This window comes from Setaria viridis, chromosome 4 (assembly GCF_005286985.2).
Source record: "Setaria viridis chromosome 4, Setaria_viridis_v4.0, whole genome shotgun sequence".
Taxonomy (NCBI): domain Eukaryota; kingdom Viridiplantae; phylum Streptophyta; class Magnoliopsida; order Poales; family Poaceae; genus Setaria; species Setaria viridis.
Window position 1 is genome coordinate 37,202,329 of NC_048266.2, and position 128,533 is coordinate 37,330,861.

Here is a 128,533-nt window from a genome sequence, read left to right on the forward strand (position 1 = left end):
CTTGATTATTATAATAATAAGATATCCATATCAGGTGTAACAAGTATATACGATAGACCATGTGGAATAGAGCTTTTCAAGGAAAAGAAGCTAGAAGAAACAAGAGTTAGAGGATTGTACATTACTCCGTATTATTGAGCTGGAAACCTTAAAATTTGAAAAACATCACAAATAATGAAAACGTACTCTGCCTTTGCGCAAACAATGATCCAGTCTACGTTCATGCCGCTGGTGGTTGCTCGTGGCCCCCATAGAAGAATCGCCCATTGATGATGGGGTCACGGCGTAGGCGTTCCGATTCATCTCCAACTTGGGCAGGTTCCGTGTCACCAATGGCGGAGCTAGAATTTTAGATTAGGATGGTCCAACTAAATATAAAATTTTTAACACCATAAATCTACCATTGCAATGCCAATCTAAAATTCCGAAATTGAACCTGTTCTCCTATTCCAGTGTTTGCCATGGACGGATGGTGCAAGCCTGCAGCCGCACAGGGGGCCAGGGGCACGGATGTGCGGTACTTGTGCCCCTTCTCCGGTTTCCATCTGTGGCAGTGCGCTGCACGTAGCCATCAGCAACGGCAAGGCAGTGCCTACTGCCTACTACCTAGGGCTTAGTGGAGAGAGTCAGGGGCTATTTGAGAGCAAGGAGTACGTAGAGGGGGAGACAAATAGAAACAAGGGCAAGACGTACCGCCTACCGGCCGGTGTAAGCTGCTGCTCGCCGCCGGCCGCCCGCCGGCCGCAACCATCCGCGGCTCGCACCATGCGCAACGGCAGGGCCACGGGAGGGGCTAGCGAGGGCGACAGACGACTCTTTCCGCGTGTGGGCAATGCAACGAATCGAGGAACAACTCAGACAGAAGAGATGCAGGCCGAAATACGTGAGGCGTTGTGGGCTTTGAGCCAAAATTCTAGCCGTTTTGGTCGACGAGCTGAATGTTGCCGATGGACGCAGCGCTTTTGACATCCGTTGGCAGGTACCCACTTCCCATTGGCGTTGGCTTCGTTATGGGTGCTGACACGACGCCGCCAAACGTTAGGCCGACTGCTTTGTCTGCAAAGCCTCCGGTGAAGAGCGATCTAGGGAAACGGCCGATCAGTTGGGGTTCCCGATCGAGCCCGCAGTGCACGAGCCAGTCACCTGATGTGCCATTCTGTACATGTAATAAGGATCATGTCTCTGTCAGTATATACTTATATATATACATGTATGTAAAGTATGATGAGCAAGCGAAACCGCACTCTGGCAAGAACGTACGAGAAGTAACGCACCTTGATGATTTTAAGGTTGAGATTTTTTTTTTCGCTTGACTCCGTTGGGAGATGATACGTGGTCGATGACATCTCCAGGAGTGATGGCTGCACCTTTTTCAGGCTGAAAACCATTGCACTTCATGTTGAGGCAGCCTGTGCTTTGGAACCCATCATTCTGCGGTGACATTAGACTAGCTATTAGAGGAGAAACACTCCCATGTTGAAACTTAAAACAAATACATTTTTAAAAAAAAAACTTAAAACAAACATGCTAGGTAGCTACTGCTATCGGTTCGCCTTGTGGATTCAGAAAAAAAAAACAAAAAAGAAACTCACGGTCCACTTGGCATAGAAATGGGTCTTGGAATCACCGTACAGGTCGGGTAAAACCTACGAGAGCAACGGGAGTGTCAGCCAATTTCCTGAAATTGCAGATATATAGGTTATATATTTATACTTAAATCCCAACCAATCATAATGTTTTTCAGGCTAGATGGTGCGCCATCTCCTTCGTCTGAAATCCAAACCGCTGCCGCACTCCCTTGTCCTTGCGCCAGCGGGAAGCCATAGACGTCCATTGTTCCGATAAACCCGTAACAACCATTTGGTGCCGTTGCGGCACCATGATATGCAAACTAATTAAGTTATGAGCAACAATTAATTAATAACATCTATTCAGAAGCAAAAGATTAAACAATGTTCTGTGCTCTATCACAAATTCACAATGCGCCGTAGCTATCCTACATTACTGTCTCCACCAAAAACAAGAATAGCCTCCATGAGGAAGTGAAAAAGGGGTCGATGATGCACCAAGCACATAGCGGATCGGAATAACTCACGCAGACGATATTGGCGTCAGAAGAAGAATCCTGGTGAGGTGAGACGTGGTCGATCAAGCCAGGAATCGAACTTGTTCCATTGATGGGCGCGTGGGACTTTTGTTTGACCTCCTCACCTGTTGGATGGCTCCGAGATCCATCGGCACCATGGGCTAGAAGCAGCACGAACAGAGCCACAGCAACCAGAAGGATACCCATCTCACTTTGTATCAGATTTGCACAGCATGAAAAGTATACTACGCGTTACGGCATGCATCTAGCAACGCGCATAGCTAGGTCACCATATATACACTCCAACTTGAGACATTTTAACGATATACAGGGAAGATCTTGATATCCTCATGATTTTCTTCATTAACTAGTACAAAGATTATGTGGATTCCCTACTGCTTATCTTTCTTTAATCTGGCATGGATATGTGTGCATTTGTCCGGTATAAAGCGGTTGGGCCTCTTAAGTCTGTGAATTGTAATTAAGCACATGATACTATTCGGATACGAGTCCAATTATGTGATATACGATGATATGATGCACCATTTCCGTAAGACACATGTCAGGCAACATACTCTGCCGGGCGCCGTCCCAAAACCAAAAGGTAAGTTGTTTAGTTTTGTCGTCTTAGAAAGGGGCGGCCATTTAAGAGCAACTTAGCCTAGCACCCGAGTCGGCCCATGTAAAAGGAGCCCATAATAGAAGACACATGTCAGGCACAGCCCACGACCGAACCTAACGGTCAGACAGACAAACCTACCAGCTCGTCGCCGTGCTCCCTCCGCACCTGCTCCTTGCATGCTCCACACCCTGCCTGACACTGACAGAAGAACCACAGCGCCGCCCGTTCGCCGCCATTCTTCCAGCCGCGTCCATCGATGGCGAGCAACGCCATCATCCAGGCCAAGCTGGTGTGTGCACACAACACGCGCATGCATGCGCCTCCCGTCCTGCGTGCTCGCGCGGCTCCGCCATGGCCGGCCGTGCAGTTGCAGGCTTGCAGCGCAGCTTCGTTCGTCTGACCGTTCATGGCTTCGCAGGTGCTCCTCGGGGACCTGGGCGCCGGGAAGACGAGCATCGTCGTCCGGTTCGCCAAGGGACTGTACTACGAGTGCCAGGAGTCGACGATCGGAGCCGCCTTCTTCTCGCAGGTGATGTCGCTGGACGAGGCCACCGTGAAGCTCGACATCTGGGACACCGCCGGCCAGGAGCGCTACCACAGCCTCGCGCCCATGTACTACCGCGGCGCCGCCGCCGCGGTCGTCGTCTTCGACATCACCAGCACGGTTAGTTTACTGACTGACCTCTCATATTCAGATCGCCATGATCGATTTGCAAACCGTCCTGCTTCGTACCCTGCAGGACTCGTACATGCGGGCGAAGAGATGGGTCGACGAGCTTCAGAGACAAGGCACATGCTATTTTATTACATTTCATCTCATCATTTCGTTTCCAGTGTTGCTTCTTTCAAGTTTTCTTCTATGCAATGCTACATTTCACATGCTGATCAAAATTAAAGCAGGGAATCCACATCTGGTGATGGCGTTAGTAGGCAACAAGGTTGATTTGGAAGAAAGGAGGCAGGTTGGGACACAGGTAAGCACAACTGTTTCATGTATCAAGCCTGCTGCAACGGCAGGCAGGAATCCTCATGTTGCTGCATCTGTTCTGCGATCCTGATGCCTGCAGGAAGCCATGGACTACGCGGAAGCAAACGGCCTCCTCTTCACCGAGACGTCGGCCAAGACGGCGCAGAACGTCAGCGAGCTGTTCCACGAGCTCGGCAAGTGCTCTGTCCGTCTCAGCTTCAGTTTTCTGAATTGTTATCTGTTGATCGATCGCATGATTGCTTAGGGTGTAAACGTTTTTGTGCATTGCCAGCTGAAAGACTGGTAGAGTTGCGGCCTAGTCGTCCAGCCGGAATGATCCTCCACGACGGCAGGCACCGCCACGGCAACGGCGGCGGCAGGTGGCGCTTCTGCTGCTCCGGCTGACACCGTATTTGTTGCGTGAATCGTCAAATCCATCACAAAAACATTAGGATCGAAGTATTATTCTGTAGATGCTGTATTATTCTGCCTAGCGATGTTACGAACCTTCACATCTGTGGAAGAATGTAACTAGGAAAATCATGCTCTCCACATTAGTGGTATACAAATACAATTATGCCGATGACATGATTTTTGGTGGTCACTAACAAAATCCTTGTGTTTGATCGGAAAAAAAAAACGTCTATAGTTTACGTGGAAAGAAAGCACAGGATTCTGCATCAGTTAGGGTTTAATATCCAGTACAAGTGGTAGAAAGAAGTTATACAAAATTTGCTGTATCAGCCTATGAACAAAGAATAACTATCAACAATCATCTGTGGTCTATAATTTAAGCTCTACACATGCAAGGTGTGAGGGGATTCTCCCAAAGGTCATAGTGTGGGAAGGTGGGCTCAGGAAGGCCGGTTCGCGTCTGATGGGTGATCATCACGTCCTCCACGAAAGTCGCCCATGGCATGTAAGGGTCGCCAAAGAACTTGGACATGAGGCCCTTGTCTGGCTTGATAGACTTGAGACGGTGGCGCCCCATGTAGCGGCGGTAGCCGATGATAAGCTTGGCGAAATTGCCACCGTGGGTCATGACAAACACGTCTGACTTCAGGCATACCAGGAAGTCCAGCGCAGCAAGGCTGGTTACATGCTTCTTGAAAGGCTCCATCTCCTCCTTGCTTGCAAGATCTTCTTTGCTAACCTGCATTTATCAAAGGATTGCTCAGTTGCTTCTTAAGCAGCATGATCAGTTATTTCTTGGGCAGCTTCTATAAACTCCATAAATCTACAATGCTAATGTTTAAGATTAGTTATCTCAATTATATGTATTGCTTTGGATACTTCTTTGCATTCTGTGTTCCTGTCTATATTTTAAAATATCAAAGACAAGATACAAGGGGCCTGCGTAAACTTCAAAGGCACCTACCAGATTGGGGAACATATTCCTCAGGGGTGCCATCCTTGTGTTTCCACCGTACACCTGCCCTGATGCAACGTAAATCTGAGTTTCCTTTGTATACCCCATCGCACGCAAAATAATTCCAATTTCCCCAGGTTCGAGTGGGCAGCGGCCTTCTTTTCTCTTCTCTAGTGCTAACGGCCATAGGTGTGATCCATTCTGCACACAAGTACAAGTGAACAGAATATATTCAAATAGTGCACACCACCGTTAATATTTTTAAGAATTATGTCAGCGCCTGGCATTAAAAAAACTGAAAATTCACATCACCTTGTACCGCCTTGGCCACTGTTTCTGTCTATAAGTAGCCATCATAGCTTTCTCCTCTCTAGTTCCAGCAAAATCACAAAAAGAAAGACCCACCATGCCCTTCTCAAATCGCAGATGAAGAGCCCTTTGAAAGCAAGTGTGATTGAATATGTGATATCAATTTGTCAATTGCAAGCAAGACAAATAGAAGACAGCGGACCAAGCTTACATGTACGGGTTTAAATTGCCTGTTCGGTTCCTCATCCTTGTTGCTAGTTTGTCAGCCATTTCTTCAATGTCAGGTAGAAACTTCAAAGCATGATAATTAACTCGACACCTGAGCCGGTTAATATCCATTGGAACATTATCATACCTGAAATGGCATGCTTAAACATAATTAGCACATCTATAGATGCAACCATAGGGTAAAAAATGTCTCAACTATATTGTCATCTTGATGCCATGCTACACTTACCCTAACCTATCAACAAATGGCTTGATGGACATTATCTTTTTCTCTTTGATCCTTGGAAGCACATTGTCAACATAAAATTGTGCTGAAGCGTACTTTGGGATATTTTTTACAGTGCGCCTGTTACAACAAACATACGGAACTTTAGAGGCGAGAGTTGAAAACACAATCTCTAGCTGTGTCAGTGCTGTATAAGGATAATAACTCTTGCAAAACCAAAAGTGAACGATGCAATTGTGTATATGACTAGGCAACTAGGTTGCAAGTGTGGCTATACAAAGCAAGCAGGAGCAGTTGTCCAGTCAGGTTGCCCTTCAGGTTCATCAGTTCATGTGATCATCAAAAAAGAAAAGGAGCCTATTTTCAGGTTTGTGTAATCAAGGTATAATAATACCCTCACTAACAATAGTGCTTATTTTGAGATGAGAAAGGGTAATATCGACAATAACAGTATCAATCCTATGTGTAACTTTTAGCACAAGGGATAGCTGAAACTGAAGCAACTAACTTTATACTGGTGAAAAGCTCCTCCTTTTCTGTGAACCAGTCAGGAATATCTCGAACAATGCGCACATCATCCTTCAAATAATTTATAAAATGATCTACATCAAAGATATCTTCAAATTTCCTGCACAAAAAGATAAAAGTTCTCAACTACTGAAGGAATCATGAAAACGGTAATGTAAGAAAAAAGGGTGACCATAAGTTGTTTAGAGGAAATCATAGTTCATCACTTACGTTTGATCTTTCCATATTTGATCCTGCTTTAGCACCGGCAGTATAAGCGTGGCATTCATTATCTTAGCAATTGCAACAGCATTACATATCTGTAAATGAATCCAATTTTCCAAACAAATTAGTAATGATGCAATTCTACTAAGACAATGTGCAGATTTCACTAGAAAAGGTAATGCTATATAAGAAGCTAACAAAATTAGCTGGCAACAAAATGACGATTTTCCAAAATTATACTATTAAGCACAAATACCATAGAAAGAATTACAAAATCAAATAGATTAGGTACATCAAGATTTTCCTTTGTAAGCCTAAGAATGTGGTGTGGAATAACTCATGTGTTCACAAGACTACTACTTAAAGGGCATAAATTCTGAGAAGGGCACATACGTACAGCTATACGTTGCTGGTTTAATCCACCCTCAGCATGAATAAATATAAACCCAGAGGTTTCATTCTCTGACACAAGATCTGCAAAATAGAGGAGATCAAACTGGTAGTTGTCAGGACCATGACTTCAAGCGAATTTTGCCATGTCAGGCCTTGCAAAGTGAAAACACTTTCCCAATAGGGCATGTACAGTGAAGGTACTTAGACATGGTGCTTATAGGTAACTAAACCGGCTATTTTTTGCCACACCGTACGCACCGAGTGCTTATAAGGTGGATAAGGTGTTTAAGTTTGCCCTCGGTGCTTAAAGTGTGCTAACAAGGTGGTTAAGCCTATTTAACCTTGAATTTGCATTGGGGGATTAATGTCTGTACATGCACGCGTGAGAGTGGTGCATCGACTAATGAAAAACTATCATAGTATCATGACCTGCAGTCCACGTTACTAACAACGAATCAAAGTGATCACTACAGCAAAGAGCAAACTAGGGATGCAACTAAAGCAGTCAACCAATTACCATATACTTTTTCAATTGGGACACTCAGTTTATGTACTTGCCTGAGATCTCGTCGCTACGACGCTCAGCACACGGCTTCCAGGAAGTGGCTGCTGCACGAGGATTCTCCCACAGAGAGTCCCGATCGCTCACCTGCAGCGTAATACCAAGCCAAACAAAACAACAATTCAGGTCCCAATCACATTGACAGGCCCCCTAATGCATCGCTCAAATGAACACCTCATTACCCGGGGGCAGTGGAGCCGAATCCCCTCCTTGTGGCACAGGTACGGCGCGTTCTAGGGTCCAGCACCGACACGAGCGTAAGTAGCAAGCAGGAGATCTCCATGAACGTAATTGAGATGCAGTGATCAAGGAATCGAGAACTCACGAGGCGTGACCAGACGGAAGGGGCGGAGAAGAGCGCGGCGAGGGCGAAGCAGGCGATTGCGGCGACCAGGATCCGGTAGGAGGTGGAGGCGACGGGCGACCTGGGGTCCTCGAGCGCGAGGAGGGAGCGGACGGGGGACGGGAGGGACCACCTCTGGTGGGGGCGGAGCCCGTCCTTGCCGCCGCCGACGCGGGGGGAGGCGACCAGGGGGGACGAGGCCGACGCGGCCTCGGCGTCGCGCTTGGACGGGGAGCTGGAGGCGCGGGTCGCCGCCGCCGCAGCCGTGGCGTGCCGCAGCTCGGCCATGGTGCGGCCGCCCCCGCCCCCGCCGCCCGGCGTCCGTGCGGGGTTTTCTCCCCGCTTCTTCCGCGGCGGCGCGCGGGGGTTTCACGGTTGCGGAGGCGACGGCAGCGAACTGTTCGGATCTCCCGAGTGAAGTGAGGCGAGGTCGGGGGGACTGTACCCGGAACCGGTTTTCCAGCTGCGTTCACTACTGTTCAGTGTTCACAGTTCAGGGGCTTCAAGTTACTTTCATCAAAAGTGAAATTTTCAACAACAAAAAAAAGAACTGATTCATGAAAAATTATGATTTCAAATAGATACTTTACAAACATTTAATCTCTTCATCGTAAGTTAAAGGTTTTAGAAGTCATTTAACCAACTTCAACGGATTTGGTAGTTGTCGATTAGAGCTCAAATAGAGATTCAACAACACATACAAGTATAATTTAGTTGTTGGCTCGGTAAACGTTACTCCCTCCGATTCCAAATTATAGGTCGGTTTTTCTACATGCATAGATATTATTATGCATCTGTATATCTAAGTGTATAATAAAGTCTATGAATTAAAAAAGCAAAACAACCTATAATTTGGAACGGAGGGAGTACTAGCAATGCAACCTCTCCTGTAGCACGATATGATTTTAATCTAAACAAGCACAAAGACAGTTCACGTCGGGTCAATGCAAATCGGAGAGTGGTTGTTGAGCCCCTGACTATTCGCAAGCATTTCACGAAACAAACAGTTCACGAGAGGAGTGGAGCACTCCGAATTGCTCCACTAATTCCTATGGTAATATGTGGTATAACTGCTACTCTACTCTTTAAGTCTTAACATTCCATCACAACCGGTAAAACAAAAAGTCGAGAACTATATTACACTTGAAGATTAGGATAATCACCGTACTCAGTTAGCTACAGTTAGGATCAACGAGAGCTACGACTGCTACAAATCTTGCAATGTCTGATTCCACAGTTTTTTCTTCACGATCAATACTCTTTCATCACCCGACGAGAGTGCATCTTTCTTAGCTTTCACCTCAAATGTCCAGTCATCCCACCTTAGCGCTGGTAAAAGCTTCTTGATGTAGTTTGTGACAGCGGCTTTGTCTCTGATGATCGCATAACCTTGAGGCCTAAGGATGCGGTCCATCTCAATCAGCAGATCCTCCAGGCTACACCCCTGCTTCTCTATCTCAGAGAATAGAAGCCAGGCGTGAAGGAGGTCGTAGGTGCGCGGGTATGTCGAGAATGATTCACACCTTCAGTTAAAAAGAACCACAAATAATGAATTTAGAAGCAGATGTTGAAGCATTTGAGTATGGATATACACAGAATAATGCACAAAACACTTGTCAGCCATAAGTTAACCATGGAAGTCATTACAAATGGAGAGAAACAATGGAATGGAGCACCTGGATCAGATCTGGAGATAGGCTCAGGTTTTTCAGTTTTGTGTAATCATAATAGCAATTTAGGGAAATTTTCTTATGGAGAGAACTACTGCACGGCTTCCCCAATCATGAATTCATGATGAGCCATGACTTATTACCATCTACACCATCTTCCAAAATATGACAACTGGACTACCTGAATTTCTGAAACCGTGTCTATAACTGCCAGTTATCCTGTCCCATGCAAGTGGAGTGGAGCCAATCTGCCACCATCTACTAGTTGCATGGCTGAGTGAGTTCCACAGAATTACACGCAATTGCATCTTAGAAACCAAACAATTTATCACAACTTCTGCGCATAACAATGAGCTTATACGGACAATCGCTAAAAAGCAACTTGAACATCTGTACTTTCTAGTTAATTAAAGTTAGACGACAAACCAAAAAAATTATTCTAACAATTGTAGGCATACCTTGAAACAATTATATAAATGAATGGGAGTAGAAAAAAGTTCTTACCAGTTATGGATAGTCCCCATTAAACCGCGATCATATATAACCTTTAGTTTTCCAGATTCCGTGAAAGGAACTACATTCATTACCCAGACATCCTTTTTCCTCAGAGATGCTGCAAATCCACCAAGGTTGGCGCTCATATCCATAACATTTCTAAAGGGATCCTTGTGTATCTCAGATTTCATGTGCTTCCAGTACTGAGTTACTCTAGAATGCCAAATCTCCTGCAAGCGATATTTCAATGTCAAAAAGATCACCATCAGAAAGATGTGTGTGCTTATATTGCAAAATCATGCCATTACTCACATTGTCTTCAGAAAAATTGTTTGAACTGATCCCAAGCTCTTCAAGGCGAGGTGGTGGTGCTGTGAGCCTTTGTGGCCAGGGAAGCAATTCACTGCCTTTAACCTTGTTAACTCCTAGTTAGGCAAAAGATCATGCCAAATCAGAATGTCAGTGTGCTAAACCAAAAGGGAGGCAACACATGATTGATACCTGAGCTATTTAGTACAGAAGTATAGAACAATACTGAATTTACAATTTCCCAAGGAAAACATGCAAGGCGAATTCGTTGATCAATAGTTCCAGAACCGTAAGAACATGCATACCGGAACTCAATCCAAATACGCAATATAGTGCTATAACTCATAGACTACATATGTCGGTTCAGCAAGGAAGACGTACAATTATTCTAGCAAATCACACAACATGTCATTTAGTTAACAGTAAAATATTGGAACAATTTAAAGTAAAGCATTAAACACGTGATTTACTTTTCCCAATAACAAATTAGTGTGGAAATAGTAAAAGAGTTGAGGCACCGCTGTCAACTTAAAAGAGGGAGTAATCTTTGAGGTCTACAATGACACAACTAAGGGGGACTGTTTGAGCCTATTGGTGCATGAATGGGAAGCCCAGGGGTTATGGCACCATGCATTTTCTTCGCATATAATCCATATAGAATTCAAACTCCACCAGACTATAAGAGGCAGCATAAAAGATTAAGGCATTCGGTCACTTGTCCCAGATTCTTAGTCTGATCTGGGAGAAGGAATGGTTGTGGTCACCTAATTCCTAGCAGTGGCACTAATGTAATCTCTTATCTTTGGTCTCTCTTTGGACATAAAACTCTCTTCTTAATGAAATGACACGGGGGGAAATCAAGGCATTTGATGATCTCAAGGAAAATCAAGGAACTGTGCTTACTCTTAGAGTATGGAGTTAGGCATGCTTTCATGGGTACATTCCAAGCAGCATCTGGATCATCGTCACGTTCGCACATGGGAGGACGTGTTCCAGGCTCTCTCCTCATATAGCATCCATTGGCCAATGGCTTGGCCCATATCACCGTCTGGTTCTTCTTAGATGCAACCCGCCAACACATTCTTCGAGCAAGATCGCTCATCCGTCTCCATATCTTCCTGTTGAAGGGATCCTGAGCATAGGCCTCCGGTGACGAATACACAAAATATCCCCCAGGCCTTAACACCCTATCAACTTCCAGCAACAATATCCCGTTCCTCTGAAGCCAGTCGATCCGACAACGAGAGCAATGTGCCATCTCGAACGAGCGGCTTGGGTATGGCAGCCTCCTTGTGCCCAGCACGCCAAGGGTTGCTGGGATCCCTCTCTCAAGGGCAAACTGAATTTGGTTTTCATGCACATCATTGGGAGCAAGAGACATTGCAAGTACATCGTGCGAAAGAAGGTAAGCCCCGAAGCTGGCAACACCACAGCCGACATCAAGCACATTCCTAACATTCCCTCCATTGTTAAGCTTGCCATTTGGAAAATTCAGCATCTACCACCATATGAAAAAAAGAAAAGAAAAACCATTGATCCCATTAGCCTAAGATAGCCACCATGTGCAGTCGACTAACTGCAGGAAGTTGAATATCTCAAACCTGCGCAAGGTGCACAATATATTTGTCAGCGCCAGTGTGGAAGTGGGTGCCCCCACCAGGGAAGTTGATCTTATCACCGTTGACGACCATCCACCGCTGGTCTGACTTCTCAGCGGCAAGGTGCGGGTGAGGTATGTTGGCCTTCCACACCTCGTCCCTGCTCCTTGGCCACCTGATGGGCACCTAAGTAATCATCACGCACATCACATCAGCATGAGCACAACAGTCAACGCTCAACAGACAAGTGCACGCATTGGTGCAATACACGGTGGTGTCTCTTACCTGATAGCCGTCGGGCGGTGGGATGAGGCAGTTGAGGCGGCGCGGCGCGGGCGGGCAGTGGCGCTCGTAGTGCTCCATGAGGGAGAGGTTGAGCCGGAGCCGGAGCTGGTAGTGGAGAGCGCGGTCCAAGCACGGGATCAGCTCCGAGTGCGTTGCGTCGCACACCTGAACGAAGCCCTCAGCAGTCAGTACACGCACGGCGTGGGTCAGCAAAGCAGGGGCCGGCCATCACGACTCCACTAACGATCGAAGCAGAAAGCACGGGGGTAAGACGACAGGCGCACCGGGATGGAGGGGAGGACGAGGTCGGCCGGGAGCGCCTCCGTCGCCCGGGCCCGGAACCCGAGCCGGCGGAGGGGGAGGCGAGGGTGGGCGCTGCCGCTGCGGATGGAGGGAGCGAAGGCGGCGCCGTAGAAGAGGCAGAGGAGGGCCACCGCGACGACGGCCGCCGCGAGGAGGGACGCAAACGCGCGCCGGCCCAGCGCGCCACCCCCGCGTCCGCCTCCCCGGCCCTGCGGCTGCGATGGCGGCTTCATCGCCCTCCCACTCCCCGCGCGGCGTGTGTCCTCCCTCTTTACCGGCCGCGCGGCGTCGGCATGAGTGATGTCGGCGGCGGAGCGGGGCTGTGTGTGTGTGTTGGGGGGTGGGGGAGTTGGCGGGCTCACACCACCCGCGGGTGGGGCTCACCGCACGGACCACGGAGGGAGGCGGAGACGCAGGTGCGGAAGGGGAAGAGCCGTAGCCGCGTGGGAAACCAAATGCGAGCGGCGGATTGGTGGGGTGGCGGCAGGGTAGCAGGCGGTGCGGTAGCCGCCGGGAAGGAAGGGCATGGCCGCGTGGGGGCCTGGGCCGCGGTCCTCTCTCCGCTCGTGAGGCTGACTCGTGGGCCGTGCGCTGACATGAGGGGAGTGTGGATCAGCCAATTGGGTCCCGTTGCGCGGGGGATTACCGCGGATGCGGGGGAATTTTGGGAGTTTTTCACGCGTCCGGTGCCGGGCGACGCGTGGGTTCGGGGACTTTTGTCGGGCGCGTACGGTGAAAATGGGGAACGCACGGTGCCAGGCTCGTGCCCTCGCCGTGGTGGGCTGGTGGTGACGGCGTTGCAGTGCCGGGCTGCCAGCTTGGTTTCCTGTAACGCTGGCTGAACCTTTTTTTTTTCCGGAAAAAGGATGTAACTTATATTAGAAGATAGCAGTACATCCCTTTCTTGCAGAAAGGAGCCTGAGTAAAACGAGAATTACAACAAGATCCCTGCTACACCTACTGTTCGCCAAGGCTGACACCCGAGCATCAATCCCCCAAACTCGCCGAGCCAAATCGAAGAACGGACTCCAAGCTTTGGATAGCTGCAAGAGGTTCTCGGTAATAGAACGTCAGCCGTCAGTCTCCTCGATCTGGCACCACCGCGCACTTCCTCCACAAACCGCAGCCCAGATGCTCTAGTAACCAGCTCTGGCAACATCAGGAAGGGATCCAGCAATCCAAGAACCGAATCCAAAGAAGAAAGAAGACATCCATGCACAACTCGAATGCCACAAAAATTCCACTCCACCCTGCCACCCCAAACAGCAGCTAGCAGAGGGAAAGCAAGCCGCAAAGGATCCGCCGTTGCCTCCTTCAAGCGACCAAAATCGAAAGAGACGAACGACGAACCTCCGGCAGGACGAACATCGCCGGAGAAGACGAAAGGATCGACTTCAAAGCCGACGAAGAAACTTATTCGGTGACGGAATAGCTCCTCCGCAGCCGCTACTCCCCACAACCCTAGCTCCGCCATCGCCGACGATGGCGAGCAAAGCCCTAGGCGTAGATACTACCCTACCTACCCTATATACATCCGCACAATGATTCCCTGGCCCTCCTCCCTCTCCGGTGCCAACCCGGCCGCCGGAGAGGAAAGGGCCCGGCGGAATCGCCGCCGGAAGGAAGTCCGCCTCTCGTTCACCCCTTTTCACCCACTCAGCACTGTAGCAAGGGATGAGGACGATTTTGAATAAGCTGGAGCAGAACTAATGCTGGTTGAAGCTTGGGGGCGTTTGGTTCAGTATCAGATTTTACAGCTTGGGGCATTTGGATACAATGTGCTAAACTTTAACAGCATCACATCGGATGTTCGGATGCTAATTAGAAGGACTAAATATGAGTTAATTACAAAATTAATTGCACGGATGGAGTCTAATTCGCAAGACGAATCTATTAAGGCTAATTAATCCATCATTAGCAAATGGTTACTGTAGTACCACATTATCAAACCATGGACTAATTAGGCTTAATAGATTCGTCTCGCGAATCAGACTCCATCAGTGCAATTAGTTTTGTAATGAGACTATGTTTAATACTCCTAATTAGTATCAAACATCCGATGTGACAGGTGCTAAAGTTCAACGAGGGTATCCAAACACCCCATTAGTTTCATGTGCTGTTGTACTGACCGATTTGCAACAATTGTTTGGTTCGTGAACCATGTCATGCAGATCTTACTGAGAAGAATGGATTTTTTTTGCTTTGAATGTTAGAATCATGTTAAGAGTTCAGACATAAGAGCCCCGTCTTTAATATGCACAATATTTCATTTTGAGTGATAACTAAATTTATTTAGATGAGTCACGGGAAGCACAAATTGTGTGGTTCAGATCCTATTCATACCAACGTCCCTGCATGCCAATACCAACATAGCAACCATTCTCCCTTAAAAAAATAGTTTGCTGGTTTGGAAAGAACTAAAAAAATAGATCAAATCTTAATTTATTGATGCGGTAGACACAACTTGTAAGCGACAAGGAGATGATCTCGCAACAAGAGGTGATCGAAGACCGCGGACAAATAATCCCCTTTGTTCACGATCCTCGATCGATCATCACCAAGTCGCTTGCAATTCATCTCTGTTGCGCCACTAATTAAGGTGTGATCTATTTTTTTAGTCTTTTTCAAACTAGCGAGCTGTTTTTTTATGGTGGATTGGTTACCATGTTGGTATTGGCATGCAACCACGTTGGTATCGGTAGGACCTGAAGTTCTGAACCATGATTAGTACCTCTTGTGACCCAAACAAGTTTATATACGTAGATATGTATTTTTCTAATTGAGGTACCTGTTTAATCACACGAGACAAATTTAGCTACCCGTGATGTATTTTACTCTTTCACTTTCTATGGCAGTATTTTTATCTTCAAATATAAAATACATCAGACTTTAGTACTATTTTACAGGAAAGATAGTCCTTTGTCCTTGATTGCATACCATGGCTCTTTGCGCTAGCCTGTCTTGCACTCTTGCTAGTGTTGTTATTGCTCACAATCAATAACCGATAAAATTGTACTCATCCCACGTCAACAGTAAGAAATTATTATGATACCTTTTTAATTATGTGTAAATCTATTTAGTTTTTCTTTCAAAATAAAATAAAAAAGGAAAGTATCTACAATTGAACCATTGTAACAAAGCTCTTATGAGAGATTTAGAGTGATTTTAATTTATAAGGCTTATCTATTGTTATTATTACGTAGAAAAGTCTTGTGGTAAGCTGTCTAGGAGGTGGTGCCATGGTGGAGGGTGTTCGATGCTTGTTGCCACATTTTAGAACTGCGAAAATTGCATAGTGCGATATGTCAGCGGCTGGCAATTAGATTCGTACGACAAAAAATTATTAGAGGTTACCTCTATATCACAAACTTTGTCTCACGTCCCCACCCTTCCTGTGGGTTTCATGGCTTACTTCGCCTCCTTGTCAATCAATCGTACTCATTTCGCGTGTTACTCTAGAGGCTGCAGCGTGTTACTTAAAAGACAGCAAACATAGTCACATAGACTCGTTTTTGCCCATACCGATTGCCAACATCTACCGCATACCCCTCATTAATATGTCTGCACATATTCTCCTGCCGATTCCACATCTGTTGCTTGGTGCAAGGCTGCGTGGCTTCAGTATCACCAGTCCACCATGTGCCATGTGACATAGGTTGTAATTTTGTAAATTATGTAGTACTTATCAAATTTTTTTAAAAATAAATCTTATTATGCAAATCCATCATTTGCTATCTAACTTATATGTGATGTGTTGATGGAATTATCTTTAATTCAACTACCGTCTAATACCTTCGTCTTGTATAATACCGCCACATCTAGAAATCATGTACACATATTTTTCTTTGCAATTCTAATGTCTACTTCGATAGCAGTTAAAGATACAAAACACATACCATGGAATATGTATCCACGGACCACGATAGTTTCGGTACTGGAAGAGGAATTTAGGATTCAATCAGAAGATTGAGTACAAATTTGTAAGATTCAGTTAAATATTGAAAATTTTCATGTCAAAGTTATTAAGAGGGTATTTAGATCTTTAGTCCGAACTAAAATTCATGTGACATCGAATATTCGGAGGCTAATTAGGAATACTAAACATGAGCTAATTATAAAATTAATTACACGGATGGAGGCTAATTCATGAGACAAATCTATTAAGCCTAATTAATCTATCATTAGTCCATATTTACTGTAGCATCACATTGCTAATTCATGAACTAATTAGGCTTAATAGATTCGTCTCATAAATTAGTCTCCATATATGCAATTAGTTTTATAATTAATCTATATTTAATACTCAAGAGTATCTAAAAAATTCTTCCCCAAAACTATGTATTGGGGGTTCTCCCAAAAAAAATTTCCCCCAAAAGCATATCAGTCCACAACAGATCGCTAATAAATAGCCCCCAATATTTCAAACACAGGCCACGTCATCGTATTGGGCCCATCGGAAGGGACGCGCGGGTGTGCGGGAATCAGGATTGGGGAGGAACGCCAACGCTAAAATATACGCGGTGGCAGGCTGTTTTTTAGCGTCGCTAAAAAATTAAGGAAAGTTTAGGTGGATTGTTGGAGTTCATTTTTTCTTTCTTTTTCCTAAAAAAAGTATTGAGAGTAAGATTAGCAGCCTCTTGAAGTTGCTCTAGTTACCTAAACATTAGGTACCGAAGAAACAAGCACCCCCGGATTCCGGGAGTCCAAAACCATCCCCCGTCACCTGAAACTGAAAAGCACCCCAGTTCCGTCAGCCGAACCCGCACCGCCGCGCCGGAACTCACCAGATCGCGTCCGCTCGACCACCCCACCGGCCACCGCCACTCTCAACCCACTCCGGCGCCGCCGCAGCCTGTAGCCGCCGCCTGCCCGACCCCCCGCTCTCCGCGGGCGCGCGTCGCATGGCCGCCTCGTACTTCAACCACTCCTCCTCCTACCCGCCGCCGCCTCCCCCGCCGGGCACCTCCCCGTACGGCGCGTACCGCCACGCCTACCCCCCGGCGCCGGTTCCCCCAACCGCTTACGGCTCCTACTACGACCGCGCGGAGCAGGTCCTCCCGCAGCGGGACGAGCTCCGCACCCTCTTCATCGCTGGCCTCCCCGCCGACGCCAAGCCGCGCGAGGTCTACAACCTCTTCCGCGACTTCCCCGGATACGTCTCCTCCCATCTCCGCACGGGCAAATCCTCCCAGGTTTTCCCCTCTCCATACTATAGCCCCCTAGGTTTGCCCCACCGCTAGGGATTTCACTTGTGGCCTGGAGGTCTCCCTTTTCCTGTTCCTTTCTTGAAGGTTATATCTAACCTAATCGACTGTTTCTGTGTTGTAGGCGTATGCGTTTGCTGTATTTGCAGATCAACCATCTGCGTTAGCTGCCTTGAATGCCACAAATGTAAGAGTTCCACACGACATTGTTGAACTATATGTCAAAGTCTCACTCAGTTCAGCTAAATTACCCACATGATTTTCATCCAATTCACCATACTTCCAAAGTGATTGTTTCCGTGTCAGAAGTCTTGCCCGCAAGCAATTTGTTTATATCAAGTTACTAGCAATATTATTGACTCTTTTTGTTTTTTGTTGCAGGGAATGGTATTTGACCTTGAGAAGAACTGTTCTCTTCATGTGGATCTTGCAAAATCCAATTCCAGATCAAAGCGCTTGAGATCAGGTAGCCTTCAGTTCCAGAACATCTTTCCCACTCTACTGTGTGGTTCTTCATTGATGCTGACATACTTTTGGTCTCATCAGATGATGCTTCACCTTATTCTCCTGAGAAAAGAACTAGGAAACCTATGGGATTTCCTGATTCAGGTATCATTCAAGTAGCTTTTGAGACTGATATCATTAAAGAAAACCATCTGTATTTTCACACCTTGTTGATCTATGCATGATGATGGTAGTGCTTAGAGCTTACGGTAGCTCCACTACGATCACATGAACAATGCATAGGCTGTTCCAAATCCACAGTTCTACTCCCTCCCAGCAACACAGTTGATTTCTAACTGTCAAGGAAATTAGTTTATCATGAGTTCCTACAGTATATATTCCACTATTTTCTTTGCATTCATAAATGTGTATATCTGTGACTTCCTATCCTCAGTGAAGTGCCCCTTTTACTCACATGGCTGAACATTCTTACAAAGCACTCACCTTGCACATCTTTGGCACACTTTGCGCCCTATCAGGTGCTGGAAGCAATATTTACATATCTGGAATGGGTAATTCTTCACACAGCTTGAGTGGTTATCCTTCTGCACAAAGGTTATGGCACGATACTTGAGCACAGTTTTATCATGTGATTTTGTTGGGGGTCTGCTTTAAGCTACCCACCAGCTGATAATAGGACGTAGACAATCAATATTACATTGGAGCTATAATTTAGGAAATATTACAATTCTAATTAACACTGTTCCATTCTGCAGCTACACAAACCTTGAATCTAGTACTTCTGTCAGGAAGGTAAGTTATAGTCTCACACATTGTCTCTTGATATGTATATGTATGATGCTTTGTTGTTTTAAAATTAAACTTTGAAGCACGAAACAAGATATTTGGATTTAGGGGGGTCACTCTCTAGCAGTAGTCCCAGTTTAGTTACTTCAAGTTTTTTGGGGAATTTTTGCTATCTTGACGGTTTTATGTGGAAACCTATGTGCCGTTTTAACAGATAATCCTGGTATTTAATATGGTAGCTGTAAAGAATTGCTACAAAGTTTGATACATTTTGTCAAGTTCTATCATTATATATGCTTTTGTGATTTGTTTCATTCACAAGAAGTTTGACATATTTTTTAGAAGAAAAAGCCATTTCCTGCATTTACAATATTATCCGTGCACTGGCTGCTTATATCTGCAGTCGGAATGTAAACGGCCTATATTATGTTGTCAACTTAATGACTTCAATTGTATTTTAATTGGTTGTCCACACATACAGTACAACATATGTTCGCATATGCCCAGATGATGAGGAACAAACCTTTGATGTTGGCCTGCCAAGTGAGCCATATTAAAAACTGAAGTGTTCAATGGAATACTGAATAAAGTCCCATGTCTATGAACTAGGACTGTGAAGCTTAAGATTTAAGAAAGTGAAATGTTTCAATATTTTCAGCTTTTAGTCTGTTTCTTCCTGTTTCTGGATGAGATGCTTTACTGAAAGAGGTGCGAGGTTTACATATTTACATTGTGCACTTGCCTGCAGGATCCATCCACATTTGCCCCTCAAAATAATCCTCCATGTCCTACTCTCTTTGTTGCGAACCTTGGTCCAGCTTGTTCAGAGCAAGAGCTCATAGATGTTTTCTCGAGGTATTTCCAATGTTACGCTTCATGAGATGTGATAAAACCTTTATTTTTATTTTTGACAACCTTATTTTCGTGATTAGTTGTGCGGGATTTGTGAAGCTGAAGATGCAAAACAAGCTTGGAAATCCTGTTGCATTTGTTGATTTCATGGTATAAGTGCTATTCTTCCTGTGTCCCTGATTACCATTTTATTTTATTGTCTATGAATCAGTGATGTGAACTATCATACCACCTTTTCTTAATTTCCAGCCACACACCCACTGCATTGGACTTATAGTGGTTTTATTTTTGTTACGTGGCTTATGGTGTACATACAGGGTTCGTGTTATATAATGGTTGACCTTTCAGTTCATGCCAAATCTAGAAGCTTTAATTAGAACTGGCACAAAAATATCACACTTGATTTCATCACTAGGCAGATATTGTGAAACATCAATGACTATAAATTGAGCCAAGGAGATGTCTCATATGTTCAGAGTATCTAATTATATTCCTTCCTGGTGATTCAATCCTGTAGAGATAAATTGAACCAAGGAGATGTCTTAAATGTTCAGAGTATCTAATTAGATTCCTCCCTGCTGGTTCAATCCTGCAGAGATTCTCTCTGTTTAATGTGTTTTGGATTGGAATTGAGGAAATGCAGTTATGCCTTGGTAAATGAGTTAAGTGGGTTATGAAAGGAAAATATGTATCTACTCATCATATAGTACTGAATTTCAATTATATCAGTTTGGCATGTTAACAAGATGAACTCAATCAATTAAGGTTGTGCTAATTGTACTTTAAACAATTTATATGCTTTCAGGTTTACTTTGATGTGGTTATTGTATATATGTGATTTTTTAATCTGTTGCTGCGCACACAGCTGCCAATACAATATCTCATCAAGTTCTAATATCCTAGTGCATACACAGTTGTCAATACAAAGCTTTCTGGATGTGATGCCATGAAATAGTGTGTAGCAACTGTTAAACAGCTGAAAACTAGCATTTTGTTCATTGTAATGCAATGCTGCTTTTTCTCAAGTCACATTTTTGAATTGCACAATATTTTTTTACAACTGCTATGTGCCTGAATTTCTTTCCAAAGTAAAACCCTAAACCTAATCTCATGTCTGCAGGATGCAAACAGCTCGACTGAAGCCCTAAATCGTCTCCAAGGAGTTATCTTGTATTCATCACCTGGCGAGGGAATACGTTTAGAGTATCCTACAATAAGGAATCTAGCCTTTTACTTGTATATTTGGCTGCAAATTCTTTTCTCAGGGTTTATTTGGATGCAAATATATCGGTAGGATCAATTTGATTGCTTTAATCATTACCATTTGATGAGAGTTGGTCACATTACATATTTGTTATGCCTGGACTTTGCAAGCACAATCACCAGATCATTTAGGCTAACTTCTAAAATTCATTTTTTGATTTCAGTTCATGTTTGTTCAATACTTCAGTCCCACCTCAAGTCATGAGAGCTTGGCATTGAAAGTTTAACAAATAGCAATCATTGCGGTAGCAATTATTATCTCATTTAAACCAGTTGTCTGTTGCCACAATGCATGCTAGAGCTTTTAATAGTAACCATGCTAATCACAGTACTTTCCATTCATCTTTCTTTTACTTTTGATCAAGTTCCTTAACATGTTTTTAGATATGCCAAATCCAGGATGGGCCTTCGTAAGCATGATAATAAGCGCCCCTAAGTGCAGCTGAAGAAAGATGAGGCAGCCCTTAGACAATGATCAACAGTTGTTCATTCATGGCTGGTTCTGATACCGAGCCTGCCGACATATTCATGCAGGGAATGCCCATGTTTTGGTCGCACGACATGATGTAACTGGGTTTGGTTGTATCACTTAGTATTGTCAGTGCGCATCTTTCTTTTCCTCCCTCCCTTCCCCAATCCTGTCACTACCTCTGCAGATTTTAAGCTAGGAGTGTTATCTACTTACAACTGAATTGAGAACGCTTTTACTTATGGTTATGAAAAATCAATTGTGCAGTACGTTATTTATTGTACTTGTTGATGGATGACAGAATAAGATCCAAGTGGGGTATATGGTGTAGAAACGTCAATGAAACAATGACTGTACTGTGACCTGTGTGCATTTGTTGTTCACAATCGCTAGTGTACTGCGAATGGTTGATCCAAGTGGGGTATGGCGCAACAATGTAGGAACATCAATGAATACTGTACTTTGAATGGTTATGTGGGAAAGAGAGAACATGATGGGTTTGGCGCACTGCATGATGTGTGTTTTATTCTCATGCTAAAATGCTGGTGTAAGTGTTGGTTCAGCGCTGAAGCTACTCACAAGAGCTCAAAGATTCCATTATATTCCCTTTTCTTGACTACAGCCTTCACTCTGATAATGTGTGGAAAAATTTATGTTCCCATTTATCATCAATCATGTTAGCATGAACCTAAACTAGATTAGCCGTGCTCTTTTATGTGTACTTAAGTTGCTGCTACCGGTTCGATCAACTCTATGCTTTCATGGAAAAATTTGGAGTAAACAATAAAGTTCAGCTTACACGGACGGAATCTGAAACGCTTGCCACCTGTGTTATCCTCTACACCAAAAATACTCAAAATTGCACAAGAAAAGACAAGGAAAAACCATCATCTTTGTATGTTTAGGCTATTTGCAGGTTGTCCTACTTTCTGCATACAAGTACTGTATCTAATAGTGATGGTTCTGCTGAACTGTACCAGCGCTTTTGTTTCCCTATCTGAACAATAATTGTTCACGCCTTCCATTAACAGGACAGGTTGTGGTCACTGAAAAGGTGAACACTGTAAACACAGAAAAGTAGTGAGTGATTGCTTCGGTAATCCATCGATAATTGCATAACATTTCGATGGAAGCATATTTTATTCATTCTCCTTAGTATCTTCTGCATCTGCATGCCTGCCCTACCAATGTCTGAGAGAGCCTGTTATTGGATATGATAGGACAAAGGCGATGATCTCTCAACTCTGTCGAATTTTAGGCTGTTAGCTTAGCTGCAAGTCACCAACCGACCCCTTCGCTGTTGCAACAGAACCCCTAAAGCTACCTGAACTTCCTGTACCTCTAGCGAGTGGTTGAGTTTGACATTTTGTTTAGAACAACACATTGGTTATCAATGTGATTGGCCTGTCCCACTTAACTGCACAGCTATCACGCCCTTCAGAAAAAGAGAGATCAAAATACCAGTACCGTCTGTTTAAGGGGGTGTTTGGTTCTTTAGTCCGGATTAAAGTTCCTGTTACATCGAATGTTTAGATACTAATTAGGAGTATTAAACATACTCTAATTACAAAACCAATTGCACAGATGAAGGCTAATTTGCGAGACGAATTTATTAAGCCTAATTAGTCCATGATTTGACAATGTGATGCTACAGCAAACATGTGCTAATCATGAATTAATTAGGCTTAATAAATTTGTGTCGCGAATTAGCCTCCATCTGTGTAATTAGTTTTATAATTAACTCATATTTAATCCTCCTAATTAGCCTCTGAAGATTTGATGTGACATGAGCTAAACTAGTTTAAGGATCCAAACACCCTCTAAGTGGAAGAAACAATAAGTGGAAGAAACAAGGACAAACACCTTTTGGTTTTCTTCAGGAATCATACACTAATTCAGGTGCTGTTCATAAGAGCCACGTCATGTGTTAATGCTTAGATTTCCGGTTCAAGTACGATGTTTCTGAAGCACTAGCGCAGTCAGATCCCAACAGCTCCGTTGGTTGCAGCGAGAGGCCAACAGCAATGTGCTAGTTCTCTGTCAGAAAAATGAAACTGGTTTTATGGGTACAATGAAATGTTGTCTGCTGGCATTTAACACACTGTTTGCTAGTTCTTGTCAAAACTGACAGCTGACGTTGTTTATTTTTGCTGTCCAGGTTTTCTGCAATGAGTTCAGAGAGGTAGCTGGGATATTTTATGTTTGGAATACAAGGCCAAAAATACATTGTCCCCCAATTTGGCCGTCACATTAACACACTGGAGCATAACTTGTTCGAATCTATTTGTATGTTTAGCTGAGAACCAGTAATGTACTTCGTTCCTTTTTTAAGCGTGAGTCCTTAAGCATTGGTCAAGTGTAAGGCTCTCAGAGGTTTGCCTCCTGCATCCCAGCTGGATGGAATAAACTTTCCAGTTTCTCCTATCCATGCTCTGAGCCCTAAACAGCATTAAAACAAGTAAAAAAAAAAGAGGAGTGAGCTGCATACTATCAGGATTAAACAAAACCATCCCAAACCTTTCAGCAAGATTCTGATCCAGGGAGCATGAGCAATCACAGCATCCATGAGCGCTGCAGATCTGAAAAGAAGGCGAGACTTTGCTTGCGATGATTCCATTAACGCTTTGACGCCATTATCAACCTAATAGTTTATTGTCTGGTGGAGGAGCAGCATCAGATTGCGCGGCTCTCCTTTTCACCTTGCAAGGGGAGCTGCGGCATGGCGTGGAGATTTGGCGTATGCCAAACATTCTTGGGAAGCCACCTAAAGTTTATGGGCGTCAATGTTAAGAGACCAAGACAGCATGCTTGCTCTCACCTTTCTTCAGATGCACTGATCATTTCTTTGCTTTTGATGCTTGATATTTGATACTCCCTTGGGTCACAGTAAAGTGACCAAATTTGCAGAGCAAACGGCCCATCACTCCTCATGGTTTCCATGGATTTGTCCCAAAGAAATGCCTCTGCAGTATCATTATTCTATTTAGTTTCCAGAATATATTTCAATAGGAAAATTTTGGCGACGACAGTACAAAGATTCTGTTGGATAATATACACTGGGTGTTGTACTTTGCTTGTGCAAAATGTTGCCGCGTTCTATGCCAGTAAGACAAATCTCTCTGGTGCAGTGGTGCTAACTGTCGGAGCACCCTCTGCTAATCTAAGATTAGCTTACAATTGTTTCATTCTCGGTTGCACAATAAACTAATGCCAGTGGTTCAGAAATCCCCAGGAGAAGTGGGGGCAAATGCTTCAGGTTCAGGACAGCAGCGCTGCATGGGTTCGTCAGGGTGTTGGCAGCTTGTGCTCTCCGAGCCGGAGGCGTCAGTGTTAAACGGCGACGCAGTTGCAGCCAGACAGGGATGGCCGGACGGCGATGGATGGGCAGCAGATTGGCCAATACGTGTCAGGCCCGTGACTTAAATTCCAAGCGTATTCTGATAACATCTCCCCATCTAACTCATTTATGGGCGGAGATGTGCAATAGATTTTTTTTTTAACCAGGCAAGGAGCCGGCTTGAACAATTGCATTGATAAGTAAGGTTGGTGCTTACAGAGTTTTTGAAAAGAGGAATGAAGAGAGCAAAGAGAGGTAAGTTATATTACAACAGATTGAGGCCACGTCTTGAGAAAGGAGGAATCTACTGAAGCCTTGCTCCTGTGAGCCCAAAGGCAGACATCGGCGGCAGTATCGTGGGTCGTTGTTGATGCACCAGTGTAGAGGCCGTTGAACACCATTGCATTCCTAGACTTCCAAATGTTCCAGAGGATCACGAGCGCACCGCCAGAGCAATGTCGTCAGGGAGGTCAGCAAGTGATCCAGAGATCGCGGTAGGAGAGCAAGTGCGGGACAGCGAACCATCCAATGGCCCGCCAGACAGCCAAGGGCGGAGCCAGGTCCGTCAGGATTTGAGGTAGGGGGGTAATGGATAAAGCAACGTAGAACCGATAGCCACGTGAACTGATTGCATTCACATATAATGATACAACTAGTGGATGCTCGGCAACCTCGACTTCAATTGGTTTAGCGGTAGTAGGAACATTACTCTGATTATTAGAATTTTGTACATAATCATTATGAGTCCCCTTCCAGATTAGGAGCACTTGAACCAATCGGTTTAAAAAAATTATTGATGGTCTTTCTCTTCTCCATATTGATTATCTGTACATGCATCATGAAACACATAAAAAAATCCCCAAGATCTATAACTAAAAAAATGAAGAGGGAAGAAAACAAGCTGTGCAAATGAACTACAGTTGACAGTCGACAGAACCAAGGAGTGACGGAGGTGTGCGCACCTTGATTCCTCGTCCTTTTTACTGGCGGCGGCCAGCGGCGGCAGGAAAACACGACTCACGAACGGAGGGGGGCAGGGGCTGTCACCTGTCGCGAGATGCGTCCTTTTTACTAGCGGCGGCCGGCGGCGGCAGGAAAACACGACTCACGAATGGAGGGGGGCAGGGGTTGTCGCCCGTCGCGATGCATCTCGCCTGGCGCATGGGGGTGTCACTTGTGTCTCGTTGTCAGACCTATTTTTTAATGGCCTAATGGGCTAGCACAGGCACACAGCCAGGCCCAAGCCTGAGGCCAGCAAGCAAGGGGTGCCAGGGAAGCCTAATGACCTACGCGCGAACTTGCCGTTCTGCGCTTCCCAAGGGGTGCTAGGGGACTGGGGCCACTGGATGCCCGACAGGGTCAGGGGGTGCCAGGCCCCCTCTCCCTCCGCCACTGCAGACAGCCACCGCCTAGGGACAGCGTAGCAGGAGATGGTGTTAGTCTTCGTAGGCGCCGCAGAACGCACAAGCGGCCGATTCGACAATGTTCCGGTGATGTAGCAGCGCGATCGAGGGAAGACGGTGATGATGCACCAGCCAGAGGAAGTGCTTGCAGCGTGGAATAGCGGTGTTGTGCTAGATGGAGTTCGCGAAGTCGTCAATTGGCTATTGTTCCATGTGCCAAGCATAGAACCCGGCTGAGGAGAACGGCTGAAGGGCAGCTCCCATGCCTCGCTGATCGGTGAGGCCTTGGATAAGCGCAGCACTCGGCAGAGCTTGCTGAAGAAGTTGGAGCTCTGTTGTTGCGCCCGTCGATAGCCATGGGTGGAAGAAGAACAACCATTGCCATTGCTCCATGAAGAGGCAACAGACACATTGGGCCTCTAGCAATGTGACAGGAGCGTCGGGAAGAGGTCCACCAGTGGCCACGGCCCCAACCAATGGTCGAAACAGAAACTGCAGTAGGATCCATCACCAAGATGAACATTGGTGCAGCTTCTGAACTCTGGCAGCAGCTTGAGCAAAGCTGACCACACCGGCGTGTCCAAGTGATGAGAATTGCTGAGGTCGCGGCCACCGCCGGGACCGTAGAATTGCCATAACCACCTTTGCCAGTTGGTGGTAGGGGGAGGTGCAGCTTGGCGAGGAACTTGGCTAAGAGGCCCTGGTTATGGATAGAGAGGTCCTTGATGCCGAGCTCGCTGCATTGCTTGTCCCAGCAGACAGTCTCCCAAGAGACCTTGCACTGGCTCCCATGGCACTTGCTTTCACCAGTCCAAATGAAAGCCCTACGAAGGGCATCAACTGCGTCAATGGTACCTTGAAGCAAAAGGATGGAGCACGTTGTGTAGACAGGCTGGGCACCCAGGACAACATTTGCTAGGGTAATGCGCCCACTCAGTATGAGGAGAGGGCCGCACCAACCAGGGATGTATCCGGCCACTGTGCGTACCAGAGGTTGCAGCTCACATAGCCAAAGCTTGGCGGTGGAGAGAGGCAGCCCCAAGTAGGTTTGGGGGAATGAGACCAATGGGCAACCGAAGACAGTGGCCAGGGAGTGAGCTCTTGTTCATCAACGGCAATGGAGACGAAGGTGCTTTTGTCAAAGTTGATGTGAAGCCCGGTCATCGAGGAGAAGTCTTGCAGCAAGCTCTTGAGGTTGGCCAATTGCTCGTTGTCTACCTTCATGATGATCAACGTGTCATCTGCATATTGGAGAACGGGGCACGGCGTGCCCAACAGTAGCAAGTGTTGAATGTCCCCGCGGCTTGAGGCGTGAAGCAACATCTGTTAGAGTAGGTCGGCAACAAGTATGAACAAGTAAGAGCACAGTAGATCGCCTTGCCACAGGCCTTTTTTGCACTGAATCCACTTGCCGGGAACGCCATTAAGCACCACTGCAGTTTGGCTGGAGGCGTTGAGGGAAGAAATCCATTGGCACCAGTGTTGAGGGAAGCCTTTGGTGGCAAGAATGGCTTCCAAGGCGCCCCAATCCACCGAGTCAAAGGCTTTCCTGAAGTCTAGCTTGAGGACAACAGCAGGAGCCTTCCTTTTGTGACAGCATTGCACAAGTTCAGCAGCGTAGATGAAATTCTCAGCAATGCATAGCGTAAAACAGTGGCCGGTGCTCCTCAATCAAGTCCATCATGGCAATCACTAAGTTATAGTTGCGCAGGAGGTCGTGCAGTGAATGGAGGCTGCACTGCCACTTCTTCAGATCAGCCCGAGTGCGCTTGAGGCATAGGGAGAGACGCATCGTGCCTTCCCGGTCATGAACATTGTTCCAGGCACTATGCACAACCTGGTTGAAGCCATCAACCCGAGTCCAGTGGTTGTTGAAGTGGAAAACCGTAGAACACAGAATGGAAATGGCTGCAGACAAAGTAATTTGGCAATGATCAGATATAGGAGCTGAGGCTGAGGTTACTGCAGAATTTGGAAGTAGTGAGCTTCATTCGTTGTTGACAAGGAACCGGTCTAGCTTGGCGAGGATCGGCAACTCTTGATGATTAGACCAAGTAAACTGACGATCAAGCAACGGGATCTCTTGCAAGGCCATGACATCGATCGCACCATTGAAAGCTTCGGCTTCAAGATGATCAAAGTTGGCACTGGAGCATTCTTCCGGAGCCCTGATAAGGTTAAAGTCCCCAAAGAGAACCCACGTACCTGTAACTGAAGAGTGGACAAACATTACTTCATCGAGGAAGGTTTGTTTATCTTGGTGGATGCAAGGGTCGTAACAATTGGTGACAGTGAAGCAGCAGTCGGTGGCAAGCGTGTGGAAGGTGGTGGTAAGGGTGAAGCACCTAGAGGTGGAGCTGGCTAGAGCAAGGAAACTGGGGTCCTAGACAGTAAGAATGCCACCAGAGGCACCAGAGGAGGGGAGGAAGGAGAACGATGAGGCGAGAGGGCGAGGCAGGAAGGAGGCAGCTTTGAACTAGTCGATTAGTGGGAGTTTGGTTTCTTGTAAGCAAGCAATGGAGGGGGGAGGAGGAAAGCAAGCTGGACATTGTCACATTTGCCTTTGTCTCCCAAGTCACGGACGTTCCAGGACATGATGGTCACCAGCCTTGTGGTTTTAGCCATAAGAAAACCAGAGAGCCATCGTGGCGAGCAACTAGGCAACCCAAGAAAGGCAGGCAAGCAAACAATAAAACATGATAGGGCGTCTTCGACGCCCCAACCATGCTTCGGCAGCAAGGGAGGCCAAGGCCACTCCTAGAGGTTCACATAGCATATTATAAGCAGCCCAACATAGCAGCACGTGCAAAGTTCAGCTTGGCTGCACCCTATTTCATGACAGGTAGGTGCGCAGTACAAGCAGGCACCAAAGTTGCAGTGATAGCAAAAGAGACAACAGCGGAGTGAATGGTCGACGTTGTGCAGCATCAGTCCAGCGGGGCAACCGACGGGCAGGGGCGAAGGCAAGGGTGTGCAGGTGATCGGCATTGATATTGTAGGAACAGCCTAGCAGCTGAAGGTCCTCCATACACCAGGCCGGGACAGGTTCAGGCTCCGCCACAGTGGTAGCAGCCCTAGGACCGTTGTCATCAGTGTCATCAACGAAGAGGTCCGCAGCATGGAAGGTGACGTCGTTTCCAAGCGGGGGCTGATGATGAAGCAGTGTCGAAGCAGAGGCTGAGCTTGCGCTTCTTGAGGTGGATGGCTACGTCCATGAAAGTCTTGCGGATGCCCTGGTCCTACTCCCTAGCCTTGAGGCGGTCGCTCCGGCGGCGGGCGTCGCCAGGCGGGAGGGCGTCTTCAATGATCTCTTGGTAGGTGAGGTCGATGTCGATATCCTCCGAGGCCGTGCTAGAGCTCGTAGCAGGGAGGACCGGGTCCTTCGGTGGTAACAAAGGTAGTAGGATGGGGACGTCATTGATGATGTGCACCGTGCCAGGGAGCTGGAGAGGACGTCGAGGGAGTTGCACGACAGGATGTCGAGGTCCAGAAAGGCGAAGCTTGGGGAGCTTGTCGGGTCATCCAAGGCAGGTTCGTTGTCTTCCATAGTAGCAACAGGGTCGGCGATGGTAGCCTCGCCGTCATCAAAAGCAACAACAACAGTGTCATTGTTGTTCACACCGCCCTAGACTTCCCTAGCCAGAGGCAAGGCAGGTGGAGTGGCAGCCGATGACACGAGGATGTCCAAGGCGGTGACTGCGGTCACCACGGGGGAATAGACGTTCCGCCGTAGGGAGTGGCCAACCCATCATAGTGGTGTACAACGTCCTTGAGCAGGATGGATTGCGGCAAGCGGGGCCCAGGCCCAGTGCACAGCAGGTCGGTGGAGGAGCCCACGCGTCGGCCGGCGCTGATAGAGAAGAAGACCCGGTGGAGAAAGCCCACGGACGCGGACCAGAGGTTGACGACGAGCATGCCCTAGTCGTCGTGGACGTCCGAGCGGGCTGGTTGCAGAGGAACCTTGTAGACGCTGACATAGCCATCGGGGTCGGAAATGCAGATCTCATAGAAGGAGCCGTAGTGCAAGGTGATGTCAACCTTGTCTGGTTTGACGAGGAGGGGGCACGCACACACTTCAGGGAGGATAGTGGTGCCCTGGAGACGCCCAACGGGTATCGGCATGATGTCATGGATGGTCATGGGTCCCCCGTCCGGGCGGACCGGAGTAGATCCAAGCACGTGGTGAAGCGTCGTTCTAGACAGGCTTGCCCCTGCCGGAGGTGCAGGGCCAGGTTGTGGTCCTCCAGGGGCCGCCGGGGTAGGAGCTGGAGCACTAGCCTAGAAGCTGGGAAGGCATTCTGGACGTAACTGCCTCCAAGCTGGGCAAGATTCCCTGGGCTGGGCGACGATGGCCCAGAGCTGTCCAAGTCTGAATCATCCAAATCCTACACATTGGTGATGGAGATCCGAGCGAAGGTGCTAAGCCCGCTATGGTTTTTCAAGTATTCCTCAAGCGGGATGTCCATGGCACCCTCTGCCTTAACCTGGAGAAGAACGGTGGAGAAGTCCACACCTTGAAGGTGGATGGGGGTCGACGTGGTGTGGGTTGGCGAAGGGGCCGACGACATAGAGGATGTGCTCCCTGTTCTAGTGCTCCATCGGGTAGTCGCGGATGGTGATGTAGATGATCACTTCATGCTCGAACTGGAACCAGTTCGTGGACTCATCATGGCACTCCAAGAGGACAGTGTGCTCTTGGTCCAGGAAGGGAGCCGCGTCAATGGTGGTCTCCCACACCGCGTTGCTCTCAAACATGAGAAGCAATGCGCCGTAGGAGGAGGGGGCCATAGTGATCCAGGGATGGCCACCCTTGGCGATCAAGGCGTCGCGAATGTTGGTGGCCGAGGCAGCATGCGGCGGGTCGACAATGGCATAGGCGAGGTGGTTGAAGCGGGCCATGTTGACAGGCGGCATGAAGACATCGATGGAGGCGGGGCGCTCCAGCTCTTCCAGATCCTCAGCATCGGGGAGCGCTTCCTCCTAGTCGGAGTCGACGACGTGGATCTCGCCATCCTCCTGGTCCACCACCAGGACCGTAGGTGCTGGAGGAGGGGGCACCCCCGGCTGCAAGCTCGGGAGGCCCAAGGAGCCAGAGGAGGTGGCCGCAGAGCGCGGACTAGGGAGCGGTAGCGAGGACGGTGAGGACGGCATCCCGTCGAAGGGGAGGCCCGGCATGGCGAGGGGGTGGCAGGGCGCATGGCAGTGGCGCTCTGTGTGACCGAGCACCCAGCACCTGTGATAGCGAATCGGTTCCCTACATATCGCACACCGGTGGTCCAAGGTAAGGCAGCGGAAGCAGCGAGCGTGGGGAGAGGCGAGCGGCGGGCGAAGCAGAGGGGAGGCTCGCGGAGGCGGAGCACGACCTAGGGAGGCGGCGATAGTAGCGAAGGAGGCGTGAGTGGAGCGGAACGGGGTTTCTTGGTGGGAGCTTGCGGTGGAAGCTTATGCGCCAGGGTACGGGGGGAAGAACCCACCCTCAGAGGGAAGAGGAAGGATGCCGCTGCACATGGCACAAGGACCGGAGCCGTAAGATGGAGGCATCAAGGGGTGGGAGAAGGCACCAGCAGCAGGTGGTGTGCATCACGCGTAGGAGACCACCCGCGCGCAGGAACCATGCTTGGACGTGCCGATGGGATGTTCCCTGCCACACCAAGGAGGCCCGCCCTCGGGAGTAGGGATTGCACCCTCAGGCGCGACGTTGGATGGGCCGTCATGCGGGCCTAGGCCGGAGGAAGCACAGCGACCCATGCTAGATCCCATCGAAAGCACAGGTGGCGAATTCGAATGGGGAATCGAGGCAATGGCTACCTGCAAGGAGGGGAAGAAGCGAATGCCGCAGCTCCCATGGTGGAAATCGCCAAGGGATATGATGAATTGTGCCACGGAGAGGCGGGAGATGAAGCAGGAGAAGACGAAGGGGGAGGCTTCTCGCAAGGGGATTTCTAGCATTGACCCATCGAGCCAGAAAATTGAGGGTGTTCTTCAACCAGGCAGCATTGCAGGATGGGAGGCGGGGGTAGGGGAAACCCAAATCAAGGAGGGCTGAAGGAGGGGAGAGGAGTGGCAAAGGTGGTCGAAAGCGGAGACATGGAAATTGCGAAGGGAGTAGTCATAGAACGCCTCACCAGGGGAGAGGCTGGGGCTGTTGAGGTTGTCACCGGAAGGGCCTCACACCGGAGCGCGAGGGGAGGAGAAGCCTGCAGCTGCTCGAGCCAGCTGACTGGTGGCACGGAAGCGAAGACGCGTTGGGCGCCGTTGGGCCCACACAAGGGGTCGCGGTGGAACCGAGGAGGGGGACGCATGGATAGGGGAGGAGGGTTGGGTGGAGGCGGGCGCCGGAGCGGCCGACCCACCTACTGGGGGAGGAGGGTGGGTGGTGGGGCTGGCAAGAATGGTCGCGGGAGCGTCGGCGGAGGAGCCGGTGCTAGGGGTGTCGCACCTCGGACATCAACCAATAGTTCTCTCTCTCATGTCAAAATAACATTTCTTGGCACCAAACTCTGGTAGTATATCTCAAGATCTTTCTTGCTTGACTTTATATAAGGAATTAGGTGATGAATGTTTATGCATCAGTTCATGACTTCTCATGCTGACTTTCAGGTTATTGTTTTTTTTCATTTCGACATTGATCGCACAGCCCCTCGTATGCTCAACTAATTTCTGCTAATACCTTTCCAACTAACCGATTGTGCTCCTAGACCTGAAGAGTGACCATTCTTGAACTGACATTTTGCAGGGGGAAAAAGGTGAGAGGGCCGGCAGGTTTCATCATGTTTTTTCCCCTTTGATCTCGTGCAGCTGGGGATGACGGCAGAAAGCGATGGGTTTCGTGGCTGCACATTTCGTCCGTTCAAAGGAGCCTCGACGGCCTAACAACGCGAATTTCCCAAATGACAAAAACTCGTACCTTACGTTGACGCAACCAGATTGATTTGTACTCCACAGTGGTGCTACTGCTGCTGCTGAATCATTAGTAGCAGCTAATTATTTTACTGAAGATAAACTGTAATTCAGATTCTAACTCTACAGCAAAAAACAACCATTATTCATAGCACCACAAGTAAATTCAAACCAAAACTGTTTGGAGGACGCGCTGTTTCTTTTTTGGCTACTGCTATAGTAGTATCACCAGCAACACTAATAATTCAGATTAAAAAATTCGTTTGCTATCTTCATGGGAACAGCTTGTGCCAAGCAGCAGCAGTGCAGCACTACTATTTGGGTTCAACATTTTTGGACGCAATTAATTTGCAAGAACCTTGCCTGATCCTCCTCCATCTCCATGCCGATGGCCAGAGCCGGTCACGAAAACGAAGAGCACCACCCACCGCAAATCCCGGCGGGATTAAACTCCTTTCCCCCCATTCAATTCAACCAAACCCTCCGGACTCCGCCGGACCGAACCCATCTTCTTCATCTAGCTCCTCCTCCTCCACTTGAGCTGACACTTCATCCATTCCCCTACTCGTCCCCATCCCACGCAGCCACCACCACCCCACCTCCTCCTCCACATCTATCTCTGCTCCCTCTCTCTCTCTGGGGGCAAGGAGGAGCAGATCGGTCCTATTAAATTCGTCACGCCCACCCGCACGCACGTCGGCTCCACCTCGCCATTGCCTCGCTCCAAGCTCGTGCCTTGGGGTTCGGCAGCCGGGGGGAGGGGAGGAGATGAAGGGGCTGAGCGGGCCTAAGCTGCTGGTCGTGCACCCGTCGTCGAACAAGTCGCCCGGCGGCGCGGGGTCGCCCGGGGCGGTTCTTGGCGCGCGGCGCCGGGTGTGCGCCGCCGTCTTCCTGGCCTGCTTCGCGTGCGTCTCCCTGGCGACCACGCTGCTGTCGGCGGCGCGGGACCCGGGGGCGGCCGGCGCGTCCGGGAGGGCGTCGGCGGCGTTCGCGGTGCCGGCGGGTGGGGGCGGTGGGGGTCCCGGCGGCGCGGCGGCGGGGGCGGGTGAGGGGCTGCCGGGGTACGTGTTCGACGCGCTGGTTCAGTACTCGTCGGCTGGCGGGAACTCGACGGCGAGCATGCCTGGCGCCGACGTGCGCGCCATCGCGGCGGTGCTGAAGCGGCGCGCGCCGTGCAACCTGCTGGTGTTCGGGCTCGGCGGGGAGACGCCGCTGTGGCGGGCGCTCAACCACGGCGGGCGCACCGTGTTCCTCGACGAGAACCAGTACTACGTGTCCCACCTGGAGGGGCGGCACCCCGGGCTGGAGGCCTACGACGTCGCCTACACCACCACCGTCCGCGAGTTCCCCGACCTCCTCGACGCCGCCCGCACCGCGCGCGCCGCCGAGTGCCGCCCCGTCCAGAACCTCCTCTTCTCCGACTGCCGCCTCGCCATCAACGACCTCCCCAACCAGCTCTACGACGTCTCCTGGGACGTCATCCTCGTCGACGGCCCCCGCGGGTAGGGTTACCCATCCAAGATCCAACTTCTTCCATTATCCTCTTCTCCAGTCTCCAAAAAGATCCGATTTTTCTAGTTCGAGCTGAACGCAACTAGCTAAATCCCTTCCCAATGTCGCGTAACAGGTACACGGCGTCGTCGCCGGGGAGGATGTCGGCGATATTCACGGCGGGGGTGCTGGCGCGGACGCGGGCGGGGGAGGGCGCGACGACGGACGTGCTGGTGCACGACTACGAGCGGGAGGTGGAGCGCGCGTGCTCCAGGGAGTTCCTGTGCGAGGAGAACCGCGTCGCCGAGACCAGCACGCGGTCGCTCGCCCACTTCGTCGTGCGCGGCGGGAGCGCCGTCCGCCGGGACGCCTTCTGCTCCGGCGCCGCCGCCGCGGCGGCCGCCCACTAGTTTTATCGCTCCTAATTACTCTTATTACTCACCTCTTCTACTTTTTTTTAACCTCTCTCGATGATGGTTGCCAATGATGATGCTGTTTGTCATGTGAGTGAAAAAGAGAAAGGTGAAGCCTGTAAAAATTGGTGTGACAAGGGAAAAAAAAAAGCAGACGAATGGAGTCTGTCTGTCCTTGACGACTCCTTTTGTTGCTGGGTTCATTCTGTCGATGTTCTTCCTTTTTCCTTGCCACTGATTTTTCGCGTTTGCTCAACGCAATCACCAACCAGAACCAGAAAAAATCCTTGGAAAAAGGAAACCCCGGCACGTGCGAAGAACATTTTTTTTTCAAATTTTTAAATAACTTACACTATCTGTTCGTTACTAATCTGAATACCTACGAACAGAACATTCCCATTCCCAGGCAGAGTATTGCAATTTGCCAATTTGCAACTGAGGATGAGCTGACCACCTCCTGGGCTCCTCCCACTTATGCTCTGAATTTTCTGTAAAAAACTCTTAGCAGTCTACTAAACACCATCACAATCTGGAATTGATCGCTCTCGCTGTCTCGCAGCATCGGGATACACCAATGGCGCAACACGGAACCATCAATCATGTTGAGGAGTGTTGGCATCTGCAATGAAGGAAGCAAGGAGTGAGCGCCGAATCGGCGGCATTAACATGCTGCCATTTTTGGTTCTCTGCAGCCTGGGGCCGGAGAGAGGATCCTTCATTGACGCGGGGCCTCCTGCCTGTCCACGGCCGGCCAGGGCCAGCCGGCCAGCTCCCCACTGTTTCCTGGCCGTTGGGCGCGGCGTCGAAGCCACGGGGCGAGGTCGCCGTCTCGTGCTCTCGTGGACACCGTGACGGAGGCCCGGCCGGCCGGGGCGGTGGGAGTGGAAGCCTCGCGTCCGGGCAGGAGAGACTGTTGCCTCGTCGTCTCGTCTGCTTCTCCCATTAACGCTGCCTGACGCGACGCAAAGGTTCTGCCGGCTCGTGCCGGGCACGGCAGTGGTGGAAGAGGTGACAGTTCTCCAATTATATTTTCAAATCTAAAAATTTCTTTTTTTTCCCGCTGTTCAATCAACTTAATGGTTGTCTCGGATCTGATACGTGACTCTTCGTTCTTCCAATCAAGATTGATTACATAGACATTAAGAAGTCCAGACCTTAATAAATCGCTGGTTTACAAGAACTAGTTAATAGCATGATAAGTAGGATGATAGGTAGGATTATTTTCTTTTATCATTATGCTAAGAGAAAATAGTATACCAAAAGAGAACGGAGGAAACAGCATATCAAGAAGCGCCGGGAGCTGCCTGCCATTCCGGTCGCAACGTAGACGTCCATTGTGGATGCTTATTCCCTGCCACGTGGGCGAGGCAAGAGGCATATCTGGGACGTCGAAGTGACATGGAACGCCGCGTGGACCGTACATGACGCATTGATGCTACGGTCTTCTTCCCGGCGCACAGTCCAAACCAAACAGTTTGGCGCCTGGAGTTGTCTGGTATAGTGTAGTGAAGACCTTCAAACTATTAATGACAGCACATGGCAGAGTGTCGACGATCGACCATCGAGTCGAACAGTGCTAGTGTTGGGTTTGCGCAGGAGGCGTGACATCATCGGGGGTCAACGAACAGCGGCGTGGTTCCGTCGGTGCTCGCCTGAACCGACGAGCTACGCTGATGGTGCTCGCTGCTGTACATGCTAGACGGGAAACTGAACACACCGATCGAGCCGTGTCCGATTCGACCACTCTGTGTTGAACGGGTGGTGCCATATATTCCCGTTCCCACCGTGCACGCACGCCTCATCTTGTTCGTGCATGAGCGGGCGGGTCAGGATCTACCGGCGTGGAGATGGCCAACTGCAGCCGCGCACGTGTCGGGTCGTGACCGTGCCACCGACGAGCAAGGCACGCCAGATGCAGCGCACAGTAGAAGAACTGGTCTTTGATATATGATCTCCCATTTCCAACTCTGATAAACCAAACAATAAGCAAGTGTAAAATGGAAATGAGAATGTAACGAAGAACTATTAATGCTGCATGGGAGGGAGAAGTAACACACTGAAGTACTCCGTACTCTCCATAGTACTCCCTCCGTATCAAAATATTTATCGCTAACGTTTGACCATTCATCTTTTTCAAAAATTTATTGCAAATGTACGAAAACATAAGTTATACTTAATTAACTATAATAATAAAGTAAGACACAAACAAAATAATTCATACTTGCATAATTTTTTGAATAATACGAATGGTCAAGCGTCGTGATCAAAAGTCAACAGCGATAAATATTTTGATACGGAGGTGGTAGTTGATACTGCAACTCTATACTGCGTGGGAGTACAGCGTACTAGCGTAGTATTGTCTATAACACTAGTAGATGAGTATATAATCATCTAGTGCTAGTTCCTTCTATCCCAAATTATATGTCGTTTTGATATTTCTAGATTCATCTAGTTATCAATTTAAAAATACTAAAATAACTTGCAATTTGCAATTTGGGATGTAGTATTTCCCTTAAATTAGGCGCATTCCATTCCTTGCCGCAGTGCCACGTATGCGAGACAGGGCATATCTGGGACGACGAAGTGACATGGGAATCGGTTCGCCGCGTGGACCGTACACGAGACATTGATGCTAGTCCACTGCCTTCCTCCCGGCTCCCAGCAGTGGTTTTGCATCCGCCGTTGCCTAACAGAGCTTATACAATAAATGAGCCACATGACGGGTAACAACTAACAAGGTGTTGACCAATGATGTCCTTTGGGTTGAGCCGTACGCTGGATGTACGCGGGACACATCATCTCGTTCAACGGACAGCAGTAGCGGCTCGATCAGTGCTTGCCTGAGCTTACGCTGACTGTGGACGCCACAAGCGACGAACATGGAAGGCAATATCAAGTTCGATTTGACCCTGCCGATGCACTGGAGTAATGGGATCGGGCTATGTGCGGCCGGGCTAGGAATCGGGCGGCATAAGAGGGTAGAGCAGAGATGGCCAGGTGGCTTCAGTTCAGGGCTGTGGCCGAGAACATCCCGTGCGGTCATGCCACCGATAAAGGCACGCTCGGTGCAGCGCCGACGATCCGCAGCGGTGGAACTGGGAAAAAAATTAGGTGCGGACGGTCCCCAAAGCACTCCCGTGCGGCCCCCCTCCTGATTTCTGCCGCGTGGGTGTCTAGCGCACGAACGGAAGCGCGCGCGCTCGGCTCTGTCACGTGGGAACGCCTGGCCGCTGGCTCGCTCGGCTCGCTCGATCGATCCATCGCTAGCTCGCTCGCTCGGCTCATCGTCAAAACAGAAACCAGGGCATCTAGCAGAAACCGTCGTCCGCTCGCGTTAAAACCTCCGCTAGATGAGAACCGCGCCGCCTCTTGTCAAAACCTCCGCGTGAGAATCCGTTCGTTTTCTGCCACCGCACCCCTTGTGTGCCGCCGACGCTGCCACCATTTTCCAACGCCGTAGCCTCGATCAGGAGAAGACGTCCTTGTGCGATCCTAATCGTGGCACACGAGGACAGCCGCCATAAAAATCTTCGACGAGCATCCCAGCCGTAGCAGTCGTTATGGGAGAAGGAGGCCAAGAGGATAGCAGTCTGCATTCCACGACCGGAGAAGCCTCCTCACATATCGCAACTGCAATGGCGGTAGGAAGCCAGGAGAAGGACAACGTTCTCGACTCGTCGCTTATGGTGTCGTCTGTGCCTGCCCTAGCACACAACGGAATGCAGCCAACGTACATATTTTTTTCACATTCTTTGGTCATCATGAGTTTTCACGTGTGTGTTTGACCGTGTTACATGACCTCTAGCTCCACTGATTTGTGACCATATATATGCTAGATTGCACAGAATTACTCCGACAATAACATCAGAGTTTGTTGCATGATACCTGAAGAAATAGCAGATGAAGCACAAGATAAAGTAACTAAATTACAAATAATAACAGAGAGCGTAATTTATTTCGTATCGTAAAGGTAAGTCACATTAATTCTGACTTAATGTACAACAGATGGCTGATGAAGTTGTGCAACCTATGATCGTTTCTAAAGTTGGAATGGCTTTCGAATCAGAGGATAAAGCTTATGAGATGTACAACACCTATGCTGGTAAGATTGGGTTTAGTATTAGAAAGAGCCATACAAAGCGACGAGGTGATGGGACTCTACGTCAAAAGTATTTGGTTTGCAGTAACGAAGGTCATCGAGAAACTGAGTCATCAAGGCACACTACAAGGACGGATTGCGATGCTCGTGTTCAGTTTAGTGTCAGTAAAGAGGGGATTTGGACGGTGCAAAAGGTTATACTTGATCACAACCATTACCTTGCTAGTCCAAATAAAAGTGACAAGCTGAGGTCCCAACGAAGTGTTCAAGAAGCGGACAGGAAGCTAATTGGGCAGATGAGGCAATCCGGGATGAAGCCAGCCCAGGTTTTTGAGTTTATGGAGGAGCCGACAAAGTGCCATTCTCACGGATGGATTGCAACAATGAGATTGGCCGTGAGCGCAAGAAGTACTTAGAATCCAATGACGTAGAAACACTACTGGAATACTTGAAGCGTAAGCAGATAGAGGATCCAACTTTTTTTTTATGCCATGCAAATAGACAAGAAAGATGGTCGGATAGCTATTTCTTTTGGGCAGATGGCCAATCTATCATGGATTACGTATGCTTTGGTGATGCTGTGTCATTTGACACAATGTTTCAGACCAATAAGTTTGAAATGCCTTTTGCTCCATTCCTTGGAACCAACCATCACAAGCAGACTATCATTTTTGGGGCTGCATTGTTGTTTGATGAGACTATACCATCATTTGTTTGGCTATTTGAAACCTTTCTAACAGCAATGTCAGGCAAACATCCTAGCACAATCTGCACTGATCAAGACGCGGCCATGGCAGAAGCAATTGCTTATGTATTTCCAAACACAAGTCATCGCCTTTGTTTGTGGCATATTTACCTTAATGCTGCTAAACATCTCGGCCATGTAATTCAAAAGCATCCTGACAAGTTTCTACCTGATTTTAAGAGATGTGTCTATGAAGACAGATCGGAGTTTTACTTCAAAAAGAAGTGGGATGAATTGTTGCGTGACTATAACCTTGAGGAAAACAAATGGATGGCAAACCTATATGATTTGAGGGTAAAATGGGCTGCTGTGTATCGTGACTCATTTACAGCTGATATGAACTCGACCCAAAGGAGCGAAGGTATGAATAATGTATTTAAGAAAATATTTCGTAGAAAACTGGATCTTTCGGAACTTCTTGAAGAATGTGAGAAGGTTTCCAGTAGTCTTCGTAATAATGAGTTGGATGAAGATTTTAATTCACGTCGAAAGAGCCCAGTTACTCATATTCCTCTGTTGAAGACCGCAGCTGAGTCATATACAAGGAGGATGTATAAAGAGTTTGAGGAAGAATTTAACAAACAATTTTCATTCTCTTGTAAGTTGTTGCAAGCCGAAGGGTCAATTCTGACATATACGGTTACACATATGTATTCTGATTATGGAGCAACTGTCATATTCAACAAAGTAGACAGTACCATTACATGTGCTTGCAGGAAGTACGAATCCATAGGTACATATATATATATATATATATATATATATATATATTCAAATTTGAAATTGCAATAATACAGCATCTAATACAAATTGATGAAACATGGCATTCATATCTGATAGGTATATTGTGCAAGCATGCCTTCAAAGTCTTCAATGTCAACGATGTTTTCATTTTGCCTTCGCAATATATCCAGCACAGATGGACAAAATATGCAAAGAGAGGATTTTATATTCAGAAACAAGGATCTGAGAAGGAAAGTTTAAAAACCCATACCGCACGTATCTCACGGAAGGCAACATCTATTGCATTGAAGTGTTCAAAGTCAAAAGAACTTCTTGATCTTTTGGAGGAAGCTATGGATAAGTTGGATTTGGATGCAGATAATTATCTAAGCAAGATGGAAGAACAATCGAAGGAGGCTCCTCTTGTTTCAGCTAACTTCGCAACAGATACATTTAAAGGTACAATATCGTTTAGAGTTTCTGAGGTGGTAAAAGGTGCAAAGAGTAAACGAGGGACCATCTCCCTTGAAAAGAATACAGGCAAGAAGAAGAAAACTGCTAAAAATAAAGGTATTGATTGTACCAATTCTAGCATTATTGTTTTATTCTATACTTGTATTATTAACTATATGTGTTTGACTGTAGGAGAAGAGTCAAATAATGTAGCGGAAAATAGTTATGAAGGTGCTGGCCCAGATAAATTTATTGTAAGACTTTTGGCTTCGACTGCATTTATTTTTCATATTTATTTGCTTACATACTATTTTTATGAATATGAGATTTTTATGAACATTTTCATATTCTATGACAGGATCTAAATGATGGTAGCGTTGATGCTAACAGTACAATACCACACTTCAATATGCACGGGAATTCTTCTGTCATGAGCGTTCCATATATTAGAGGAGGATACACAAGTCTCTTACTTTGGGTTGATCATGCTGCCACAATGCAGCTGCCTGCTAGAAAATTGGATTTTGATGGACCGACAAATAAAGAAAATATGTAACCTTGTTGTGTTACAGCATAAATTTATTTTTACTGATGCTTATTGTTCATCTAAGCTGTTTTAGAAGAACCAGCCATTTATGAGATCACATAATTTGTTTCTTTTTTTACCATATTACACTCTGTTCTGTTGTCATTTTTCTTCTTTTTTTATACCATCACATTCCAGAAATTTGAACATCCATATATAATTTCATATCAAAAGAAAAAATGATACATTGATCATGTCAAGAAAAGATGATACATTGATCATCTCTGTACATATGTGATTACTACAAAGTATAAACTACAACATCAAACATTCACACTCCGGACTGCTCCAAGAACTTGACTTCCAACTAGGTGGTGAGCTCGATCTCATCGAGGACAATATCACTGCAGACTTAGTCCAGGAGCTCTCGATCAGAGCATCAGTTTGTTCAGAGCCGTGCTGACATCAGGTTCTATGTGTGCATTTTGGCAGATCTCTTCTAATTCTGTCCTCCTTTTCTTGACAACTTCAGCTTCCATCTGCATGAGAAAATTAAAACCTGAATGATTACAGTAGGCTGTGAACAACGTTTAAAGATCAGAATAGTGAACACCAACAAAGAAGTTAAACCTTCTCAATTTTTTCCTAGGAGAGAAGGCCAGGTGATGTGATTCCCTCCTCTGATAATACGAGACTGCTCATTACATGTCACGCAATGAAACAAATACCAATTGCATATCAGCTTCGCAGTTGCAGTGACATAATATGGTGATAATATTATCACAACTGTGCTTCTCTTTTTAGTGTCAGGAAGTGAATTTAGCTATGCAATTACAAGGGCCAATCAGAAATCACATTCACACAAATGTAGCATGATATAGTGCAGTAAAAGATACTTTTAGACCAGTATTGGTGGATGATGATTTATGTGAAAGTAGAAAATCCAAACCAGACAATTGCACGTATCAAAATCACTTAGCTAACTGAAAAAGAAGAACCCAAAGCAGACAGTTGCACACTTATGCAGTTATGCTGTTACAGCACCCTAAAACTACTAATAGCATTAGTGTGCTCTATTCAGTAGCAAAATAGACAATGAGATAATTGAACAACGTATGGAGTACAACCCAAAGGAATTTACCCCCTGCATTCAGAAATCACAATTAGCCCCATATAGCATCAAAAGCTTGGAGGAAGTTAACATGCACATTCAGAAATCACAAAAACAGATAATAGCATCATAACCCTGCGGGAACCAGTACTGCTCGAACCGGCATCTGGAAGATATGATTTCTGTCAAAATAGAGGACACAAATAAGCCAGTTAATCTCACAGTATCTTGCCAATGTGGGTGCTAGTTTCCATCAACCTGTGCGCATCAGCTGCTTCAGATGAAGGGAACGTCTTGTAAATCATAGGCTTTACCTTGCCAGTGGGAGCGACGACCGCAGGCCACACATTCTTTTCCACCTCGGTGGAGAGAGTTGGACGACGGAGGGAGGCGGGGGCGGCCGCCGAGCTCCAGGGTAGTGGGGGCGACCAGCGGCGAACGACGGAGGACGGCGGCAGGGGCGGCCAGCGGCAGACGACGGAAGACGACAGCGGTGGAGGAGGGAGACGGAGGCAGCGGCGATTTTTTTTTCCGAGGATGGTTTCCGGCGGCGGACGAATGGATAAGGCGTGGCGGAGCGAGCCGAGCAAGATCCGAGCTTCCATCTGCGGAGCGAGCCGCTTGCGGAACGAGCGAGCGTGCAGCTGGCAGCCGAGCTGAGAGTCGAGGCGGAGCCAGGCCGTTCCCACGCGCGCTTCCGTTCCAGGATCGCTGGACAGCACACGCGGCGCAAATCGAGACGGGTCCAGGATCGCTGGACAGCACACGCGGCGTAAATCGAGACGGGGCCGCACAGCGATGGTTATGGGGGCCGTTCCCATGCAATTTTTTTCCTGGAACTGTGGAATGCTCTTTCTTTCACTCGTGTGCGTGTCCAAGCTGCTTTCTCAGGCCCAACGACAAACAAAGCAAGCCCAGCCCAGACTATGCTTGACTTCTCAGGATGCATATTTGTTCCATAAATTTCATTTAATACCTTTTTTTTTATGTTTGGCATTCCGCATCCCCCTTGTACTCACAGATCACATCTTTGGGCATTTTTAAGTATGCGCTTTTCTGCCCCAGTTTACGCAGTGATTAGTATAAAGCATTGGCAACAAGATAGTATTTGCAAACCGATGACACCCTAATTTGTTCTCTTGTGCCTTTGGTGAGCAATTTACATGTACCGAGTACGTACGCTGCCCTTGCACAAATTCTGTTAAGTGCTTGCCAAAATTTGATCAGATTTGAAGATGTGCAAATTATGCCAACTTGTCAAAATTAAAATATATACAAATATGTCAAGTGTTTTCGTCAAAATTCTTTTACAATATGTCAAAATGTTGCCGAAATGATTTATAGGGTAGAAAAGAAGAGGGCGTATCCACATGAATAAAGTTGTCATTCCATAGCTAAATTGACACTGTTAAGCCCTCCTAACGGATTAGGGACAAACTCAATCTTTGATTTGAAAAAGCGGGGGAAATCACGTATAGTTGAAAAAATAGGAATAAAATCACCATTGACCTTCGAACTGGAACAATAACGCAAAATCTCCTTTCTTGCGTGCCAGCATAGTTCCTATGTACTTTACGCTCGTTGCCCTTATTTTGCCCAACCCGGAACTCCCATTCTTCCAAGACGGGTCGAGGGCATGCGCTGCTGATCTGTACAGGGGGAAGGTTTGGCGCCGGCAACGATGCGAGGAGGGAGAACTGGAAGGAAGGAGGGTGGATCCATCCGAGAGACATCAGGGCAGATAGCCAAGTGGCTTCTGTTCAGGACTGTAGCCGCCAACATCCCGTGCGGTCGTGTGCCACACGGCCACCGACAAAGGCACTACACCAGTGGAAGGGTGAGCTTCTGTCTGCGGTGCCACTTGATGGTTGATGAGAATCTTTTCAGGTCATGGTGAGTGGCTACGGCCTAACAGTGGGGACGCAGAAGGGCAGGGCGGGGCTCATGTCATGAGACTCTGCAAGCAACCAATGGGATGGAAGCTGCACTCGCACTCTTGACTTTTCTACTTCCACAGAGCACAGCTCCAGCCTTCTGTCTTGTGTTGTGTGATTCACTGATTGTGTCCAAGGCTCCAAGCTGCTTCATGACGCATACAACTTTGCTTGAAGAAAAAACACGATCAATTCTACCAAAAACGTTAAGGCTTTGCTATTCTATGCTTGACATGTAAGGTTTGCCAGATGCAGATCTGACATCGATGATTTGCCATTTCGAACTCTGAAATAGCCATTTCCATTTCTACTTAAAAAACGATCGATTTAACCCTTCGTTTAGGCATGCAGCGAAGACGAGACAGTTGACATGTTCAGTAATCTGTGGACCTGGGCCGGGTCGTTTAGCCTCTCCATCGTTTGATCCGAATAGCAATTTTCTCACAACCCATTAGCTCAGGCACGTCACCATTGTGGGTGCAGGTTTGGCGCACGGCCTTTAGCATAGCGTTGCACGAGCTAAGCAGTGCCAGTCGAGTGGATCATTGCCGCAGGCTAAGTGCGTCGCCGTGCGTTTCAATCACTGGTAAAATCAGTACCTGTTCCACTTCAGAAAGAGTACAATCTGTGACAAGGTTTTTAGTTTTATTAGGTTATAGGACACAAGATCTCCGGTTCGTATGCATTGCGATACGAACATCAGGGTTCCAAGCAGATGTATTTTTGATTCAAAATGCTTGTAAAATGAGAGCGCAGACGCCATTTCCCTAAAAACGAGTCCTCTTATTCAGATTTGTATAGTGATGTAGTGACGATTGATCATCTCTGGGGGACAGATTCCCTCCCTCCCAGGAACGGGACTCGTACCCCCTCGGCGTCGTCTCCGGGGCGACGCGAGGGGGCTCCCCCCAACTCCGACCGAGAGAGCGCCACACACCGGCCACCCTGCCGCCGCCGGTGCCCCTGCCTGTTCCTCTCCTCCGCCTCCCTCCCAATCCTCCCACTCTTCTTCATCCTGTGATTTTATGCAGCCAAAATCCCGGCGTGCTGCAGCCTTGCGAGGTCCGGGGAAGCTATGGCTGGGCTGTCCCGCGATAGATACGGCCATCTGGGGCTCGGATCTCGCTCCTCACGCGTGGGGGTGCTCGGGGCTGCGTCAGCCATGACGCATCGAGATGCGGCAAAAGAGTGGTCTAGAGAGGCCATGGCTAGGTTCCCTGTCGCAGATCCGGCCACTTGGGGCCCTGATCTGGCTCCTCCTGCTTGGGGGAGGCTTGGGGTTCCTCTGTGCGTGGCCATCCCGTAATTCAACGTTGCGGAGATGCGTCTGTGCGTGCTTGCGGCCGCTGACAGCTGCTCTTTCTAGGTGGCTGTCAGCTGCGCGCTTGGCGTCTCGGGTGGTGGTGGTGGCATTCGACTTGCCTTGCTCCTGCCGGAGCTAAAGCAGCAGATGACATGGTGGCAGCATGGGCGTGTCCCTGTGGCAGCGAGGTGCGCCGCTTCGTCTCTGCAGATGCTCTTGCGGCAAGGGCGCAGTGAGTTCTGTCGGTGGCCGTGCAGCTAAAGCATCGCGCTTGTGCGCGGGGAGGTGCTCCACCTTCGCTCGGTCAACCAGCCATGCAGCGAAAGCGCCGCGCTTGGTGCGCGGGGAGGTGCATCACCTTCGCATGGACCACTACTACCCTTCTGCTGAAGCCTGATATCGCCATGAGCTGCAGCCCTCTTCGATTGAGAGAACTCGGTGATCTTCTTTCTGCAGGCCGGCCTCTTGGTTCCTATTGCTGGCATCTTCTGTGGTTCGGTGACTCCACTGCTGGTGCCTCTACTTCGTCGTCGTTCTCCTTGTTGATAGTACCATCAAACCAAATGCCGGGGTTTCTCTCTCCATTGTTATCGGCCTTTCCTCCTCCTTGGTTCCCTTCCCTTGAAGGGCGTTGAAAGGTGATAGTTGGAACCCGGATGTGCTGTGAAAGATGTTGCCACCACCTCTAAGGGAGGTCGTCGTTTCCGGTGAGCTTTCGTCGGTGTGGTTCCATCACTCTTAGTCCCCCCTTGCTGGGCGGTTCCTTCATCCTTCGACGATACCTCCCGTCGTTTGACGTGGAAGGGCGGTAGCGGTGTGGCGCAGTGATGATGGGTGAATGGAAGTGCATTGGCCTTGGGAAGCTGGCAAGCATGTTTCTCAGGGTGTTGTTCATGGACAATCGGCAGCTGACTGCAACTGGTAGCTTAAGTTCGGTTTTCTGTTTGTAGTCTCACCAAGAGTTCTCTTGTTTCTTAGTGTGTTCTTCCCTCTTTCGCCCGCCTGTTTGGGTTTTGTTCTAGGCGGTGTTGTGCTGCACTAGCAGCTGCGGTTGTAATTTGTACGCAATAACCTCGCGTATCAATATAATCGTTCAGGCTAGCTTCTTGCTCGCCGTAGTTCCTTAAAAGGACGACGATTGATCATCTCTTCGTCCCCATCTAAGGTTGTCAGAAACTCTAGCTCGCTAAAGCTGCCGCGAATTTCCAACTCCCCGGCCACCAATGGCGACGGCTTTGCCGACTCTCGATCATCATGTATACGTGGCAACCGCATGGATGGGGCATTGCGTGCATGCGTAGCTGCGAAGACATTTGCGGGTGGTTCGAGAAGTGTGGTGTCACCGGTGAGATGGCCGTGATGCATCGGCTCGTTGCAATGGGCGTTGGCGCCGGCGGAGAGCGACCCGTCCCTAGGCGGTGATGGCGGGCGCGGCGAGTACTCCCTGTACCTGTAGTGCGTGTCCTTCGCCTGCCTCTGGAGGAGAGAGCGGTCCCGACGTGGCCGCGAGTCGCCGCGCTCGTCGCAGTGCGCGGCACCGCCAGCGATGATGTCATCCTGCATGTCGTGGAGCCACCAGTCGAGGCTGGGCGAGGACATCGACGGGTCACTCCGGAGCGTCTCCTTGCAGTACGCGACGGCGCTCGCCACGGCCTCCGCCCTATGGCGGGCCGTGTCGTCGGCGGCGCCGCTGCGTGGTGGCGGCGACTCCTTGGCTGGCCTTCCTCAGCCGCCTCGAAATCCTCCGCAGGATTTTCCCCACCACGTCGCCCTTGGGAGCCGTGCTCGCCGCCTGCATGTGCAACCTCACCCTCTGGGTTCCTGGACGCGCGCGCGAGGGCCTTGCTGGAGCTCCACAGCAGCATCCCGGCGCCGCCCGCACCGAAGCACAGTGGCGAGGTGGAGGGGCTCTGCCGCCGGGACGCGCTGGAGCTGGACGAGGAGGAGGTCGCCGATGGAGAGGAGACCGAACCGGCTTCGTTATTAGCGCCGCCCGCGCTGAACGCCGGGGACGACGGGCAGTCAGGCTCCGAGGATGCAGCGGTGGCGGCCGTGGTCGCCGGGCCTGGGCCAGGCCCCGTCGTCGCACCCACGGCGTACGGGAACATCCAATTCATGGCAGCGAGTGCTCGACTGCTCGTAGGAAGGGGAGGGGACAACCGAATTGAAATGGAATGTGATTTTTGCATGCATTCCGTTGTTCATGGTGGCATCGACGATCTTATATTCACGTCGTGATCATCCAAGGCGTCGTCGGCTGGAGATGACAAGCGTTCTTGCCTAAACGGCCACTCGTCGTTGGTGTGTATATGGAAGGCTCCTCCCAATTTCACGCACGAATTGCCTGGTTTTTTGCTGTCATGCCAAACAACATCACGCGTCAACATTGAAATTTCTATGCTTATAAGATTTGATGGAAAAAACTTAAGCTGATATTAATTCCCTAGATCTTGCCATGCTGTGCTTGCACTACTAAACTGACACGAACTTTCTTTTCATCTGGAAGTGCTTTTTCGCATTGTGAGGACATATCTAACTACTTAATTCCCCTGTCTCTTCTAACAAAAATGTTGGTTTAATTTGTTCCTAGCTATGATTTCGTGCCCTCTCAGTTGTCTTTTCGATGCAAACTCCTCGACACCGCTTCCTGAATCTTCGACACCGCTTCCTGAATTTTTGGGGACGTTTGGTTCCCGTTGCTTATTTTTAACACCTGCCATATCGAATATTTAGATACTAATTAGGAGTATTAAACATAGACTATTTACAAAACCCATTACACAGATGGAGGCTAAACGGCGAGATGAATTTATTAAACTTAATTAATCTATAATTTGACAATGTGCTGCTACAGTAAACATTTGCTAATGATGGATTAATTAGGCTTAATAGATTCGTCTCGTCATTTAGCCTTCATCTGTGCAATTAGTTTTATAATTAACTCATTTTAGTCCTCCTAATTGGCCTCCGAATATTCGATATGACACGGATTAAACTTTAGCTCGAGGAACCAAATGCCCCCTTCAGAGCCGAAGCCGATTATTAATTAATTCAGATCTGTATAGTGATGAAGTGACGGTTGATCATCTCCTCGTCCCCGTCGAAGATATTCAGAAACTCCATCTCGTCGAAGCTGCCTCGCATTTCCAACTCGTCGGCCGCCAGATCACTTGGTGACGACGACATTGCAATTTCTGCCATCGTCGCCGGCACGCGGCGGCACTCTGCACGCATGCATAGAGAACGAATGCATTAGACATTGACGTACGTGCATCAGGATTGCATGACCAGATAAGTGCCGGGCGGGTAAATAGAAACCTACCGTCCATGGCGTCGTGTCCGTGAGGCGGTGAATCGTTGCCGTGCACGACGTCGCCCGCGGTGATGGAATTTTCCCGGCTTGATAAGGCCGAGCGCGTCGACTCCTTGACTTGCTTTCCCATCACCTGCATCTGGGCGAGCTCGCCGGCGCGGCGTGGCCGCGGCGGCGAGACCCTGCACTCGATGCCGCGGTGCGCGGCGAGCGAGCCGCCTTCCAGGCGCGGGCCCGGCGTCTGCGAGTCCGTGCTCCTGTCGCAGTACGCGGCGGCGCTCGCGATGATCTCCTCCTGCCTGTCGTGGAGCCAGTCGTCGAGGCTGGGCGAGGGCGGTGGCCTTGGCGGCGTCGCGCCGCGCCGGAGCGTGTCCTTGCAGTATGCGATGGCGCGCGCCACGGTCTCGGCCTTCTCGCGGGCCGTGTCATCCGCGGCGCGCCTGGGCGACGTAGGCGACGGCGACCCCTTATCAGGGGTCCTCCTGGCCTTCCTCAGCCGCCTCGAAATCTTCCGCAGGTACCTCCCCACCACGTCGCCGTGCTGCTTGGCCGCCGGCGCCACGCCCGCCGCAGCCGCCGCCTCGTCGTGCTTCGTGGGCGAGCTCGCGCGGGCGCCGCGGGAGCCCCGCAGCAGCAGCCTCCCGACGCCGCCGCCGCCCGGGCCGAAGCACAGAGGCGAGGCCCGGCTGTGCTCCTGCCGGGACGTGAAGAACCTGGGGTGGCCGTCGCTCGACGACGACGACGAGGAGGAGGAGACGGAGGAGCCCGAATCATCGGCCGTCTTAACGCTGAACGCCAGAGACGACGCGTTGTCGGGCTCAAAGGACTCGGCGATCGCGGCCTGGGCCACCTTCGAGACAGCGCCGGGGAACAGCCACGCCGCGATGAAGTGGAACAGCTGCATGGCTAATGCTACTACCTAGGTTTAACAAACAGTTTGGGTCATGCCATTTGCCGTGGTTTGGCATCTTTTTATAGATGCAGACATGCAGTGATCGCGGCGGCGGCGGCGTCCGCTGCTCCGAGATGGCGTTCTTGCCTGCCTAATAAACAGGGACTCGGCGGGGCGCCTGGGGCTCCTTCCATGTCCATCGCACTAGTTGCCTTCTGCTGAGACTATCTCGAACTCCCATACTGGCGTGATAAATTTCTCGCTGACTAATTATTGAAAAAGAAAGCCTCAAACTCGCTGACTGTTGGATCAGAAAACACTACAGCTGCCAAATTGAAAATACCAAGCAGCATGTACATCTACGGAGTACTATTTATCATGTTCGTGTACTAATGCTTGTGTGTAAAGCTGCAAGGGCATTATTGCTCGCCTGTTGGTTTTGGCTTTTGGGGGCTCGATCCAATTATACAACTGGGATCCCTTGGTTTTGAGAGCGGGATCTGATCTCAAGCCCTAGCCCGCCCGGCTTTATATATTTGAGCACGTAAAAGACTCCTCCTCCCTCCATCCGCCGCGAACTCTCGATCGCACGGGAGCCATGGTGATGCGCCTCGTCGGGACCAAGCTCTCCGAGCAATTCCTGCCTCATCATCTTATTTTTTTTAAAAAAAGAGTGAGGTCACTCTCCATGCACAATTTCATGTCACATTTAGCGAGGTCAATCATAACTGTACTTGTTGGGATGGAACTCTCCTCTCATGTGATCAGGGCTGGTCATGAGATTTTTAGTGGCCTGAGGCGACATTGAAAAGAGAGGCCTTTTAAATGCGTTCCAAGGCAACATTCATATATATTATTTTAGAAATTTCTTCCAACATTTCTAGACGCCAAGTTATTGATGATGGAATCGATATCCATATGATCCATAATATGGCGCAAAAAATTTCAAAAAGATAATTAGTAATTTAGAAAAGGTACCATCATACTAGATCAACTCAACAAAATTAGTAAACTACAAAAGTTACAATACTTGCGGTTGGTTGATAGGTTTTCTAAGTCTGAACTCTAAAGATTGCAAGGAGGGCAAATTATGCATAAGATATTGAGGCACATTGATGGAATCTGAACTTGGAAGATCAACACGGGGCCAAGTATGTGTTACCCCGTCTCGGTCTTTCGTTGTAGTTGCGTTGCGGCAAATAGGTGACTCGGCAGACTTCATCGGCGTTGGAGAAAACGGAGTTGCCGCCGTCGGCCGTTGTCCAAATCACACCTCACTCGTGGAGACCAGACGAGGAGGAGTCAGTCGGCGTCTCAAATCAGATAGTCAGATTATCGGCCCGCGCGTGACGTCGTGGGCGGCGCAGGAGGGACGGACGGAGGGCAAGCAAAAAAACCAATCGTCAACGTCAAGCATCGGCTCGGGACTTCTCGTGGCGTGAGCATGTGGCTTCTGGGCTCCTACTTGTTGCTCGGCGCTCGTCATTTGGGCCAGGCCCAACTACAATACAAATCATAACTATGGTCTACAGTTTGCTGCCTACACGACTACAAACAATAGTACACTGTATTGTACACGTACGAGGGAGGAGGAGAGGCCCCTTCGTTTTGGGGGCCGGGGCGGCTGCACAGCTCGAAACAACCCCCGGAACCTGTATAACTTCCGGCAGTTTTCTTCCTTGTACAACTTCCAATGTTTAAGAATCGTGTGCAAGTAGCATCAGCCGTCGGATTTCATGCCCATCTCCCTCAACCCTTAAGTGAGCCCGCCGCCGCCGCCTCCTCGGCGCCGTCGTCACCCCATGCGTCATCGTTGCCGCGCTGCCCGCCGGCGTCGCCGTGGCCCGCACGACCTCCGGCCTGCACCGTCCCTGCCGCACGCGCTCCTTATGCCCCGCGGCTCGCCTCCGCCGCCGAGTCGCAGCCGCCGGTCGCGCTCGTGCGCCCGCCTCCGCTGGCCCCGCACGCGACCGCCATCCGCCGTCGCCGACGCGTGCGGACACCGACCGGCGCCGCCTACACGCGCCCGAGCGCGTTTTCTCGCCCGCGGCGGCGGCGCCGCCCCCGCGTTGCCACCATCGCCAGGAAGAAGATGACCATTTTTTTAAATGTTGATTGTTCTTTTAAGAGCATGTTTGGTTCCTCTTGATTATTATAAGCAGCTAAAACTTGTTTATTTAGAGTTAATCTAGCTGTTTGGATACCCTTGCTTATGAGCATTGAATGAGATTGTCATGTATGCCTCTTATGTTGCTACCCCTCTTTGCCTCCCCACGTTTCTTCTTTGCTGCACACGCCCGATCCATGGCACGGAGCGGCGGGCGGGGGCCGGCGGCGAGCAAGGAGCAGCGGCAGGTGGCCGGGAGCAGCGGCGGGTGGCGCGGACTGTGGGAGGGAGGCCGTCCACCTGTGCAGATGCCGGCGGAGGGAAGGCCGGCGCCTGATGCGAAGGAAGGGCAGGGGTCGCCGGCGCCCGGCACGGCGGAAGGGGAGGGGCCACTGGCGCCCGTCGCAGAGGAAGGGGAGGGGCCGCTGGTGCCCGGCGCGGAGGAAGGGGAGCGAAAGTCGGCGACCGGCACGGAGGAACGGGAGGGACCGATGGCGGCGAGGATGGAGTAGTCGTCACCAACGGCGGGGATGGCCCTAGAGGAGCTGGCAATGGGGGAGGGGAGAGAGAGGAGTAAAGTGTATTGAATGAGGGCAGGAGGTGTAAAGTGTTTGGTTTCTTTGGGTTAAAAGTTGCTTATTTTTAGCTACTTATGCATAAGCAACTCAAATCAAACACTCCCTAAAAAATGTTGAGTTCATTGTTTCAAAATGTTGAAATAGATCGTCTAAAATGTTAAATATAAAATTTATTTTTTCAAAATTTTGAAGTATGTTTCTGAAAATGTTGAATCTAGTATTTCTAAATGTTGGATTAACTTTTTAAAAATGTTGAAAGTAGTATATTGTTATGTTAATTTAGGTGTTTCGAATTTTCACGATAACGTTCGTTATGATACCCTCGGGATAGCAGTTTGACGACACATTCTTGTGGGACGAACGGGAGGATAATTGAGTTTATCATACACTACCTTCGGTATGATGCTGACACTTGATCTAAGATCATATAGAGCATGCTTGGCGTGGTAATCCTAGATCGAGCACTCGAGCATTGGGTAGCTGGGATCCTTCTTTGTTCCCTTGGGTCCATTGATCGGGGAGCACCTACTTTGAGATGTCATGCCTTTCTCCTCATGGAACTTCGCTGCATTGTTAGCATAGTACATGTTCCGAGAAGGCTTTTCCCACTTCATGATCACCGCACGAACATTTTTATGTTCGGGTTGTCTCGGAATCTCTCCGATCTCAACAGATGGAATAGCAGCAGCTAACTGAGCTATTTGGATTTCTAACATTTTATTAAAACTCAGTTAGCATTCCAGAATCTTTTCATTGGCAGCAAGCTTTTTTTTGAAAGGGATTCAATTATTTCTGCTTGGCAAAAAAAGATTTTTCAAGGAAGGTTGACTATATAGTCAACGAATCTCTCCGATCTTTCAAGATCGTTCCGGTGATATGTTAATTTAGATTTCAAATTGGACTAATGGGCTTTAAAGCCATGAAGCTTAACTGGCTACCGGAAGTCACATAGGAGCCCCCATGTGGGTCTGCATCTGATGAAACTCTTTTCTCTTCTCTCATCATAACTATTTTACCAAGTCAGCAAAATTGATTATTTATTATATAATTCAATATCATAAAACTTCTATGAAATCCTTGTCAGCAACTGAAGCACTGGTTGTGGAGGACTGGAGGAGATCCGGGGTGCGAAAAGGTGGTGTGATGCGAAGGCCATTGCTTTAACCTCAAATTGATGATGGGAGCTGATAACTGAAGAAGCTGCCGAACAGGCGTCGTCAATCAATGGCCCATGACGGAGCTCGATCCTTGAAGAGAAACCCTTTACTGTGGTTCTTACGTCTGTTTTTCCCCCCAGCCAATGTTTTAGAGGTGTGCGTTGTTTCAGAGCTGTAAAGGGAAGCTAAGAGGGAGTGCTTTTATCCTGGTTTGGACGTTCTTATGCTTTGCTTAGAACTGGGGCTATATCCCTATAACTCTGAATAAGGTCACGGTAGGTACTTTTCAGTAGGTAGTGTTTTAAGTGAGAATGTTATCTCATCATTATTTTTTATAAAAATTAATCCCTCTGATGCAAAGTGAGAATTATCGCTAGTTCGCCACACTAGCAACGTAGTACAGGGGTTCAGTGAATAGATCAGCGCAACGTAATACGGGGGTCGTTGAACCTAGGCATTCCGATCCACGGGGAGGCAGTTCGGTCCCATAGATCCAGCACTACTGCTATGCCAGTATGCCTGGAACTTGCAGGTTACTGATTTTCGGAAAAGATAGAAGGAAGAAACTGCCAGGTTACTGTGTCGGCCCTCTGACATTTTGAGGATGACCGGGTCCATTTGTTACATTCCGGTTTAAATCCAAATGTCGAACTCACGGGTCACGCGATTGACGAGGACCAGGTTGTCTAAGGAAAGTTGCTCGAGCCAGGCAACCAGCTACTGAATCGGAGCCAGGCAACTCTGCAGTACGCTAGGCAGTAGACACCACCGGCTCCTCGAAAGGACGGAGGAGTCAGCAGGGTTTGTTTTGTCGCTGCGTTGTTTCGACGACGCCGCAGCGGAACAACTGCGTCGCGTTGGAGCAGGATGAACATTGAACGTAGAAATCGAACATTGGACGCGGGGCCTGTTGTCCAGCACTCAAAGTGAGGATCTAAATTTGCCGTGTGCACTAGTGCATCAGAAGAATTCATGCTCGAAGTGCTCTGGTGCGCCATGGAATTTCAGTAGCGCTCAATAACTACCTGACATACATTTGTTGTACATTTGTGCAGCCAAAGCGTGTACTCTTCTTCAGTCTTCGAAAGCATACCTAGAAGATAGCAAGAATGCAGTATAATGCCGGCCATTAGTAGAGCGAGGCCTCTTCATGTCTGAATAATGCCGGCGATTAGTAGAGCGAGGCCTCTTCATGTCTGAATAATGCTAGCCATAAGCAGAGGTAGGTTCCTTCGTGGTAGTATAATGACTGCTATAAGTAGCTACAAGTATCCTAATGCCTCCCATGCCCAATTGAGAACAAGTGCTTGTGCGTCACTGTTGGAAAATAATCTTTACATAGATGGCCGTGGGGAGATGATCTAGTGTAGGAATGAGTTCACCATATTCAAGTGGCAGGCTGAGGGTATTTATACACCTCGCGAAGGTGCTGAAAGACCGACTTACCCCTGGAGAGTGGGCCCGTTCTTGGGCCATTTATTATGCAATCATTTTGTGGTAGGGGACTAGGCATTGGCGTCTGCAGTTAATCAACACCTAATCCTGTGACATGCATGTACTGTGTATCTGGGCCACGCACGTTATCCCTGTTTTGATCAATCCAATCCACTACTCCATGTTAATATTAATACACACTACTAATTCTCTACTAAACACGACCTTTCATATATGTTTACATTCATTTAGACTTATAATTCTCGTTTCAAAAAAAATTTAGACTTATAATTCTGAACGTCCATCAATATTTTCACTATAAGATGGTATTCTAATTTTTGAAAAGAAAAGGACATGTTCTTCTTTCCATGTTATTTACTCGGTCATACATTGGCTTTTGGTATATGAGCTATCCTGCAGATACCAGCATTACATGATATGGACATATGGTTACAAACTTACAACAACATCGCAACAGTTGGCGCCAAGGACTTCTTTTTACCCAGCACATGGGTGGTGATCCAATCTACGGATGAGAGTTGGCTAGAGTGTGGACTTTTACTTTTTTGTAAGGATATCTGTATCCTGCTTATGTAGAGGGCAAGTGTGTTTCAAGGTTTTTTATCGTCTTGATCTAATAGTGTGTTGATGGCAAAAAATGACATATCAAGTTTGTATAGAACAAGAGACAAAACATTCAGTCGTACTAAAAGGGAAAAACTCGGCCCCGCGTCGCTCCCCCGCTCAGGCGACTCGGGAGGCAACCAGGAAACCCCTAGCTGCCGCCACCCACTCCATCCCTTCCCCTTCCCTCGCTGCCGCTAGAGGGGGTAGCTGGAAGTCCGCGCACCCCCCTAGGATGGCGGCGGCGGGGCATCTCGCCCGATTCGATCACACGTGCTTGTCCTGGGCGGGGGACAGCAGGCGGTGACGGGCGGAGTGGTGGTTGCGAGGTGGCCCGACGCGGGACGTGGAGGCCATGCGACGGCGGCTGGCGCGGTGGATACGAGGTGGCCGTGCAGTGTTGGCCCGGCTCAGGGCAAGGCGGCCGGCGTGGCGGTGGCACATTGCGGGTCAATGAGGCCGCACAACGGTGCCCACACGCGTGGCATGGAGACAGCGAGGTGTGCTCGTTATTGACACACTTTTAGTGCTATTTAACTAGTGTTTTCATGCATATTCTTACACTAACCCACCACTTAGCACTTGAAATAACCCCATTATTGCATATGTGTTGTATTTCAGAGCATATTGTATTTTGACAGGAAATATGACATAATCAAGGGGGTTTTCATGAAGAGCTTAATAGATATTTGGATATGGGTCGTTGAGAGAAGCTGGTACGAGGAAGGAGAAGACCAGGCCGATCGGCCTGGGACCCTCCAGGCTAGTCGGCCCAGCCCATTCCCGGGCCCAGTCAAGCTCCCATTTCTTCAGCGTGAAGTCCACGACATGTCTAGGGTTTTTCCACTGACCATCGACCTAGAGCCTCCGCCTATGAAAGACTACAAATATCCCCTCATGGATACAAGGAAGAAAAGTTGGAGAAGGGAGGAAAACACCACGCAAACACCATCCACCGCCACCACAAGGTCGGAAAATGGAGAGAAGATTGGATCTACAGTAGCCACGCGAAGCGGAGCACAAGAGGAGGGAGAAACATCCCAAGCCGATCGGCTTGGGGCTTTCCTACCCGTTCGTCGTCGTTTTCGGTCCAGCTGATCTACAGGGCATCCTTTACCCCAATTTATGTCAACATGTGTAAGATCATGGGGTAAAATTTCTGTTTGTCCTTGAAGTTGTATGGAGATCTTGATTTGTAATCGTTGAACCTCTTGTTTAAGATCTATTTGTTATCAATCGTATCTTGATGATGCTCTTTCATGTAATGGCTGACCAGCGCTAGTTTGGGTTGCTTAATTGCTTACCTAGAATGATCATCATGTCGTGGTCTTATTGTCCGATAGTTGAGTACCCCTGTGTAGTGATAGTATGCGAGGTTCACATCCACTCACGATAACACGTAGATCTAGTTCTTTCATGCATGACGATTGCATCTACAAGTGATTCTAGATCCCTAAGACAAGCGTTCCACCTATCTTGTTCACAACCTTACTCTTTATCTGTTTTGATCTAGACTGTTTATTTCTTTTGTTAGCATAATCTTATTCTATACAAAGAGCTTTCGATTACATAGATTAGTTTTTAGTTAAGCACCTAAATCCCTTGTTCCGTGGATTGATAAACCTTTGGGGAATGTCTAAGGGAAAAGCTACAACTGATCCGCACGCTTGCGGAACAAGTTAGTTTTGCTACGTTTAACTTTATATTAATTTTTATTAACTTCTAAGATCTAACTTTTTCTCTAGAAAAGAAAATCTTTATTTTTGTTTTTTTGTCTAGATGGCTCTGATCAATCAATGCAAGAAGGAAGGAGAAAAGTCACTGAGGGACTATGCAATACCATTAACTGATCAATTTGACATGCAGAAATCCGACTCAATACTTGCAGCCATGCAGTATGAATTGAATCACAGAATAATCGAGATGGCTGAAAGTAGTCTTTTTCAAGGAGTAGAGATTGATAATCCATGCAAGCACATTGAACGATTCACGATGCTTTGCAACACGCTACAACAAGAGGGAGTTCCACTAGCTTGGTTCAGGTAGAATCTGTTCCTGTTTTTATTTGCAGGTGAAGCGAAACGCTGGTATGCAGAAGGTTCTTTCGATGCGAAGGGGAATGACACGTAAGCAAGAGATCATTTAGTTCATGTATGAAATAGATCACACAATGCATTATTTCATCATTTGTTGTTTCCAAGACTACATGCAAGATACAAGCTATGTTAGAAACAGTGTACACATGGTTTCATCTCTATGAAACTAGTTTCTTCTCTCACTTCATAAATAGTGTGCCATGTCATCAAAATTACCTACATGGCACCTCATTGATTGCTCTAAAACTTCCACTGAGGATGACCAAAGCTTCAAAAAACATCGTTGGGTACATGCCCCGTTACTGCAATGGAGTGAATTGATTTTATAATAAAGCGATGGCTCTTAAAAGCGAAGATATGGAGAGAGAGTCTACTCAATTTTTAACAAACAAAAAGAATACATGATCCTGTTCAATCGCATGTTACACATGAATCTTTAACTAGAACCCTGCGATTATCTGAAGCTCAGTACTGTATAGCGCCTGGTAAAGGGAGAATTGCTCCGTTTGAAACACTCTGACGAACTGCAGAAGCCATTAGGTTTAGAATTGCCTGATATATGCATGTGTTGTCCTGCAACTCAGTGACAAAACTGAATCGTATCCATATAATTAGTTGCCAAGATCTAGAACCTAAACGGAACTAATCACATCTCATCGAAATAGCAACAGTTACTAGTTTTCCAACTCAACCAAACTGGCCTTACATCTGACAATGCCTAACCCTAATCAACCATGAACAAACTGTAGAACTCAAATCCAATCTAAAAGTTAGATCCTTTTCCTGGATTTTCAAGTAGCACAAAGAGATGAACAGGATTACTTCCAATTGGCATGTTGTGGATTCAGAAAGCATCAGCATAGGTACCATGAGTCCGTAGGACCGCGGGATCGGATTGGAATGGCAGCGTTAGGGGGTGTTTGGGAGCACTCCACTCCAAATTTTTGAGCTCCACTCCACCAACTCCACCACATTGCAGCTCCACTCCACCAACTCCAAAAAAATACCAGAGCTGTCCACATGTTTGGCAAAATGCACAGATCCAGCTCCGGAAACAGAAGGTCTTGCTGTGTAAAGTCCATTACACCCATGTGAATGGGTCCCACTTGTCAGTCTCCTTTAGTTCTCCCTTTCTTCTCCTGGTAGGGAATGGAAGGCCACGAGCATGGTAGCGCGGTGAGCAGAGGCGGGCCGCGCGACAGGGGTGGGCGCGCGGCGGGTGGCCAGGGGGGCGCGAGGGGCAGCGGGCGGGCGGCGCGGCAGGGGCGGCCAGCGCGGTAGGGCGGGCGCGCGACGGGCAGCGCGGCAGGGGACGGGCAGGCGGGCGGCAGGCCGGGGCGGCGCGCGGGCGGCGCGGGCGACGTGGCGGCGGCCGGGTGGGCGGCGCGGCAGCGGCGTGGTGGAAGGCAGGGGCGGCACGGCGCGACGGGAGGCTTTTTCTTGTTTCGCGAACCGGTAACCTGTGTAACGAGTGGCAATGGTGGGTAAATACCCACCAACTCTACGAGGAGGTATGTAAAGGGGGTTTTTGGAGCACCTCTTGAGGAACTCCACAAAAAACGTGGATCTACCCCCTGCTCCACCTTTTTCCTGGAGCCGGAGTTGCTGGAGCTAGACGCGTTTGGCTGCGAAATTTTCGGAGTTGGTAGAGTGGAGCAATTTTTCGTGAAGTGGAGTGTTCCCAAACAACCCCTTAATCACAGTTCCATAATCAGGGCTGACAGCTGGGGTCTCCAGCATGCCCGGGAGCGACACCTGCCGGGGAGATGCAGGGGCGCGCCGCCGTGTCCACCTGCGAGAGGACGAAGAATAGGGCGCCAATGTTGCTATGGGGAGCGGAGAGGCTGACGAATTGAAGAAAAAAAATGGAGCGTAGCAGGGGGAATCACGGAGGAGGAGGGAAGAGATGGTGGGCATCGAGGTTTTTTTTTTGAGTGCGGTCAAGCAGCGGAAATTTGGCTCGCACCACCGCGGAAATTTGGCTACCCATCGGGTACCCGATTGGCACATCTTGTAAGCGTGTTTTTTCCGTTATTTTTTAAGTGTATTTTAGGCCGAGCAACTCCAGCATACCCTCTAAATAGCCTCCTATCCCAAGTTTAGAGGGCCGAGTAAAAAAAACACATTCCAGCAATCCCTCTATTTATCTTCCTATTTTAGGAAGGCTTCCAAATTCCCCTCTCCACCCTCCATTCTTGGGGTCTCTAGGGAGTTCTCTATCCATGGGGCTATTGTTGGAGTTGGAAGTATTTTCGTGACTCTCAAAAAATAGAGAACCTCCATTTGACCTTTGGGGGCTTTGATTTAAGGGCTATTGCTGGAGTTGCTTTCAGCAGTTTCATTGGTCATCTCATGCAATACCATGTAGAATTTTTGCTGACGTGGAGGAGAGAGGGTGATGAGAGAGAAAGAGGTCATAGTTTCTCGAAACAACCGCCTCATAGGCTAGATTTTAGGAATATGAGATGACTACTTCACCATTGTACGAGTTTTGGTTGCACGCAACTCATAATATTTCTTTTTTTCTATACATAAATTAAGAAAATAGAATTACTATGGGACAGCTTAAAAGACAACACATTGTACATGTTGTTTGTTAAGTCGTATCAAGATTACGTGTCAATGCATGAGACCGTCTATTAAATAACACCTATGTAGTTGCCCTTAGGTACTTGCCCAGTGCTCTTACAAAATATGGTGATTGGCGTATCCTCTTTGTCACAAATATAAGTCCAATAGTACATCAACACGGTCTAAAATATATACTAGCAATATCTAAAAATATATATTATCCAGAAAAGAGTTTTATAATATGAATAGAGTAGCATCAACCTTACATGTCAATCTATGTGATTTTTTAGTTATTGATGGTCAAATTTTAAAAGATTTTAGAACAAACCTCAATTGAGTCATATTTGGAATTAGAGATGCATAATAGGTGGAGCTCACACATGGGTGTGGTTACCTTGGACCAATGTTGGTATTGGTTCAATCTTGAAAAAAAAATATCAAAGCACCCTACAATTCAATATCTTTATCATTCTTGTGGCTTGTTGATTTGGAAGGAGCGCATCAAAAGGAGGATGCATAATCCGCTCGCACTCATAACTTGAACCCCTGCTCAACAAATTTTGAAGTGCTTTAGGTCATGAATTGATATTGTGAGGTAAACGTTCTTCCTTTTATTTTTTGTTTTGTGAAACACAACTTCCTTCTTTCTTCAGGCTAGTCCGCCTGCTTACGTACTTTTGTTTCCCCTGATTAATGAAATGCGTGCATAGCAAGTTATAAAAAAAATTGTATATGTGCTCTCATGCAAACATGTTTTAGACATTGGTGGACAGATGATTTATATGTCTATGTTAAAAGAAACTGTAAGAAAAATTCGGAAGGTAACCATGTGGCAATTTAAGAGATCATATAAAAATGTCTTATTTAGTGATTTTAGGATCAAAATGCGTAGCTTTTTCCACTAAGGGCCACGCCCGAATTTCATTACTCCATGAAGCAACGAAATTACAGAGTTTGTTCAGTAGACCGCACAGTTCATAACTAAACCAAACCACTAAGAGGCTCCAAGCGAACTTGGCACACAGGGCCCGTCACCTGTGCCACAAAAGCTACCCAGCGATCACCAAAGACTACTTGATACCAAAATCCAAAAGACAGAAAACATTAAAAAGCCAACACTACTAAAACTGTCAAAATGCGTAGCTTGACCTAACTATCACAATTTACACTAATCACACCTACTAAGTTAATTAATTACTCATTGCCAAAAAGATTAGGTGTACATTTGTCCACCTTTAACCCAAGGTAGGGTCGTCCATGGCTTGAGGCATGTAATGCCATCAATTAGCCATTTAGTTGAATAATGCTAGCAATCAGCCGAGTAATGTCAATAACAAGCTGAATCATGCCATTTATCAGTTCGGCGTAGTCTTAAGATACCCACTTCCTCTTGCAGGCTTAGTGCTCTACAGGTCCCAATAGCTCCCATACCGAATGGATGAACAAGTTCGTGCGCTAAGAAAAGACGTATTCTCCTAATGCTAACCAGCATCTTCATTATTCTTAAGCAGTTTGCTTGTCATAGGATGCAGAGAAGGTTAGGAGAGGCAAAAAAATTCATGTCGCTCAGGGTACGCAGAGTATATGTGCCGATGCGTTCATGCCTTATTGTTGAAGTGGGCGGCATATACGCGCCAACAGGTGGGCCCTACAACCTGCACCTGCCCTGTGTCCTCGCCTATCCTGTGCCGAAACCGCTACCCTTTGCCACCCTTTGCCCCCGTTGCAGGGCTTGCAGCTGGAGGGCATCTCCTTCCTCTCCTATGCGTTGAGTGGCACGAGCTCATGATGGAAGGAGGAAGGGGATGGGCATCAGCACATCCCGGTGTTAAATTATTTTAACTTAAATGTGGCCCATGTAATTACAGAAAATAATTCTTATTATTAAGGTCTATGTGTGATGGTTGCTAGAATAAAAGGGATAAGCATTATGGGTTGAAATACCCTCTCCTCACTCTTCAATACTCATGTAAGCACAATATAAGTGATCCAAAGATCAATGGATATACATGTGCACAATATCGAGTGTGTGTGTGCTGTACGGTTACACGAGTGCACTTAAGCATTGGGTCTTGGAATGGAGCAGCGTGAGCACATATGAATGGAATAGATTAATATATGCATGAGTGGCTAATAATAGCTCTTGTGAACTGATCAGGAATTGAAAGGGCTGGTGCAAGTGCCGTGTACTAGTGCATATCAGTTTCTTAACTTGAAACGTCATGCACTGATCGGTTCAAATGCAAAACGCCATTTGTTCAGACGCATAGCACTCACATATAAATAAGTGTCCAACGCTGGGAGAAAAGTGGACCTTGAAAACAAAGGGTAAAAAAAATAAACGAGCCAGACACACATGAGAGTATCATAGTTCTCCTATCATCAAGAGAACAAGAAAAGGAAGAAGGAAGAAGGAAGAGAGGAGATAAATCTCCAAGATGCAAGGATTCAACGTGGCGCAAGGTGGGTTTGTGCAAATTGCACATGAACGGACAAGCTGTGTAATGCACACACAAAGATTATTTTATTTCTGTTGAATCATTTTGTGCTAATATAATCTTATTAAGCTTCCACGAATTGTCTTTTATGCCTACACCCGGCCCCTATGACCTGGGGTGAATTCTATTGCTAAATACGGCGGCGACTGCGGAGCTACGACCCCATCTCCCATCGACCTCTCTCACCCTCACCTCCATCCCCTAGCAGGCGGTGGCGTCGATTGATGCGGAGCCATGACCTCATCACCTATCGCCGTCGCCGGTGGAGTGCAGCACGCACAGCGGCATGGCGGCCCCCCGTTGGATGGTGGCAAGGTGGGTCAGAAGGTGGGCAACCTAGGTGGCGGCGCCCCGCCCAGCTGCAATCTCCATCGTCTCCTATGAGACTGCCGCGGCGACGCAAGGACGCATGCTAAGTGCTTGACGCCGGGGCAATCACGTTCTAGCACCCGTGACCACTCTGTGAACACCGCCATCACCTTCCTCGGTCTCCACTCCATCCAAGAGGTCATTCCTCCATGGGTCTGCCACGTCGATATCGATCATATGCCATGGGTAGCTTGAGCTATTTGGGAAACTAGAAAAGATCCTTAATCCCTTTTTGTTTATCATTCGACTCACGGATTCCTTTTTCTTTATTCAATCTATCTTACGTTCCTTATATGCATAATATTTCAATCTATGTATTAATAGAATTTATGGTATTCTTATAGAATAAGAAAAAAATGAAGATGATAAACTCTGTATTCTTTCTTTCTCTTCCATCCTTACGTTTCGATATTAAAGTGTAGTTTTCTTACTTAAAATTTAATAATATTAATCTAATATGCCTACCGGTGTTCCAAAAGTACCTTACAGGATCCCCGAAGATGAAGAAGCGACTTAGGTTGACTTGGTCGATGCCAAGTCGTGGCTGCAAGTATGCGTTCCAACGACCATGAGGGCTTTGGCCACGGTCACAACATCATGCAAGGAAACCTCCATGGTCGAAACCACTAACACATGCCCTACTCTGACGATTGGTGCTCTGCTTTAGTGTTGTAGGACTGGCGCCCAGGATGCAGACGAGGTGTTTGAGGTAATGCCTCTTAAGTATTCATGTTGCAATTGAGAACGAGTACACATGCTGGATGGAGGATTTGAGCAAGCAGGTCGGTCAAACAACAACGAATTCAGCTTTTTACGCAGTCTCGATAAGTAATAATCTGATAGAAAGCTGTTTTTTTTTCCTGTGAAAGCACGTTGAACCCATATCTCACCTGGCCTTGGAGCTCAATGTTTTTGCTACTTGGATGCATTATAACTGGAATGCTCACAGCAAAAACTTGAGTTCTTGGAGCAAAAACTTTCCGGTTTCCGCACAACTCGATGTGTATGCCCAAGTCAAATGCTGTTGTTAACCTCATATTCAAATGGCTCTGTCCTTTTAAATCCTGAATGTATTATCTACGTTTTCTAGAAACAAAAACTGTATAAAGCTATTTTCGCAAGGACTGTTGAGAATTAGGATTCGATGTTGCAACTTGAGGCCTAGCCTCCTAGCTTGGCTTGCAGATGCGATCAGATCATCATAAGAAGGCAGCCAAGGTCCTCAGTTCTTTTGCATATTCCTGCTAAGTTTAGGTTGGCAATTGACAGGATCACTTAAGTTTTTCAAACTGTACCTGCGTAGTTGACTTATGAAAGGTTGCGTCGTGATCTAGCATTTTCGAAATCCAATAAATTTTAGCATTATATACTGACATAGGTAAATATTTTATTTTTATTGTTGGGGATTGTGTTGCGCAGTTTCTGGAACAGGTGCAGGTGAAGTGAAGGCAGGGCCGCTCTCCAGGCCGCATTTTCTACTGATTAATTCACACCAATTGCACATTGAATTGATGCCAGTAAAAAGTCATAATGGCATGTACAATTGTACAACATGTGATAGTTATTGGTGTGGTATGCTTTCTCAAACTGCAAGCCCTCACTCTTTCCATATTAGCATGAATTTCATAAATTTGCGTTGATTTTGTTGTGAAAACACCTTACCAACCATCAATATGCTAGATTACAGTAAATGCAGTTTTCAATCAACCTTGCAACATGGTATAGTCATCACAAGATGTTGTATTAGCATATAGTTTACCTAACACATAGTTGCTACCTCATAATTATTTCGATTATACAGGAATATGTATCGGTCAGACGATGGTGACCTCTTCATCGAGACCTATCAAATTAGCTTGTTTCATGCGTCAAGATTTCGCTGGCTGAGAATACTATAGTTGAGGATTTTTTTTTCATACACCAAGAGTGAACAATTTCATCTTTGATGATGCTCTAGCTAATCAAGGCATGGAAAATACTCTATAATCAGCCGCGCCCACGACAACGATGCAACTTGATCTAGTTAAACTTGCAGCTTGTTCTCGACGAGCCTAAGAAACTCGGTGGCTGAGTCGAACCAGCTCAGCCAGAAGCAGAGCCATAATAGTAGTTCGAACATGATTTTCAAGCACACCATGTTCAGCTGTTCCAGAGAGACCACCTGATTCCTCGTTGGCTCCATTTGCTCATTGACATTGCTCCTTGTAATGTCCTAGTGCCTCCCATGCCTAACACCACTTTTTTTTAGATGTATGATCTCTTCATGTAGAGAATATGGGAAAAACAGCTCTCACCCCACGGGGGTGACCTTGCATATATATAGCCAACTGGCTTATGTACAAATACAAGATACATATACATGAGCTAGGCTACACATATACTCTAATTCCAGCCTGCAGTCGCAGTGGGAGCGAGGCGAACGCGGAGACTGATCCTAAAATCAGTGTACAACTGTGCAGACAGTCCTTTTGTCATGATATCCGCTTACTGATGTGAAGAAGGAACATGGAGAACCCGAACATGTCCCAAGGCAACCTTTTCACGGATGATGAAGTGAATATCCTTGATGTGCTTCGTGCGGTGGTGATGAACCAGATCAGCGTAGATGTGTACACTTTACCCATACGTTCGGTCAGCCCATACCTCAGCTTCAGGTAGTACTGACCTACGAGACCCATACCCACCGACATCTATTTCTAGACAACATTCCCTAGTTCCATCCAAGGGTACGGCTGGGGTCTAAACAGGAGTCATACTATGTCCACATATGGACACTATCTCGGGAAACATATGCATCATAACGTGGCATACAATGCCACCAGGTCCTCTGGACCTCAACCTATGACCTATGACTATGCGCAGGTCTTGCTGCAGTCTACCTGTTGTCCACCATGGCCCCTTGGATGGTTTACTAGGTTCCGCTGGTGGGGTGTGGATCAAGGCTTCACATGAATAGGCACTCCCGAAGGTTGTACCTTTTTGGCATGTATGGTTGCACGTTTCATTAGAAAGACTTTCCCGCGAGCCGATAACTGGGGTAAGCTGTTGGTGTCGGTGTTTAAACCCGGCAACCTACTAAAGGGGATGTCCGAGGTAGTGTTTTGGTTAGTGGGGCTTGTCGAGATCAGGAACTCAAAGGTAAACGCAGACACACAATTTAGACAGGTTTGGGCCACTAGATTTTGTAATACCTTACGTCCTGTGGGTTGGTTGGATTGAATTGCCTCGGAGGGGGTCCCTGCCTCACCTTATATTGCCGGGGACAAGGTTACAGGTCGGTTGGTTACAAAAATATTAGTCGGATACGACTAGAGAAGTTCTACTCTTATTACTACGAGTATTTTTCTAATCCTCGACTATTTCCTGTCTTTCCATGTAGACGACGCTGTCCTGCACCATAGTCTCCATGTCAAATGCGTCTCGGTGTCCAACCCCATATTTATGACTGTCCAAACCTTCTGGTGGATCCATAGATGCATGTACGATAGTTAGGATAGGATTCTCTATCGAGGTTGCCTCCTTACTCCCTTGTCCTTGTCCTGTCCTTAACGGTTTCTAACTCTTTAGTTGGTAGATTTATCTCAAAAACTCACACATTGTGTTTGTATACTCCTAAGGAGTTCTATCTTCTAAATTGATGCTCGATCATCGATCCAGTCGTGATCGGGGTCAATTATGGGATTTTTTGCTAGAAGCGGCTTCAAGTCAAGGAAAGAAAGAGAACAGATGTGGGTTGCTCCTATAGGTTTATAAAGAGATGCAAGTCAGATTATTATCTCGGCAGATTTTAATATCTATGAAAACATAGGATAAAAATATGATCAAGGGGTGGGTGTTAGGGCTTGCCTTCATCAACATTTTCTCATCTTCTAGATCTTCGACTTTTCGTCGGAGCCTGGTCAGGATAATGTTCTATACGTTTTCTGGATGGCCGGACCTTCAGCTTCATACCTTGTAAATCCTTGGCTTCCGGTCGGGTCTTGGTCGTGTCCCCGACTCCAACAAGCATGCAATCATACAAATAATTCTAAAAATCAATTTCTAGCAATCAATATATGACTAAAGGAAATGGACAAAGAATGGATGATGGGTGCTTTGGGAATTATCAGATTTCTAAGGATAATTCATGAATAATTGATGGATATTTTATCAATTATTTAGAAATATTTCTAAATAATTGATGGGTAGGATAGTTGGATTTCTAGGATAATTTTAAGAAATTAAGAATAGATTTCTGACCGGCATGACGGCTAGGGTTTTGGTTGGGCGGCGTATCAACTAGGTTTGGTTGATATACAAGGTTTGGATCGGGCCGCTGGGTTTTGGATTGGATCCTAAGTGTGATTTGGGTGCTAGGTGTTGTGAATGGATTTCAAGGCTAGGAAACTTGCACGACAAGCTCGGCTTCGACCCTACAACGGGTGGACCTAGTCAAGTTCCCTTGGAAACGGCTTACGCAGAGCAACCCATCGGGTGCCGTGTTGGTGCTGGGTTTAAAGGATTGAGAGCTTGTGCGACGAACTCACTTTGACCACTAGGGTGGAGCTTGGGCAAGATCAAGTAGAAGCTAGAGAGCTTGCACGACGAACTCACTTAGACCACTAGGGTGGAGCTCGGGCAAGATCAGGTGGACGGAGGTTAGAGCCTGCTCGACAGACTCACTTCGACCACTAGGGTGGAGCTTGGGCAAGGTGACCAAGGATGGGCATAGGAATAGTCTTGGGTGGCTTTAAGATATTTTTAGAAATTTTCTTAGGGTTTTTGGAATTGAAATAAATTAAAAAGCAATTTTTGGTGTGCATTTATGGGGTTTTTCTATTATGTGAAAGCTAGGTATTTTGGGGAAGGGATTTAATGAGATGAAAAATGGAAAAGGAAGACATGACTAAGCTTAGAATATTTCCTAGTATTTTTGGAAATTTTTGTGAAATTGTTGGAGTAAAAGAAGGGCTCTAAGTGAGGATGTGGGTGCACTTACCAGGTATGCGTAGCAATTTCACAGGGGCTAATGTGGGGGTAGGGCTCGCGTGTCAGGTTATAAGGGTGAGAGAGGGGGTGACGGTGGCAGGACGGGGGGCAAACAACAGGGGCGGGTAGCGCCGGAGTCGGGCAGCGCGTGCCATGCCTGCCGCCACGGAACGCAGCGGTGCTGCGATGTTCCCACGTTCCGGCTCACCGCCGGGCACGGGAAGTGCACCGCGAGGGAGCGGGGAGTGTGGGGAGCACGACTAGGGGGTTGCGGAGGGGAGAGAAAGAGGGAAGAGGCACGTCCATCGGGGGATGATGGTGTCATCGCCTCAGGTGGGTGTGTGTTTCTAGCGGGGGGGGGGGGGGGGGGGGGGGGGGTTGAGGCGCTATTTATAGGCTAGAGCGATGGCGCAGGCCACATCGCCGGGATGGATGAGGACGGACAACATTGCTTGGTGGTGAAGTAAAGAGAGGGGAGATGCATCGTCGGCCGGTGGGGTTAAGGTGGCGGTAGCATTAATGGCGGCCGCAGATGTGGCAGGGATATGGGGTAGTTGCCTTGGGGCCCAAGGTGGCTAGGGGGAGGCACGACGTGGGAGGGGGAGGCACGTGCAACGGGACAGCGTGATGGAGCGCGGCGGCGCTGTCCATCCAGCAGTGGCGGTATGGTGGAGGGGAGAGGAGAGGCGCTGGGCTGAGCGAGCGAGGTGGGCCACGTGGGCCTGAGCGAGTTGGGCCGGGTGCGTGTCGTGGGTCGGGGAGACAGGCCACGTGCATGCGGGAAAGAGGTGAAAGAAGGCTGGGCCGAAACTGGAGGCAGGCTGAATGGGAGGTTGGCGACAGGCTGAATGGGAGGTTGGCAGCCCGCGTGAGATTTGAAAGGCTTCCTATTATTTGATATGGGGTTTTGAGTTCAAATTTGAAGAAGATTAGGAGTCAAGGTGCAAGCTTGGAGTAGAAATAGAGATAGAACTTTTGGGGGGGGGGATCTGGGGTTTGGTGATATTTAGGTATAGATAGAATTGAATGGAAACCTTATAGGGATTTAAATAGTATCAATATTCAAATTAGATTTGAATATTAGGATTTTTAGGAAAGGAAACATTTTAAAAAGGTTTCTAGGATTTTGATGATAAGAGGACAGAGTCAAGAGTTGGAATATTATATTCAGATAATATTCAAAATGAGTTGACATAGGATTTAAATAGGATTAATATTTGAATATAATTCAAATATTAATTATAAGGGTTTTGTAGGAAGGGTTTATTGAGGGAAGCATTCCTAGGATTGGGAGGGAAAGATTGTCAATGAATTTGTAGAGCAATCAAGTGCAACACACATGCTAGTATTTATGCATGTTTTATTTGTAAAAATAGTTTTGAATATTCCGGAAAAGAAAGTAGGTTTAGTTTAAAGAATAATTTTAAAAAAATCTGTATTTTTAAATGCTCTAAAAAGCGGGATGTTACACCTTAAAAAGCGGGATGTTACACCTTAATGATCTTGACAAGTCAGCAAAATTGCTGATGTGGTATGAAATTTAATGCTGATGAAACTCTTCATGAAACTTCCATTGAGACTGGCCTTAGTTAACTGGGAAACTGTTTCCATGTGTAGAGAATTTGGTGGTTTAGGTATTCCCAATCTTAGAGATTTTAATATCTGCCTACTGGGATCTTGGTTGAAAACGAACATAGTAGATGAGGGTAGACTGTGGAAGGAAGTGATAGATCATAAATATAACACAAACAACCCCAACATCTTCCAGACTAGTTTAGCAAGTGCTTTCAGACTTCTTTAAAAGGATGATGTGGGCTGCTAAGGCAGCCAAGATGGGTTGTAGGTGGAAAATAGGAAATGGCCAGAAAATAAAATTCTGGGAGGACAATTGGTTAGGGTCCTCAAGTTTAGCTATACAATACTGGAATCTTTACGATAGTTAATGAGAAGTCTAGTACTGTAAGTGATCTCTGGGATGGTGTGGATCTTAGGTGTACCTTTAGGAGAATAGTAGATCGGAGAATCATGCACGAGTGGCTTGAGGTAATCCAGTTGGCTTCCACCATCTCCTTTACAAATGAGGAGGATGCGCTAATTTGGTAGTTCTCCTCAAGCTGTGCTTATTCTTCTCAATCATTGTATAGAATCATTAATTTTAGAGGCATAATCACAGTTCATGTCTCGTCGGTCTGGAGTATCAAAGTTCCACCCAGAGTTCACCTTTTCCTTTGGCTACTGACTAAGAACAAGGTCCTAACCAGGGACATTGTAGAGAAGAGAAAGAAATTGGATGATAAAACTTGCTTATTTTGTTCAGAGAATGAAACTGTGCATCACCTGTTCTTTGACTGTGTAGTAGCTAGGCAGGTCTGGCTAGGCATCTCTGATATTCTAGGTGATATTCTAGGTGTTCCTGTAGGGCTTAATTTTGAATCTGTTAGCATGTTATGGCTTAGTGGCAAAAAGTTTTTAGTTCATAATGTGCTTACTTCTGCTGTACTTTGGGGTATTTGGAAACTGAGAAATGAACTGTGTTTTCAGAATATGTCGTGGAGGAGCTTGGGGACCTTGCTAATGAAAATAGCTGGGCTGGCACAGAATTTGCTAATTCTGTGTCTAGAGAAAGTGAGAAGCCAACTATTTGGTGGTATAGAAAAGCTAAAGCAGAGAGCAGCCGAGCCTGGGAGGCTTACTGGTTGCAGGGGGCTTCCAAAGAGTGGCTGGACGTTTGGCGTGAAACAACTACAACTGGAACTGATGGAGCTATCAGAAGAGATGAGGGAATGGTTCTGCTCTGTTACTGAACTTGACAAGGAAGAAGCAGTCAGTAAGCAGCTGGACGTGGGAGCAGGGATCTCCGAACTGATGAAAACACCGCAGTACGGTCTGGGGATGGTGACCTAAATCCTCAGGCGTCGATGTAAGAGGAGGTACGGTGTCACCACATCCCGTCTCTCATCGCTTTGCTCAGGAGGTGCTTGTGGAATTGCTCTAGCAAAACTTAAAATGGAAAGACCCGTTCCAGATGGTGTAGCCGTGTAGGGTTCCATATCTATATCCTGATCTCCGGGCTCTGAGAATTCTGGAACGTGCATGGATGGCGTTCGGGAGACTGCCCGTCGTCGCCAGAGTGAACTCGAACACAATGGCGACGGCGAAACGACGGTGGCCGATTCGTCCGTCAGTTATTTGGAGAGCTGACGATTTGGCGAGGTGCCCATGAGCATAAACCAAACGTACCCACTATGACTATGCCGATCATAAGAAAACTGGAATATTTGTGAGAGACAAATATGCAAACGTATGATATATTCTTAATTAGATTAACGTTCTGTTCCATGTATTACAGCATTCTTCAAATCATTGGATTTTTTGTAAATGATTTTATATAGGATTATAAAACCTAGAACACAATGTACATATACACGAAAGATAAAAGAAAATAAAATTAAATAACAACCTTGGACTAATGGGCCGCGCCCCCTCGCCGTGCTGGGCCCTGTAAGTAACTGATGGGCTATCGCACGTCTTACATAGATGTGTTGAGTCTTCCAGCTCTTCTATCCTCCCTGTCCAATAATCATCCAGTTCCCAACCCTGACACCCCGACGCAAGTTCTAAATCGGGTCGCAGCCATGGCCGCCAGCGCTCTTCCATCCAAGATTTCTGAGCGGATCTTCACCCATGCGGTCAATTCTACATCTTTGTTTTCATACACAATTTTTTTCTCCTGCTCATGCGAAAGGTCGGGGCTTGATGTACTTGTCCTCTTTTTTTTTTCCATCTTGTTTTCAGATGGAGGACGCCCGGATCATGCCGCATCTTCTCGTGAAGGGGCTTTAACCGCTGGCACCGCAAGGGACTAAGATTGCCCCGTTGGTAGGGATAATTTATCACTTGAGTTATGGGTCAGGTGCTATGCCTTTGTTAATTTAGTACTTGATTTATGGATAATTTATCACTTGATAATTTATCATCCTAAATTTTAAGTCGTTTTGGCTTTTCTAAATTCATAGATTTACTATGCATATAGACATGCATATGTATAGCAAAATCTTTGAATCTAGAAAAACCAAAATAACTTACAATTTGGAACGGAGAGAGTAGTTATTAACAAACACACTGCTGATAACAATGATATTCATTATATCCAAGATATTGGAAAATACTTGCTATTTCTAGACCCAGACAGTTTATGCTATATCGTCAAATTGGAGAAATGCAATTTTGTTGATATTTTTCCTTTACTCTATAGTATGTACCTAATAGAAGTTGTTTTGCTTTGTTTGATTCATCATGATTAAATGTGGTTAAAAATATCTTTTAAAACTGATATAAACTTTTAATCAAGCTTCACCGAAGCAGCATTATGATATCCAATGGGTCGTATTTGATGAATGGGCAGTCAAGCTCAATAGATGTGTTGAAAAGATAGTTTGCACCTTACTAGATATCTTGAATAATATTTTACCTCAGTTGTAGGACCTTTATCTTCACTTAGTAATTACACAATGGTTTTTAATTATGTGTGGATGTCACTCAAACTCCTTGTAGCTTGATTGGAGCTTTTGTTTTATACATGTACTAGAGAGCTTCACCTTTGGTTTACTATCTAAAGTTGTTGGGCGTGCGCCTTAGGAGGCATAAGGCTAGTGACCTCCTTGTGTATAAAAGAGGCCTGAAATGGAGTCTAAGGGCTTGTTTTTGAAGCTTAGGGACTTAGTTGTAATATCCAGGGGTCTTTTTGTAAGGTCCAGGTACCTATTTGTAATATTCAACTCCACCAATGGAATTAATATAAACAGTCATCTCCTTCTTCCTATAAATAGAGCCCTAGAGCTTGGAGGAGAGAACTTTTGGCTATTTGTTCATTTGATTCACTTGTTCAATTGGCTTGCTTTCTCCCTTCTCCCTCTCTCCATTATCTGTTCGGGATTCCCAATCCCAACAAAAGCCAAAAGTGTACTGCACAATGAGGCTGGCTATAGCCTCTGCTCATCCTTCAAGGTATTACTCGTTGTCTGTTCACCTTTGTGTAAACAAAGTTCATTTGTGTTGCTTCATTTGGATTTTTTTATGCTGCCTGCTAATATTGTTATGTGATCTTATCGTGCAAGCCTTCGCTTTGTTGCTTCAAACATTGCTATGAGGTCACTCTGTAACAAAATATCTAGATCAAACTTTTGACCAATCCAACATGCTATGCACATCAATTGACATTGTTATTTCATTGTCCTGGGATGAGTCCTATATTAAGATCTGCAACTTTATCATGTACATTTGATTTAACTTTGAGGACATTTGTTTGAATTTCAGGCAAAGTCTGGTCCCAGCTTGATTCATGGAAGAAGAAACTTCAGCTCAGGCCCTCCTGGCACTAAAAACATTCCCAAGGTATACATCATTCTAGTCACATTTCCCTCTGCACCAGTATTCACCTTTGCAACACTTTGGCTATTTTATATATTGTTTGACCTGATAACTAGTGCTCGATCGGAAGGATTGATTGGTACAAATGTCACAACTGCAACACTATTTTTGCCTATTGCTACAGACCGTTCCTTGCACTCTTGCACTCGTTTTTTTTAATAACATGAACCAAGTTCCTAGATAATAATAGTTATGTTTTGTGTATGATGCACTAGCATCATATCACTTGCCTTCAATGCATGCCAAATATTTCTGTAGCAGCACTGAACCCTATTTACCTATTTATATGATATTTAGCATGGCGGCTAGCACCCAAATAGGAAGAACAGATATTTGTCAGAAGATTTGTAACACCACTGTTACAGACAATTCTTTGCATCTTGCGAAGTTGTTGTGTTGTAAGGCTATGTTTGAAGTAGTATGAAGTGACATGTTGTATTGGTATGTTGTATTGGTATAGATACAGAATTTAGAGCTAGATTCCTAGAAATTACTAGTAGCAGTTTCATGACAGGTATAATTGCTCTTATTACATGATGTGATGATTGTAGAAGCTTCAATTCCCATTTGTTTTGCAATTGGAAGGAAGAGTCTGAATCGCTGTATCTGACTTCAGATGGACTCAGGCACCAAGGTAACCAGTGAACTGGGAACTGGAAAGAGATCTTGTGTGGAAGGAGACTCTGATAGCTCAAGGTAAGTTGGTGCTATGTGAAGTGCTGGTTCATAAAATGCGTTATTCCTGAATCCTGAGTGGCTTAACTATTCATTTTATTTACTCCTCACCCTGCTAGGTCCCGTTTCAAGGAGATAGCAGACATCATCGGAGTCTGTGGATTGATATTTTGCACTTACAACTGTGTGATGACTTTCTATTATGCAGTGCAGATACACCGTAGTATAAAGGCCTTGGACAAAGTAGAGTGACTAAGTTTGTTTATTGGGGCATTTAACTTGCAAATCCCCAATGCCCCCTAGTTTATCTCATGGTTTGTAAATTGTAGTAGAAGAGGGCAGTTTGTCCTTTGCAGATGTAGCACAAGCCCCCTGTATGCCACTGAGCTTGTGATGCCCCTAGTACAATCAATGTACAGAGTCTTTGTCAGCTATACAAATATACAAAAGTACGGCGAGGAGGAGCAGCCGCGCTGCCGAGACAACGTGGTCGTCTGCTGCTTCACCTTTGTGCTCGCGACGCTAGGCGACACCCACCGACGAGCGGCGAGGCGACGGAACGGCCAGACTCCGCACTGCCACCTCCGTCTCCGCCGCCCTCCGGTGACCACGCACCCCCTGTCCCTGTCCCGGCTCGCCGTCTCCGGACCCCGGCGCCACTCCGGGCACGCCCAACAGACATCCATCGCCGCCGACGCTGCAGGGCGTGTGCAAGGATCCATCTTCCAGCGCGGCGGAGTCGAGTACCGAGGCCTCCCTACAACACATACTATGCCTAACCTGGAAGAACAACTCGTGGTGGTGTTTCCGGAGAAGAGCAGCCAACCGCGTGATCAGGTGCTCCGGCGCGTCGTTGCGACACGGGTCACTGCCGACCACACGCATTTGCGTTCCAGATTGCTCCTGCAGTTGATGCGTATTCTGTTTTTTCCTGTCGTGCCACCTACATGAAACCAAATACAACCACCTGATGCCAGAACCTTATATACCAGGCACAATATCGTTCAATTGTTCACAATCTGCCTCCTCCATCTTCTTTACCACCATAGAGTTCTCCACAATTCCGATGCATTCTCTCCATTCTTCCAACCAAGCCATCCATCCACAAATACCTGCAACTTGGCAACCTGGCACAAAGCCACCAATTATTGAGGATGATCCAAAACCTGCTCTAAATTTTACATGTATGCCAATCCAAGTATTTCTTTTTGTTTGAACCCTTTCTTGATGGCATCATGTGCAATATCGCAATTAGATTGGAACTCAGTGTGATTCTTCACGGTTAATTGTTTTGCTTGAGATGTATGTTTATTTTAGATATGTTCTGCTATTCTCAGATGATAATTGTAATGCGTTTTCGCTATGCAACGCTTTGTTGTGACTAAAACTTTTAAAAGTTCCTATTTTAGCGACGCGTTTGGATCGCCGTTACCAACCGATGCGCAATGATCCGATACAAAATCCGAACCTCGTGACGGTACGTGTTGCGCGCAGGAGCGTGTGTTTTTCCTAGTGCCAACATTTTTTCCGGAAAAGATCTCTTGGAGCCGATGTGGCGTGCGCCCGGCCCGGCCGGCCGGTGGACTCCGCGATGCCGCCGCTGACGGCGACTTCGGGGACATCCGTGCCTTCCGTCCTCTATCCCCTTGGCTTTCCAGGCGACAGCCCGTGCCCGGCATCCATTGCCGAGGATCATCCGATCCATCGTCGTGCACGGATAAAGTACCTACGCCCATACTCCGTACGTACGCAGCGGCCGACCGAACTGATTGACTGATTGAGATTAGCGTAGCACTACTGTCTAGTAGCCCCTTCGCAGGAAGCTCTCTTGTGCGTCTGGACTCTGGACGAGATGCAGATCGGTTGGCAGTGGGCCAGTGGCCTGTCCGTCAGCGAGCCATTGTCGACAGAACGAATGATTCGCGCGCGGCCACAGGAAACGTAATGGTCACCTAATGACTAGTGCCAGCAGAATAAGACCGGAGAGTATCCCGTCGCCAAATCGAAAGCGCTGCAGCCTGCAGCAGATCGATGCGACGTGGAGAGCCCCGCGCGAAGGGAACAGAGAAACTCCCACGCCGACGCAAGCGTGGCGACGCGGCAACCCAGGCGATCGAGGCCGGCGAGTCGATCGGCAACTCATGGATTCCGCGCGGAACCGAGCAGAATTCCCGGGGATCGGCCGGGCAACCCCGCATCCTTCGACCAGTCTTCCCGGCGGAGAAAAATGACAGGCAGGTGGCGACGGACGGCGAGGCGCCGAGGCATGATGATGAGGGTACGAGAAAGAAAGCGAGAGACCCGGAGGAGGTGATTGGATTGGATGATGGGGTTGAACGGGTCGAGGCAAATCAAAATGAGTGCGAGATGCGTCGGGCACCACTGGTCCATCCCCGTCCACCGCTACTTTTCTCTTTCCGTCGATCCGTGCGATGAACGAACCTGACCGGATACCCAGTCAGGCACTACTGAATCTTGTGGACACCGGTCGTGGTCTTCTGCTTGCTCCCTGAATCCCTGAACGATCGATCACAAGCACCTTTGCTTCGCGATCACTTTTTTTCACCTAGACAGAATTTTGTACATGGCCTGTGAGATCCAGCACTAGAGTTTGCCGACGACTTGGCAACTTTGGGTACGGGTTGACCGTGGGCCCAGCGGTCAGTGACGATGAGAAGGCTCCGTCCGACACTTTACGTACTGACATCTACCGCCGTTCGTCAACTGAAAGTCTGGATCTTCACAGGTTTCCAGCGAGCCGAAGCGTCGGTTGCAAGCAGAGGAAGTGAACTGAACTGAACACCATCCGAGCAGGAGGGACCACGGCCGCCGTGGGCGCGCGCAGCTGATCCCGATTCCTGATCCGGCCTCGGGGGACAGGCAAGCTACAAGCTAGCAGCTTCTTCTCGGCGTCGCCGTTAGGCCCGGGAGAAAAAGGAGACCATGCGATGGATCTCTTCCTCCCCTCCTCTTGACCCTTCCAGCCCTTCGCTGTTGCGGCGTCCACCTCGAGCTCGAGGGAGAGCCATCGGGCCGATCGGCCATGTCGATGCCAACAGCACACGTGGGGCACACGAACGGGTGGGTGCCGCCCCCACTCCCGTACAGCACACCATAGCTCACCTCCATCTCCATCACCATCACCATCATCATCCCTGGTGGCCTGGCCTGATCAAATCAATTCGAGGCCCGGCCGGGCCGGCAGGAATCGCACGGACGCGCCCGGGGTTGCCGGGTATTGCACATCGTCCCTTTTCGGATATCTTCGCATTTTGCTGCTCGAGCTTTTTTTAAAAAAGACTCGGCGACTTTCTCTTTTGGCACGTAACGCGTGCGGTACGGAGCTTCGTTGAATATTACGGGGAGGGACACAGGTGACATAATCACATAATGAGATGGGGCTGTTCTCGAGCTCCTTTCGTTGCTTAAAAATGCTATAATGAGATAGGGCTGTTCTTAATTTTGTTTCTTTTCGTTGCTTAAGAATGCTTCGAAATTTGAAAGCATAAGTATAGGTTTACTGGTTAGTGGATAATCTGGAGATCAATTTCAAAATCCGCTGACCCAATTTTTCTACAAATGCTCGTGTGTATGCCTGTTTAAGCTTGTGTTATCATAAAAGCCACGCCAAGTCTACAACATATTTCATTTTACACAAAAGGTTTTTCCTAACCTCGTTTCTATGGAAACGACGTAGAAACCCTCCGTTCCAAATTATAGGTCGTCTTGACATTTCTAGATTCATAATTTTTAGTATGTATCTAGACATAGTGTCTAGGTGCATAGCAAAAACCATAAACCTAAAAATACCAAAACGACCTACAATTTGGGATGGAGGTAGGACATATTATATGTCAAAAACGAAAAGAGGGCTTAACCAGTGAATAAAATAAATCTATGAACCCTTAACGTAATCCAGAGAAAACTAATCAAAATTCAATTCTTGTTTTGAAAACTCGAATAGGGTAGACGAACAATGATTACTTAGGTACTGCCTCTCACATAAATTAAACTAGTACTCGCAAAACTTGTTTCTAGATGTGAGTACCCAAAGCTTTATCGAAAAGGCCGAAGATTCTTGCGCTGAAACTGCAATGAACCTGCTACGTACATGATTAATCAAGGAACATAAGCCCATCTTTTCCGGCCGTAAAGGATCAAGAAAAGGAGCACCTTTAGCACAACCACAAAGCACAGGGTGCTCCGTGCAAAACCACCTAACAAATCAAGTATAGAAAACCCCATCCCCTTTATCACCATCCCCACTCAATTAGCAGCTCAGCTTCATTCATCACCCACCTTCCCCTCGCCACTCCCCCACTCATCTCACGAGCAAATCCAAGAACAAGAGGATCATCAAGCGGTGGTGGTTCTGAGGATCCCGATCGCCCATGGAGAAGTGCAGGTCGGTGCCGCACGATCACTCGTCGGCGTACTACGGCTGCGGAGGCGGGTACGACTACGAGGACGTCGGCGGCGGCGGCGGCGCCGGGCAGGGCAAGTCGTACAGCTTCAACGGGCCGAGCGCCCGCGAGGACCCGGAGGCGAAGCGGCGGCGGCGGGTGGCGGCGTACAACGTCTTCGCCACGCAGGGCCGGATCAAGACCACCGTCCGCAGCAGCGTCAAGTGGCTCAAGTCCAAGTTCTCCGACATCCGCTACGGCGGCCTCTGAAGCCTGAACCCACTACAAATCCGTAATCCCACACCCCACATACATGATATATATATATTATATATGATGCTCATATGCATCTGCACGCAGAAGAAGTTGTATGCATGCTAAGATAGTTGCTGCATATATGGAGGTACTGTGTACATGCGATGTTTATGTAGGCATGTGTGCATGTATGAACTGTGTATGTGTGTCATCTCAGGTTGCTGTGTGCCTGCTTTTCTAGATCTGTCTGTGTGTTCTCGGTTTGCTATGTGAGGAAAGAAATGGTGGTTGTACTCTGCTTGAATGTTAAATCTGCAAATCAAGTTGTACCATGCCCTTGTCTTAATTTGGTTTGCTTTTCCTCCTTTTCTTTCACTCCTTTGATTTACATTTTTGCTTTGGGGTGGAGAATTTCAGTGGCTGAAAATCACCTTGCTAATTTTGGGTTCGGATGTTTTCTATCTCTAAATGTTAGTTGGTATACCAAAAGAAAAGGTGAAAGCCGATGAGAAAAGTGCTCTTGAGCACGAACACAGGTTATTGGCAGTAAAGATCAATCAGGAACTGAATAAAAACCAATGATTCTTCTTTTCCGAAGAGATGATTATTTGGTGGTACAAACGAAGCATCAGCCTCCACAATTCAGAGGATGCTCAATTGGAACAACAGCCGCGGCCTCCCACTCGTTAATCCACAATAACGTATTGCTTGGAAGGGATTTCTTCTGATCCGCGCAGCACAGCGGCGGCCGCCTCGAAGTCTGTCATGAAAGCAGCCGATCTGCTCTCCTGGCTGCCGTTCAAAGCGACACCCTCGTTGCCGCTACCAGACGGCGCCTCGCCGTCGCCGTCGGCGGCGTCGTTGTCGTCGTCCAGAGTCCGAATCTGCTTGCGGTTCTCGTGATCGTCGTCGCTGCCTGAGCGGTGCGAGGCCTTAGCCGCTGGCAGCTGCTGCTGATCTTGAGGTGCAGCAGGTGAGGCTTCTTGTGGCAGTAGTACCTGATCCGGGCTAACTGAAAACCGTCCTGGGACTGTACTGTATGAGTACGTGGCAACGTTGATGGTGACGTCTAGTGGTTCTTGGACTCTGGAGGAAGCATTGGCAGCGGCGTTCGCTGTACCATCTGATTCCTGGCCTGAATTTGCTCTGTCGATTACTTTATCCTCCTACACAAATATGAGCAATGTAGCCCAAAGACAGAACCAGCAGTCAGAGAATAGCAGAAACAAGGATGATATTTGGTCCTCAAGTAACAAAGGAATTTCACATGAAAGAGTTCAAGGTCATAGTAAAAAGACCTAAAAATGATGAGAATCTGTGATGTACCTCTTTGTTGGGAGATCCGGTGTTGATCCCTGACCGTTGCTCCTCGGTTTTCAGCTTGCTGTCCTTCCGTCTCTGGGAACGCTGTCTCACCTTCGGCCTGCACGAAACGAAAGATCAGTGAATTCATTAGTCATGAGCTAACGAAAAAGCGCCCTGCAACGGCCAACGGGCTAGCTTCTCAGGTCCACGATTCTCACTTCGAAGCAGCAGGGTCGGCGACCTCCTCCTTGTACACGACGGGGAGCTCCGAGAGGTCGCACGGCAGCGGCGGGGTGCTGAAGAACTGCACGATAACAGCAGTGGTCAGGGGGCACATCAGAATGCAGTGAAGAACTGAAGCAACAAGGCATCAGTGGTCAGGTACTCACGCTGCTCTGCAAGGCCTGGCCGGCGGTGCCGCGGGCGGCGGGGTCGAGCGCGAGGAGCGTGGCAAGCAGGCCGACCGCCGACGGCGGCAGGTCGCGGAACCTCTCGCCCGTCGTGGGCTTGTACGCCTTGGGGGGCTTGAACGTCGGGGACAGCTTTAGCTTCCGCCAGTAGTCGTCCGGCGGCGACCCGCACAGGGTGAAGATCTTGAACAGCTGCTCCACCTGAAAATCACCAGAGCACCTGAGAATCATTATCTATCGCCGTCAGATCCGATCATCTTCGCCATTCCGCAAGAATTCTGCAGGACATGTTTTGCGTCCTACTAAAACCCCTGATTCGCTTCTCTCAACCGTTGCAATGAAGTGAACTACCCAATCAACCGCCCGCCGCCGCCGCCGCCTCTCTTCACTGGAGGAAGATGCTGCTGGCTCGCGGGAGGTGGTGGATTGGTTCGACGGAAGGTGCGGCCGCCGTCGGCACCGGCGGATCGGCGAGAGGAAGGGAGAGCGATCAAGACGAGCCGCCGTACAGGGGAGGAGGACCTTTTTAAACACTTAGGGGTTCATATGTAAACAATCGGATCGCGATTAATAATAGCGATCCAGATTAGGAGATTATCTCGAAATAATCGGATAGAGATCAATAATCACGATCCTTTGCAAATAATCGGATCGCGATCCAAGTCAGAGTTCTTGGAAAAAAAGGCCACGACGACCGGCGAGACCGCGCCGCCGCCGCCGGCCACCGCCGACATCCGTGAACCTACCGCACCCAGCGCCGGCTGCGTCGCGCTCCCCGTCGCTCCGCCGCCCCCAGATCACCGCACAACCTTCTCCCCGCGCGAGGACGAGGACGACTGGAGGAAGAAGACGACGGGATAAGACGAGACGAAGCTCACCTCAGTGGTGGCACGCAGGAGGGGCTTGCCGAAGAACATCTCGGCGAGGAGGCAGCCGGCGCTCCAGAGGTCGATGCCGACGCCGTAATCGGTGGAGCCCAGCAGCAGCTCGGGGGCGCGGTACCAGAGCGTGACGACGCGGCTGGTGAGCGGGCGGCGGCGGCCGGGCCCGTAGTAGTTGGCGAGGCCGAAGTCGCCGATCTTGAGCACGCCGTGGCGGTCGATGAGCAGGTTGGAGCCCTTTATGTCGCGGTGCAGGATGCCGCGCTCGTGGCAGTGCTGCAGCCCCGCCAGCAGCTGCTGCATGTAGCACTTGATCTGCAAGCAGTGTTGAGCACAGCCATCAGCAGCATTCAAGAGGACAATTTTCAAATGGGGTAGACTGTAATTCAGCGATTGATATTCGAAATGCTTAGGTTAGATTACTTCAGATTCATTTGCACATTTTAAGCTGGACTAATTGAACATGATCCATGGAATTCGGGCCTTGACTGTTAACTATCCAGGAAGCAGGTTCTCTGCGGTCACTTTCACAATCGACAGGAACTCCTATGATAGTCTGGCAAAGATGTTTCATGTAGGTAGTTGTAGTTGATGTTGTATGGTTTTCGGTTCCGATTTCTCTCATATTCTCTTCTCCTTATTAATACATGCCAGACACAATGTTCTGGGTCTTTCGAAAAAAAGATAGTCTGACAAAGAACAGGGAGGTGAATGACCAAGATCAGTTGCTACCGTTTTCTGCCACAGCAATCAGGGTGCTGCAGCTACCTTGCACATACAATCCTATTCTCTACAAAATTTGCAAGATTTTTTTCAGCTTAAGCTGCAGAGCAGGACTAGAATACTTCTGACCAACTCACACATGCCACTGTGCTGTACTGTATCTATATAAATACGACCAAGATGTCCTCTAATAATACTATGTCAAACACAAATGTCTGACAATGTGTTGATAGGGGTATTTAGGTTTTTAATGTCTATTTGGGGACGGTGGAATATCCGGTGTTTTCACTGGCCCAACGTACCCAACATGGGTTTGCATCCCACAAGGCCGGCCAACATCGATCGGTCCAGAAAGGGAAAGACAAACGGCCATAGGCACGTCAGCGCAACAGCCAGCAGAAACAGGCGACGAGTGGCTGCGTATCCAAGGTGCGAGAGAGCTGAGAGGAGGACGACGGCCATGGCCGCCGTCGTCTACCTGGGGCTCGGTGAGGCGGTGCCCGGGGCGGGCGATGAGTTTGGTGAGGTCGGAGTACATGAAGTCGAAGACGAGGTAGATGCTGCGGTGCATCCTGGAGGTGGCGATGCCCTCGAGGCGGATGACGTTGGGGTGGTCGAGCCGCTGCAGCACCCGGATCTCCCGCGCCATGAACCGCACGCTCTCCGACTCCGACGTGTCCAGCCGCACCTTCTTGAGCGCCACCACCCGCCCCGTCCCGCGCTCCCGCGCCTTGTACACGTTGCTGTACGTCCCCTGCCCGACCTTCTCGATCTTGTCGTAGGCGTCCGCGCTCCTGGGGACGATCCCCTCCAGCGCCTCCCGGGGCACGTTGTCGAGCAGCCACGTCGGCCACCCGTCGACGAGCTGCTCGTCCTCGCGCCGCGGCGGCTGCGGCGGGAGCGCCGGCTGTGGCGGGAGCGGCGCCGCGGCGTCGTCAGGTGTCTTCTCGGTGCTCCTACTCCCCGAGGCGGTGGCGCGGCCGGCGTGGGCGGGATGATCCTTGGCGGCGGCGGCCGTCGCGCGCTCGGCGGCGGGGAGCGGGTCGGAGAGGCGGGAGACGACGGCGGGGCCGCCGGGGTGGTAGGCGTTGTCGCGCATGAGGCGGTCGATGCCGCGGCCGTCGCTGCGGGCGGGCGAGCCACGCGAGGGCTTCGCCTGCGCGCACCCCATGCCGCTGTTGCCGGTGCTGTTGCCGCGCCGGCGCCGGCGCCGGCCGAAGAGGAGGTGGAGGAGCGACGCGGAGCCGGAGGGAGGCATCAACGAGGCGGGAAGGGGCCCCGGGGGCCCCAGGTCCCGCCAACCATATAACGCTCGCGCCGCGCGCCGCACACTAGAATAATAATATTGCCGGCGGCCGGCCGGCGCCGGCCGGCCGTGCACGCGCCGCGCGATCGCCGCGCGGCAGAGCGCCCAGAACGCTGCGGGCGTCGACGTCGCTGCCGAAACCACCACCCGGGTCTCGCCTCGTGAGCCGGTGACGCTAGCCAAGTGCAGCACGTACGGAACGGGGGCCCGGTGAGTCGTGACACATGGATGACATGACACAGTTTGTGTAGAAACCTCGGTGTTGTACAAACAGTGTACCCGATGACGTCATGGTCATCGTCTACATTGCGTTTCCCTGAAAGGGACCGCCGACGCAGCAGAACGGAGGGAGGCCATTTGGCGGCGGCTCGCTTGCAGGTCAGCCATGGCTGGTCTCGATGGCGCATCATCAGCTTCGTCTCCGCGGCGTTCTCGAAGCTGACGACGACGACGAGGTCGTGGGATGGGAACAGCACTACCTGTAGTGTACTACCACATGGGCCAAAGAAAGAGAGGAGAGGAGCACTGGCTCAGGCAGTGACGCCTGTGCATTTAGCCAAAGGAAAAGGGAGGGCCAGGTGATGCCGTGTAATACTTCCACGTTCCAAATTGTATATCATTTTAATTTTTCTATGCACTTAGACATAGTTTTTCTATACACTTAGATATAATAGTATATATCTAGATACATAATAATATCTATGAACTAAAAAAATTAAAACGACTTACAATTAGGCCTGCTAATGGGTTGAAACCCGCCCCAAACCCACCCCAACCCGCAATAAATTAACTCATTCACCCACCCCACCCCGCTCCATAATTCTATTGTGTAAACCCAACCCAACCCGCCCCACAAATTGATATAACCCGTGGGTTTTGTACATGAACCTATAAATTTATACAAACCTCATGTTCACACTTTAAAATTTTGGAGAAATTGATCGAAATTTGTTGCAGATGAATTAGTTTGACAGTCCGCTACTCTGTGCAAAGTAGTGCGGCTGGACTTATATGTGGAGCCCGCGTCAAGAGTCGGACCCTAAAATTAAAACCTCACGTTCACACCTTAAAATTTTGGAGAAATTGATCGAAATTTGTTGCAAATGAATTAGTTTGACAGTCCACTACTTTGTTGCGGCTGGACTTATATGTGGGGCCCATGTCAAGAGTCGGACCCTAAAATTAAAACCTCACGTTCACACCTTAAAATTTTGGAGAAATTGACCAAAATTTGTTGCAAATGAATTAGTTTGACAGTCCGCTACTTTGTGCAAAGTAGTGCGGCTGGACTTATATGTGGGCCCCGCGTCAAGAGTCGGACCCTAAAATTAAAACCTCGCGTTCACACCTTAAAATTTTGGAGAAATAAACCGAAATTTGTTGCAAATGAATTAGTTTAACAGTCCGCAATTCTGTGCAAAGTAGTGCGGCTGGACTTATACGTGGGGCCCGCTTCAAGAATCGGACCCTAAAATTCAAATCTCGCGTTCACACCTTAAAATTTTGAAGAAATTGACCAAAATTTGTTGCAAATGAATTAGTTTGACAGTCCGCTACTTTGTGCAAAGTAGTGCGGCTGGACTTATATCATGACCCCACGTCAAGAGTCGAAACGTGAAAGTTAAACCTATGAATTAAATCCATACAAATTCAAACAAAAAATCACTTTCAACCCGCCCCAACCCGCATTTCCGATATACCCAACCCGCCCCAACCCATTAGATACTAAAACCCATTTTAACCCATTCAAACACACCCCACGTCACAACCCACCCCATAAAACCCATTTCAACCCGCCCCACTAGCAGGCCTACTTACAATTTGAAACGGAGGAAGTACTTTGTTGCGTGTAAAGTTAATTGTAAACGGAGGAAGTACTTTGTTGCGTGTAAAGTTCTGGACGAACAACAGTTGGGCTGCCTGAGCTGTTAAGGAGCAATAACATAGGCAAGCTGCCGTCGCGGGGTATTTGGAAGTACCATGAATACGTCAACGACTGATATGGCTTACAACGAAAAAGAATAGTGATACGAACAGCACCGACTTTACTACGACAGCAGATTGTTCAGGTCGGTGAAAGGGAGCTGAGCTCGATTCCAATATCGTTTCCTTGTTTCCAAAAGACAAACAACGCATCAACTTTACCCTATGATGGGACGATCTACATCCAATTTCACAATAGGATCCTGTGGGGATAACCAATTAAATTCCTTGTCACCAGTCTCATACGAGTAAATCAGCTTGATCTGCAGCTAGCACCCTCCGTCGTGCCTGAGAGATCAAGCACCTGAACTCAGCACCTCCATGGCTTCAGGCTTAGTTCATCTTGCCCCATTAGTCCAGCTCAGTGTCATACAGAACTGTGACAGCCTCCACACTCAATGGTATTTCACAAACCAATTTCTTTGCATAAGGAACTAATGTCAGGGATTATTCCGGCGCCAGAGTTTCTAATGATGGCATCACCAGCAAAATCCTTCAGCAAGGACGATGGGTCCTTTGAGCCGCCATACCGCAAGAATTTCTCCCTAATGGCAGTGCCTGCACTGCGGGACAATGGGTCCTCTTGGCATATTTCTTGCCATATTGTTGTGGCAAAACATCGAGCATAAAGGTAACTGTAGTAGCCTGCAATAAAGTGACACAGTTAAACTAGCTTATATGTCTATGAGAAGTAGGGGATGCAAACAAGTTCATGGGACTAGAGCCCAGTCTGAAAACTTACCGGCACCATAGTTTATGAGATGGGTAAAGCGGGTATGCGAGTGCGTGCCTTCTGCACATTTCCAACTTGTATGCTTCCTTCTCAAATCAGCAACTGTGGAAATTGTGTCCATAGGCTTGGATGCTTGCTCCCCAAACAAGGTTAGGTCCTTTATAGAGTAGAAGATCTAGGAAAGGGAGCACGACAGCATTAAGTGAAGCAAGAAATATGACAAGGAAAAGAAAGGACCAATACTACTTTTGTAAGAACTGGAAATAAAAACAAACCTGCCGCTGGAGCTCAGTAGCAGGAAACATATTCCGAGAAGCATTTAGTGCCTTTACCAGCTTTTCTGGTATTGCATCTCCAGTTGTTTCATCTAGAGCAAATGTCTTCAGCACACGATAGTCCCATGCATAACATCTGCAATGTCAATGGAACTCAACTAATAGGTATAGAGGCTGCTAACCGAAAGAACTCTTTCTTTTTTTAACAAACAACTCTTATTTTGAATATCATACATACTCAAAGAGGTTTGAGGGAGTTTCAGCCACATCAAGAGCAACCCTAGTACCAGAGAAATGCTGATATTCCTGCATTCAAATATTAAAAAATAAAAACAGGTAATAAATGTTCTTGATAGCAGAGAATGAAGGGCAACCCTAGTACCATTGAAGAAGCCATTATTAAGAAGAACAAGCAAATTACCGTTCTTGATAGCAGAGAATGAAGGGCATGCCCAAACTCATGAAAAAGAGTTTCAACATCCCCATGGTTAAGCCTTGCAGTTATTCCACTAGAACTTGAGAAGTTGCAAACTAAGGCAATGATCTGAAAATCAACCATGGAGTGTCCATTGGAACTGAAGCAATTTTATGAATTTGAACTACAGCAATTTTCCATGACACATCCATTGATCTTTTTACATTTTAACATCCTTCAAAAATAATGTATATGCTAATGAAGCTAGAAGCTGCAACGGATGCTCCACATAAGCTATGTATCATGCTATCCGACTAGGAATATATTGAATTTCATATATTTAGTCTGATAAGCTGTCTAATTGCCGTGCATGACAGTTTTCGTTTAAAAACAACTTTGGGAAATAAAAAACAATAGCAAAGCTACCAAGCAAACCCTTGATTCTTTTAGCTACCATTTCCTTCTATGAAGCTTGATTGTAAGGAAATAGCTTCACACATTCTAAGCAACATGGAACAAACAATGAATAAGAGAACATTTACCGGAAGTTGGTAATTTGAGTCCGACAATTTCCGTCCCCCTTGGACAGCAAAATGAGCACACCCTGGATACTTACCCTTCCTGGAGTAGAGATCAAGATACATGAATCCTAAATCACCCTGCTCATTAGACATGGTTTACTTTAGTTACTTTGTTCCCAGAAAATATAAGAATAAGTTGAAAATACGGTGCAGGGTGCACTATGTCCTAGTAACTGGGATCTTGATTAGCTTTCCCCTAAGCACTTAATTTTTCATGAAATTTGCATGGTTACAAACAACAAGAACTGACAACAAACATAGAACGTTACTAATGATCATCAATAGCCATTACAGGTTACACAGTGTATAACCTCACTATCAAGCAGTCTAATTCTAGCCATGAAGTTCCAAATCGTCTACTTAGACAAGAGGAGCACCAACGGGGCAAGACACGTAAAAAAAGATCGTCATTCAGGCTGCCAACTAGGATGTGAGCCTTAATTTACAATTTGCCATTTGAATTTAGTGACGAAAAGCAAAAAAAAAAACAAGGTGTTGATGCCAGCATTTGCATATTCCCAAGAAATGCAGTTCTTTTGATATATAAGTTGAGCACATAGAAATAACTGAAGCAGAGAAGCTGAGGGTGTTTTTCTAGTTTTGTTGCAAAATTATCATTTAAAAGCATGCTTGCCATGCTTGTACCTCATCAGGATGACAGAGTGAGAGCTTTATCACATCTGGATGCCATGACTCTCCATCCCTCATGGGAATCTGATGGAATGTGGCACCAAATAATGATTCAACCAGCACATTCAGACCTTTTAGGCATTGTGACAAGGGAAAGTATTTTGCAATAACCTGATAGATGCAAAAAAAAAAAAGGTGTCAATATTGTTATTAAAAAAAGTAAGCCTACACTCTAAAGGTATGCATCCAGTGTATGCCAAACCGGTGTTTGAATTAGCTTTAGGTACAGTTCATTCATCTCTGAGATGTTTATCAGTTAGCACGTACTGAAGCATCGAGGTTGTGTACAGATGATTTCATCATTCCAATGAAGTAATCTTCATCCCAGGGTTCAAGATCAGCACTCTTTTCATTACAAATTCTTCTCTTGAAATCCTTAATAACATTAAATTCCTGCTTAAGAGAAGTTATAGAGAGATAGAGATGGATTATTGAATTTAATGATGCATAACAACATATAGATGTATAGAACATAACAATGCATAATGCCAAATTAAGTTGAATCCATTCGTACCTCATCAGCTTTATGCCTAACAATGTTACTCAAATCTCCAAGAAATGACATAACTACATCAGCTGATGCAGCCATGTTAGGACGAATAGCAAAGTCAGCATACGATTTGCATCCCATAGTCTGTAGGGTCATGAACAAGGAAAAAATATGTAATTATCTAGGGCTGTTGCGCCGGTTGCACTTCTAATCAATGCTATGATAATGGACTAATAAAGGCAAAAAACTTCACAATATGAAGAAACCGCAATACCTTTGCAAGCTCATCACGAGCATCTATAAGTTCATTAAGAACACCAATATTTTCTCGAGGTTCAGAGTTCCCAACAATGTATACCTGTTTCCTGACCTTTGGAAAATTCGAAATATTTAGATTGACACTGTCACTGGATAGGTGATATGCAACTGTACATAACAGATAAAGTAATTGAATCAATCAAGAGGGAAACTGGGTGGTGACATAAGAAATCTAAATATTGTTCAATGCTATTGATACATCTTTATCTGTGACACAAAAAATGGCTCTATGAATACTTACTTCCTCATCAGAAATCCATCTCAGTGCTGATGATAGATTTCCTGAGTCTGTTACAATCCTTAGACCCTTTTGCTTTGCAGTGCTCATCCGGTTGCTTTGCTTCTCAAAACTTCCAGAATTAGATCGGTAAACAGACTTGAAATGAGGTTGCATGTTTCTTGGGACCCGTGAAGCTGGGTATACATCCACAAAACCTGGTTTGTTCATTACATTTTCACTGAACCTGGTACAGGAAAAAGAAGTAAGTTTGCACTGGATACAAACAGTTCACTCCATCTAGCAGTACCAATTGGCAGGCTCAACATAAACTGCAAAGCAACTAGTCAATTCAATAAAAGGAGCACTGTACAACGAAGCTAAAGCGATAGGGCATCCACAAAGGAGATATAAACTGTCCATAAAAGGTCCTAGTAAAACAAATAGAGTTCCACTGGGCAGTTTAGAGCGCTACTTGGCTGACAATGAGATCAACTAGTTGCATGCATGGTAGGTGTGCAATAGAGCACAATACTTGAGAATTAACCAAACACTCCATTTCTCATTTTTCAGCAATACAGGAAAAACAAAAGCAACAACAATTTTGTTCAATAAATGCATGATTAACTGATCACATATACTCCTTAACCTGGTACTCAACTTAATACATGCCACCTAATTGCTTGTATTAAGAACATCAAGATAATTGAGCATTTAGAGAAAAAAGAGTTTTATCCCAGTACGTTTTAGCACTGGAACAATAAGAGTCATCTAGTAGATCATTCATAAACATCTCAGTTATCTTTCAGAAGTCAGCACAATTGGCAAACAAGCGAGCAAAAATCAATTTCTAAAAGCAGAAGAAACTCAAGGGTCGGTCCTAGCATCAATAATTTTAACATACAGACAGGTAGCCAGCAACTCAAGTAATTAAACAATGAAATTGCTTGCCAATACGCAGCCTGAAAACATAGAACTAACACAGATTGTGAAGTAGTTCAACTTCAACAGAAAAGATGGTAAAGACTATCAACAGCAAGTGTCCAATTGATGTACCTACTTTCTACCCAGCTGGGCAATCTCAAGGTTCAGCTGATTAACACGCTCAAGTTTATCTGCCAAAGAAAGAGAACCATGCTTTAATTTAACAGTCACAGTTATGAGAAGAGACAGAGTAATATAAATTTCAGTTGGCAACCTTCAGGAAGATGGATCCCTCCCTTTTCAAAGTCAATACGCAAGGTAGTTGCTGCTCTTCTAGCTTCCTCCGTCAGCAGGACACTTTCACCCTCAGCTTTTAGTATAGCATTGTATAAAGTAGTGTTGGTATTCAGGTACTGCAATGAGTTACAGAAATCAAACTGTTACTCCAAATTGACCATTTAATCTAACTTTGGGCTTTTCAATTAGCTACAGGATTGCAAAGTTTCAAAATGATTATTTTCAACTTATCATCATAAGTATGCAAAGATGTACATTGTTTAAGTTGCTATAAAACAATACTCCAAGTCCACCTGAAGCAACGCCAGCTGTTAAGCTCACCTGAAGATGCTCATAAATCCTCATTGACGCCTTATCTGCCTCCTCCACAAATTCCCTGGCACGCAAGCATATCCATTTAATTCAAACCTGGAAACACATTGCCTCCCAGCACCAAATTGAATAAGAAACCATCACAACCCACCTATCAGGGTGTGTATTCCTGCACAGCTCCGCCGAATCAATGACCGTGCAAACCTAACCACACCATCGTAACCTTGATACATCAGCTACGCCATACAAATGCAAATAGAATGGATCAAAAGCCAATAGCAGAAACGGAGTAGATTACGGTATTGGAAATCTCGTCCATGGCGCGGACAATCTCAGGGGATGACGGCAGCCGCGCGACGTGTGCGACGAGCTCGTCTGACCTGCGAGTTCAAGCAAACATTCACTGAGGGCTAGCGGCTGCTGGATGGTTTTGGGCAGGCTAGCAGTGAGGCTAGTGAGCGCTCAGGTTTCCCCCTTACCGCTGGATGGCGTCGTCGACGAAGCGGCGGAAGCCCTTTGCCGTGCGCAGCACGTCGAAGCCATACAGTCCCGTCTCCGGCTTCTCCGACACCGTGGAGAACGCAGCCGCGGCGCCGCGACGGATGGCGGCGGCGCGAGAGAGCATTGCGGCGGGCGCTCAGTTGATCAGCTCTGAGGTTACTTTAGGGTTTCTACTCGTAGATTGTACCGACAGGGATACTCCCCTCGCTGGCCTCCGTCTCCGCCGCCGCCGCCGCAACCGCTCGCCGGAGCTTTCGCTGCTCGGGAGCGGCAGCGAGGGGATGGGGAGGAGCCGTGGAAATGGAAGTAACTGCAAAATGAAACTGTTCGAGGGTGCTTACGCAAAAGATCGCTTCGCCGTTTCCTTTTGTTCGATCACGGCCGCCTATAGCTGATCGAGCGGTCAGAATAACTCCAGTTCGGGTCGCGATTATTGATCGCGTTCCAAATTCTGAGGGCTCAAACGGAAACAAAGAATAGTACGAGGGCCTCCTGCTAAAACATCCTCCAGTTCCCTACGTTCTTCGATCTGGACCGCGTAAGCCGTATCGGACGGCCAAGAGAAACCCTTAACCGGGCCGCCGAACAAAACACGGCTAGCAGGACCCCTCCGCCCCTTCACCTCGCCGTCGCTTGCCGGAGCCCGGAGCACTGCCGCTAGCCGGACGACAGATCCCTCCTCCCCGGTATCCGCCGCTCCGGTCATCAATCATCCCTGGTATCCCCAACTTCCTCCTGGTGGAGAACATTTGCCTCAACATCTCCACCGCAGCTTTCATTGTATGACTGTAGTGGCTGCTTCGTGCTCCAAATCAAGGTTATTCGTGTTGGTGAATAGCAATGCTGATTCATTACATGGTACAAAGAATTTTTGATTTTATTATCTATATCTATGTCTAATAAAGAACAATGAAGAAACCAATGAGAAATCACGGTTCAGGTACATCACTCTACTGGCTGATCACATCAATACACAGCAAAACAAATGTTGATTGTATCTTAACACAGCCATAGCATCACCGTCTCAGAAGATCGTAACAATTAATCATCTACGGCGGGATCAAACAAACATTATCTGGTAATAGCATGCTTGATCTTATGCCAACACAGCCCACAAAGCTAGGAACAAGCTCATCAATCCTGGGAAACCGACTGACAGAGTGCGATGACCGGAGTTCTTGCCACCACCTGATGGAGAACCTGCAAAAACGAAGAGTTTGTGAGATCAAAAGCTCATTGCCTCGTTGCAGTTTGGAATCATTGAGGTTTAAACAAGGGCTCTTCATGTTTGAAATCAAGTTGCAGTTCGACATATGATGTGATCTAATTCAGATAAAGAAGCTTATTTAATATACTAAGGAAGCTCCATTTATAAACATTGAAACGTACTGTACAACTCAAAAACTAGTTTGGGTACAAAAGTTTGATAATTCCAGTGCAGAATCAGAATTCTTTGGGGGACACTGAACCACTGCTTCAAACTTCTGAGGCATAAGAGATGGAACAGATACTGACAAGATTTACTATAAGGATTCAGCTAGATACTTCATAGAAAATTCGAAAGTGTGGCAACTAGCATATAAAGCAACATCACTGAAACACTATGAGCGTCACTCTGTTAGGCAGGCCCAACAGATTGTTAATAGTCCCATTTTAGCACAAACTGTTCATGTGAAGCATTGCTGGGCCACCATCAATTATGCTAAAACTATACGCCTAGCATAGTGCTCTACTGATCTATGGAGTAGTTGTTTGGTAGCAATGCTACCATCACTTTAAATAAGCAGGCAGCAATTCCTACTCTGCAATGCATTTATTATCTGTTTCATAAGCTGGTGGATCCCTGTGACCATGCCCAACCATACACATACAGCAGCAATTCAATCTGCAAATGAATGCACTACATTGTTGCCAATAGTAATCCTTGGGACCATGCCTAACCATACAGAAACTTTAAGCATGCTAGTGCATGTTGTTGTTTTTCACTTGGTTAGGGATCAATTTGAATGTGCTTCAACATAAGTTCAGTAATCTCTGAAAAAATTTCTAACTCAATCTGGGCGTACTCAATTATAAAAGAGTAGCTTTTCTTTTTACATATATGACTTGAATCAATTTTCCCTGAAGTCCCACTTGAAATTTCATAACATGGAAGCTTTTTTTATGAAAAAGGAGTAGCTTTTCTTTCTACATATACGACTTCCCTGAAGTCCCACTTGAAATTTCATAACACAAGAAGCTCTTATTTGGTAACTAACGAAGTTTCAGTTAGCTATATTCATACAACAAGTATTGTAACTAAGCAAGAAAGGGGGATGAGCACTATAGTTACCTGGATGAGACTGTGTAGGAGCAAGGCCTGTAAAATTGAAATTTTAAGACATTTATCAGAAAAGTATCCAAAAATATATATACAAATTATTCAAAGAAAAGACTAGCTAGTTGAAGTAGAATAAAAATCATGGAACCCTATGAAGTTACACATACAGCATGAAAGTTCTGAACAAAACACAAGTCTATTTCATCAGGTCAAACTAGATTTGTAAATATTATCCTGGATTTTTTTTTGAAGTAAAATACTGTCCTAGATCTCTATTATGGAAAATTAGTCATCCAAGACTGGACTCAGAATACAGCACACCTAGTACCAAAGTGCAAGGTTTGTTATGTGACTTTCAGAGTTGAATTAATGAATTCTGAAACCCAACGAAATTACACGTACAGCACGAAAATTCTATACAAAACCAGGATCTATTACATCGGATCAAACTAGATATTTTCTGAATGGGCTTGTAAATATTATCCTGGATTTCTACTACACCAAATTGGTCATCCAAGACTGAGCTGAGAGGCTAAGATCATGGTATTTTAATGGAAGACAAGGTGGCACGTGGCTAGAAGCTCATCACGGGGCAGACTGGGGAAGCATATGGCATCTCTAGTTTTTATGCCTCCGAGACTCCTGGTAGAGTTGCTCTGGAAATTAATGGGGAGAGAGGGGAGTTCTTCAGAAGTTTCAAGGGTCTTAGGCAAGGTGATCCGCTGTCACCTCTCCTTTTTAACATTGTAGCGGATGCTCTATCTGAGATGCTAAATGCTGCCAGTAGAGGGGGTTCCATAGAAGGTCTAGTGCCACATTTGGTGGTGGGAGGGCTGACCCATCTTCAGTACACAGATGATACTATCATTTTCCTGAAGAATAGTGACAGTAATTTGTGCAACCTGAAATTCATTTTGTTCTGCTATGAGGCAATGTCAGGGATAAAAATAAACTATAATAAGAGCGAGATCTTTGTTATGGGGATTGACTCTGAGGCGCATGGAAGGATCGCAGATATAATGAACTGTAGAGTGGGAAACTTTCCAATTACATACCTAGGGTTGCCAGTGAGTGACTGTAAGCTAACAAAGGCTCAGTTGAATTATGTAAATGAGAATGTGAAAAACAGATTGGGGACTTGAAAGTGTGACACGCTCTCCTCAGGAGGCAAATCAATTTTGATACAATCCAGCCTGTCCAACATCCCGTTATACACCATGGGTGTCTATGTGCTCTATGAAGGTAATTATCAACAACTGGATTCAATCAGATCCCGGTTTTACTGGCAGGGCACTCAGAAAAAGAGGAAATACCACATGGTTAGATGGGAGGCGCTGAGTAGACCTAAAGACTTTGGGGGCCTAGGTTTTACAGATGTCAGGGCAATGAGGGCCTGTTTGCTTGCATTCCTGGCTCAGGCAGCTAGCGCCAGGCAGGGGCATCCAACCGCAGGCAGTCAAAATCAACGGCCTGGGTTAACTGCCTGGACCAGGCAGCAAGATGCAGGCAACAAGCAAACAAGCCCTCAAATGTTTTCTTGCTGTGTAAATGGATTCATAAACTAGAAAGAGGGGATGACAGTATCTGTTGTGAAATGCTAAGGAGAAAGTACTTGGGTCAGAAAAGCATTTACCAAATACAAAGAGTGTCAGGGTCCCAATTTTGGAGAGGGCTGCTTGAGATTAGAGAGTGGTATGGGCGGGGGAGAATTGTGAAGGTGAAGAGTGGGTTGCAAACTAGATTCTGGGAAGATCCCTGGATAGGGGAATGCCCTCTAAAGATAGAGTTTGATAAGCTTTTTCAAATTTGCTCAGAGCCAAATGCTTCTGTGGCTGATATCCAGAGGGGAGGGTTTTGGGTTATTAGCTTTAGAAGGTCACTGTATCCCGAGGAGCTAGAGAAGTGGCATGAGCTGCAAACAATTTTAGAAGAGGTGCACTTAGTGGAGGGGAGGGATGAAATTACATGGGCGCTGGAAAATTTACTACAAGATCCCTGTACAGGGAACTAACCTTTGGAGGGATTAGGGATGAACAAATGATAGATGTTTGGGCCTGCAGAGTCCTCCTGAAAATTCAATTTTTTATGTGGATGGTGTTCCATGACAAAATCCAGTCAGCCGTGCAATTGAAAAAACGTAACTGGTCTGGTGAGGTGAACTGCAAATTATGTAGCTTACCTGAAACCACGGATCACATCCTTTTTCAGTGCCCAGTTGCAAACTTCCTCTGGACTTTCCTGAGGGATGCACTTGGCTAGGATTTTACGCCGGTGTTCTGTGCTGATATTTTTGAGAGGCTCTTGAAAGATAAAGCAGCTAGATCAAGGAGGCTTCTACTCTTTATTTGTGCAGGTGCGATGTGGGCAATCTGGAAGACCCGGAATGATATGGTCTTCAACGACAAACTGGTGGCTTCCCCCACGGTCGTGGTGCATAAGATGATGGGACAGCTCAAATACTGGAAGCCTATGCAGAAGAGGATCGATGCCGAGAAGACTGAAGAGAGCATAAACAAGATAATGGCTGCTGTTGGGGCCCTGGAGTGAAAGGCCATCAGATGATGCTGTTCTCCCTTGTAACTGTGGAGCAAGGTTCTAAATCTCCCACTATAGCTGCCGCTATGGTCCGCTATAGCTATTTGAGGCATGGTACCGCTATTTGTATTCATGTACAACTTAGCTGCTATAGCCTCATTTAGCTCCGCTATTAGCTGTTTTAGAGTGCTATCGCTAAACCTCTTAGCCTGCTATTTAAAACATTGTTGTGGAGTAGTCCGCTAGTTTTTCTTACTCTTAGAGGGGTGGTGGCTTTAGTGTTTTTTGCTGTTGGTCCAGCTTTGTGTTGTCGTCGGTCTGTTGCCTCCAGGTAAGGTTTACCTGCGAGCTCCTTTTGGTTAGAGGTGTTTCGGGCTGCTTTTCTATGAAGAGGTTTTAGAGTTGGTGTTCTTTGCTTAGCACTCTTTAACTGTAAAGCTGGCGTCCCCAGCAAAACGGTTCGTCCAAAAATTTAACCCTGTTAAGCTTTCTCATAAAGCTGGGCTATGCCTTTGGTCCAAAAAAAATGCCTCCGAAACTCTTAGCGACACGGATCACGGAGCTCATTTGAATTTTCACATCTACTAGATGTTTTCCCACTGCTGCCTTTGACCTGATGGCGACGGCAACTGAAAACCAACTTGCCTACGCCACTAGCAACAAACGCGGAAACGCAAGTCACGGGCCCTTTGCACACCTGTCCGGCCTTGTGTTGCTGCCTGATTAATCGATTGCATCTAGTCTATCTGATGCCTACTTGCGCAAATCGATCACTGAACATGCAAATTGATAGCTAAAGATGCTTGCTTTAATGATTGTTCTAACTGATCACTGCAAATTGGATGCTGGAAAATCACATCTGAAAGGTAAAAGAAGAACATTTGTTCGGCGCAGGAAAATGAAAGGAGAGTTACCCTTGCAGGCCTCAGTGGTGTCGCTGAGGCCGCAGCGCTTGGAGACGCCGAGGGCTTGGGTGACGTTGATGTTGAAGGCCTTGAAGATCTCCGGCGAGGCGTAGAGCCCGCAGAGGCACTTCAGCTCGTTCTGGACGGCTTCCTTGATCGGGCCGCAGCAGGTGTCCGGCGGCATCCCCGTCGTGTTTATGTACGGCGCACACGGCGCCAGCTTCGCAGCACAGTCCGGCGTGCTCGACGTCTGCGCCGCCGCGGGAGGCGCCAGCACGCCCATCACCGCCACGACCGCCACCGCCATCCACGTCGCCATCTTTCTTCTCCGTGTAGTGTGGGCTGCCTCCTCTTCTCCCCCCTTGCTGCTGCCCTTTTTTTTTTTCGTTTTGGGAAGGGCGAGCAGAGCAGGAGGGAGGTGCCTTCTTTATTAGTGCTGACTAGCCGGTAGGTGTGCTTGGGCGGTTTCCCATCTGGAGAGACCATTCAAAGGTGTGTTTTGTATGGAATATTCAATGGTGGTTTTCTAAATTTCATTCCCTTTTGGTATTTTGACAGTTGGCAAATTATAGCGTATCATCTTTTCTATAATGGAGTTATTATTGGAAAATGGCAGGTCGGGATTTTTAAATGCCTTTACTAAATCTCTCATGTGAGATTTTGTTTTTCATATTATACACAATTTGTGTAAAGAGCTTTACGGCCAAAAAAAAACGTGTGTTAGCTAGATTTGCGTAGTGATTTGTTGGCTTTTATTAGGTCGACAAAAGCAACGCCACAAATAATTGCAAAAATCCCAAAATGGAGCGATACAAGAGTCTTATTTCGGAAGATGCATAGGTATTTACCTAAAATGCGGTCATCATGTGATAGAATTGCTGGATTGGAGCTAAATTGCTGTTTTTGTAGCCCAACGGCAAATTGCCAAATTCCTTTTACTTTAATTGAATTTTGAATGTAATATGATCCTAGGTCAATAATATCTGCATGAAAGAGACTGGGATGTTGTTAGCATCTGACAATAAACAGTTGCGTCAAACCAACTGGCTGATAATAAGGATTAAAGAAAGCAAAGCATCTCCGTCTATTGTTTCGAGAAAAAAAATGATCTCTGTCTATTCTGCAGTGGCTGGGCCCGGCGGCTGTTTAGTACTAGCCCAACACAGGCTCTCAACTCTGACCTCTTGACAAGTCTTGCAACGAACTGCCACGGGCTCCAGCCTTCCAGGCGAAGTTGCCTCCGTGGACCGTGGACGCACTTGCCGGATCCGTCACCTGAATTTTTGTGCTCCGCGACAAGTGTGAAACAGCAGAGACGCCGTGCTCGTGCCTGTGCCTTTGATTTCTACTAGAACGTTGATGATTCTCGTGTGAACATTTGATGTGACCAGTTGCGATTGCGCCCTTCCACTGAACAATTGTACCGGAAGGGGAAAGGGAGAGAACTATCGCTGAAGTGGCTACGACTCACAAATTTAGAATCGAGTTCACTTTTCTCAAATCAGCAAGGTAATGATTAAGAGATTAATACCATTGATTGTTCATGGATCAAACAAAGACTAGTGTCATAAAGGTTGCCAGCAAGTGCTGGCTCAGTTGATGAAACCAGAACTGACCTGACATGGCAGTCCTGTGTGGCCCCAAAATGAATTTGGAAAACAACACAACTTCGACTGCAAAAGCTAGCCCCAAAATGAGAACTGCAGCCCTGCTAGCAGTAGCAGAAAAATATGATGGTGCCGCAAACCACATCATCGCATTCGCATACCACGACACAGAACTTCAATCATACAATACTTGCAAATCAATACATCTATAGCATTGCAGCAATCCAGCAACTTCATCCATAATCGCGGTATACTTAAAAGATATGGTATCCATGACAGATTATCACTCTGTCCTGTTGCATATAAAAATTACCTTATCAGCTTCAATCGTTACGAGTACTGTAGCTGTTGCAAGCGAAATAATTAACAGGTACAAGCTGCACTACAATAGGAAGGGAAATTTTTCCTCTCTAATCAGGGGGCATCCAAAGCAGCTCTAAGAAAATACATGATGTTTTTGTATCTGAAGCATCAGACTAAAACCCAGTACAGTTCATCAAGCTCTACTTCTCAAGTAATTAAGTTTGAACATGTGCAAAGAACTACCAGATTCTTCCCCCGAAAAATTGCTCCAAAGATAAGGATTAGTTCGCAACATTCTGATCTCTGTTAAGCAAAAAGACCGGCCATGGAAGGCTACACAATGACCACTGCCACTCATTCATGCTGCTCATATATTTGCATGTAGGCTTCTGAAAGAGCTACCATCTGAGGGAGAGTCTCAGTAACATGGAGATCCTGCATCTCATACCTGAGGTGACGATTATCAAACAATTAAATCGGGGCTACCATATTTACACTCATAAAAACAATTCCATGTTAGCTGAGGAACGTACCAGGCCTCTTCTGATTTCCGCTGAACAAATACTCTGTAGCATCCTTCGCCTGGCTTGCCGTCATGGACAATGTTCGCTATAAGGTCATACTTCGAACGTATCTTATGATTCTCTTTAGGCTTGGGTAATGGAATGTAATCCTTCAATTCCAAGTTCTTCACAGGAAAATTTACTGTCACATCAAATATTAAAACCTCTTAGAACAAGTAAGTTGCCAGCAACATGTATAATCAAGTGAGCACAAAATCTCACCTAGAGTAGGGTTTTTCTCAACGAAGAAGTTATTTTTGGTAAACCGTCGCATGTGAAGGATCAGATACTTTGGTAGTCTAGTGACTCGGTACCTCATCCGAGCAATGGATGGACGGACAACCTCTGTCACAGTCTCACCATCAAACTTCTTCAGTATGTTAAACAATGGTACCTGAACAGTATTGATAGATTTAGAGTTCTAATATACCCAGCCATAACAAACAAGAACAGAACATCTAATGCTTAAAAAAGCAGCACAGAAAGAAATGCCAAGGCTTCATAGGGTGTGTAAATTGAAGATATTCCTTCAGTAAATGTAATTCTAGAATAAAATCAGTTAGACGCTATGGAGGTGATCAACCATGAGACCCAAAAGCTCTAGGTGCAGCCTTTGCAGTTCTGGTGTTTGTACTAGCATACAGATACTCTGTAAGCATGCCCATGCTTCATGGAAATTTAAACGGAATGGCAAGGAGCAGATAGGAGTGTACAAAAGAACTCACACAAAAGACTGCAAGAGCAAGCATCTTTTGTACTGAACAAGAACAAAACTAGAAGCGCGGGGTTACACTAAGGGGGTGTTTGGCACACAGGGGCTAAAATTTAGCTCCTGTCACATCGGATGTTTGGACACTAATTAGGAGTATTAAACATTGGTTAATTACAAAAATAATTGCACAACCCCTAGGCTAAATCGCGAGACGAATCTATTAAGCCTAATTAGTCCATGATTTGACAATGTGGTGCTACAGCAACCATTCGCTAATGATGGATTAATTAGGCTTAATAGATTCGTCTCGCGATTTAGCCTAGGGGTTCTGCTATTAGTTTTGTAATTAGCTCATATTTAGTCGTCCTAATTAGCATCCGAACATCCGATGTGACAGGGCTAAAGTTTAGCCCCTGTCTCCCAAACACCCCCTAAGTTTGAAGCTCTCAGCATGACATTTATGTAACACATATTCTCGCAGCTCATCAAAAGATAATCTTATATGTAAGCCTTGAAGTGTAAGAAAATTGAGAAACACCCTCCCACAATGGTCCTAGCAATTCAGACATGGGAGCAAAGCCTCACTGACATGTTAAATACTCAAGCTAGTTGTAACTGTGTAACACACTAACACTGTTTACTTGGTTCTCACATCATCAATCCCAGAAATCTTAGTAGCACACATTATCATGCTAGAGTTCTACACCTATAAACATCAAGGTAAAGATCCACATGAGATTATAACCAAAAAAATACATCGGTACTTGTGCAAGACATACCTGTGGGATGATATTTTTCTCCATGGCGTCTTTGAAAAGAGGTGGAGGTGGTAGGTCAAGACCGAGCATCAAGAATGGCACCTTAGATGTTTCAGTGACAATACCATCTGTTCCAACCACTGAACTTGCATCACCATTCAACTCATCACCATCCTCCGTTTTTTCCATTATATGCTTCCTGTGAACCTCTTTAACAACTTCAAGTTCTCCCTGCAACAACAGTGATTTCAATATGACCATAATAAGTTGCTGAAGTGATATGAATTACGCAGTTTATATCCAGAAAAGCTAACCTGAAAGCAATCATGTATTATGCTTCTGTTTTTCTTCTTTGAGCTTTTTAGTTTCGCATGCAGTGTATTCAAAAGCCATGACATAAATTCCACAGGATCTGACTGTACACCGATCTGAAAGCGCTTGTTACTCGCTTTCATAACTGCTTGCAGAAACTCATGAGGGCTAACCTGAACAGAAAACAAGATGTCATGTTATTTGTTCAGAGATATGTGTTGACGTAAAGCGATGGAGCTGGATAGCAAGAATAGGGGGGCTAGCAAAATTATTTGGACTAAATACTAAAACATGCAGTAAAGTTCTTCTAAGTTCAAAGGTTTTAGTAGAGAAAACAGGATCATGAGAGGGGTCATGGCCCCTGCCAGCCCCCCTACTGGCTCCGTCACTGATGTAAAGGGATAGCACAAAACATGCTGCAAACTGATTTAACAAACTAACCTGGCCCTTGAAGTTCCTAGCATGCCAAATCTTGCGTGTCAATTCCCCAAAACGATGGACCAATGGTGATTTGCTATGCTGATAATTTTCAGGTATTAGAAAGAAATTTCTAAGAGGAGTAACTCTCATTAATGACTGTATTGTGACATTCACAAAATCAGTCTCCTTGATGTTGTTAAGACCAACCTGCAGAGCAGTAATTATTTAGATAAGATAAAAAGCATCAATAACCGAAGTCCTAGTTTACCAAATGCCTACAAATTCCCATGTGGGATAAGAGCGTATTCTTGAGATACGTCATAGTGGAATTCGTATAACAGAATAATACAATCAGACAAATCGACTGAAGAAAAAAAAGGTTCCATGAACAATCAGGTGTCCAGTTGTTTGTATGCAAGTCCACAGCATATTTAAGTTTCAGTTAGTAGCTTAGTACTGCAATGAATCATTAAAACTGCATTTGCTTGCTATTTCAGGTTACACAAACAAACAACTTTTCCAGAACTTAAAAAGATTTGATAAGAATTGGTGAAGGAATGATGCATAAAAAAGATCCCACTGCATAGCAAACAAAGTACAGCAGGTAAAACCATCCCACGGGGAGATCATCTAAGGGTCCTCAAGACAATTCTAGGGTACATACCATTCCAGGCAGATAATTGGAGCCATCAAGTGCTCTAGACCACTGCTTGTTCTTGTCAAGATTTAGAACCTGCTCTCTCGTGAACCTATCAGAACAGTATATCAATTAGCAACCTGAAACTGGCTGCCAAGCAATCAAGTGCTGTTGGAATGCAATGTTAGAAGCAATGGAGAAGCACCTTGGGTTGAGAACATGCCGAATATCTTCTAATGATGGATCATTTATCTCATATCCATCAGGAAGACAGTAAGCCCTCTCGGTTTGAAGATTAATGAACACATGATGGCCTGCTTCAAGACTGTGAGTATATGCATGAGATTTCAAGCCTCTTCCTTGGAAATACTTTCCACAGACCAAGCACGCGTACACATTCAAATTCGACAGGGAGATTGAACAGAACTTCTCAAAATCAAAATCAAGGACCTGCAAAGCAGCACAAAATGTACTCAGCCGTAAAGTACCATGAGAAGTAACTAAAAAATGTTACATGGACTAGATAGTTTACCAAGATGAACAGGCATAGGGCAGAGCTAAATATCAGGAGCTATTAGGATGCCAATCATAGTATTGGCATTCGCTCTATATTGTAGCTTAAACCATTAGGACATTTTAATCAGCTATGTTTCAGATGAAACAGGTTATATACATTTCGAGCACAATATCAGCAACTGGCAATTCGACAGCTACAACTATTAACTAGTACTTCGTATATCTCAGGTAACTTTTGAGCTGTGAACAAATGGAGCGTGTTAAACAAAGCTAATTCGCATCAAGCCACACCAAATTGACGCCTGAAATGTAAGTGTACCTGTCTGTTCACCGTGTCGAGGTAAGGGCAGTCACGGCGCAGCTCCACCTGCCTCGGCCTCCTCTCCGGAGCCCTCCTCACATCGTCCTCCTCATCGTCATCGTCCTCGCCCTCCTCCGCGTCCCCGTCTGCGCCACGACCATTTGCCTGGCCCCTGGCCACTTCCTCCTCGTCGTCATCCTCGTAGCTCGCGAGCCCCAGCAGCGAATCGCCCTCCGCGCGCGCGCGCTTCTCGGCGGCGCCCCCGTCGGCGAGCTCCTCCTCCTCGCGGTCGCGTTTGCGCGTCGGGGATGGTTGCTCGTCCGCGCCCATCGGCCGCGCCGGCAGGGGTCTAGGGTTTGGGGCGTGGAGGCGGCGAGGGTGAGGACGGAAGCGGGCGGCGACGATGGAGGGTGGATGCGTGGGCTAGGGTTTCAGAAGGACGAGGAGGCCGTAGATCGCCGTGGATGGGTGGCTGTCGTTAGAGGCGAAGCGACGACCGCCATGACTGTGAGGACGTTTCGCGAAAGTCCAGGACTTCAGGCTCATCACCGCCGCCTTCCCTCTTTCTTGAATTGAATTATCTGTATTCAAATTTTGAGTTATTTCAAATCAAGAATACATATCGATCCTCTAATTTCTATGAGGTGTACACAGTACATATATGTTTCCGACGAGTTCACCGAAAATTCCTAAATTCACACGGTGGTTCTTTAACTAAAGATCTAAGTGATGTGTAATTTATTGTTATTGTTTGCTTTTCTCTAAAGTCCACTCCGATTTTTTAAAGGAACATCTTGTTTGGATACGAGGTGCTAAAATTTAGCAGAGTCGCATCGGATGTTCGGATGCTAATTAGGAGGACTAAACATGAGATAAGTACAAAACTAATTGCACAGATGGAGTCTAATTCACGAGACAAATCTATTAAGATTAATTAATCCATCATTAGCAAATGGTTATTGTAGCACCACATCATCAAATCATGGACTAATTAGGCTTAATAGATTCATCTCGCGAATTAGACTCCATCTGTGCAATTAGTTTTGTAATTAGACTATATTTAATACTCTGTATCAAACATCTGATGTGACAGGTGCTAAAGTTTTAGCGGGGGTATCCAAAACCGCTTAGTCATCATGGAGCTTGAGTAACTCATGCAATGCAAACAAAATCATTCATTTTTTGCTGGAAAGAAGGGGAGATTTTGAATATGACAATTACGGTAGGGGTAGAAGTTTTTTCCTACACGTTAAGTCACGCTATCTCACTTGTAACGTGAAAACAAAATCACTTCTTCGTTTTCCCATGTACTCCCTCCGTTCTAAATTACAATCATTTTAATTTTATTAGATTCATAGATTTTATTATACACTTAGATATACCCTATGTTTAGATGCATAATATTACTTAGAAAATCCAAAACGATTAGATACTCACTTTGATTGGGAAAAAGAGGTGCTAAAATATCGAGTTGAAATTCGAAATTATTCAAGTTCAGCTTAAAACCTCATCTTGAAGCTTGGTGGGCTTAAACCACTGGGCTTGTACCATCCCCGTTCGAGAGTGTACTATCATGGGTTTAAACAGCTAGACCCATCAAATTCTGGAGTAAACTGGACAGCCCTTTTTACTCGATTTGAGCTTTGGGCCCTTAGTAATTTTGATGGGCCTTACGTTTTTTTAGAGAGTGAGGGGCCTAACGTGTGGCGGCTTTCCTAAACGTAAGGCCCATTTACGTTTAGGGAAGCACTCGAAACCGGGCGCTCGCCAACTTGGCATGCAAGCAACAACGAGACCGTGGTGGCACGGAAAACCTAAGGCAGATAGTTACTTGCCACATCGATGTTTTAAACCGTCCGATCCTGCCACCGCCGCCACCTCCTCTTCTTTGAGCGCCGCCACTACGGCCTGCGCCGCTGGGTAGGTTTGTTCGGAGGAGCGAGTGGGTGGTGGTCGAGGTCGGCGGGGTTAGGGTTTCGGGTTCCGAAGGTTCTCATGGCCACTGGCCTTAGAAAAGAAGGTCAGGGGCGGTGGAGGTGAGGCGGCACGGAGTGCCGCCGATCGGATGGGATCTTCAGTACGTGGGCGGCGGTCGACAATAGGGGTGACAACCATTGTGGGATTCGGAAGGGTAGGTAGAGGGAATGAGGCGGGCAGTGGGTGGGCGGCGCGGCCGCCGCTAGCCGGGGGAACGGAGGAGGGAGCGGAGGGAGGAAGAAGAAGATGATAACCTTAGTGGGCTCCTGGTGGGCTCCTAGCGTGGCTTCCGTGTGCCACGTTGGAGCTCCCGCGGTGGCATGGTCAACGACCCCGTTCCATCTCTTTCTTCTTCAGAGCAGAGTTTGTACGCAACACGCCGTTCTCGTAGACCACCGCCGTGGCTGGTACGAGATCTGGTCACGGAAAACACGGCTGAAACTGAACACCAAGCGAGCAGAGCTCCCCCGCCAAGTTTGAAAACTGAAAACCGAACCCGATGCGCCTGGGGATCCCAGCCAACGAGCACCCCATCGCCCTCGCAAGTCGCAAGACAGGAGCAGAGCAGGCGGCGGTTTCCTCTCGCCGGAGCGCGTGAAGAAAGCACGACCGGGACGCAACGTCCGGCCGGGCCGCACGCCCGCGCACCCGCGCGTGCAGCGACAACCGCGCCGTGCGCGCCAGCGACCCCCCGCGAGCGCGCCTCGGATCTGCCGAGACGTGCAGCGGATGCATGCATGGGCCTACCACGGATCCTGTTTGTTTTGTTTCGATGGATGATGAATCGGATCAATCCCGGCACTGAAAGGGAGGCCGAGTCTGATGATTAATCAAATGTGATGGCGGCGTTAATCCCCTGCTCGTAGTACTGACTCCTAGGTGCATTGGATGGACGGAGCCAGGTTGACCGGCCATTACGCCGTGTGCGTGTTTGTTACAACGATGCATATACAGATTTCCTTTTACTTTATCATGTTTATTATTATTTTCATTCGAATACTCTTGACCAGTACCAGTACTGCATTGTTTTTCTTTGCATGAGTTGACAGAGCTTGTTCTACTACTACGCCACGTTGAAAGAGCCAATTATCAAGCCAGCGAGTAGCGCCGGAGAGAGTACGTCGTGTAATCGTACAAATACATACCTACCTGTATAGTATAGCACATACCAATGTCAAACTTCATGTCATCATGACGGCCGGCCGGCCGGGTACTGCTGTATACTATTCCACGGCCTACTATTAGTATAAAACGGCCGTGGACCGTGGTACATGTCTTGCAACAAAGGACTTTTTAGTCGTGATCTTTTGATGTGTGCCAGATTTCAAATTAAAAGATCCCCTGTTTGTCCATATATATGAATGTTCGTATAAAACATTGTATATACAGCTCGACTTGTTTGTTTTACATGTAAAGTAATTTGGTCACGACCACAAGGTTATGTATCTAATATAAGGGGCATGTTTAGTATTGTACAATTTTGTAGCTCTAAGATTTATATACGTCGGATCTAGTGACCGGCAGTCCATTAGGAGGTTACTCAGGTGGTAGATTTATAGGTGAGGGAGATCCTAAGATTAAGAACTCGAATGGTAACATAGAAATGCAAGGTTTAGACATGTTCGGACCTTCAAAGAGTAATACACCACGTCTTGTGTTCTGGTGGATTGTATTGCTAATTGTAAGTGCAAAGAGTTTATGTGTCCTTGGAGGGCGCCCCTAGCCGTTGACCTAGGGTTACGATCGGATAGTATCTAATTCTAGTCGGTTGTTACATGGAAAGCAATCTGAGTCGATTTACAGCAAGTATCCCGTCATATCCTAGCAGAATCCGTTCACCCGGACTCCGAACTTGTGCTCCACATATCTTCATGCCTTAGCCCGCACGGCGTGGTCAGGCGGGCCCACCTATCAGGACCGACCAGTATCCTAATCCCGATGTGTACCCTTCTTCCTCGATATAGAATTCGAAGTTTGCAATAGAAAATGAAATGATCTATAAGTATATAATTTTAACCTAAAACACTAACAAAAATTGCTCAGCTAAATGTCTTCGGTGTACCTACTCCACCTCTGGGAACTTTTGGAGCAGAAATTCTTAAAGCGGGAGAGATGCACACTAAAGATATTTGATTGAGTATATAATAGCGTTTAGAACAATCTAATTATTAGTTCATCCTAAACTACATCTATCTAGTATTTCAAAACAGAGGGCGTATGTTATTGTGCCACATAATTTTGTCCTAAAACTCCAAATTATGTATTTTGTGCTGGAGTATTTCAAAACAGAGGGAGTATGTTTTTGGGCCACATAATTTTGTCCTAAAACTCCAAATTATGGATCTTGGAATTTGAGCCGTGCCAAACAGCCTGAGTACGTAGTGAGAGTACGACTAATCCTCAGTTCATTGGTGCAGGACAGATTGACATTGGAACGGACGGCCGGCCAGGCCCGGCCCCTAGCTGATGTTAACTTCTCTGGTCTTACAACTTACCTCGTTCTTGTTCAGTTGTTCTGTTTAACACTGGCGGACCTAGTATTGATTCCCGGGTATTCCCGGGAATACCCTACTCACCTGCCAAAAGATCAAGTATATGATACGCATATACATATGCATTGTCACAAATGAGCTATATTTGTTACAAATGAGGTATATCTTTGTCTCTTCGGCCATTCTAAGCCAAATAACCTTCCCAGCAGCTAACAGGCCTAATAACGCTTGGCCAAACTCGATCCATCTTTAGCACCATCCGTCCACAACACCACCACACGGCACTCCATGTCGCAGCCTCGCAACGCATGTTTGCATCGCCTCATCGGGCATCAGGTCGACCAAATAACCTTTATCCTTCGAATCACCGAAACAAAAACCCTCAATTTGCAACACAGGAGTGAGCTGTGAGCGCAAATGAGAGCGACGAGCACCCGGAATCGCGTGGCGGCTTCCAACGGCTGCGGCGCTAGCCTGTAGACAAGCCATGGCGGCACAGCGCCACCCCAGACATGCATCTGGTATCCTATTCGGTTGAAGATTTTTCTTCATCGGATTTTTGTTTTCTTTGGAGGTAGGGAATACTCTACTCCAAAATCAAAAATCCTAGGTCCACCACTGCTCCTGTTTAAGTACTACTTTGACGTCTCTATCATGCCACGCAGATATTTGGTTTATTAGGTACCTCTGCTACTTTGACCTCTCTGTTTTTTAGAAGCAAAGGGTGATGTGTACATATTGTCGCGGTGCTAGCGTACGTTGCCACGAGCATGCATGATACTACACTCCAAGCACTTGGATGAGGTTATAGTAGCAACTAGTAGACTACCAAGGACTCTCTCTTCCACGGTTCCCTGTAAGCCTTGCACCTCTATTGGGTAATGCCAGAGTCGCAGCATCAAGGTTTGACCCAAATTGAGCGAAGGCGGCCACTTCGCGACATTGTGCCAATTCCAGTTTTGAACTACCGCAGACTTGTTTCATAGCTTTCAACCAAAATTCGTGACGTTGCACCGCGCCGGCCGCACGTGTGGTACGTCAGTTGCGTAGATAGCTAGGCCGCTCCCGTGACGGAACGGGCAACCGTGTCCGTGCCGGGCACGCAGCCACGCACGCACGGGTGCACGCTGCACGTCGCCGTACGTGGCGGACTCGCCGCGCGCGGCCGCCGGCCGGAGCCCCGATCCGCTCCACCCCGCCGTATCCCGCATCGAGTTCTCGACCGATCGAGAGCGCGCTCCGCGTCGCTGCCTCGACCCCTCGCTCTCGGCTCGGGTGGAACGCGGGATCCGCACGCCAAGCTGCCGCGCCATTGGTCGATTCGGTAACCCGACATGTGGGCTGGTTGCATTGGTGGTGGTGGTTATTCGCGACCCGATTAAGCACCCTGCACTTGCTGACTGAGCCTGACTGCTCGTTCGGCTTTGGCATCCCATGATGTGTTGATTCACCTTTTCTGCGATGGCGCCATGACGGACTTGTTGGTCCATACTAGTACACTATACTACAAGAAATCCGACGGTTCATGGCTTGTCCGTGTAGAATCGCCTCTGCCGGAACGGATTATTTGCCAGTCTCGCTCGCTGTCACTGCTCGGCTTTGCATCAGCGCGAGAGAGAATTTCTCACCCCACTAGGCACTTGTAGTCTCTTGCATCGTCAACCATAGCACGTGACAATGTCCATCCCCAGCGGCATAGCCAGCCTTTTTCCTTCCCTTTCCTGGTTCCCAACGGGAAAGCATCGCCGTTTCTGGCCGTCGCTAGCAGCCTGACTAGCAGAGGGACCAAAGGAACGCGCCATTAGTAAGCTGCCCGATCCGGAGTCCGGACACGACGACACGACATCTAGTCGACACCAGCCAAGCAGAAAGCGACGCCACTCGCGGCCGCCACCACTCGCGCTCGCCGACACACAACGCCAACGCCCACGACGACGGAGAACCAAGCTGCATGGCATCAGCTGCCGTTCTGGCGTGTTCTGGTCGAGCGTCCTTCTCACATCTCGACATCGCTATCAGGAGCAGCATGCAGCTAGCGGTTCGTTCCGTTATTATTTTTGACCACGAAACAGCGCCGCGCGTACCATCCGCCAGACGTCGACGCATGTGGCGCGAACCGTTGGCGCCGGAGACGGGCACGTACGCGCCGTGCGGCGGCCGGAAGCTAGAGAGAGCCAGCGGGCCACGCCACCGCCGCAGGGACAAGCGTCCGGGGCGGCGGCGGCGGGCGGCGACCACTGTAGCCGGGTACGTCGCGTCGCGGGATTCAACAACGCCGGCCGGCCGGCCGGCCGGGCGTTGCTTCTCCTCGCGGCACTCATCAACGTAGCCAGACCCGGCCAGCTAGCTGCTAGCTAGTTCTGTCTCGTGCCGTCGTGCGCCCGTGCGACGACCGTGCGTGCGAGAGCCCTGCATGGATGGGGGGATGGCGTGCTTGCACGTACGTCCCTGCAGTTTTCTGAATTCCAAACTCCGTACAGGTACAGGTACAGCGGCGCTCGCTCGCGACACGGCTGCCTGTAGATTCGCCGAGGTTTCACTGTGCCGGTACTCTTCAGTAGTTCACCTTTCTACCTTTTCACCGTACCAGTGTGCAGAGGATGGCGGCCGGTAACGAGAATGCAGAGCCGTACTGGTACGTGCGTGCGAAGCCCGATCACCTCGCGCTCGCGGAAATGTCTTCGAGATCAAACGCGTGATCGTACATGAGGAGCACGGCAGATATGCCAAAGATTGAGCGATCAGCAGTGCAGGCTGGTTGGAGTCTTCAGTCTTGGAGAGGGTAAAAGGCGGCGCGCAGCTGAAAATGGTAAAAAACACCAGGAAAAACACCTCATCCGGTTGCTTCTTGCTTGCTTAATTTGCTTTGCTTCCCAGAGGGACCAAACAACAAAAAAAAAGCGAGCATTTTTTTTCCCTGAATGTATTCATCACAGTAAAAAGACATGTACTTACTGTTGCACCTTTTTTAGTACTTTTTACACATGCAAAGGTTCGTTAAAAAAGAATACGGATCGAGATCGAGCGTACCTACCTTCTTTCTGCCCAACGCTACCATTTACACTTTCCACCCGTGCAGATGAACCCGAGAGGATATAAAGTGAAGGTAGCAGGGTACTTCACCCCCGCGGAAAGAGATCACTGCGGAACGGAATTACGGAGCGCAAGCCATGTACGCAAGGAGCACGGCCGCCTGTACGCGATCCCAGGGGCACTCAGCGCTGCGGCCCGGAGAACGGAAGTGGCAGTAAAAGGTGAAAGCGTAGAGAGGAGTAGAGGACTGGATCACAGCGCCGGCCGCCGGGGGCGGCTCGGTGACGGTACACGCGCACGGCGGCCTGGCTGATCGCCTCTGCCGTATCACAGGCCGGGGTCGGGACACGCATCGACTCGCTACATCTCCATGGCTGCGGCTGGCCGTCCCTCTCCTTGTCCGGGGCTGTACACCCGCGATCTCCGTAGGATTTCCCCCCGGCAGCGACGGCAGAAGCAGAAGACACTGGTACGTCATGACTACTAGTACACTGTCGAAAGTCGAAACATTCTTACAGAGCAGCAAGGCGACACGGCTGAAAACAACCGACAGCAACTGGTTACTGACGGTGGAAAAAAGAACTGAGAATTTGATGTGAAAACCAAGCCAACCTATGCCGCCAGTCCATCCTGAAGCACGGCATGCCTTTTATTAGACGGAGGTACAGACAGAGTCACGGAACAGAGATTTCAGAATTTTCAGACAACCAACCAACCAACCAACCACCCAACCAAACACCTTCCCAAAACTTTCAGGAATCGCATTCGCAAAGCAACGGTTTCGTGGCAGAGTACATCCATGACAATATCATCAGTGATCAGATGCAACAGCGATGATCACTTCAAACGACAATAGGGCGTAGAGCTAATCCGGCAAATCTGCCGGTAAAATTATGGGTCCTGCGATGATTACACGCACTCGGTCCCGTTCCGGGAGCTCCAATCGACGGAAAACCAAACTGAAACTGCCTCTCCTCTTTGAAATTGCACCAGCAATTGGAAGTGGAAATTTGCCACCACGCTCCTCCAGCTGTACAAGTGACGAGAGCTTCTTCCATTCCCCTACCTCGCTAAGCTATCGCTGCTTGCCGTGTCCGTTAGTATGGTCAGCCTCCGAGTGGTTTTCGTGAACTCACTGCAAATTATTCAGAAAAAAATTTGAGCTCACTAGTATAGCCTGAGCAGACAATGTGGGAATTCAAAAAACAAAAATAAATTTTGCAGAAGATGAGACTTGGTAATGATGGGTCCTCCAACTGCCTGGATGCACTATTGTCCTAGTCCTAGCTTGAAGCAATTTAAGTCAAAGTACCATAAGGATGCTTCCAAGGAATGAACACCTAGAGTTTGGTACTGCAGGATAACTGTGTCTAGATATAGTACTAATTGGTAAATTCTAACAAAAAAATTGTAGTACTAATTGAGAAGTCTAGCACGGTCATGGACACAAGGACACTAGTAATGCTCAGCTTGTCGAGGCTATCAAATACACATTGCAGCGTAAAGTATCAGGAAACTTGAAAGATGGTAGCTAGGCATGTATTGTGCTACGGTCTAGTTATTTTATTTGTGAATACAAAAGACAACACATCTAATTCGATTCATGAAACAAATCTAATGTTGAACAGAAACAAACATTTTAATCCAGAATCATACGAACCTGAAAGGCTTATCTCCAGTGTGTTTCAGTGCCCCAGATGCATCACGGTAGAAAACATGACTCATCAACTCAGCTTTCTCAATACCAAACATGTCAGCAAGCCTCTGATATAGCTCCTCATATGACCCAACATCAGAGAGGTCAAGTGTGCGCCCAACATCCTCTGACTGCATGAATACCTTGCAGTGCCCGGTTTCCAACCCGAGATCAAGTACCTTGTTATCTTGGCACGATGGGGCTCCTCCACTGGACGTGCCATCTTGATTGCTTCCGGGGCTTGAAATATCGGAGTTGCTCACTGTCTTTTCGGCATTGTCATCAGAAGGGCTCTTTTTAGGAGTTGACAGCGGGAAGCCCCCAGCAGTACCTAATGATATCTGCTGCTCAGTGAGTATTGGCTTCCCGAATAGCATCAATTGCGGCGGCGCCTTCTTGACATCTGATTTCTTGTTCTGTGGGGTGCCAATGGTCAGCAAGCACGAGATATCATCTCGAGCTGCCGGATGGCCGATGATAAGCCCAGCTGCGATCCTCGGCTGCATGCCGTGATCGAGATGGTGAAGCCCGTGAGGTGACAGACTCGACTGCAGTTTGTTAAGGTGGAGATCTGATAAAGATATACCAAATTGAGCATGCCTGGCTCCCTGTATGCCTGCAGGAGTGCCATCCGGGAAATAGCACATAGGACCAACCCCACGGCCAAGAGGGCTCCCATGGAACATCGGTGTCGGAAACTGGCCCTCGAGCGGAAGCTCTGGGTACAATGGAACGCACAGCTTCTTCCGAGGTGGCGAGAAAGGAGAAAGATGAATGGCTGGCATGTTCGAGACAAGCTCAACCAGCCATGGGCTCACCCTCTTCACGTTCTGTAACAAGTCCGGTTCATCCCAAGCGACCTGCAAAAGCCATCCCAAACAAGTGATCAGCATTGTGATTTGTGAAAAAACTCTGCACACTCCTAAGCATCAAGTAGAGTAAGATGATGGAATTTTGAGATGCCGTCCTTGAGAGTACATTGACAGTTATGGAGATCTACCTGAAGAAGCCTCCAAGGTGAGTTGGGCCATCTGATGGGGTCAGCCACCTGCACGGCCGAGACCGTGCCCATGAACCAGCTGATCCTGGACGAGTCCTCCGTCTCAAAGGCCATCTTGAACCTCATGCCGGCGCACCACTGGGTGCGCATCGCCGCTCGGACAGCCCCCGCCTTCACGCAGAACTCCGGCGTGCTCGCCCTCGGGTAGTAAACCACCTCAAAGGGTTGGCCACTCACGGCGAGTTTAGATGCCTCGACGACCTCCTCCGGCCGCACCCGCACTCTGACCTTTCCCCTCGTGGCCATCATCTTGTTGCCGTCCTCGTCTCCTCTCAAGAACATAGAGAATCCCCCGTAATTGCCGCCCGGCGGAGGCGGCTGATGCAGGAACTCCGGCCCTCCGATGCCGCCTTTCTTGGCGCGCCGGATGCCGACGCAGAGGTCCCCGTTCTCCGTCCTCATGAACACGATCGAGTCCCCGGCGACGAGCTTCTTCTGGTTCACGAAGGTGCTCCACCCGGTGGTGAGGAGGTGGCGGCGAGGCGTGCCGCGGTAGATGTGCCGGAACTTCCAGACCACGCCGTGCACGTCCTTGGCGAGCACGGTCTGGACGGGGGGATCGGCCGAGTAGTCCAGCCGCGGGAAGATGGTCTCGGCGCAGTAGCGCGGCACGGAGAAACCCCCGCCGTTGTTGGCGTCGGACTGCGTGAGCGTCTTGGCGAACGACGCGGGCTTGTCCTCCTGCCCGCCCGCGGCGGCGCCAATGGCGTCTTCGGCGTCGGCAGCGTATCCGGACTCGTTGGGCCGGACGGGGGCGAGGCGGATCTTGGCGAAGACCTCGTCGGTGTCCGGATCGGCCATGAAGCGGACGGCAGCGACGCGGCAGAGGACGAGGGCCGGGACCTGGCCGGCGGGGAGCTCGACGGGGCCCTGCGCGTGCTCCGCGTGGCCCTGCGGGAAGTAGTACACCTTGGAGTGCACCGCCGGCATCTGGACCATGCCGCCGGAGCAGGCGTGCCACAGCTGCGGGTCCATGCACTTGTCGCTCTCCCGCTCCCGCTCCATGGCCGCCGAGTCCACGAAAGTAATCATCTTCACCTCCCACGGCTACCCGGAGGCAAGAATCTCAGCGGAATTGAGCAATTCCCACCCACCGCGACAGCCTTTTGTGGGTGAAATTTCACGCCGCCTCCACTAGCACGAGAAGCCTTTCCGCTGCACAGCCACCATCACCACCACCATCATGATCAGCAGAGTCTACAGCTGAAAAAAAGGCTGGGAGGAAAAGAAGCAGCAGAAGGGGGAGGAGGGGAAAGGAAGAGAGAATTTCGCCTCAGAAAATCTTGCGGGGAAAGGGAACCCCAACCAGCACCACAGGTTCATCCGGTCACTCACCTTTCGCAGCAGCTCAGCTCAGCTCAGATCCCTCCAAAGCAAGGGTAACGACGAACCGGGGGGCAAAATCGGCACAGTTCTTCTCCCCCCCTCCTCTCCCCCTCTCTGCAAGCTCTGCAGCGTTTGCCTCCCCACAGGCTCTCAGGTGAGCAGCAGGCTCAGATTCCCCCAGACTGCAGCTGACATGGGGGCAAAACAACTAAATAGAGAGAGAAAGGGTAGGGACCTAGGGAGAGAGAAAGGCAGTCAAGGCAGCTCTGCATCTCAAGCAAGTACCACTGCCTACTAGTAGTACTAACTCCTGGTTAGTGGATTAATTAATTGTTTATTATTACTTTTCAGTTGCACAACCCAAAGTGCCAGGGGTAATGATATTTTGCGCACGATTTGCTGCATCATTATACCATTATATCCATTGCTGTCTCGTTGGCCTTCTCTTCTCTAACAAGCTCTTTTGTTTTCTCTCAAAAGGAACTAAATAAACGGGACCACACGCCAAACCTACAAAATCAACAAGTCGTGTTGTTTTCATCTTATATTTATTTTCCCCCAGACTCGTGTCGTCCAAATTGCATTGGACGTACGTACGTGGCTAAGCTTGTAGTATAGCTATATGTATAAGTTTGTGCGTATGGTATTTTCTATTTTAATTATCAAGTATCAAAAGTTTTTTTAATAGCTGCCTTGAAAAAAAAAATCAAATCTAACAACGCACCAGTTGAGCTCAAACGGATTTACATGACCAGCGGCCTATTTCCACAGCTTTCTCGTGACCTCAAGCATGAAGATTTCGCAAAACGCAGCAAATCCGTGACTCTTTCTTCCGAAATGAAACTGCTGCAGCCTGCAGCGATTCTCATGACGAATAGTAACAAAGCAGAGAGAGAGAGAGAGAGAGAGAGAGAGATGTTCAGCTTCAGCTTCAGTTAGCGCAGGTCATGGAATGCAGGAATGGTGGTGTGCGACCGATGGTGGCCGAGCCACGTGTGGCGCCGGGAGGAGAGGGCGCGATCGGATGGGATCGCGAGATGCTTTGGTCGGGGCGCGGGGGCCGTCGGTCGCCTCGGGATCCGCGTCGCGTGGCCGGCGCGCACGGGGCGCCCCGGTCGGGTCCGGGTGCCCATCGCTCTGCTGCTCGCGCTCGGACTCACGCGCTTGCCAGCTCGCCCGGCGGCATGTGACGGTCGCTTTGCTCCCTTCTCAGCCCATGTCCATCCATCCGCCCGGGGGGTAGCTGGCTCGACCATGCAGCGCAGCAGTGATCTTCCTTGGAAAACCGGCAAAAGCAGCAGCAGCGCTATCATGCTACGCGCACAAGAGTTCACCTCGGCGGTGGGGGATCAAACGAGTTGCGAGTTTCTGTTGGAGCTGGGTGGTGGCGGTGTGTTTTCGCCCTAACATCTCATCGCGGACTAACGTTGTCTTTGAAAAATGAATGGAAAGCGTCCTTACCATTTCAAATCATGTGGCGCGCGTAACATCAATATTTTTTAAAAGATGTGATTATATTAAAATAGGAAGAGGCACGTATTAGACGCTAGAACATGCAGCATCAATAGTCATACGATAGCAGTAACTCTTCGTCAACCTTAAGAATTTGCTGACTCAATTTCTTTGAGGTGCTTATCAGCTTATAGGGTAGGGTAGAGTGTGCATGTAATATATGGCTAAGTACGCGTGCATATATGTAAGGTCTATGTCTGCATTGCGTTTCGGAAAAAGAAGTTGGACCAACACATGAACACACGCGCCACACAACATACAACTCAACTCAGCACTAATATTAACTATGTGCATGACTATGTGGATGGACCATTTCCATTCAAAAGCATATGATCGAGAAAGGCTACCAAACGACGTTTTTTTTTCTTTCCTTTTTTTTAAGGAGGCGCCATACCAAACAACGTTTGGATGGCTCACTCATAAAATTGAACTATCTTATGAAATAACTTTGCACGTGACTATTGCGCACAAAGTAGAAAGTGAAATCACAAATCTGTTTAGATATTATTTTCCATTGGGGAGAAGGTCGTGGTTTAATCACTCGAAGTCACGGACTCCCACAAGTACGCCCTGAAGAATAAGGAGGGCGAGCTGAGCCGCATGCACGGTGCGCATCATCCTCGTCAAATTTCAAGAAGAAGAAGAGAGCACCGATCACGAACGCAAATGGATCAAGTTGCCGCCGTGTCCTCGACACGCTCTAAAATTCTGACGTACATGCCGCGCTGCTGCTGCCGTTTGCGATGCTGTCAAAATCTCTCGTTCAACCACCGCCCAAACCCAAATATGGTGCCCATCAATCTCCCATTTATATTCGTCCCAAACACACATGGGTTGGATGATGAGGATTGAACAGGCCAAACTCTTCCTTTTAAGAAACAAAACGAAATGACACGAATTCAAAGTCATTTCTCGCTACTGCTGCCGTTGTTGAGCTTGACCGATCAACAAATCACCTGGACCGACAGACAGATCGATGATCACTTTTTCTGCAGTTATCAAGGCCTGAATTTTTCTGTCGGTTCTCCGATTGGATCTTCGCCTGTTGACAGGGTCCATCGCAGACGGAAAAAGATAACAGCAAGCAAGGCGAAGAGAAAATCATCGGCAGTTCTAGCTCGGCGATTAGTTCAAGTGTCGTTGAATGATTTGGACCGACAGGCGTGTAAAGATGTGGTCAAATCATTCGCTGTCGAGGGCATTACTTCGTTCGGCTGCCTGCCGCCGATTGGTCGCGTCGGAATGACCACTGTAGAGGCTCAGGTCACCTCGATGGGTTGGACTTGGACTCGTGCTCGGTTTGGTGCCTGATGTTGCCCGGTCATTGCCAAATTAAGTACACCGGATTAGGTGTGTGGCGAGAGACAATTAGTTAAGATGAACAATCCTATTTGTTTGCTGGGATTTTTCTTCTCTGAATTGATCGTCAGTGTGTGTGGACGGAATTGATGGGTGTCATCTACTGGTCACGGAGGCACTTGATTAAGCGGTGGTTGCAGATTAGGAGTAGGATTAAGAATTTAACAAGGGTGGCATCATTGGTAAGCAAGATCCTGCCTCCCCCACCCCAAATTCCTGTCCCATTCCTCGGCAGACAAGTTGCAGCCTAGCTGGTGAGCACCTAGATATCCATCCAATCCCCTGCCAAGTGCCAAGGGACCAGCATTAGGCCATGATTAGGCTACTAATACCGGGACAAATCACACGCCCATCTGCAGTTCCGTCGTCTTCCTCTCTCTCTCGGCGGATCACTGTCTTGTCTTTGCTAGAATCTTGCTGTCGGCACTCCACGAGTCCCTGAGCCAGAGAGACTGCTCATCACCCGGAGCAGGAGCAGAATTTGGCCGGTACACCAACCGTTGGTGACGTGCACTTTGTTAACTGGGCGAGGGCGGCATTAATCCGAGGAGGACTAAACCCAACCATGAAAGATACATCTGCTCTGCGACAGCCTAGCCTAGTAATAATTAGGTAAAGGTGACATAAATAGGAGAAGTCTTAGAAGGCACAGGAACTCGAAAAAGGATTTGGATATGCATGCTTGAGCTTGACCGGCTAGTGAGAGATGGGTTGGGGGGGGGGGGGGGGGGGGGGGGGGGGGGCTGGAGGATGGAAGCTACAGAAAGCAAGTTTGATGCATGTCCGGATCACACGCTCATCCGATCTGTTCTCCGGTGTTGTGTGTTCCTCCTCCATCCACAGGATGTCATGGAGACCTCTTTTATTTTTGTCTCTCTCGTCTCGTCTCTGACCGTGAGGTCACACGACAACAGTACCGTAGCTGACAGATGGTCACTTTATGCCTTGCCTAGAGCCTACGGGGCACTAGCTAGTACCTCATCCCCATCCTCCTAGTAGACAGTTCATGTCACACATCAGAAACGATACTGCATCGATGCGTTGGTTCATCAGGGCCATGGCAAGGCTTTTTTTTTTCTGCACAGATGCAATCCGAGGCTCACACGCGCATGCTTGCAGTGGCAGTTCGCGTGCGCAACTAAACCCATGGACAGCAAGCAGCCAAGTGAGGGCGCAGCTGGCCATGTGCCGCGGCCGCGGGCTGCCGAGCTGTCCTCGCGTGCGCCGGGCGTGGCGTCGCGGTCGCGGTCGCGCACAATCGGAGAAAGAGAGGGGAGCCTGGAGCCTCACCCGGCGGCCGCTTTTTGACCGCGCAAAAGCTAAAGGCGGAGGAGCACTGGCGCGACACGAGCCAAAGCGGGCGGGCGAGCGCGCCCGGTCGGGGTGTGGTCACGTCCGCGGGGTTAATGATGTGCTCGTACGCGTGCACGCACGCAGACATGCCTGTAACTCTCACCGGTACTGTTTGGTCTTAGCGAGACGTGTCCATGTCGAAGACGGCACGTATTTATAGCAGTAGGCCTACTAAGTGTCAAATAATGTCCTACTCGTTCTAAAATTTATTGATGTTGTTTCTAGTTTTGTCATAACTTTTACCTAGTCCGTAGAAAAATAAATTCATACATATTACAAATTCAAAATAAATACATCGTTCATGGTTGATTTTCATTTATAAGACTAATATGGCGCTGCACGTTATGGTTTTTTTTCAACAAACTTGGTAAAAGTTAGAGAAATTCGATTAAGGATAAAACTGAAATGCCTTACATTTTATAATGGAGAGAGTGGTAAGCAAGTTCTAGTTGTAGTACTAGCGTCTAGAACAAATGTTGGATGCAGATGAGCTTATGTTTGGAGGATTATGATTCCGGGAGCGAGAATTTCACATGAATTTGTTCAATTCCGTTAAATTTGCGGAAAATTAAAAAGGCTCATGTCATGGGTCTAGCTGGACAGCATCGTGCGGTTTGGGCTCCTTCGCAGAGGTGTCGCCTGACGTGTGGCTCCGAGCACCGCTGCCCCCAACGCCTTCAAACATTTTCGGCCCCGGTATGCTTTGGCCACACCCGCGACGTCCGTCTCAGAACGACTGGGCTACGTTCAATTCCCATCCCGTGGCCCCCACCCTGCTTTGTTCGGTAACAGCAGATGCCGCTGCTACAAGCAAGTACACATGCCCAAGCAACGACGCATTTTTTTTACACGTTGCTGTCCACCGCGAGGAGCCGATGACGACGCGTCACCGCGCCGGTTTTCTTGTAATAGAAGGTGCACACGAACCCCTCAGACACAAAAAAAATACTTGCGTTTGCAAGCGCAAAGCTACCTGTGGTAGTGTGGTTGCACTTGCACTTGCACATGATGTGGTAGTGTGGTTGCACTGAGCCGAGTGGCGAGCCCATGATGTGTCCGCGACCCAACGAACAGTGCGCGCGAGCGACCCGGCCGGCCTGACCCCACGCGCACGGATGCGAGCAGGCAGCCGAGCAGGGGGCCATGGATGGAGGATGCATGGTCGTGGATGGATGCGCCAGAAGGCATCAGGCAACAGTGCCGGCAATATCTGTTGCGTTACAGCGGAAGCCTTTGGAGAGCGGAGCGGGGGGTCCCTGGTGTCGGAATGAATGTGCCATCGTGCCAACGACCTCCGTTGCCGGCCGTTCCTCGATGGGCCAGCTCCGATCCTCCGTCGATCGATCTCTGTCGCGTCGTCGTGTTCGCCGGGACCGCGGCTCTGCTCCGGCAGATGCAGCTGCCCTCACCTAACGCAGATTCGTACGAGAGTTTCTGCAATGGCGATGATGATGCCATGGAGAGACCAGAACAGTTCCTAGGCACGCGTGCTTGGATAGTTTCCCTCGCGTGCGTGCGTGCGTGCGTGCGTGTGTGCGTGAGAGAGAGAGAGAGAGAGAGAGGGGGGGGGGGGGGGGGGGGGGGGAGAGGGAGAGGGAGAGGGAGAGAGAGATGTGCAGTAACTCCAAACGCCTCTGTTTTACTTCTTTACTTCCATTTACGCATATGCAGAAATTCAGTAGACCTAGTACTTGGACGAACTTGTACATTTACCGCTGTTCAGTAGTGCAAACTCGCAGTAACTCACGTGCGACACGCGGTACATGCTAACTTTTTGTACGCGCTGCCCCCGTGTCAGCACTCGGCAGGGTACGCGAGACGTACGCGTACGCGTGCGGCGTGCATGGCGCAATCTCACTGCCCCGGTACTACAGAGATTCTGAGAACGCTATCGCCACGGTACATCGATCGAGGCCGGGGGTAAAATGGGGTTGCTGTGTTTTGCACTGTATTGCAAGGTAACCCCGTGTGCTCCGACCAGCACGTCCATAAGTGCGCGTGCGTGATTGGCCTACTATCCGCCATTTCGAGCTAGCCAGTGAATGCCTAGATCACCAGTATTTTCACACGGCCGTACACGCCCAAGTGGCACACACAAATGCACGAAATTTACTCGTGAGAATTGTATCCGATCGGTATCTTGCAACGCTAGGACAGAGGCAGCTTGAATACAGGCACTTCTTGTGCTATCCAAGTTGCAGTGCTACCTGAAGACACTTGTTGCAACTTGTAACTACCATATTATGCATCAAGATTCGGACACGGACAGGACATGTATTCACAATCGTGTACCTCGTACTCCTGTCAGCGTGTGATGATGAGCTCATCATTCAGCGCGTACATCGCTTGGTATTTCGACAGGCCGTATAGGTCCAGAACAAGCAACATGTATATCTTGCCAATCTAGGACACAGCTAGCTAGCTCTAGCTGCTAGCTTACCCCTACTCCTACGCATACAGTACCAGGTCACATGATCGCTTCATCCAGCAGGCAGGAGGCAGCAGGCACAAGACTACAAAACTGAGGGCTGGGATCCCCAAAAGATCTTGGTGGGTGCAGAATTGCAGAAAGAATATTTTACTGCCCTCGGAATTTCAGATCTCCCACCCAGCATCCAGCAAGTAGCCAATGCAAGTACCAGCCAGGACGGACAGCAACGGTGTCCTCCACGTCAAGATAACTTGTTGGCTCATCAAAATCAAGCTCATATATGATGTATGTATAAATATATATAAGTATATATATATGTATATATATATGTATATATATATGTCCTACGAGTACAGCATTTGTACTGCAACGAGAGGGAAAAACTTTACACGTACGCTGAATACATCGATCCGTGTGTGCCCGGACGGTACAGCTACACGACTACTACACTCGTGCATGCGTGTCAGCGTCTGTCCCTGCGAACGCATGTGAACTTGAAGTGACTTGGTACAGATACAGAGACAGGGTACTGGTGCTGATAGAGTTGGAGTGCCCGATCTTTCGGTGAGTGGAGATAAATTCGACTTGGTGGAAGTAGACCCTCACGATCCGACTACGACGAGCGAACCCGAAGCGCCAATGCAATCGCTGAACCAACTCCCGATGGTTACCAACCTCGCCGGTGCGAGATCAGCCTGATCACGAAGATCGATTCCTGTCCGCAATCGAAGAACGAACAAGAACAAGAGGCGAGCAATCTAAATATCACTCGAAGGTGGAGTTCTGAATCACAAGGACAGCGCGTATTTGCGCGTGTTCAAGAGTAGCTAAAGCTAGATGTAAAACAAAACTCAAGTCGTAAACAAAAAGGACTCGGACTAAATAAAGGGGGCGCAGCCCCTGGAGTCCGAAGGGGTCACGGCGCCCAACCCTAGGCGCCCCACCTGGGCTGCCCTGTTGGGCCATCTTCTTATTCCGATGGGCCTTCGTTCCTTAACAGCATGATGAAGTTTAATTCTCTCGCACGGGCTCGAGTGATTGGCCCAACTGGATGAGCAACTGTAGGCGCCTGAGGTGGAGGAGCAACTGGAGGCGCCTGAGGTGCTGCTGGTGTAGATGTACTCGTGGTGTCCTCATCATCCTCCCCTTCTTGAACTGAAGTCGTCCTCGACGGCAACTCCTCATCTTCGCCCACATACGGTTTCAAATCTGCAACATTAAAACTCGTGGAAACACCAAACTCCGCAGGCAGGTCAAGGATATAAGCATTATCATTAATCTTGGTTAGCACTTTAAAAGGACCAGCAGCACGTGGCATCAATTTAGAACGACGTAAGGTAGGAAAACGATCCTTCCTCAAATGCAACCAAACCAGATCACCCGGTGCAAAAGTAACATGTTTTCTCCCTTTACTACCCGCAACCTGATATTTAGCATTAGCAGCAGCAATGTTTTATTGAGTTTGCTCATGCAAGCGAATCATTTGATCAACATGTGCAGCGGCATCTATGTGTGGGGTGTCCTCGGCATCAAGTGCAAACAAATCAATAGGCGCCCGAGGAATATAACCATAAACAACTTGAAAAGGACACATCTTTGTAGAAGAATGCGTTGCATGATTATAAGCAAACTCAACATGAGGCAAGCAATCTTCCCAACGTTTCAAGTGTTTATCTAAAACAGCCCTAAGCATAGTGGACAAGGTTCGATTAACCACCTCAGTTTGTCCATCAGTCTGAGGGTGACAAGTGGTGCTAAACAGCAATTTAGTTCCCATTTTATTCCATAGTGATCTCCAAAAATGACTGAGAAACTTAGCATCACGATCAGAGACTATTGTATTTGGAATACCATGCAAACGAATAATCTCGCGAAAGAACAATTCAGCAACATTGCTAGCATCATCAGTCTTATGACAAGGTATAAAATGAGCCATTTTGGAGAAACGATCAACAACCACAAAAATACTGTCCCTCCCCTTCTTAGTTCTAGGCAATCCCAAAACAAAGTCCATAGAAATATCAAGCCAAGGGGAAGTAGGAACAGGCAAAGGCATGTACAAACCATGGTTGTTTAATCGTGACTTAGCTTTCTGGCAAGTAGTGCAGCGGGCAACAAGGCGCTCAACATCAGCGCGCATCCGGGGCCAAAAGAAGTGGGCAGCCAGCACTTCATGCGTCTTGTAGACGCCAAAGTGCCCCATGAGACCGCCTCCATGCGCTTCCTGTAACAACAAACGACGAACCGAGCTAGCTGGAACACACAGCTTGTGAGCGCGAAACAGGAACCCGTCCTGTATGTGAAATTTGCCCCATGGTTTGCCATGAATACAGTGGGCGAAAGCATCTTTAAAATCAGCATCATCCACATATTGATCCTTCACAGTTTGCAAGCCAAAGATTTTAAAATCTAACTGTGACAGCATGGTATAGCGACGAGACAAAGCATCAGCAATGACATTTTCCTTCCCGCTCTTGTGTTTAATAATGTAAGGGAAAGACTCAATGAATTCTACCCATTTAGCATGACGACGGTTCAGGTTTGTTTGGGTACGAATATGTTTTAAAGCCTCATGATCAGAATGAATTATAAACTCGCGATGCCAAAGGTAGTGCTGCCAAGTATGCAAAGTGCGCACTAAAGCATAAAGCTCCTTATCATAAGTAGAATAATTCAAGCTAGCACCACTTAATTTCTCACTAAAGTAAGCAACCGGTTTTCCTTCTTGTAACAAAACAGCACCTAGCCCAATACCGCTAGCATCGCATTCAAGCTCAAACACTTTAGTAAAATCAGGCAACTGCAAGAGAGGAGCATTGGTTAACTTATCTTTCAAGGTGCTGAACGCAACCTCTTGCGAATCACTCCAAGCAAAGGGAACATCCTTCTTTGTAAGCTCATGTAGAGGCGCTGCAATGGAGCTAAAATCACGAACAAACCGGCGGTAGAAACCTGCAAGGCCAAGAAAGCTTCGAATTTGTGTGACCGTCGTCGGTGTAGGCCACTCCCGAATGGCATCAATCTTGCTGCTATCCACCTCAATGCCCTGTGGAGTAACAACATAGCCAAGAAACGAGACACGTTGTGTGCAAAACATGCATTTTTCGAGGTTAGCAAATAAATGGGCCGCACGCAATGCATCAAAAACAGCACGCAAATGTTCTAAATGCTCTTCCATAGACTTGCTGTAAATGAGGATATCATCAAAATAGACAACTACAAACAATCCGATGAAGGGCCTCAGAACTTCATTCATCAAACGCATAAATGTGCTGGGAGCATTTGTCAAACCAAACGGCATAACCAACCATTCATATAACCCAAATTTCGTTTTAAAAGCCGTTTTCCATTCATCACCTAATTTCATGCGAATCTGATGGTAGCCACTACGCAAATCAATCTTAGTGAAAATAATGGCACCACTAAGCTCATCTAGCATATCATCAAGGCGTGGTATAGGGTATCGGTAGCGAATGGTAATGTTATTAATAGCACGACAGTCTACACACATACGCCATGAGCCATCTTTCTTTGGAACAAGTAACACAGGAACGGAGCAAGGGCTAAGAGACTCACGAATATAACCCTTGTCAAGCAACGCCTGTACCTGGCGCTGGATTTCCTTCGTCTCATCCGGATTTGTACGGTACGGTGCGCGGTTCGGAAGCTGTGCGCCGGGAATGAGGTCGATCTGGTGCTCAATGCCACGAAGTGGTGGAAGTCCCGGTGGCAAATCTTTTGGAAAGACATCAGCGTACTCCTGCAAAATGTTAGCAACCGCAGGGGGAATATCCAAAGATGGTGCATCATCAAGTGAAACGAGCACACTAGAGCATATAAGGACATAGCATGGCAAAGGAGCATCGCGTAACTCATCAAAATCAGCACGTGTGGCAAGCAAAACAGGAGCATTCAACTTGATTTCAGAATTAAGAGATGTCGATGGTTCAAGTTGTTTAGCAGTTTTCGCAGCTCTAGCAAGATCATCTTTAAGAATTTGTTCAGGTGTCATTGGATGTATAATTATTTTCTGACCCTTAAACATGAAAGAATAGTGATTTGAACGACCATGATGCAAGCTATCAGTATCATATTGCCAAGGTCGCCCAAGTAACAGAGAGCATGCCTCCATGGGAATAACATCACAATCGACAAAATCAGAATAAGCACCCATGGAGAAAGGAACACGGACTGATCGAGTAATTCTAATTTTCCCACCATCATTAAGCCATTGAATGTGATATGGATGTGGATGCTTACGAGTGGGTAAAGACAACTTTTCAACCAGCGTGGTACTCGCCAAATTGTTGCAGCTGCCGCTGTCGATGATGATGCGAATCGACCGCTCCTGCACAACGCCCTTGGTATGGAAAAGAGTGTGTCGCTGATTCTTCTCGGACGGTGCGACCTGTGTACTAAGAACACGCTGCACAACAAGACTTTCATACCTATCGGCGTCACCCGGGTTGACATGTACCTCCATAGCTGCATGGTCAGTGGCAAGCATCGCATGTCGAGTATCTTCAGAATCACTAGCGGAAGAGTACTCACCATCATCACGAAGAAGCAAAGTGCGCTTGTTCGGACAGTCCCGAATCACATGGCCAAATCCTTTGCAACGATGACACTGAATATCCCGTGTACGGCCTGTGGGAGGGGCGGCGCCTGTGGAAGGGGCAGCGCTTGCAGGTTTGGCCGTTCGCTCGCGCGGTGTAGTGGTGGGCGTGGGTGGCGCAGGGAGAGCGGGTGCGGAGTTGGATGTCGAGCTTCTTCCTGCAAAAGAGTTAGAATATGTCTTCGAGCGGCGTCCCTGCACTTCACGTTCAGCTTTGCAAGCATATTCAAATAATGTTGTCATATCTGTGTAGTCCTTATAATCAAGTATATCCTGAATTTCGCGGTTCAAACCACCACGAAAACGTGCCATAGCAGCATCGGTTTCCTCCAATAACCCACAACGAATCATGCCTATTTGTAATTCCTGGAAATATTCCTCAACAGATTTGGAACCTTGCTGAAAACGTTGCATTTTATTAAGCAAATCGCGAGCATAATAAGAAGGCACAAATCTGTGGCGCATAGCAGTTTTTAATTGCTCCCAAGTGGTTGGAATGGTATTGGGATGTTTGTGTTTATATTCACGCCACCAAATTAAAGCAAAATCAGTAAATTCACTAATAGCAGCTTTAACTTGAGAATTAGCAAGAATATCATGGCATGAAAATTTCTGTTCAACTTCTAATTCCCAATCAAGATATGCAGCAGGATCATATTTGCCATTAAAAGGTGGGATTTTAAATTTAATCTTGGAAAAGGAATCATTACCACCGGAACGGCGTGGCACGCGGCGGGCACGGCCTCGGCGGTCGCCATCGTCCTGGTCCGAGTCACCACCATAACCCTGCTGCAACTCTGCGACTGTAGTGTGCAATGCATCGAGTCTTGCCACAACTGAGTCGAGTGTGGCCTTAGCGGCCGTCTGTGCAAGGTCGAGCTGATCACACCGCTCGGTCGTCGAGGAGATCGTCGAGTCCAGCCGTTCATGAATCGTCTGAATGTCGGTGACAAGCCCTTCAACTTGCGCCCGTATGCCCTGCAGCTGGTTAGCCCCCGCGTCGACATCATCTGCCATGGTTAGCGCAAAGACAAGAACACAAGCGACGACAAAATAGGGGTGTAACAGCTCACAAGGCGCTCACACTAGTGCTGTTATCAAATTCTTATCCGTTCTTACCACGCACACAGGGGCGAACTGCAACCAACTGGTGGAACTCACGAAAGATTGGAGGAGCGATTGCCTGGAGAAACAAAATATGCTCGTCGTAGAACTATGTGGAGTTCTGGGAAGGCTGCACTCAAATGAAGGATTAGCACAATCAAACAATAATGCAAAGTTGAAAGATAGTGCCAAACACGTAACAAGAGTTGCTGGTAACAAGGTAAAATCGAAAGAACAGAGGCAAGGTGGAGAGGGCGCACCTCTTTTTTTTTTATTTCTGTTTTTTTTTTTGTTTTCACAGAGGGTGCCCCAAAACTGATAATATGAACACAGAGGATCTCAAATATCAAATGGCGGCACACACTTTTTCCGAAAGTACAGGGGTATTCCGGTAAAAAAAAGATACTCTCTCTCTCTCTCTCTAGAGTAAGGCGGACCTCAGAATAATAAAGGACCAAGAAAGAGAGATACGGATGTGAAAGGCTGGCACGGAATGCGTGGGGGAGGGGGGAATTAACACCAGAGAGTCGTGACCCAGGAGGAGTCACGGCGCGCGCAAAGGGAGGTTCCACCGAAACAAATCCGAATCACCTTCCTTCTCCCTGTTGGATTCTTCTTCGTCTTTTTTTTTTTGCTTCTTTCCTTTTTTTTTTGCACTTTCCTTTTTTTTTGATTGCTTTCGATCTTTTTTTTTTGACAGGGGAGGGGCGATCGGAGTAGTGGGATGGCGCGGCGCGGTTGTCGCGGGGGGAGGTGCGGTGGGCGCGGCTGGTAGGGCAAGCAGCGGAACGGCGGCGGCGGCGAAAACTAGGGTTAGATGAAAAATGAGAAACAAAAGATTAAACACAAGTAACCAGCAACAATTGAACGAGTAGGCACACAAATTCAACAAAGACACTTATTGAAAGAATGTGCGAGGCTAAACGGTTGCTGGGACAAAGGATCTAACCTGAAAAATATTGTTTTGGTTTTTGTGGACTG

General features: G+C 47.7%; 11 protein-coding genes, 1 long non-coding RNA gene and 1 pseudogene across 15 annotated transcripts; 6 read left to right on the plus strand and 7 right to left on the minus strand.

The window, feature by feature from the left end:
* The first annotated feature begins 2,964 nt into the window (after window positions 1-2,964).
* Window positions 2,965-4,280, plus strand: LOC117852477 (ras-related protein RHN1). Its single transcript, XM_034734580.2, has 6 exons — window positions 2,965-2,997; window positions 3,127-3,372; window positions 3,449-3,497; window positions 3,609-3,682; window positions 3,776-3,869; window positions 3,968-4,280. The coding sequence occupies exons 1-6, from the start codon at window positions 2,965-2,967 to the stop codon at window positions 4,078-4,080; spliced, it is 609 nt and encodes a 202-aa protein (XP_034590471.1). The 3' UTR covers window positions 4,081-4,280.
* Window positions 4,281-4,324: 44 nt separating this feature from the next.
* LOC117852476 (protein PECTIC ARABINOGALACTAN SYNTHESIS-RELATED) lies at window positions 4,325-8,269 on the minus strand. Its single transcript, XM_034734579.2, has 11 exons — window positions 7,820-8,269; window positions 7,677-7,727; window positions 7,491-7,581; window positions 6,937-7,013; window positions 6,546-6,634; window positions 6,316-6,435; window positions 5,811-5,927; window positions 5,565-5,708; window positions 5,357-5,480; window positions 5,054-5,245; window positions 4,325-4,828 (listed from the first exon to the last, which is right to left on the minus strand). The coding sequence occupies exons 1-11, from the start codon at window positions 8,123-8,125 to the stop codon at window positions 4,466-4,468; spliced, it is 1,674 nt and encodes a 557-aa protein (XP_034590470.1). The 5' UTR covers window positions 8,126-8,269; the 3' UTR covers window positions 4,325-4,465.
* A 509-nt stretch (window positions 8,270-8,778) lies between these two features.
* Window positions 8,779-12,993, minus strand: LOC117852475 (probable methyltransferase PMT9). Its single transcript, XM_034734578.2, has 7 exons — window positions 12,479-12,993; window positions 12,195-12,359; window positions 11,913-12,095; window positions 11,215-11,809; window positions 10,315-10,427; window positions 10,012-10,232; window positions 8,779-9,360 (listed from the first exon to the last, which is right to left on the minus strand). Exons 1-7 carry the CDS (start codon window positions 12,728-12,730, stop codon window positions 9,045-9,047), a joined length of 1,845 nt encoding a protein of 614 aa, XP_034590469.1. The 5' UTR covers window positions 12,731-12,993; the 3' UTR covers window positions 8,779-9,044.
* Window positions 12,994-17,214: 4,221 nt separating this feature from the next.
* Window positions 17,215-21,810, plus strand: LOC117853341 (uncharacterized). Its single transcript, XM_034735730.2, has 10 exons — window positions 17,215-17,689; window positions 17,826-17,888; window positions 18,083-18,167; window positions 18,248-18,310; window positions 18,685-18,760; window positions 18,922-18,958; window positions 19,701-19,807; window positions 19,885-19,954; window positions 20,925-21,007; window positions 21,452-21,810. The coding sequence occupies exons 1-10, from the start codon at window positions 17,399-17,401 to the stop codon at window positions 21,501-21,503; spliced, it is 927 nt and encodes a 308-aa protein (XP_034591621.1). The 5' UTR covers window positions 17,215-17,398; the 3' UTR covers window positions 21,504-21,810.
* An 11,709-nt stretch (window positions 21,811-33,519) lies between these two features.
* LOC117851395 (protein IRX15-LIKE) lies at window positions 33,520-35,286 on the plus strand. The gene is made up of 2 exons (XM_034733204.2): window positions 33,520-34,678; window positions 34,804-35,286. The coding sequence occupies exons 1-2, from the start codon at window positions 33,945-33,947 to the stop codon at window positions 35,075-35,077; spliced, it is 1,008 nt and encodes a 335-aa protein (XP_034589095.1). The 5' UTR covers window positions 33,520-33,944; the 3' UTR covers window positions 35,078-35,286.
* A 3,429-nt stretch (window positions 35,287-38,715) lies between these two features.
* Window positions 38,716-41,656, plus strand: LOC140222669 (protein FAR1-RELATED SEQUENCE 5-like; annotated as a pseudogene).
* A 30,502-nt stretch (window positions 41,657-72,158) lies between these two features.
* On the plus strand, window positions 72,159-75,970 carry LOC117852113 (uncharacterized). The gene is made up of 5 exons (XR_004639753.2): window positions 72,159-72,270; window positions 72,377-72,460; window positions 73,898-73,975; window positions 74,628-74,707; window positions 74,806-75,970. It is a non-coding gene; the product is annotated as an uncharacterized lncRNA (long non-coding RNA).
* A 2,968-nt stretch (window positions 75,971-78,938) lies between these two features.
* On the plus strand, window positions 78,939-79,676 carry LOC117851476 (uncharacterized). Its single transcript, XM_034733303.2, has one exon. The coding sequence runs from the start codon at window positions 79,078-79,080 to the stop codon at window positions 79,357-79,359; it is 282 nt and encodes a 93-aa protein (XP_034589194.1). The 5' UTR covers window positions 78,939-79,077; the 3' UTR covers window positions 79,360-79,676.
* A 233-nt stretch (window positions 79,677-79,909) lies between these two features.
* On the minus strand, window positions 79,910-83,873 carry LOC117851475 (probable serine/threonine-protein kinase At1g54610). Its single transcript, XM_034733302.2, has 6 exons — window positions 83,142-83,873; window positions 81,938-82,255; window positions 81,039-81,260; window positions 80,868-80,953; window positions 80,671-80,767; window positions 79,910-80,510 (listed from the first exon to the last, which is right to left on the minus strand). The coding sequence occupies exons 1-6, from the start codon at window positions 83,832-83,834 to the stop codon at window positions 80,031-80,033; spliced, it is 1,896 nt and encodes a 631-aa protein (XP_034589193.2). The 5' UTR covers window positions 83,835-83,873; the 3' UTR covers window positions 79,910-80,030.
* A 2,121-nt stretch (window positions 83,874-85,994) lies between these two features.
* On the minus strand, window positions 85,995-92,053 carry LOC117851525 (mitochondrial intermediate peptidase, mitochondrial). 2 transcript variants are annotated; one of them, XM_034733352.2, is made up of 17 exons: window positions 91,684-92,053; window positions 91,503-91,584; window positions 91,356-91,408; window positions 91,214-91,268; window positions 90,870-91,008; window positions 90,732-90,786; window positions 89,696-89,918; window positions 89,411-89,506; window positions 89,161-89,280; window positions 88,914-89,039; window positions 88,602-88,757; window positions 87,918-88,034; window positions 87,382-87,504; window positions 87,199-87,266; window positions 86,961-87,096; window positions 86,695-86,860; window positions 85,995-86,597 (listed from the first exon to the last, which is right to left on the minus strand). In XM_034733352.2, the coding sequence occupies exons 1-17, from the start codon at window positions 91,827-91,829 to the stop codon at window positions 86,359-86,361; spliced, it is 2,100 nt and encodes a 699-aa protein (XP_034589243.1). In that variant the 5' UTR covers window positions 91,830-92,053; the 3' UTR covers window positions 85,995-86,358. The 2 variants fall into 2 exon arrangements, with proteins under 2 accessions (XP_034589243.1, XP_034589244.1); XM_034733353.2 differs by having other exon boundaries at window positions 91,503-91,607; window positions 91,684-91,804.
* Window positions 92,054-92,508: 455 nt separating this feature from the next.
* On the minus strand, window positions 92,509-97,901 carry LOC117851527 (non-specific lipid transfer protein GPI-anchored 7). Its single transcript, XM_034733355.2, has 3 exons — window positions 97,475-97,901; window positions 94,038-94,064; window positions 92,509-92,905 (listed from the first exon to the last, which is right to left on the minus strand). The coding sequence occupies exons 1-3, from the start codon at window positions 97,782-97,784 to the stop codon at window positions 92,802-92,804; spliced, it is 441 nt and encodes a 146-aa protein (XP_034589246.1). The 5' UTR covers window positions 97,785-97,901; the 3' UTR covers window positions 92,509-92,801.
* A 1,467-nt stretch (window positions 97,902-99,368) lies between these two features.
* LOC117851526 (uncharacterized) lies at window positions 99,369-104,125 on the minus strand. Its single transcript, XM_034733354.2, has 9 exons — window positions 103,613-104,125; window positions 102,983-103,227; window positions 102,805-102,889; window positions 102,162-102,347; window positions 101,723-101,893; window positions 101,430-101,639; window positions 100,161-100,332; window positions 99,909-100,080; window positions 99,369-99,823 (listed from the first exon to the last, which is right to left on the minus strand). Exons 1-9 carry the CDS (start codon window positions 103,922-103,924, stop codon window positions 99,730-99,732), a joined length of 1,647 nt encoding a protein of 548 aa, XP_034589245.1. The 5' UTR covers window positions 103,925-104,125; the 3' UTR covers window positions 99,369-99,729.
* A 7,711-nt stretch (window positions 104,126-111,836) lies between these two features.
* LOC117852829 (auxin response factor 18) lies at window positions 111,837-115,436 on the minus strand. 3 transcript variants are annotated; one of them, XM_034735110.2, is made up of 4 exons: window positions 115,188-115,436; window positions 113,793-115,007; window positions 112,757-113,652; window positions 111,837-112,231 (listed from the first exon to the last, which is right to left on the minus strand). In XM_034735110.2, the coding sequence occupies exons 2-4, from the start codon at window positions 114,882-114,884 to the stop codon at window positions 112,159-112,161; spliced, it is 2,061 nt and encodes a 686-aa protein (XP_034591001.1). In that variant the 5' UTR covers window positions 114,885-115,007; window positions 115,188-115,436; the 3' UTR covers window positions 111,837-112,158. The 3 variants fall into 3 exon arrangements, with proteins under 3 accessions (XP_034591001.1, XP_034591002.1, XP_034591000.1); XM_034735111.2 differs by having other exon boundaries at window positions 113,793-115,067; XM_034735109.2 differs by lacking the exon at window positions 115,188-115,436 and having other exon boundaries at window positions 113,793-115,181.
* Window positions 115,437-128,533: the final 13,097 nt, after the last annotated feature.

What these genes read in the sequence shown, in the direction of transcription:
- LOC117852477 (XM_034734580.2), top strand. Translation starts at nt 2,965, where the DNA reads ATGGCGAGCAACGCCATCATCCAGGCCAAGCTG. An exon ending in CCATCATCCAGGCCAAGCTG is followed by an intron (nt 2,998 to 3,126) that starts GTGTGTGCACAC and finishes ATGGCTTCGCAG; the next exon opens with GTGCTCCTCGGGGACCTGGG. An exon ending in GGAGGCAGGTTGGGACACAG is followed by an intron (nt 3,683 to 3,775) that starts GTAAGCACAACT and finishes TGATGCCTGCAG; the next exon opens with GAAGCCATGGACTACGCGGA.
- LOC117852476 (XM_034734579.2), bottom strand. Translation starts at nt 8,125, where the DNA reads ATGGCCGAGCTGCGGCACGCCACGGCTGCGGCGGCGGCGACCCGCGCC. An exon ending in TTCGGCTCCACTGCCCCCGG is followed by an intron (nt 7,582 to 7,676) that starts GTAATGAGGTGT and finishes ATTACGCTGCAG; the next exon opens with GTGAGCGATCGGGACTCTCT. An exon ending in TAAACCAGCAACGTATAGCT is followed by an intron (nt 6,635 to 6,936) that starts GTACGTATGTGC and finishes ATTCATTTACAG; the next exon opens with ATATGTAATGCTGTTGCAAT.
- LOC117852475 (XM_034734578.2), bottom strand. Translation starts at nt 12,730, where the DNA reads ATGAAGCCGCCATCGCAGCCGCAGGGCCGGGGAGGCGGACGCGGGGGT. An exon ending in CCTAACTCCATACTCTAAGA is followed by an intron (nt 10,428 to 11,214) that starts GTAAGCACAGTT and finishes TTGCCTAACTAG; the next exon opens with GAGTTAACAAGGTTAAAGGC. An exon ending in ATGGGGACTATCCATAACTG is followed by an intron (nt 9,361 to 10,011) that starts GTAAGAACTTTT and finishes TTTTAACTGAAG; the next exon opens with GTGTGAATCATTCTCGACAT.
- LOC117853341 (XM_034735730.2), top strand. Translation starts at nt 17,399, where the DNA reads ATGGCCGCCTCGTACTTCAACCACTCCTCCTCCTACCCGCCGCCGCCT. An exon ending in GGTTATCCTTCTGCACAAAG is followed by an intron (nt 18,761 to 18,921) that starts GTTATGGCACGA and finishes TCCATTCTGCAG; the next exon opens with CTACACAAACCTTGAATCTA. An exon ending in GGCGAGGGAATACGTTTAGA is followed by an intron (nt 21,008 to 21,451) that starts GTATCCTACAAT and finishes ACATGTTTTTAG; the next exon opens with ATATGCCAAATCCAGGATGG.
- LOC117851395 (XM_034733204.2), top strand. Translation starts at nt 33,945, where the DNA reads ATGAAGGGGCTGAGCGGGCCTAAGCTGCTGGTCGTGCACCCGTCGTCG. An exon ending in CTCGTCGACGGCCCCCGCGG is followed by an intron (nt 34,679 to 34,803) that starts GTAGGGTTACCC and finishes GTCGCGTAACAG; the next exon opens with GTACACGGCGTCGTCGCCGG.
- LOC117851476 (XM_034733303.2), top strand. Translation starts at nt 79,078, where the DNA reads ATGGAGAAGTGCAGGTCGGTGCCGCACGATCACTCGTCGGCGTACTAC.
- LOC117851475 (XM_034733302.2), bottom strand. Translation starts at nt 83,834, where the DNA reads ATGGGGTGCGCGCAGGCGAAGCCCTCGCGTGGCTCGCCCGCCCGCAGC. An exon ending in ACCGCCTCACCGAGCCCCAG is followed by an intron (nt 82,256 to 83,141) that starts GTAGACGACGGC and finishes CACTGCTTGCAG; the next exon opens with ATCAAGTGCTACATGCAGCA. An exon ending in TCCTGCGTGCCACCACTGAG is followed by an intron (nt 81,261 to 81,937) that starts GTGAGCTTCGTC and finishes GGTGATTTTCAG; the next exon opens with GTGGAGCAGCTGTTCAAGAT.
- LOC117851525 (XM_034733352.2), bottom strand. Translation starts at nt 91,829, where the DNA reads ATGCTCTCTCGCGCCGCCGCCATCCGTCGCGGCGCCGCGGCTGCGTTC. An exon ending in TGGACGAGATTTCCAATACC is followed by an intron (nt 91,409 to 91,502) that starts GTAATCTACTCC and finishes TGGTGTGGTTAG; the next exon opens with GTTTGCACGGTCATTGATTC. An exon ending in ACTCAAATTACCAACTTCCG is followed by an intron (nt 87,505 to 87,917) that starts GTAAATGTTCTC and finishes GTTGATTTTCAG; the next exon opens with ATCATTGCCTTAGTTTGCAA.
- LOC117851527 (XM_034733355.2), bottom strand. Translation starts at nt 97,784, where the DNA reads ATGGCGACGTGGATGGCGGTGGCGGTCGTGGCGGTGATGGGCGTGCTG. An exon ending in CACCACTGAGGCCTGCAAGG is followed by an intron (nt 94,065 to 97,474) that starts GTAACTCTCCTT and finishes TCAATTTTACAG; the next exon opens with GCCTTGCTCCTACACAGTCT. An exon ending in TCCTACACAGTCTCATCCAG is followed by an intron (nt 92,906 to 94,037) that starts GTAACTATAGTG and finishes TCGTTTTTGCAG; the next exon opens with GTTCTCCATCAGGTGGTGGC.
- LOC117851526 (XM_034733354.2), bottom strand. Translation starts at nt 103,924, where the DNA reads ATGGGCGCGGACGAGCAACCATCCCCGACGCGCAAACGCGACCGCGAG. An exon ending in TCGACACGGTGAACAGACAG is followed by an intron (nt 103,228 to 103,612) that starts GTACACTTACAT and finishes GCTGCTTTGCAG; the next exon opens with GTCCTTGATTTTGATTTTGA. An exon ending in CTAGGAACTTCAAGGGCCAG is followed by an intron (nt 101,894 to 102,161) that starts GTTAGTTTGTTA and finishes TTTTCTGTTCAG; the next exon opens with GTTAGCCCTCATGAGTTTCT.
- LOC117852829 (XM_034735110.2), bottom strand. Translation starts at nt 114,884, where the DNA reads ATGATTACTTTCGTGGACTCGGCGGCCATGGAGCGGGAGCGGGAGAGC. An exon ending in CACCTTGGAGGCTTCTTCAG is followed by an intron (nt 113,653 to 113,792) that starts GTAGATCTCCAT and finishes TGGCTTTTGCAG; the next exon opens with GTCGCTTGGGATGAACCGGA. An exon ending in ACTGGAGATAAGCCTTTCAG is followed by an intron (nt 112,232 to 112,756) that starts GTTCGTATGATT and finishes AATAATTTGCAG; the next exon opens with TGAGTTCACGAAAACCACTC.